General features: G+C 39.0%; 3 protein-coding genes, 1 long non-coding RNA gene and 1 pseudogene across 4 annotated transcripts in view; 2 read left to right on the forward strand and 3 right to left on the reverse strand.

The window, feature by feature from the left end:
* Window positions 1-2,475: 2,475 nt before the first annotated feature.
* On the reverse strand, window positions 2,476-3,996 carry LOC140232663 (uncharacterized; annotated as a pseudogene).
* A 12,292-nt stretch (window positions 3,997-16,288) lies between these two features.
* LOC140232918 (uncharacterized) lies at window positions 16,289-48,356 on the forward strand. Its single transcript, XM_072313029.1, has 22 exons — window positions 16,289-16,663; window positions 22,363-22,459; window positions 25,306-25,428; window positions 26,260-26,385; window positions 27,381-27,509; window positions 28,644-28,778; window positions 29,486-29,605; window positions 30,688-30,807; window positions 31,475-31,597; window positions 32,375-32,497; window positions 33,982-34,104; window positions 34,686-34,811; window positions 37,240-37,362; window positions 38,024-38,149; window positions 39,394-39,486; window positions 40,253-40,348; window positions 41,092-41,187; window positions 42,093-42,188; window positions 44,119-44,220; window positions 45,078-45,183; window positions 46,418-46,534; window positions 47,165-48,356. Exons 1-22 carry the CDS (start codon window positions 16,289-16,291, stop codon window positions 47,241-47,243), a joined length of 2,754 nt encoding a protein of 917 aa, XP_072169130.1. The 3' UTR covers window positions 47,244-48,356.
* A 20,833-nt stretch (window positions 48,357-69,189) lies between these two features.
* Window positions 69,190-70,467, forward strand: LOC140232919 (uncharacterized). Its single transcript, XM_072313030.1, has one exon. The coding sequence runs from the start codon at window positions 69,190-69,192 to the stop codon at window positions 70,465-70,467; it is 1,278 nt and encodes a 425-aa protein (XP_072169131.1).
* A 46,443-nt stretch (window positions 70,468-116,910) lies between these two features.
* LOC140232813 (zinc metalloproteinase nas-8-like) lies at window positions 116,911-131,975 on the reverse strand. Its single transcript, XM_072312929.1, has 11 exons — window positions 131,921-131,975; window positions 131,443-131,560; window positions 130,850-131,028; window positions 130,219-130,431; window positions 129,052-129,093; window positions 128,122-128,250; window positions 127,560-127,580; window positions 126,950-127,069; window positions 125,542-125,670; window positions 118,770-118,910; window positions 116,911-117,427 (listed from the first exon to the last, which is right to left on the reverse strand). Exons 2-11 carry the CDS (start codon window positions 131,526-131,528, stop codon window positions 117,216-117,218), a joined length of 1,272 nt encoding a protein of 423 aa, XP_072169030.1. The 5' UTR covers window positions 131,529-131,560; window positions 131,921-131,975; the 3' UTR covers window positions 116,911-117,215.
* A 1,816-nt stretch (window positions 131,976-133,791) lies between these two features.
* LOC140232931 (uncharacterized) overlaps window positions 133,792-144,179 on the reverse strand; it is a 16,553-nt gene continuing 6,165 nt past the window's right edge. The window contains exons 2-4 of the long non-coding RNA XR_011901508.1: window positions 136,191-136,247; window positions 135,784-135,811; window positions 133,792-133,878 (exon numbers count right to left, since the gene is read on the reverse strand). This is a non-coding gene — a long non-coding RNA (uncharacterized lncRNA). The remainder of the gene's footprint in view (window positions 133,879-135,783; window positions 135,812-136,190; window positions 136,248-144,179) is intronic.

A 144,179-nucleotide genomic window follows, 5' to 3' on the forward strand; every position in this document is an offset into this window, starting at 1 on the left:
CTTGTCAAATTGACTTCTGGTTCAATGTTTGTAGATGGTGCATCATATTCTTCAATGACATGAATGAAAGCTCTCTTGTGAGAGGGAATGAGAAGACTTCCATCTGCAGGGTGCGACAGAAGCGCTTGCCCGGGGCGCTCCCACAGTATAACTGTGTACAAGGAGCTCCCCGGGGTTAGGGGGAGGGAAGAATAAGGAGCGCTATTTTTAGTGCTCTTGACATGGCTTGAGGAGCAAGGTACGTAGTCCTCCTCAAAAATGAAGCCCTGATAATTGACGTCAAATAAGGCTATTTCTCTCCTTTTTCATTTCTTATCAGAATTATCACTACCTACCGATAAAAAAGAAACAAATAGGCCTTAACCGATGTTAAACTTACTGTGACGCATACGTGACGCTGTGGGCGGATTGAACCTCCAGTCCATTTCTTGTTGCAGTAGGTGGTCATGAATTTTCCTTTGATTCCATCATTTCAGGCCCTCTCTCAGCTCACGTTCTGCTCCAATGAAATTTGTACCATTGTCAGACCTGATGATTTCTGGTCGTCCATGACGTGAGATAAATCTCTGCAAAGCATTCAAGAATGAATCTGTATCTAGTGAATGTAGTACTTCAATGTGTATTGCTCTGATGACGAGACATGTACAGATACACCTGTATCTTTTCACCAGACTCCTTCCTTGCTTTACCATGTAGGGTCCAAAGCAATCCACTCCTACATGACTGAATGGTGGTTTCTCTGCTGCTACTCTGTCTGCAAGTAGGTCTGCCATCAGACCTAAATCAACTTCACACAGTCCCTGAATCTAAAAAATACAAACTACTATCTTACTTAATATCCTATGATGTATCAGCATCACAACCAATTAATACCCTAGACCTACATCATGCCTTACAACTGCACTCATCAGTATTCACATGCCATATAGCCCTGTTACAGCCTTGTAATGATTCTATACACCAAACTTAATTGATTAATCAATTTCACTTATTGATTCTGATACACCCTGTTGTAATTTATACATACAGTACGGGCATTATTCTTCCTTCTACTTTCATCTGCCATATCACAGCACCTTCATTTTCATGCTTTATACACAACGAACACAACCTATTGTACACTGCACATCCATACGCTACGTATTGACTTGCACGTAACTAACATACAGTGGACTCCCGTTATAACGAAGTCCTCGGGACCGGCAGTTTTCTTTCGTTATGACGAAATTTCGTTATAACCGAATGAATAAACAATAAAAATACATAGAGTTGATAATGTTGCTGCCCTAAATTTTATTTCGTTGTAACCGGAATTTCGTTATAACCGTGTTTGTTATAACGGGAGTGCACTGTACATGCTCTTGCGTACATGCACATGTAAATCGTTCACACTTTTCTACCTAAATTTTCACATGCAATTATACTTTTTATCATCTTTATACTCGTACATCATTTCAACATTCCTCAACAGATATCTTAACTTTGCAATACTCACAACATTGGACTTAAGCCGATTAGCGTGAATTTACATGCAGAAATCACTGTCAACAAACACCCTGGTCTGTGATTTTTTAGGCTGGCAACCAACACCCTCTATCGACCGAATAAATCAATCTAGACAAATCCTCGCTTCTGTCACTGGAAACAAACACATACTTAAAACTTACACGTACAATAACTTATTTTCCTGCTCTAAATACTTCTGATGCGCCTGATGCGGGTCATGGTGGGGGGGGGGGGGGTCTGTAGTCACCTGAGGGGGGTCGGAGTTGTCAGTAATGTGACCACGCAGTCAGGTTAAAGTCGCAGTCCGGGTCTGGGTAAGGTCGGTCGGTGAGAGAAGAGGAGAGTCAAAGCTGACTCTCCTAAAACCCAATCCCACTACATTCCCCCTGTTTTATTGAAAGGAGGAGACCTCATACTGCAATTAACCTACCCCAATTACAGGCCTATAAAATCACACCTTACGGTGAACATTTAAAACATTACCCTACCAACCATAAGGGGAAATCTCGTCCATGGTAGACAACCATAAAACTTTCAAACGTTAACTATTAAACTTGCGGACCAACATATCCACATTCAATGCTGTATAAAACACTAACTAGGGTAAGAACTGTGGCCCAAACACCAAAACAATCATGAAACACTAGAATCTCTTCTGATTTTAATGGTTATCCGGGATTGTGATTGAGTCCCCTTTCTCAATTGCGTACACCTCCCACCATGTAGGGCAATGCGAATCCCTTGGGTATCCAGAGGTTGTTCGCTTACCCATAATCCCAAATGTACCATCAAAAAAAAAAAAAAATACCCAATCACATATTTTTTCCTCCTTCTGCAAATCAGTGCATTAAAAGATGTACTAAATCAGCCTCCAATAAGAACTGGAATAAGAACAAAATACGCATAAATACCTCTGGAACCCACAAATGTTTCCTCTCAGGCTTATGCAGCCAGGCTTCTGCCACCAGACTAGCGATGTCCATAAAGTTGGAGGGCATTTTCCTTGGTGGCACCGATGACCTGTGCCACTGACATCCTGCCTCACCTCTGCCACCAGTGCTGCACCTTCCCCTATGTATGCAGGGGTGTTGATGGGCACGTCACTGTTGGGGCTGAGATGGGGGAAATCAGTCTCCAAAAGGAGGCTTTCTGCTGATCAGTTCCCATGTGGGAGATTGATGCGTTTTAACTGAAGTATGCATGGGGAAAAGCCTTCCTCCATGCCACTGCTTCAGCTGGCAGCAATGGATATGGACCTGCTGGTGACGGGAGCAACGCTTCTTGAGTGCTACCCATACCAGCCGGTTGGGTTTGGTTCCTGCCGGGTCCACATCCTCGCCTCGCATGTGGAGAACCAGCACACGGCTGGACACTCCCATGCGAAGGATCCTATCCAGGAGTCCTTCCTGACTCTTGAATGTCTTGGGCGGACATGAAAAGTCCAGCCCCACCTCCGAAACTGCATTCAACCTCGGGTCGCAGATGAATGCCTTGAGGCGATCAAGAGTCAATGCCGTAGCATAAGGGGCCTGTTTGGGGTGTATTCCCACCGCTACCTTCCACCTGGAGTCCAATGGGAAGACGATCTTGCCGAATTGTCGGGGGTCACAATAATGAGGACACCCCCCACGACCTCCACTGGTACCCGGGGTGATCACTTGTCACAGTAGCGGCAGAAACAGAGGGGCATGTGGGAGTAGACATGCCACTTAACCTTCCCATCCGCTGCCCACAGCCCGCCACAGGGCACAACTTTTTCCTTGTTTTTGCTGGGCGGCCCTCATCACCCTGCAGTCGCTGCCGCTTACGGGCGCTGGATGCTCATTTCACTGAAGGGGCAATTTTTCCTGGGGGCAATTTTTGCCACTCAGAGTACGGGTGAAGTACTGGGTCTTTACTGCTTCATGAGCACCCACACCCCCCATGTCAGATCTCACACCCAGGGCATCCTGTGGTGGAAATCCCTCTTGCCCATTGACGTCCCTTGGGGTCCCAACCCGCTCATGCCTCTCTTGGGTGGCGCCCGATTGAGTGGCACGGGCACTTGGCTCGACCACAGGGGAGCCTCTCTGTCCATTGGGAGCTGCAGCAGGCCCGGAAACCTCCCTCCAAGGGGGCGGAAAGGGAGTCCGCACCCCCATAGAGGGGTCCCAATAGAGGGAACCCGACCCGCTGTGGCCACGTCTCAGCCCAAGCCCAAGCCCACCCCCAAGAGGTGCCTCCCTGTTCGACTCCGTGTGGGGCACATATAGATGTAACCACTCCCGTGACAAGTCAGTGTGGAATCGGAGGTAACTATGGAGGCAGCGGATCCACTCTCCATCACCCCTCCTCATTGCTAGGGCATGCTGCTCTCTTGTGAGAGCAGTAAATTCCCTGCGCGGGGGGCCTCATCAGATCATACCCACGACAAAGCAGACCGCGAAAACACAGTTGTCCCGCCCAGGTTGGCCCCCTGATATAATCTCTCAAAACGTCCTGGTCGGTCATGTTCGTCAAGTAAAACTATCAGTAGCTGTGGCTGACCGTTTCCGCATTGTACGATCTGGTGTAAATAGAGAGAAAACAAAATCAGTGATTAGCCTTACAGCAAGGGCAATAGTATTTATCCATGGCAGTGCTTTCTGCCACCGTTACATCTACGCAGCGGCTGTGGTACCACTCATCCTATTTGTCGCTTTGGATCATAAGACTCCCATCATCCGGTTTGTGGCATAGGCAATAGCCCATAAAGTCCAAATGGACTCGTTCCATGGGTGCTCCTGCATGATAATTAATCATGGGGCTTCTCCCGTACCGGGCGGTCTTTTTGTTCTGATTGCATACAGAACAAGTGCGAATGTACTCCTTGATGTCCAGCTTCATCCCATACCGAAAATACCTGCTTTGAATCTTGGCAATGGACTGCTCCCGTCCTACATGCTGATGAGCTCCTCCCTAAGTGACCTAGGGACTAGTAGAACCTTTTGATCGCCAACCCTCCAGTGGGTCCCATAGCATCTTAATGGCATCACTAAGTTCAGCGCCAGTGGACATCCATTCGCGCAAAGCTTTGAATCCCTTGTCATTTTCCTGTTTTTCCTTGAACCCCTCCTGTACTGACTGATCAGTACTGGGAGGGTCATCTGGAACCAAAAGGCTGACCAAGGAGTTCCTCGCAGCTCCATTGAAGAGCCACTGGAGCTCCCCATCCACCTCTTGCACCAAGGCATGTGTGCCTTTGCACTCCCCAAGGTGATATTCCTCTACCTTGGCTACTTGAACCACACGTCCACATCGTGCACCCTTTCTACAAAGGGCGCCCATATACCGTGTGCTTTCCTACAATATGCACACCCCCTGCAGGGCAAGTCCCCCAAGTAGAATCCCAACCTGAATTCCTCGCAAAAGGGGGTTCCGGTGGGGATGCGAGAAAGGGCATCCGCGTTTACATGCTTCTTGCCAGGACGGTGCTCCACCTGCATATGGTATTGACTCAGTTCTTCCATCCAGCGGGCAAGTTGACCCTGTGGATACTTGAAGTTCAACAACCATAGCAGACTGTGGTGATCAGTGTGTACGGTAAATTGCTTCCCTAAGAGATAGTGACAGTACTGGCGTGTAAATTTTACCACTGCCAGTAGTTCCCTACGGGTAACACAGTACCTGCGCTGCTCAGGAGACAGAGAGATACTCCCATACGCTATGACCTTGGGATTTATTCCTACTTTACGGAAATAGATACTTGCCTTATGCCCACAGATTTTCAATGAATTGCATGTGTACACATCCATGGCAAATCTCAGTCCAGTCCATCAAGCGTAGGTCATTGGTCATGGGGGGTCCGTAGTCACCTGACTGGGTCGGAGTTGTCAGTCATGTGTTAAAGTCGCAGTCCGGGTCTGGTTAAGTTCAGTCGGTGAGAGAAGAGGAGAGTCAAAGCTGACTCTCCCAAAACCCAATCCCAATACACTTCTTTCCCATTTTATATCATTTCTGTTCCGAGTTATGACAAAAAAGAAGAGAAAACATGCACTGTTCATTAATCTGAAAGTTCTGTATTCCGAAAGTTTGTTAATCCAAAGAATAAAATTAATCTGAAAACTAATAATAATTGTTTACAGATTAACAAACCTTTTTCTTTCCATTTTCAGATTAACGAATCTTCAGAAAAATGCTACTCTATGGAAAATTGCATACTGTAGTTCCAAACTAAAATTTGTTATAACATTCTTGCACACTCTCTCTCTCTCTCTCTGCATTACTCCAATTTAGGATTAACAGGACTTATGAATCAGTGAACTGCATGCTGCACTGAAGAGGAGATGTAATTATTGTTACCTTTGCACTTGATAATCATGTACAACCCTAGAGCTTGAAGGACCCTGAAGCCCTGGGCCTCAAGGGACTAGCACTAAGCGCTCGTGATGTGCGCTCTGTGGGCACACGTACAATTTCAGATTCACATTCAGAGCTTGTGACATGCTCAAATTGTGTGCTGTTTGCTCAAGTCATGTGTTGTTTATCAACATGATTTTCTTGTATTAATTAAGACCTTGATAGACAAGTGATTTTTTGTGTTATTTACCAATATTTAAATGATTTATTTTTGGGCAAGTAAAATTCCTGTTCGGGCAAGTGATTTTAAAAAAGTTATGTAGCACCCTGCATCTGAGAAAAAAAAAGTGACCGTGCGATGACAGACAACTCCGACTTCCCAATTGTTTCACTCAGAGGTTCGATCATTCCAGGGCAAGACTGCTGTACTACAAGTAATCGTGCCAGAAGCTGATAATTCTCTCTCAGCTCAGCTACCTTATTACCAACTTTGCATTTTGTTTCTTCTTGCATGTGCTGAAAGTCTTCAGATTAATGTTTTTTAATTGGATTCCAAACACACTCACGTAGTTGCTACCATTCTCTCTTTTACAAACTCTTCAAATCTGTCCAATCCCTTTCCATCTCTGTGGAGTATGTCTTCTTTTGCCTTTGCTGGAACTGCCGTATTTGAAACTTAATTTCATTAGATCAATGCTCTTGTCTGAGAATGGGTTTCCACAGTGATTGTCCTTTCTGATCAAAGAAGAATGGCTAAACATTCGAACTTCCATTGACCCACTAAGCTGATAGTGTTCCTTGGTTGCTGTTTTGTCTTTGCTCATGCAATAAGCATTCTGAAAGACATATATTATGATGACAAGTTGGGAACCAATTAGGGAGAATCTTTCAAGTGCTTCCTCATTCTCAGTGAGTCCAATGGTACCACCTACAACCTTCAGTTCCCTGATAAGTTGTTCCAGTGTTTGATCTACGAAGAGATTTGTGAAGTGAATACCTGATTTTGCCACCCTGGAGTCACCTTTACTTCAGAGCATTCCAGGTTTCTTTATCAGTCCCTGAAGCATCTACATTTCAGCAAGGTACACCAGGACTAGCCGAGCGTATTTGTAGAGGTTGTTTGCAAAGTAGTACTTCACTTGCTCCTCCATGGAAGCAAGATGTAGCTCCCATTCTCCCTGCCTACTTGCAGGGATTAAATGAAGGAGGCTTTTGACCTGCTTCATGTAGGTCATCAGAAACTACGCCATTTATTTCTCGCTTTTCTTGAGTAACAGTTTCGTCAAGCTTGTCTCTCATCGTTTCCTTCACTTCATAGATTAGTGTTACCTCAGCTTGCCTCATGTGAGGTTTGTTGCATAGTTTGTGGTATTTCAGCATCACAGTTTCTAAGCCTTTCTGCTTCAAGGAAGCTTCGAGCAAGAGTTCATGGCAGGCCATGATGTTATAGTCAAATGGAACTCAATACCTTGAACCCTTTTCCAGTGAAGATCTAACGAACTGTTGTTGGGAAATACAAACCAGCTTCAGTACTAATGAATTCAAGGCCTCTATCTTCCAGGTACTTTCCAGTGGCATGAAGTGAAGTAAAACAAGCATGAAGCTCACCTCTCCCCAAGATCAAATTCAAATTGCCTGTGGAAGATCTAAGTTTTACTCTTTCATACAAAGTCAAGATCTAGGGTTATGACAGTTTTGTGATTAGGACCAACTACAAAAGCTGATATCCCTTGAGCAAGACACAGCACTGGAGATAGCCATGTAGTCAGAGACAACAAAAGTGTTTTGTTGACTGATGGCATTTTTGTCCCGGCCGAACGAGTTCGAGCAGGGGACTATGAAACGAGCTCGGTACGTGTGTGTGTCTGTCCGTGCGTCCGTCCGTGTGTGCGTCCGTGTGTGATCAAAATGTTAAATTTGCTACTTCTCTGTCATTTATGAGCCAATTTTGATTCTGTTTGCTTTATATGATAGCACTACATTGGAGCTTTGAAACTTCTACACAGAATTTCAGTTGTGACCTTTGACCTTGACCTTTGACCTATATTGTACATTTTGCTACAAAATGCTACTCCTTCGCCATTTCTAACCCGATTTTGATTCCGTTTGCTTTATGTGATGGCACTAGGTGAGGGCTTCAAAACTTCTACACAGAATTTTGACCTTTGGCTTCTTTGACCTTTGACCTTGATTTTTGACCTATATTGTACATTTTGCTACAAAATGCTACTCCTTCGCCATTTCTAACCCGATTTCGATTCCGTTTGCTTTATGTGATGGCACTAGGTGAGGGCTTCAAAACTTCTACACAGAATTTTGACCTTTGCCTTTGACCTTTGACCTTGATTTTTGACCTATATTGTACATTTTGCTAGAAAATGCTACTCCTTCGCCATTTCTAACCCGATTTTGATTCCGTTTGCTTTATGTGATGGCACTAGGTGAGAGCTTCAAAACTTTTACACAGAATTTTGACCTTTGCCTTCTTTGACCTTTGACCTTGATTTTTGGCCTGTATTGTACATTGGCTACAAAATGCTACTCCTTCGCCATTTCTAACCCGATTTCGATTCCGTTTGCTTCATGTGAGGCACTAGGTGAGGACTTCAAAACTTTACACAGAATTTTGACCTTTGCCTTCTTTGACCTTTGACCTTGATCTTTGACCTGTATTGTACATTGGCTACAAAATGCTACTCCTTCGCCATTTCTAACCCGATTTCGATTCCGTTTGCTTTATGTGATGGCACTAGGTGAGGGCTTCAAAACTTTTACACAGAATTTTGACCTTTGACTTCTTTGACCTTTGACCTTGATTTTTGATCTATATTGCACATTTTGCTACAAAATGCTACTTCCGGCGGGGACATATATTACGCACCGCGTAATTTCTACTTTTCCTTGTTTGACTTTCAAAGTGGCTGCAAACTTAGAAAGTTTTAACAATGAATTTTCTTAAATTACAAACATGAATATATTCAAAAAGTTGAATGAGCTGTCTTACTCACAAGCTGACATAAGGGGTAAATTGCCTACCTGAATGGCGGCCCTACTGAAATTCAGCATGGCCACTATATATACCTAATGAGGTTGAACAATAGCTACACTGTATGATTTAAATGAAATCCTTGGCATCACAAACATAGGTATTGCCTCCATTTTTAATGATTTTCATCACTCTCAAGTCAAGATATAGAACAAAACCTATTTTAAATTGGCAGCCACTTTGGATTTCAAGATGGCTGCCAAACCTGATGAGGTAGAACAAAAATGATGACTTAAATTAAACCTCTGGCATCATAAACATGGGTAATGCCACCATTTCTAATGATTTTTATCGCTCACAAGTCAAGATATAGGACAAAACCTATATCTAGATGGTGGCCATTTTTAAATTCAAAATGGCTGCTGAAGATGTGTTTAGAAAAAATGGTACCCTAGACTTTTGGATTCAGCAGCCCCAAATTGGCAAAGCTAGCCAATAAAATCACTTTTGGCACAAAAAAATAACTGGAGCCATAACCCTGATATAAGCATCTGTACTGTGATGTGAAGAAATGAATCAAACTGGAGCAAATGAAAAAATAAAAGCTTTATGAAAGTCAGACAAGATTAAGTTGGTTATACAGAAATGGTATCCGCAGCACAAGTTTTATCATGTTTCCGTGGAAGAGTGCTGTTGGTCTTCACTCTTTCCCTCAAAGTCAACTCAAATGATGATTAGTAGAGTCTCCCTTTAAACCAGCTTCATTGAACTGATCTTGTCTTGCCATTTATCTGTGATGAATTAACTGTCATTCTGTCTATGCTTTCTATTTGAGGAAACCCAAAGAATAAGAATTAAAAATCTAATCATCTATCATTTTTTTTCTTTTTTTTTTTTGGGGGGGGGGGAATGGGTAAAGGTGTGGTGGAAAAAAAAAAGTCAGCAAAATCATTGTAAATTTTATTTTTGACTGTACAAGGTAAGATAAAATTGCAATTCTTGAATCATGTGCATTCCAAAAGACAAATTATTGATAGAAAATTAGATAGTGATTACATATTCATGTAATTGTGTGATTTTTAATGATGAGAATGGAATGTGTTATACTTGTGTAATCACCAGGCAGGCAAAATTGCTTTAGCCTGTCCAGGAACAGCATCCCACACACCTAGCAATCACAAATTAAGAAATGTCACCGCCATTTATTGTCATTTTGAACATATCAGTAGTAGTGTGTCGTAATGTGTTTGGCTTGTTGCTATGGAGCACATGACAGCAATCAAATTTGGCATGCATATTGCCTGGGATATAATCTACAAAACTGTAATTGGATTTCAGAAATCAATTCACTTTTAACAGTAATTAATGAATTATTCCCATTTATATTATTTTGGCCTAAAATACTCGCTTAGGCAATGGGTATGATGTTTTTTGGTGGAAAAGCTTACTAAAACAAAGTCTATCATTGTACAACATGAAAAAGAGCTGCACTCAAATCAATTCTTATGTATTTTATTGTCTTTGCAATCTGTTATATATGTCTTTGTTTTTAAAGCAGCAACAAAAACAAAGGCTACTTTAGGGTGGTTTTTTTTTTACTCCCTTTTGCACTTTTCTGCAGATATCTGTCAACATGTAATTTCTGTGTCATATCATCAACAACATTCCTTATTGAATGTGCGTGCCACTTGAAGAGAACTCGAGTGTGTCAAGCACTTTGATCATGGGAAATCAATCATTAAATTGTTACCTCTCAAGGTAACACTTTTCAAGAATTTTTTGTTCCTTGAGCTGCGTTGTTACTTATTGTTCTCTTCATGGAGTGTATTTATAAGATAGACACACCTTATCATAGTTATGTGTTTATCCCAGACTAAATGCTGATAGTGTATGCCAAAATATCAATACATAATGCATGGTGATTATTATGATGGTGATGGTAGTGTTGTTGCACGTGGTGCACGTGGTGATGATAATGGCAAGAAAATTGATGAGATAATAATGCTACTGACAAGACAAGGATTCTTTTCAAATTGCTGCTAATTGTGTGATTTTGATTTGATTTAATAAATCATATAAATAGAAAAAAAAAAGGAAAAGGATTATTACTTCAATAAACAAATGGATATCGTGACTGGAGTTATAAAGGCTTTGCCAGCAAATTCCAAGGTATGTTTAGCTGAAGGGCACATGAAAAGGAAGTGAATATTGAGGAAAATATGTCTGAAAGGGTTATATGCATACAATTTGTGCGTCTTTACTTTAATCCATTTCTGCAGAACAGTTGAACACTCAGAGTGAAATACATGTATTGACATACCCAAAAGATATAAGTTCAGAAGTCTGAATAGGGAATTGTGTATTTTTATCTTTTTAGAGAAGGACAGACACAGAAGAAGATGGTGATGATAATGCATAGGAGGAAAGAGAGAAAAAGGATAAAATGTAAATGTAAGAGAATGAGCAAGAGGAGAGAGATAGCGAGTGAGTGTATGTGTGTATGTCTTCAATTTTATACTGTACTATGTGCGCGAGCATGGACGATTCAAAGCGATATGACTAGTGACGTATGGGGCAGTGTGCACTTTGTCGAACTGAAATGCATTCAGACTGAAGTAATGGTAACCACAATTCTCCGTGCAAACCTTCAAACAACACATAATTACATGCGTTCAGATTTCAAATTTGATTTGCCAAAGCATTCGAAGTTTTTTCAGAGGACCTCATCCATTGCTCGCATTCGTCTAAATTACCCTGGCTGAAAAAAACAAATGGGGGTTGGGGGCGTGCCTCCCTGAAAGTCAACAGGGCCGGCAGAACCGAGGTAAAGGGGAGGCACCTTTTTTCTTCTTTTTTTTTTTTTTTTTGATAATACATAGGAATACATAGGCCCGAATTCACGAAGGCGGTACAAATGAAACCATGGTTTAAACCATGGACAAAAACCATGGAGCGCCAAGTGTCGCACGGAATATTTCGTTACGAAATTGGTGATTTCGTCGACAAAATTACCGTTTCGTTAACGAAATTATCATTTCGTGGACGAAATGTTTATTTAGTTACAAAATGTTGTCATTTCGTCACAAAATAATTATTTCATGAAGTTGCGGTGAGGCCTTTTTGTTTGTTTGTTTGTTTGTTTGTTTTTGTGTTGTTGTTGTTTGTTTGTTTGTTTGTTTTTTGTTTTTTTTTTGGGGGGGGGGGGTGCTTGGCAGCTGAAGAAACCCGGCGGCAGAAAGTTGCGCTGGAGACTTTTTTATATTGTTAGCTGATGAAACCCAGAAGTGGCGCCAGAAATACAAACTGCCCCCCCCCCCCCACACACACACACACTTTTAAAAACATGGCGCCGGCCGTGGTCAAAACGAAGTAATCTTTTTAAAAGCTGAACGATATCAAATGTTAAAGGTAACTACATAACAAAGAAAACAGAAAATAAAACAAAATAAACACAGCTTTGAAGTTGCACGTCAGCACAATTGAACAACTGTCAACTGTTGTCATGAAACAGTGGCATTGATCACAATCATATAAATCATGCAAATTTGGCGGTGTGGTAATAGCTCTCCCACTTATATCTTACTTTAAACGAATATCCGTACACCACACTCAATTATTTTTTTACATCACATTGCAGAAACTTAAGTAGCTCATCTTTGCTAATGTATTAAAGTGAAACGATCATCTGATGTGATGAATACATCAAATTTGATTTGAATTCATGGAGGAGGTATTATTAGTTGAAATGAATTTATCATGAAAGTTGATATAATAACATCACTTTTAATTCTCGAAAGTGTATGCGAAGACTTGATTAATGGGAATCTGTGCGATGATGACAACTGTGCTTCGTAAAGTGTGCAAATGGCTGTCAGATCGTCACGTTTCATGCAAAACGCACATATTCAAAAACTCTTTAATTTCTTGCTTTTCCGTCTGATTTTGAAGACACTTGCCCGATTCGCTTGTGACACTGTCCCTTCAGAATGCTTGTTTTTTGGGCAGTAAGTCGACAGGAAAACGTTGTGGGGTTTCTCTTTAATGTGCATGTCTCCTCCAAGTGGCTCCTGTTGACCCTTTCTCAGAGAAAAAGATATGATATATGATTGCACTTTCTGCGGGGTTTTGTTTATTTTTTGCGACAGCGAAATATGTGACGTTTATTATCAATCACGACCTTTACCACCGTATACCTCAAACGAGCTGACAGTAGAACCAAAGAGCTACTACCCACTCTTTGGTAGAACTATGCTGAACCTAATAATAGATGCAGTTATGACTTGAGGGGAGTGCATAACAGCAACCCTATCATGCCTATAGTTGCTAAATCTCTGTTCGCGTATGTCGGTCTGTTTAAACAAGGACTTTCCTACCACCAAAAATAATATTTTGTTTCCTTAACATACACCGCAATGAACGATTCCCTGCAAACTTCCTTTTCCCCTTTTTCTCCCTTTTAAGGCATCCAGAAGCGGCTGAAGTGCGCAAAGAAATAAAATGAATGGCCAAGATTGCGTCTATTTTTGCCATTTTATTTAGATATGAGCAATCGTTAGCATTATTGAACGCATGTTATTCACAAACTGGATGCCATCTACCCTTGAAACTTGCAGGAAATTGGGCGTTTTCACGAACGATTATTCTAACCATCATTTAATGGTTGCACAGCAAAGAAACATTGAGAGATGAATACATTGGTATGTTGTTTTCCGTTAAAAGATTGTAAAGTACATAAATCATATCGTCGTATATATCCATGCCAGAACCTGCCTGAATATGATCCTCCCAGTTCACCCTTTCATCAAACTCATATCAATAGAATGTGTGATATCATCATCACTGTTGAAGAAGATATAAAAACGAAATGCTGATAGATGTGATTAGGCAGGAATTAACATGGTGAAGTTTTCTTTATTCTAGGCGCCTTTTTCAGCCGTCATGGTCAGCAAAATGCTGTGTGTAGCTTTGTTGATCTGATTAATAATGATTTTTCTTTAACAACTATTGATTGTAGTTTTGTAGTGGTGAATATTAATGGGAAACATGATACTACCCCGCATGTGATCAGTCTCTTCTAATTTTGGCAAAGGGAGAGCATGCAGGAGCCATCTGAATTTCTATCTGATCCATATTTTAACGTGAGTATTATACGCTCTGTCAAATCCGTCAAAAACCATACATACATTCCGTGTTCTCAGATTACAGGCACAGGGAGTGTATAGGCGGGGGGGGGGGGGGGTTATTCTCTTTGTATGTGGGCCTACATTATATCATATTTGCCATTGTTCGCAAGTAGTTTTAGTAGTGGTAACAATGATTGTCTGATGTTCCTTTTCCGTAACCAAATCCCTGAGCGAGCCGTCTATGCAACTGGCATGTGAAATCAACAATACATGTACTGTATCACTCTCGGAGATAATTACCACTTGTTACACACTAGATGCAGCTATATGATCGGGGGTTGAGTAATATGTTATGTATATAGGCAACTGTGACGTATGCAGCTATTTTTCTTTAAACTGAAGCGATTGTAGTTCATCGTACTGACATCAATCGACGATTGTATCCTGGTGCGAGAGAATGAACGAAAGACTCCTATAACATGAATAATGAATTTGTAAGGTATATAGTAAGAGAAATATAGCTGGCAGGTGTGTATTCGGTAAAGGGGAAATCCAGTCCAAATATAAGTTAATCTGATAAGAAAGAGTGAAATATTACGAGTTCAACGGTATAATTTTGATCGAAATTTCGATGAAAAATAAGGAAGTTATGACATTTTGAAGTTTCGCTATGTAGGGGGGAAACAGTTCTTGAACAGTCAATATGAATATGCAAATGGCAAAGTGAGCATGTCATACCCTCACAACTTACCATATAAGTTTGTACATAAAATTTTGAAATTTCCAGTTTTTCAGTCAAACTCAATTATGGCCGAGGCTTAAATCCTCGTATATCTAATTGATCACTATTCTGAAGTTATTCAACCAGGAATAATATAATGTTTCAGACGTCAGTGACAGAAACATTGAATTTTTGCCTTTTTTTTTTTTTTGGTACACGATCAATGGAGGGTATGACATGGTTAGCTCACTCATTTGCATATCAATATCCACTGTACAAGAACTGTTTTGCAGAAATTAGCAAAACTTCAAAATGTCATATATTTTACCGTTGAACTTTGACTCTTTTTTTTTTATCAGACTAACTTATATTTGGACTGGATTTCCTCTTTAACCATAACGGAAACGTGTCATTGAAAAAAAAAAAAATATCAATGTCAGATAATACCAGTCAGATAATCAGGTGAACAGGTAGCAGTGGTAATAAAGTGTATTTGGGTTGAGACTGTGTGTTTACATATGTCTTTATCATGGTTGAGTGTGTTTTTGTGTGAGTGTTAGTTAATGTGTTTTATCATGGAGCTACAGTCTGCTCCAAATGGTCATGTGCCTGCATGTAAAGTGTGTTTGTATTTTGGGAACATATGTTTTTGATCGGACGGAGAGTGGAGGGAATAATCTCCGCGGGATACTATAGCGCACACAAATTGAACATTTCCATTTGATATCATGGAAGAGAAATTGTGAACCAATAAGGAGCAGACGAATGATTGAGGTCAGAAAACCACAAGGAACAGATTTTAAGAGCTACTATCGATGAACAAGAATTGAGCGACTATAAAGAGAAGGGAAACGAAGTAGAGATAGATATGGTAATAGAGACAGAGCGAGCGTGGGGGGGGGGAGAGAAGGGGTCATCGAGAAAGCTCCCGTGAAGATGAGCAATTTAAGGAAAAGGGTTGGAAAGAGAGAGGGAGGGAGCGCTGGTCTGAGGGCATATGGAATCTGTGTCACGCTTGAAAGTAGACTATGATTTCCAGTCTGTCGAGGATTCACCGTGGGCGCAGATAACGGATATCAATATTTCCGGAGGTACAATTGGTCGGTACCGTGCATACCACACGGTACTTTGAAAGGTTCGACTATTGTGACTGTCACAGGTGGAACTCTGAATTATCACATCCTTCGTCAGCCGCTTGACAAACTGGTGGCTGATCATGTGCTGATCGAGCTCACAGTACAAGTGGAGAACTCAACCGAGTACGTCACAGAACTTGCAGTATATTGGGGATTATTATTATATGATGCTACCTGCCGGGCATTGCGCTGCATCGGAGTAATTTCAGCCGACTGCACTGGAACCAAAACTCGTATTCTGTGGTTGTATTACATGTATCAAAAGGACAACATGAATGTGCTTGTGTCTGTTACGTTGCTCTGTTTCATCATGAGTAGTTGCTTAAGTCAGACCACTCTGTTATCAGAATCGACGACCAATACAAGCAATAGCCCTACGAGCTTCGCTAGTAACGGGACAGATTCAGCCTCGACTTCCAATAGTCCGGCAAGTAGCAAATTGAATAATTCAACGACAAAGTCTACGACGAGCTCGTCCGCTAAATCGACAACCAGTGGGATGACGAAGCCAGAAGGTATTACGAAGGCAGCACATTTGACGACCACGTCAAGATTGAAATCAACGACCAACTTGGCTAACAATGTTGCAACTGAGTTGACGACGAAATCCATTACCAGTTCAAAGACGAATTCAGAGTCAGCAGCTGCCACGAGAGCCAATTCGAGAACGAGTATGATGTCGAATTCAGCGGTTAAATCGACGGCCTATGCCTCTGCGAAATTGACGACGAAGACGACGGGCAAACGGACGAGGAAATCGACGACGAGTTTTTCGACTCCTTTTACGACCAGGCGAAGCGCTGCATCTCCCACCACGCATAGTTTAGTCATGAGAACGGCTGGCAATGTCGACGAAGCCGGTGGGGGTTCGTCGGTGAGTTCATCAAATAAAACAGAATGTTACGTCATGTTCATTTATTCAGTTTCAATAATATGATAGGATAGATATACCAAATGCTGACCCTATATTTGAATGTTTCTGCACCTTTTTTTACTATTCTTGTAGGATCCTGGCACATTTTCTTTTTATATCTAAGACGCTACGTTAAGACGATTGACCGTGACGATTTTAAGGAGATTGAGTTCCTAGGTCAGCGTCATATTTGGTGTTACTATAGTGCCCCTCCTGTTTACATCCATGCTGTTATTTTTCATCGATTTTATTGATCCCTCAAAACTTGTTTGATCGGTGATAGTTTCTCTAATTGTTACAACATGATTTGTGTGTTTTTGTAAGTGTATGTGCGTATAGTTTTATCAGGGAGCTTCCTTATTCAATCAGAAAGGGTGACAGTAGATTGGCGAGATGTATGTAGGGTAGAGGTGGATATACCTATAGGTCAGGTTGCAACTTTTTTACCTGTTTTCATAAACTTTTGTCGACTCTTCACAACTTGATTGGTTTGTCTCCCTTGATTGATCAAACATGAATTCCCTAAATGTCTCAACTTTCATTTTTATACCTAAATATGAACTTGAAAAGGTGCTGCAGAGCAAACAAACATAAAACACGCGATGTGAATGGTGTGGTGGTTCTTCCTCGATCGTGCGAGTGGCTATGATAATATGCTTTCACTTGATCCACACGGTAACGGAATCACATCACACACAGTTTTGACAAGACGGGGGCTCCCGGGGTCACACGGGTTGTGACGAGACTCGACAGACTCTCCTTAATTCGCTCCTTCGATCCATCTCGTCGTGTTATCAAACACACGAGCCGAGTCTGCGCCCGGGAGTCAAAGCGAAGGGTTCCAAATTGGCCTTGACACGAGCTCAATATGTGAGCGGTGATGGCAGTAGCATGTGCGTTCTCCGCAAGGGTTTAGAGACCTCTGGGTTATCCTTATTGTGATGTCATCATCGATGGCTTGCTTCTCTTTCTTGCTTCTCTTTCTTCAATCGACCGTTTAATACTAACAAAATCTAATGCATAGTGCAGGATAATTGGAATTCTATTGATTAAATCAAACACTCTTTCTCATTGTCTTGTTGCTATGGGTTGATTTGAGGTGATATAAGTTGTATGTCAATTATCTTCAGGTGAAGTAAGATGTTGAAATATTCAGTTCACCTCAGTCCAATTCAATTCAATTCAATACAATTCAGTTCATTTCAATTCAATTCAATTCAATTCAATAAAGTTAATTTAACTTGAGTTAGCTTAATTCAATTCAATTCTGCTCCAAAGCATGCAACCTTAACTTAGGGAAAAGTCAACGTCGTAGCGTGAATTCCCACTGAAAGTAATAACATGTGAAAAAATAAATTGCACACTAAATTGAGAAGACATATTTTGAATGTATATATTTTTTCATGTGTCTTAAAAAAATTTATGAGATACATTTTGTAGACCGCTTTTCTTTAGTGTTAGCATCACTTGTGACGGTGATGTTGTCTTAACAGCAATACTTTTCACGTTTACCTCCATGATTATGGTATGCCATGCCGACGTTTGTTGAGTATATCAGCGGTATTCCACTATTCATTATCATTTCTTAAAGAGATCGTATAGTTTTGGCTGAGACCTAACTTCAGGTTTCCAACAATTAGGGGAGATAATGAGAAACGTCGTAAGAATATGAAACAGAATGTAATTCAAAGAGGATTCAACATTCATTTGATGAAAATTGGTTTTAAAATGGCTGAGAGCATTTCTAATAAAAGGTGGGACCCACCTTTTAATAGGATCGCTTTGTTTTACTTTGTTTTTGGACATCTCGGCCATTCCAAAACCAATTTTCATCACATAAACTTTGAATTCCTATTAGGGTGCTATGCTTTGTACTATTTCATAAGTGGTTTCTTGGTATCTTGCAAAAAGTTAAAAGCCCAATCCTCATCTCCACCAATACTACACTATCCCTTTAAGTTCCTAAAATATAGCTATAATATGTTCTCAAATATGTACTTACGCTACTTCATAATCATGATCTGAAGCAATTTAGTTGGTTTCCTTATTTCAACTATTACAACATTTCACACCAAACTATGTACAAACTTTTCATCAAAGGATGATATCAGTTGCACCCACATGGAATTATTTTTAGTCAAAGCTGATATCATCTATATTGTGTACTTTTCTCTTAATGATCCATTATCATCTGATTTGGTAGCTGTCCTAGGCATTACATTCAACAATAAATACAACATCTAACAAATTACAAAATGATGCTTAACTGGTCTATACCAACTGCTACAGATTCAACTTGACTACTAATAGCTGCTAACGATAGGTCGTGTATCCAGTCTGTAGTCGCTTTGTGCTTATGTTCGTGAGTTACAAGATTCTTGTCAATCCCTATAACGAAGCAGCTATTTAAGAGCCACGAACACTCAAAACTTTCTCCTTTGTCTCCTTTGCATGTGACCTCAGACACGGGACTCTGATTGTCACTTCTCATCCAAACTGGGCCGGTCAAACAAATCCTGGGCCCTGTTTCATAAAGCTGTTCGTAAAGTTACGCATTACGAACGACTGGAATATGGAGTGCCAATGTGTGCCCATTTTTTCCCTCACGTTTTAACAAAGTACGACTGTATGTCAATATTTCATCTACATTGGAGCAAAAATACACTTTCAACTAAAAACGTGTGTAATTAACGATTAAGAATAATCATTACCATCTGCAAATTTCAATTTTAGCTATTGAAATTAACAATGATTAGGAAACTCACTTGGCTTGCCATATCTAAGTTGTTCGTAAAGTCGTACGTAACTTTACGAACAGCTTTATGAAACAGGGCCCAGTGACATTTCATAATGGTGTCGATTTCGTCATGCATGTATAGATTATACTATCGCAGAAGAAGACTTCTTTATATATATATATATATATATATATATATATATATATATATATATATATATGATACAACGGTTAACTATAGAATTTTCAGCACTAGAAGAACGGGATGCAGCCAAAAGGGGGAATGCGTCATCACGGGCCCATAGCATATTTTAAGGTGGTGTCCCCTTTCTCCAAACTGTTTAAAGTAAATGTCCACCAAAATTTATCCGGAGATGGCAGGTTAGCGGCTATAGCGCTGAACAGTTAAAGATAAAAGTGTCGCACCGATATGCCTTTGTGTCATCGAGTGCACAATCACATGACATATTTCATTGGACTTGAGATGGGTCTTTCCAACAGCAAAAAACCTGAGAACGTTTTACTCACGAAAACCTTCATATTGAAGTGTAAAAGAGGGCTGCTCAATGCTTTAATTCATCAATTCCATTTCTATCTTGGACCTCGAATATTTAGATAATGTATGCATGTAATAATAAATATGATCATGCGAATGTTTTAAGCTTGATTTCTTCATCGTAATTGCACACGACACCCTGGTAAACACACACATCCTCAAGCATACACTGTTGAAAAGGTTGCATTTAGTTATTCCGAAGATTCGTTAATCCGAAAATAAAATAAGTTTCATTATTCCGAAGGGGTTTCTTAATCCGGTAATGAAAGGAAAAGGTTCGTTTTTGCAAAGGTTCGTTAATCCGAAAACGAAATAGATTTCGTAGTTCGTTAGTGCGCACCTTTTTCATTTTCTGACTAGCAAACATCTAGGAATGTGTATGTTTTGGAACAAACGAACCTTTGGAATAATGAAAATCACGCATTGAAAATCGAGACAATGACCGGGCATCCCCAATCATAGTTACGTTGGCAAGAGGGCGGAGATGACAATCAGTGAAGTTGTAAGCAGTTGTGGCCACCAAACCACACTCCTGCGGATATTTCATTAACAACAAATTCGTTGGCGAGCACATCGGTAGATTACTTTCCTACTAAACTATGATGACACATAGTCTGTATACACTGCATCGACAAAAACGAGGTCATAAACACGAGATAATGGCTGGAGTTCGTTGTGAGTAGAAAGGGAATGAAGAGTCCCTTATTGGGTGTCTTCAACAAAACACTTCAACGAACGTACCAACATCACGGATTATACAAAGTGATTGATGATTATTTTTGCTCTTCTCGCCTTATACGCACTGCATAGCGTGATACGGAGCTTCAAAGTGTCCCTGAGGAGGCGAGATCATTAAATAATTGGAAGGAATGCACCCTACAAGCATTGCTTCTTCAGCATTCATCCCAATCACTTGTAAAAGTGTAGACAATATCATTTTATGATATGTATACTTTGTATTACGTTTTGATTTTCGTTGATTGGAAATAAACTATGATTGAACCTTGAACCTTGAACCTTGAATCTCCTGCATTTTCAAAACTTAAAAATGTTTTGTGCTTTTTTTTTTCCACCTTATCATTTGTTTATCCATAAATATCATTTATCATATTTTGTAATTGTTGACACATACATGTACTTATGTTTTATGTGAGAAAAAAATATATATCTACAAGTTCTGTTGGAGATGAAAAAAATAAATGAATGAATGAATGAAAATTATTGTCGTCGTCTCACCTTTTCGGGTCTGAGAAGGCGAGATCCAGAAATCCCTGATCTCTTCCTCGCGACTTCTCTGGTCCGAGAAGGTGAGATCCGGAGATCCCTGATCTCGTCTTTTCATCTTCTCGGGTCCGAGAAAGTGAGATCCAGAGATCCCCATCTCGTCTTTTCGACTTCTCGGGTCCGAAAAGTGAGATCCGGAGATCCCCCATCTCGTCTTTTCGACTTCTCGGGTCCGAGAAGGCGAGATTTGGAGACCCCCGTTCTCGTCTTTTCGACTTCTCGGGTCCGAGAAGGCGAATTGTGAGATATTGTCTTCTCGACTTCTCGGCTCCAAGAAAGCAATTAGATGGTATCTATGATAGTAAAATCCTCCAACTCGCCTTCTCAGACTCAAGAAGTCGAGAAAACGAGGTCTCGGATATCTCTTCGCGCCTTTTCGGAGCCGAAAAGACGAGAAATCATCTCGTCTTCTCAGTGGAACTTATAAGCTTCTTTACAGCGTGAAGTCTGACTGCGTACGAATGCGTCCGGTGATTGAGCAACATCGAAAAATAAACCCAGTCTAGCTTGCATGGTGCCTGGTTGTTAGTGACGTGTTCCATGTGTAGAGATGAGCTTGCATAGGGTGAATCATTGCTACCTGCTCCAACCAGGGCAGAAAACGGCATACTGGCATGACAGGTGCATGCAGACAGGCAAATGTCCTTCACTCGTGCTATACGTACGGAGATTTTTACTGCGTGCAAACACTCAGACCCAACATGTAAGAAGTCATTTCCCCAACTACCCGTACCGTTGTGTAACCGAGGGCGCTGAGCTTTACTTTGTAGAAATATAGTAATAATAACTACATTCTTGCATAGTTATTTTTTCCCTTTTTTTCCTTCAATAAACCCAAACCGTTGTCTTGGACATTCCCACCGAGGAAAAAAAAAAGTGTTTTTGATATGTTGTGAGCATACATACCCAGATCCCCGTATACTGGTATTTTCCTCCGTGGAGTCTCATTATTTTACAACGTATCTGCCATTAATCAACTCAGACACTGTGTCCCTAATTGGCATGAATGCACATCTCTTTACAAGATGAATGAACCATTGACATTTTTCTTTTATCTCTGTGATTTAATCATTTTCGTTGTAGCCACAGTCAAGTACAACACCGTCACCTTTTACAGAGATCAGCTACAGCTCCGGCGTACCATCGTACCTCACGAGCGACTTCATCTATGACAGCTCTGGTAAGAAACAAACGTGGTATCTATAGACACCCCTTGATCCCCCTGCTATGACAGACGAGAGAACGAATTGTCATGATTTTAGGAAGGTCTTTGACTTTCGACAGCTGCTAACGCGGAACAGACTGACGAAAAAGAGAAGGGGAAAAAAGCATCGAAAGTGAGAAACATAATAAACGTGCGAACATCAATCTAGCAGTCAGCTACTTATAATGACGCCTGCCTGAAGTTGTCACGTATTACTGCGACTTTCATATTTTGAGAGTAAACTTTCGGTATCTCATCGCAGTCAAGGAATCCTAAATTTCCAGCTGGAGAGGCAATTAACCCTTTGTGTGCTTTCGGTGCTGATTTGCACAGAAAATCCCATAGCGTTGTTCACTCTAAACAAAACAAAATCAGTGGGGGCGCTGTGGCATAGTGGATAAGACTCCCGATTCCCGATCGGAGGACCAGAGTTCGAATCCCGCCCAGTGCTTACGTCCTTGGACGAGATGATTTTACCCACTGTGTCCCTCTCGACCCAGGTGTATAAATGGGTACCTGGCAACGCTAGGGTAATAATAATAGCAGGGCCCTCTAGTAGAGCAGTGGCAACACTGAAGAGGCTACCCTGGGTAAAGGAAAACTTATTATTATTACTCTGTCACACTGTCCCTGGTTCCTGTCACAGAAAGGGTTAACCGTTAGTGGTGTAGTTGTTTTGGATTCTATGCTGTATGTACAGCTCGCCCCTCTTTCGTTCTTAATTCTTCAGCGAGGCTGATGGGGAGTGTCTCCAAACATATCCTTATTCCGCGAATGCAGAGAAAAAAAAAGTGAAATAATGAATGAACATTGGAGAAAGATCGGTCTGGACATTCAAAGGGTTACTCGTAAATCTGTCAAGTTGTTGGTAAGATCAATGTGCTGCCTCACCTAGGTCAAAACTTTATAATAATTTGTCGTGTCATGATAAAGGAACGAGAGACACACAGACAGACAGACATAATTATATCAATGAATTTCGAGAATCTTTTTTTCTTATTGAAAAGTACACGCTTTGTCTTGATGTGTTGTCAATTTTCATGCCTTCTCCTGGAGGAGCTAATCAAGGTTAGGTTTTTAGACACTTTATAAGAATGTGAGGCCTTTTTAAATTTCTTCAAAGGTTTTTTTTTTTTTTACTTTGATATCGTTCTACTTTTGTTACCTCAGTTTTGAAGTTTCCAGTGACGAACAGTTGACCAAAACCCGAGAAATTAATTGTTCTTTATCCATTCTAAGTGAAATTTTCACAGTGATTTATTGGCTGAATAGACACAATGTTATCATAGGGAACCTCCCCTTTGAGTCGGCCACTGCCGCTGCAACTGCATCTGAGGTAGTGCGCAGGTGCACCACTGCGTCGCGTCGTCTCATCAAGGAGGTAGGCCTTTACTAGGCGAGCTAATACCTCCTTCGTCTCATCACCTTACACGTATAAACCTGAATTCAGAGGACTGCGGTTGTAGTGCGGTGAGGGGGATTGAGTTTCAGAGTCGTTCACTTAAAGTGAAGATATACTCCATTTTCAAATCATTACAGTAACGCTGAAAAACTGAACCCTTCTCCTAAAGTATAAAGAAACAACGAAAATTCGATTTAGAAAATGGTCACAAATTTAAACTTACGGGAATTCTAAAATTTCACATGTTTCATTAAACAATGATATATATGAACGCAGTCAGCTTCTCAAAGATTCTAACGCGATGATGTCATTGTGAGCTCACAAGTCTCCCATTTGCTTAAAATAATTCTTCACTAAATTTACTTATTTGATCTGAAAATAAGTAAGAAGAAAGAAGAAGAAATTAAACCTTTTACATCCAATTTCGTTTTGAGTTTTGATAAGGTACAGAATCAAATTATTGCATCTGGACTTGTCGTTTTGAATTCCGAGGGTGGTTTTACGTCCGATCCTCGGAATTTAAAACAGTAATTCCAGATGAGTTGATTTAATTTTGCACCATCATTGAACGTGACCTGGATGAATCAGAACTTACATCAATTGTTTTGAGTTGTAGTAGACGGTCGTGATAGATGATATCGGTCCTGTCGCTTAAGTTTTCTGGGTTAATTCACGATCAGAAACCGCTTCCTCCAAATCGGTGCTGAATATCAGAAACATTATATCGTTTGGGAAGTGAATCAAGGCGACTTTAGCCATTATGTCGTGTTTGACATGATTTTAGTGTTCGCTATTTTATCTGTATATTTACCCAAATGATGCTGTTCTTGAATGAGGATGAGAAATTGGTGTAAGAGGATGTTGTGTGACTCTGAACATCCATCAGGCCGGTGAACTTATCTTCCGTTGTTGAGGGTAAAAGTCTCTGATATACGCCCAGTTTCCGTGCCCTCCATTTCCTCGTACCGTGCTGTATTTCCATTATTCCTCTACGAACGTCTCTATATACCATCCAGATTTCCTTTCAGCATTGTTTATTATTAATTATAAGGTGACACACACATCACAAAATACAACGTCAGCTCCTTTTCCTGTGTTGTAATATTCACGGTTTCTTTGTTTCCTTGTTAATTACAGTGTGAAGTCCAAAGAAAGTGAAGGAAGCACATGTGAAATCGGCTGTAAAGGCGACTGTATCATTAACACACATGCAACACACACATGCTTCGTATGCGCACACACTCACAAACACACACGAAAATGATACACTATATACATACATATGTATACATGTAGATATTCATTTAGGCCCTATGTATATATACCAACATACACTCACACGCACACAAGTCAATAAACACCCCTCAAGACTTATGCTAAGCTCTTTATACAAGTCCTTGGTATTTCTCCCTATTTACAGTCGAGCCCTGTACCGTTGAAAATGGTGGTTGTTCGGATATTTGCTTGCCCACCGGTTCGGGAGGCTACGAGTGCGCGTGTCTGGACGGGTACACACTATCTTCAGATAACCATAACTGCACAGGTAGGTTGCCGCATGTGTCTGTCTTCGTATAATTATTACCTTCCAATACACAACACTTTAAGCGTCTTTCGTTAGTGAAAATAAATTCCATCACATTTGGTCCAGCATCAACCACTTCTCAAATTTGCATTGCGTTGTATGCCACTCAGAAGCATGTATGTAGTGAATAATTCTTTATCGTCATATGAATATATTCAAAATGCACATGTTCATAGACTGTATACGTGTAAATGCAAAGAAATGTAAAACAAACATATTTTTTTTTTTGGATAAGATAGGCAAAGTATTAAGATAATCACATTGTCCTGACATCTCTGAACATTATGTAGATTCGTCCATGTCAAGACAGAAACGAATATGAAGGGGACCTATAAAAATTATCATAATTTTTGTAAGTTCTTTGTATGGTGAACAGAAAGCTGGAAATATCTCTAAATATATTGTATCATTATATTATATCACATCACATTATATTATGTTATATTACATTATATCATATTATAGCATATCAGATTATAGTATATTTTCATAACATTATATTTCATTATTTTATATTTTCATATGGAAAGATATAAAAGATAAGTTGAATTGAATGAAATAATAATGGTAAAACTAATCCTTACCCTTGGCCTCTAGTTATATTGATTATGTAATACTCCCAATGGTGTAACGGCTAGTCGTCTGCTAACTCTTGTGTTGACTCTGTCCATCTCTTATTGTTTAGATATCTCTTTGTTTCTTTATCCCCCTCCCCCCTCTTTCAATTCATATATCTATCTACCACTGCTTTCTTTCTCTCTCATTGAACCTGTGACACACGAAATCGAACAGACATCGACGAGTGTGAGCAAGAGAATATATGTGACCTAAACGAGGAATGCACCAACAGGCCTGGTTTCTATGTATGTCAGTGTGCCATGGGCTATCAACCTGTCGGCCATGAGGGAATATGTACAGGTGAGTAAAGATTTACAAATTTCGAGCTTCTGTAGATTATTTGAAGAAAAAAAGATGATTAACGCAATAAAAGCAACAGCAAACATACACACAAGGGCCGCGGAACGATTTTATTTTTTTGAGGGGGGGGGAGTGTGTCCCCCCCCCCCCCCCCCCCCCCGCTTAAAGGGGACGAATCTGAGAGCGGAACCTTTGGACATTCGTGAGTGTTCGGATTTGTTGTTTTTTTTTTAAGAAAAAGCCCTCGACTCCTTTCATTGTATTTCGCTGATACGTAATTTTACTTTTGGAAGCTAGTTTAATTGCAACCTGTAGAAGGGAGCGACTGGATCAGAAAAGAAAAAGAGAGACGAAGAAGTGAAACCGGAGAAGTTTCTCGAACTTTCTTGGATCTTCTTTTGACTTGTCAACAAGGCGTGTCTTGGAATGGTCATGGATAAAAATGTTATACCACCTTCAGCAGTAAACCAGGAAAGTCTGTGTGAAGAATCAATATCGTTTTCACGTTTCCTCGAAAGTGTGTGAACAAACTATTACACGGGATTCCACCCTATTATCGTTAACGAGAAATAGAAAACGTGTCTGGGGTTAGGATCTCCCAAACGCCGGACTGCCTGTTTAATCTATACGACAGTCAGTACTTTTTTTTTCCTACTTAAGCACTGCAGGAACGTTTCCGACGTTTTGTGTTTTTTGCATGGAATGTCTGTCACGTGACATGCATCCGAAGTCTCCTGAATTTGTATCATTATCCTCTGTAAGAAAACAAAACCAAACAAAAACAAGGACAAAAACTGCGGAAGCATTCTAGTTGGGCTTTTACAGATGGGAATGGTATGATGACGCACAGTTTACCCTATCGAGGCTGGAACCAGATTTGTTGTAATACCAACATGAAAATCAGTACAAACCACTTTTACCTCATTATTCTTGGAATGTTCCATAATGACATACATAAGTTATAATTATTACTGTTGCTTCTGTTATTGTTTCAGACATAGATGAATGCACAGAAGACCCGGATGTCTGCGGTATCGGAGCCGACTGTGTAAACTCTGACGGTGACTACCAGTGTATCTGCAAGGCTGGGTTCCTCTCATTCTTTGGCGACGGGAATTGCGAAGGTGAATATTTCGTCTAGTCTTAAACCTTGTAACAAGATAGTTGTTTAGATAGATAGACAATTAGATAGATAGATAGATAGCCATTTTAGAGACCGCGCAGTTCATCTTTCATGAATGAAATTGGCAATGTCAATAATCATAAAGTTATAATAATAATTATACCGTCATCATCATCATCCTTATAATCATTGTAATGATGGTGATGATAATGATGATGATGATGATTATTATTATCATCATCATCATCATCATTATTGTTATTATTATTATTATTATTATTATTATTATTATTATTATTATTATTATTATTATTATTATCATTATTATCATTATTATTATTAAATGCCTGAAACTTGCCGAACCAAGAAATTGCAACCAACAGAAGCGTCTATAAAAATTCGCAACAGGTGTGCTAGACAACCAGTGACCCGAAGTTGTCGATGTACTAAACAGAAAATGGAGACCACTCTATAGCACGAGCAGTGTCGGATAGTCCGAGGTCACTAGGCGGACAGAACCAGATGCTCTGTCATGTCAATTCTAACACATCTCTATCTCCCCCCCCCCCCTCTCTCTCTCTCTCTCTCTCTCCTGATTATGAAATAATGACGAACAAATTTGGGGACAGTTGTGTATTTTCATTATTCTCACCTTCATGTAATGTCAAGGGAATCGGCATCGTTCTTCCTGGTTAAATATCTATATTGCTTCGCTATGTTTTATTCTATTTTGTTTTATTTTATTCCCCTTGTTTGATTAATCAACCTGCGTCATAACACACGCACACACACACACACACACACACACACACACACACACACATATATATATATATATATATATATATATATATATATATATATATAATATTTGATATATGATATATATATGTATATATAAAGTGTGAGAGATCGTTCCTGTCCAAAACGTACGCGATACCCATTGTGGGTAGCATATAGTGAAAGAAATCAGAATTATTCATAATAATATGTATGTATACATTATTTTCTATGTGTTTTTTTTAATATGTTCGGCATGTGTTTGGTTGATTTTCCTCTCATATATATTATGTATTATGTATATTACTATGTACCATATATCGCATTATCCTGAACGAATCATTTTCCTACTTAGACGTGGACGAGTGTGAGTTCACCGAGCTACTTCACATCCTGTGTGGACCGAATGCCGACTGTGTAAACACACCCGGCTCGTACGACTGCCTGTGTCTGGACGGATTCGCGCGGGACTCGGATGGGTTTTGCGTGGGTAAGAACAGGGGAAACTGAAAGGAGAAGAAAAAAACAAAACAAAACAAAAAACAAAGGAAGATGACTTGAGGGAGAAGAGGGAACGGATGAGAAGAAGAAGGAGAGGCGGAAATGTAGACAGACATAGATTTTTGTACTGCAAGAGGATATCCTTCTACAGACCGCACGGATAGAGACTAATGAATCTCAAGTAGACGGAGGCTACTGTAATCCTCTAACCCTTTCTTCGGCAGTGAGTTTAATGTGCACAATTAATTTCACACAAATACCAAGGGACAGGAGATGGTGGAACGCTGAGGGTTGGGCCTAATGCATGAGCTAAATCTTGGGTCACAGACTCTTCAGCACTCTCAGATCGGACTGCAAGAAAGATCAGAGGGATAAAACTAGAGCCATGTCCATTTCTCTACTTGCTAATTCTTCAAGATTTACAGGATAGACAGACGGGGCGGAGTGAGGGAGAAGGAGAGAATAGATTCTGAAAGTTTCCATCTCTTTGCGCATTTTCTGGCAATAAATTCAACAATTGACATGTACATGTATACTATATAATTCAAATTGATCTAATGTAAAATATTTGTTACGATATTTAAGTAAAAGTGTCAAATAATGTCTATTATACAAAGATACCAGTTACCGCACAGGAATCGTGTGTTTTATTGCATATTTCATCTAGTGTCATATTTTCATTGACATTTTGTCCAGATTTTAACGAGTGCGAGGTGGAGAATTTCTGTGGAGAGGGGGCGTCCTGTGAGAACCTGGACGGATCGTACCGCTGCGTGTGTCACGATGGCTATGAGAACACGGCTGCTGGTTGCGCAGGTATATAAAGAAGCGAAAATACAGTTCCTCACTCGGTTCAATTAAAGAGTCCTTAAACATGCCAGTACCGCTTGAAACTCAACTATCTTTCATGTTAATGATACCTTAAAGTAATATTCATAAGATGATTTTGGTTTATAGGTTTAACATCCGAAGGGATCCCGAACAAATGCTCTCACCATACAGTACCCTGAAATTACGAATTATGCGACAGAACGGTTTACAGCATTAGATTGCATTCCGTCTAAGCGTATGATATATTCACGACGTATTGAAGTACTCTCAACAATTGGGAAGAAAACAAGAACAACTCAAAGACATCGTTAATCCCTCAGTAATTAACAGATTGAGCACATGCTTGTCAAACTGGAAACGCTATTTTTACTTTGATAATAATAATAATAATAATAATAATAATAATAATGATATATAATAATGAAATTTTAATAGCGCATATAACAAATGAATATTCCCTATGCGTTTTACAATCTCATCACAAAACATACTGTAAGTAACAATTTACTTTCAATACACACACATATACAAAAAATGTCAATTCACAAATAAATAAGTCTTTAAAGAAGATTTGAATGAGACCAATGAAGACGACTGACGGATATGTTGTGGTAATAAACTCCATAATCTTGGGGCAGCAACTGAAAAAGACCTGTCACCATAAAACTTTGTATTAACTTTAGGAATGCGGAGAAGGGATTGATGTTGTGATCTACGACTACGTACTTTAAGTCAGATAAAAGTGTTGAAGAACAGCGTTCTGTCAAATATGTGCCCTTAAAAAATACTATGGCCTTCCAGTGAATTGACGCATCCGTTTGATAGTAAGCAAGTATGGACAAAGTTGTTCCGTAATATGTGTTGCTATTCCAGTCTGTATTTCAAGTTCATATCTAAAATCTGGCAGTTACACAGATTCTTAATCATTAATTCAAATATCTAGGTATGTCTCATCTTTAATTGAGAGAGCGCTGATTTTATTCATCTCTTTCTCATATCATTACATTCCCTTGTTTTTATTTGTATTTTTATGATTTTATACTTTTTTTTTTTGTTCCTCACATCAGATATCGATGAATGCTCTCGAGGTGCGGTGTGTCCCGGAATCTCGCTCTGCGTCAACCTGGTCGGCAGCTATCTGTGTGTGTGTCCGTCGGGATTCGAGGGCAACGCCACGGATTGCCAAGGCATGTGCATTAATTTATCTGCGCCATATTAGCCCAATCGTTGCTTCATTACACCGTGTCGTGGGTGCCTCATTAGTGCATCCTGGCTCGTTGACCTGTTGGTATTTCTATGATGAGCCCTATACAACTGGTCCTGTTGTCTTCACTTTTTTTTGTGGCGCTGATATAACTGATTGCGGCAATTTTTTCAGCCATCAAAAGTTTAGTCATAGCAGTGTTACACGAAAATGAAGAAAATTACTGATAATGATGATGATGATGATGATGATGATGATGATGATGATTATGATTTAAGTCAAAACTTAAATCATATCAATATACTGAAACTTAACCTAGTAAGCCTCTGTTTATTAGCAGGATTAATTTGTTGTGACTGCTTCTAAGAAGAGCTTGAATGAATATATAAACAACACAATGCATGTATGAATACGCAAATACATAAATCACTGTCATGCTTTCCAGAAATTGCTCTGTACGTATAAATGTCGATAAAATAAATGATAGAAGAGTAGGCCTAAGTAGAAAGTCAGGTTTATCTGCTAAAGGGTTCATAACTTAATAAATCAATAAAAATGAATAAAGATTTAAAGAGATTGAATAATAAATCTTAAAAGAATACGGGATGAAAATAAAATTACAATATCTCAATTATCATTCCTTGCCGTAGATATCGATGAGTGTTCCACTGGCCGGCACGACTGTCACACCTTTGCCAGATGCGGCAATATCGTCGGATCCTACTTCTGTCAGTGCTATGCCGGTTTCCATGGCGACGGGAAAAACTGCGATGGTATGAAATGGCTTCAGACAACACTGTCACCATGATTTCTATTCTCGCGTTTCAATGACTATTTGTTTTCCTCTCCCGAAAGGGCACTACTGGGGAGTGAAAGAGAAAGCAGAGAGGTATAGAATACGAATGAAAAAAGAGAAAGTATTTCGCTAATTGATTGGCAGTTATGAGAGGTTTGTATCACAATATATCAAGACATCTTGTTCTAGAGATACGTTTTATTTCGTTCAAAATGCCTTGCGTCTTGCCTCGTTGAGAAACCCAAGTTTTTCAAAGACTGACGGATGTGACGTAGTAACCGGTGATGGATCAGAGTAACAGTAATACATTTTTTTTTTAATAACAATGCCTACTTGATTGTCCACTTAATTTTGCCCATTCAGGTCCTTTCTTTATTTTATTTTTTTTATAAGTCTAGATGTTTGCATATAGATGTGCATGATATGTACATGTATGATATGACTGTGTGTGTGAATGTGTGTTTGTAGGTAGGTCCTATGTATGTGCATATTCATATAATGTAGTGCCTACGTGTTCAGTGGTGTTTGAGTCATCCAAATTTCTGTCTGTCTCTCTGTCTGTCTGTCTCTCTGTCTATCTATCAATGTAGGCCTATCAGTTAAATCTACTTATCTTTTGATGTGTCTTTGAATGTATTTAAACAATGTCCCCTTCTGATTTACTTTTTGAATCTTTTTTTTTTTCATTTTAATTTGTGCTTCTCCCTCCCTCTTTCATATACCTTTTTGTTTTCCTGGTCTACTTACTCAATAGATGCGGACGAATGTGCGTACAACAACGGGGGTTGTGACCAGCAGTGTATCAACCAACCGGGGACCTTTAGCTGCGACTGCTTCCGAGGTTACGAGGTGGGGCAGGTCAGCTCGCAGTGTCATGGTAAGATAATGCGAACATTTGACATTCGAGTAGATACAGGGGTACATGTGCTCTACATACTGAGTAAAACATCTTGTCAAAGGATGGACGCACTAGCCGGGCAAGATTCCAAACCCAGACCTTTTGTTTACAAATCATTAGGCTTGTCCACTATATGCCACGGTGCTCCCAAGTTAAGTTCACATCCGTTTAATTTGACAGCATGTGCGAGCAATATAAGGAGGCTGTAATCATGCACTGCTCACTATAACTTTACTAACAACAACAACAACAACAACAACAATGCAGTTAACAGTGGCTAGTTTGTACACTATGAAATAAAAGCATCACACAAACTCTCAAATTTTGTAGCGGCAACCTTACACACGAACTGTACATCTATACCACTGCATGCCATCACCTTCTGATAATGGACAAAAATATGGGTAAACAACTTAGAAGGAGTATAGAAAGGTTAGATTGGTTATGCACACCACTTTTTCGTTTTTGTTTTGTTTTGTTTTGTTTTTGTGCTTGGCTTTTGCATACGGCATAACTAATAACTGCGTGTCAAACTATGTATGATTACAGACAGGGACAAACACCAATCAGCATTGAGCAGTACATGATGTGTGAACGAATAAAGTCATTACCAGCAACTAGAGAGAATGATTAAACTTTATTCTTTTTTTTTAAAGAAGCGATCATCATTTATCTTCTCTCGGGCTTAGTAATCTTTTCTTGAGTTAGAATCTAGCTCAGCTTTCCTAATCAGTGATATTAATTTCCATCTCAAGAAAAGAATGCCACAATTTTGGTTTTTCTATGACAATGTCCTGTATCCATTAACTTGCCTCATATTCATTGAAAGCACTCACTCTTTACGATGATTGTATATGATCGTCATAATCTCCTTCAAAGTTGCCTGTACCTCACAGCGCGAATGTCCGTTGTCAGCAATTTCGTCTAGTTCACAATGATGACTTGTTTGTTGGATGATATATGTATTGGTCCTGCTTCAGGGAGTAGACTGGTGCACATTTAACCTTCCAAAATAATCTTGTAAGTTTCCCGCGCACCCTGTCATGTTGCTTAAGGAAGTGTACAGTTTGGTTTAGATAGGGCTGCAGCTTTCCAACTTTTTTGTATTTTTTTTGAGATGAGAAACCTCTTGTGAGAAATTTTTAGAGGAATTCACAGATTGTTTGCTGAAAATTGGTCTTAAAATGCCTGACATATCTAAAACAGCGATACGAATAAAATGCTACAGGCCACTAATTTTATTAGGATGACTTTGTTTTACTTTGATTTTGGGTATCTCAGTCATTTCAAACCGATTTTCATCAAATAAACTTTCAATTTCACATAGAATTATATGCTCTTGAACCTTTCAAAGAGTGTTTTCCAAATATCTCGCAAAAAGGTTTAAGCTGCATCCTCACCTCAACAAGCACTATACCACCCCTTTGTTATAATTCTGTTGACAATTGATTCGTGATACACAGATATAGACGAATGCTCGTCGCAAGAAGAGATGTGCCAGCAGCACTGTTCAAACCAGCCCGGCTCCTTCCGGTGTTACTGTGACATCGGGTACCAACTCCATTCAGACGGATCCACCTGTATCGGTATGAAAGACAAGGGGTCCCCGCCTGACAGTAATATTACATTGAAAGCCTTCGGCTACACACGCTTTATTTGATATCGTTGCCTTCCATTTTTTTAGCTTGTTGTTGTCCATTTCTTTCCAAGACTTTTATTCGTTTAAACTAAAGTTTGGCATAATTTGCGTCATAGGATATAATTTCTTCGCCCTAAACTCAGTGTTGTTGATTCTCATGTGACCACGTATACAGAAGGTCTTTCTTCTTTATTTTGCTGCTTTACGTTTGTACCCGCTCCATTAACTTCTGTAAAAACAGGTTCACTGCTTCATTCTCATAACTCGCAATGGAGTGTCGGTATTTTATGTGGATAAGTATACATCCGTTGATAGAATTATTATACATTTCTGTTCTCCTTTCCGGGTATGTTCTATCTTCTCGAAATTCTTCGTGCGCAGTTCTTCTTAGCAAGTTTCATAGAAGCTTCGTTCTTTTACATTTTGTTCCTCTATGGGGGAGGATCACTGGTGTTTTAAACATGTCAAACAATTTCCATCTCTTTCTTTCCCCGTTCTCCAAACGTCGCTCCTGCACGACGTACACAGACATCAACGAGTGTCAGATCAACAACGGAGGATGCCAGGAGGTATGCATCAACACTGACGGATCACATCACTGCGACTGTGGCCCCGCCCATGCATTGGTGGTGAACAGCACCAGCCAATGCGAAGGTGGGTCTGTATTTTCTTTTTAAACTTTTACTGTGTACCAAAGACTGTGGGCAGTGTCTCAACGCTACGGGTTTCTCTCCACCAATCGGCGCTCAAAGCCCGTAGAAGATTGATTATCGTTGTATAGTTATTGCACAATCACAGGCGTACTCAAACTGGTAGAAGAAAAAAAAAAGAACAAACATGATGAATGAAAAACAGTGGTTTAAGCAATATGCAGAGAAACCATCTGTAGCAGTAAAATGAACTATTTGAAGAACTATATAGAACTCTATAGTTGTATTTTGTATAAGCCCAACATTTCCCTTATCATCTCAATGCATATATTTTGCTCTGATCTATGTACAATTGAGTAGCATTTTTTTCCCTCGGAAAACGTTTAATTTTCTTTTGAAAATTTGCGATTAGTGTCATTAGATAAAAACAAGAGTAATTTGGGTAGTGTGAGATCTTAGACTCTCAATGTTTTTCTTAAGATAATCTGTCTTCGTTACTAATCCAACCATCAGTACGTAGATCCCCGTATAATGACCATTTTTCTGACTTTTTGCTCTGATATCAGCTCTATTACTTCAGTATCGTAAATGAGCTATCGAGCATTCTCTTGGGAGAAAATTGTCTTATCAGTCTAAAAGCCGTCGAATATGGACAGTGATCGTTGCTGGAATTGTCCAATCATGTTCATCCAATATAGCTTTGACCGCCATAACCCACATTCACTTGGCTGTATAGCAATCAGATCAAAAGGATGTGCTTGGTAGCGCCATCTCTCCAGTATTTTTGTTTCTTTATAGCAGTAGTTGTAGTCTGGTGAGTGCGAGACGAGGTCCGCATCTTTATTACCTCGCTTTCAACGAGTCATGACTACTAATAGTCAAACAGTGGTGTACAGCAAGAATTTGACACTGAGAAAAGGGAAATAGATAAAGAGGAAGTGGAAAAAAAACAGCAGTCAGAGACATCCATTAAAAAAGGTAATTGATTTGAAATATAGATAGATAAAATGATTTCAATAGATAGATTCAGAGAAAGGAAGAGAGAGGGGAGGGGAGAGTAGAGATAGATAGAACAGTATCGTACACTGGGGATCGACGGTAGGAGAAAAATGTCGAACCCTGAGCGACGGATTTTCAGCGATGTATTCCGGACACAATGGTACACCGCCGGAAAGCGGGCAATAAACAAAATGCATCAAGCTTTTTGAGCAGCTTAATTAAAAGTGGATGTACAGGTCTTTGGCAAACACGGTGAACACGTGAGAGACATGTGCCCTTACTTTGGCACACATGCATCAGAATTACGTCGCGAGAAGAAGATATAGTGTGCCTTGAAAAAAAAAAAAAATCTTTCACGAGGAACTGGACTCACATAATTATAGAAAAGAGATGCGGTGCACCCACTTTTTGGTTGAAGCTCTGGATATTTTGCTTTTTATCGCTCCTTGAGGGCGACGGATGTGTTCCAGGGGAATGATATTCTATTTACTTTCTTCCAGAGAGCTACGCTTTTCCGTATTCTTATTTTCATCATTTCAATCACGTTTCCTCATATTGTGTCAACTTCGATATTTTTTTTTTTTTATGGTAAAGGGGAGATGCCATCAAATGTAAGGAGGCCTATATACTAAATCTATATGGCATGTGTATGTAGATAGATAGATGGATAGATAAATAGATAGATAGATTATAGATAGATAAATAGATAGATAGATAGATAGATTATAGATAGATAGATAGATAGATAGATAGATAGATAGATAGATTATAGATAGATAGATAGATAGATAGATAGATAGATAGATAGATAGATAGATAGATAGGTCTCAAGGCAAGGCAAGTTTTGGTGTGTTTTTTTTTTTTGTTTTTTAATCACGTAAACTTCACGTCTTCTCACCTTCTTGCTCTAATTATGTATGATTCAACTGTTCCAGTCATCATCCCTTGTCTGTCTCATTCCTCTTTATTATCATTTTGATAATCAATATGGCCCCTATCATTCAAGTTATATCCCAAAAATGGAAGGTAGAACGTGTGGAGGCAGGATTTTTCTTTCACTCTTAGAATGTCATGGATTCTGTTGTCTCATTGAGGTGAAGTCCATTGTGATTAATCATCCCAAAATCTTAAGCCAATGCCGCGCCATGAGCATTGTTTATCCTTGCTACCATGGTGACTGGCTAGAAACAATCAGACCTAGGTTAGAGGTTGACTTTGTCAATCATTAATGTCGTCGGGTGCGGCGGGTACTTGGATAAACAGTCGCCTGCTGCCAACACACGTAGTTTTGTCATGACCTTAAAATAAATTTTGGAAGCAGGTTTCTATGAAGATGACGTCACATTGTTACTATCAGCTCTTATCCAATGACGCGTCTTGCCTTTTGTCTCCTCCTCTCCCCCCCCCCCCCCCCCCTCCTCCTCCCCCTCAAGAAATCACAACATGTGCCGTGAAGAACGGAGGCTGTGCCCAGCTGTGCCGAATGGGCCAGCTGGGGATCCAGTGCAGCTGTGGCCCGGGTTACGTTCTCAACGAAAACGGTCGGGATTGCGACGGTGAGTCCAAATAAATGCTGCATGGATATCATCAGTTGGCTAAGACTACTTGGTACCCACGTGTCAACACAGAGATGTACCACTGACATTACACACAGTTCATCAAGAACGATGTGTTGAATTATTGTAGTCTGTTTTTAATGTTATAGTGGTCCTCTTCTAGTAATATTGCGGAATTATTTCTCCCACAGTGATGTTCTGCGAACGTTTATGCAATTACTCCCAGGTTATCACTACATCATAGAAGTGGCTAGTCTAACCCAAACGGTTGGTGGCTGGTAACTGAAATAAACATTGTTCTATGCGTCTACCCCTGCCCCCTTCCCCTTAGAAAATAAAAAAGACAAAAGAAAAAGCAAAACAGTTAATCAACGGTTGTTGTTGTTTTTTATGATGACGGATGACGGGTTCCTCGAACGGGACTCGAAGCCAATAGAAGGTTGCTCATAAGCATCTAAGAGCTTCCTCATCAGTCGCGTTAAAATATTCAAACAAACGAACGAACAAACAAACGAATGAATGTAAAGACTACTTGAGCCTTATAATGAGCAAAGTGGTGTGTCCATATCAGACGGCCTTTCAAATACATATTATTCTATATAAGATGCGCATGCACCTTTATCCATCTGTCACATTAAGTGTCTTCTACCACCTGTCACAGATCGCAACGAGTGCGCGGACGCGAACGGAGGATGTGAGCAGTTCTGTGAGAACACCATCGGGAGCTACCGCTGCACGTGTAGAGATGGCTTCATGGTTCGACCCAGACTGAAGTACAGGTGTGAAGGTAAGTATGATACGGTCTCCATCTCCTTGGTGTTTCATGTGTACAATTAGGGTGATCTTGCAATATGATATCAGTCATGGATATTACTTGTATCGAATCTGTAACTGTTCGCAAGCAGGCAGGAAAAGCCAGAAACATATTTATTTCAATATCTTTGGTACGAATAAGCCAGTTCGGGATTCCACTTTGAGCATGAGCAGAAAAAGGTCATCAGTACCGGCAGAGCATGTTGGTTTTTTATTCACTGAGATAAGCATCTGTGATGTAGTGATTATTCAAGTGATCATTATGAGTGGTGCTTGCCAGCACATCCACCTGACAGCAAAAACGGAATTTGACAATATCAATAGAAAAAGATTGTTAATACATTCAATGAGAAATAATGAAATGGGTGCTCTCAAAAGTGCTAATTGATGGATCATTCTGGTCACTTGGTCTACGCAAGTTCATTCTTTGTTTGAGCATGACTGATGAATTCCATAAATTGTTACGTCAGGTAAGCTGAAATACCTTCTCTCGCTTGAAAACTCGTGGAGTGCCTAATCAACTGAGAAAGAAGAAAGGTCATTTGTACCGATGTGCCCATGAGGTAACCCCGAACTGGCTTATTAAGGTGACGAGGTCCGGGCTCGCCCACTTAACCTGCTTAATGAGACCGCTAACGTTGGATGCCCAAGTGAGTAACGCAGAGGGGGGTATTTCAATAATTCTGAAATCACACCAAGGACGCTCCTTGGACTCACACTTAATGAAATTACTCTTCCCGAGCCCCTAGCACTTTGCAGTACCAAAGATGGTGAAGCACTAATTATGATCAAAACCACTTTGAATGCCAGCTTGATCGATATGGATTAGCCGACAATAGTTGATGAAAATGAATTCCTCTTTGTAAATGAGCTCATTTTGGAGGGTACACAAAATGCTCACTATCATTGTTTCGACGGAGATTCTAAAATCACATCCAGTTTTTTTAGTCGTAAAACCTTATAGTTTCCCGTCATGGACCTCCGAAGAAAGTTCGAGCAGAGCACTCACCCCATGCAAATTGCAGGAGTGACATCAACAAGTTGATTTACTTGAAAATCAAATACAAAACACATTGAACCTTTCGCTCATGTTACAGATTCTTTTTCTTCTTCTTGTTTGTCTTTGGTAAAAATATTATCCTTGGTAATATGATGTACGGACAAGAGGTTTTCATTTATCCGACATTCCCCCCCCCCCTTTCAATTATTGTTGCCCAGCTATATGTGACCCGCCGTGTATGAACTACGGTGTCTGTGCTGGTTCCAACTACTGTGTATGTCCGGCAGGCTACGGCGGACCGACTTGCACTCGTGAGTATACAGGGAGAAAATGAGTGAAGTGGAGAGTAGCGTATTGACGCAGTGGGGACTGAAGATTATCGTTTTTTTCAATATATCGTTTCAGTCGGGAGGTTTTCGTAAATCACTAATTGTTGTACTGGCAATTCATGACATTTGTCTTCATTGGGGGCACTAAAAGATGTCAAATAGCATGGACAATTACGAGCCAATCAATTTTTCCTGCGTCTTCATCTTTTTGAACACAATCATGAAAACATTAAGTCTGCGTCGCCCAGATTACTTTCACACGTTGTTCTTGCACAAGCACACCTTGCCGTTGAAGACTGTAGTCCCGAGTATGAGAGAGCAGGTGTCTGTTCAAAATGTCTGTTATACCAAAATCAGCACGTCCTCAACAGGCTAAAATAACTGTTCACGGACTAGTCCTACTTCATTACACTGTAATCTCGATAGGCCAAAGTTGTGCCCGAGATACATCAACTAGCATATCGTACGTTTGCTTAACGTACATATTGTTAACAATGTATTACTTAATATGGCTTAATTTATAAATGTATACTTTATATATGCATCACCTTTCTGTTGGACACGTTGGATGGGGGCAATACAATTGAATTGAATTTATATCTATATCACGGCTCTCGACTTTTTCAAATAAAAGTATGACAAGTCTTTGTGGGAAGGATATGACATGATGAATTTACTTTTGAAAAGTTTAATCTATGATTTATAATTCAAAATAATCATAATTTTTGTCTTTCCTGCGCCTAATCAGCTACCTGCAATCCACCCTGTATGCACGGCGGCACGTGTCTCCGATACAACAGGTGCTCATGTTCCAGTGGCTACTCAGGCATTGGCTGTCAGCGACGTAAGTTATCACCAACTATTGTCTGTCTCTCTCTGTGTTTGTCTGTCTGTCTTTCTGTCCCTTTACATTACATACGAATATCTCTCTCCATCTGATTTTGTTTCTCTGTCCCTTTTCGGTATGTATCTGCCTGTCTGTCTAACCGTCTGTTTGACTGTTTGTCTTTATTTCTGTCTGTAGTCTGTCTGTCTATGACATGCCTATTCTAGTTTATGGCTTGATCAGTTGATATTAATGGTTTTTTTTTTCTATCAAAACGCATTCGCCAAAATCATTGTACGAAATCAGATATGCCGTAAAAGTGCACGAGTAATGTTTGGTGATGACTGTTGTCATTGATGGTGCATGTACTTCGAAGAATAATCCCCATTTATCCATCTATCCCCATCAATGTCAGTTTGGCAACGTATTAACGTGTGTAGTGGAACGAGATTAATCGAAGATATTGCTGACGTACTGAATGACTTATGTTCACTTTTTTTTTCTAATCATGTGTACTACTTCACACATAAGACCCGCTTCGCTGACTATAGTCCTCTTCAGCATGTTCTCAAAAGTCCTTCACGGTGTTATAAGATTTCCCTCTCATGCTAAGATTGATTTATTGCACTTACTAACCCTCCAAGTACATTAGTGTACATTCTTCAACTTGTGATAAACATTTATATCCCACATAACAACAGTTATCCTTGGCAATAAGAGGATTAATTAGCTTCTCATCATGTCTTTTTTTTTTCTTTCAGCCACCTGCGAGCTGCCTTGTATGAACGGAGGAAACTGTATTGGGCCGAACGAGTGCCAGTGTTCCGCTGGATACGAGGGCGACCAATGCCAAACGCGTGAGTTGAATTGAATGGCGTCCTCACCGGTTGAAATCGGAAACTGTTCAGCTGTCGACAATAATTGTGAAGCCGTTTACTTTCTTGGATTTTTTTCCTTTTCATTCCGCCTGTCATTTTTGATGAGGAGATATTCAACAGTGGATTATATATTTTGCGAGCTAATTCACAACGTCTACTGTACTTGACCATGATACTGCCTTCTTTGCCGATACTTTTTGAAATATTATTTGCATATCTAGCGTTCATTTCAAGTAGAATGTAGTGTTTAGCAAGGACGTTTGAAAAAAAAAAAATCTGCGCCAAGAATATGTTTTACGCAGTATTTTAGAATAGAATTCCGAAACATAAGCTTTCTTTGATCTTTCTTTAACCACCTTTTCATCTCGGAATCTTTCAAAAGAAGAAGAAAAAGAAGAAGAAGAAGAAGAAGAAGAAGAAGAAGAAGAAAGAAACAATCCAAGGCCGCGTCAGTTCAACATCATGAAACGTTTTCACTAAGTTTGTAGCATGAACGTTCCGCTTTCACACTGAGGTTCACTCTTCAGTAGGCTGTAGCACATGAACACATATGACCCTGAAGAAAAATCATAGTTCAAACTACGATAAATTAGACAAACTGAAACAGAAACTAATCGGTTGTGCTATTATGATGCAAACGATAATCCTTTGATTCTTTTGGCTACGTCAAATTGTGAGAAGGTAACATACAATAATATAACATGTATTTATATTATAGGCCCTATATATTTTTCACCTTGCAATACTGTACACCGATGTTTTCCCAACATACTAATGATGTGTATTTCTCAGCTATCTTTTGAAATGTGAACTGTGGAAACTCATCTGTGATAACGTGAGAAACAAAACCACATAAGGGCATATTTTGGTTATCTTTCCCCCAGCCCAGTGCCAACCATCGTGTGAGAATGGCGGGACGTGCTACGCATCGGATACCTGCATCTGTCGACCGGGCTTCTACGGGCCCAGGTGTCAGTACGGTGAGTCCTCATTAAACCCAGGCCCTCACTCGCTCACAGACTCTATCCATCCCGTAGCTACAGAATGCTTATGGATTCCTACTAGGTTACTTTTTATCCGAAGATGCGAGTCCTGGTTTCTCCTAGGTGTCAGTACGGCGAGTCGATCCTCTTCAGACCGGGCTTTCGTTCACTCTATCCGTCTCGTGGCTATAGGATACTTATCGGATTCCTAATCGGTTACATTCAATCCTAAAATGCGAACCTCTTGTTTCTCCTGGGTCTACAATGATGTAGACTCCGCGAATTCCAATCCGTAATTGCTGCCAAATATTCGCTGGCTTGTATCAGCTGGATTTACCAGTGTCATAGATCTGACAAAATTCTATCAAAATTCGCTCTTGGATAAAAGAGATATCAGATTGTGTGAGACCTTGCTCCCACCGCTCCAACCCCACCTCTCCCCTCCCGCTCTGTCGACCCCCCCCCCCCCCCTCCTCTCTCTCTCTCTCTCTCTCTTCCTTTCACACTCTGCAGTGAGCTACATCATGAAATCATTTACGTTAACAAAACTAGATGTGCTATCTTCCAAGAAAATTGATTTAGTCGCCATTTGTTTTTTCGTTCAGTTGGCGAACCAGTATGAGGACTTCTTGTACAGCGCCATCTTGCGGTCAAACTAACACATTTACGATATTTGCTCAATCTCAATCTCGTGCCATCAGAATACTCAAGTACTTAAGTATATCCAGTATCATTAATAGTTTAGTATACAGTGGAATGTGTTCTCTGTACTACTCAGTATTTTGATATTGCGTAAATCATGCTCATAGTCAATGAAAAATGCGTAAGAGTGACACATATTTCGTCAGTATTAACAATACTACAACAGCAGATACATATGTATACATCATCGTCATACACAGTCTTTAGATTTTTCAGGTATTCATGGACACCGCTCTATGAATTTCCGATATTGCTCCGATGTTATTAAGACTGATTTATATCTATTCACAGCAACACGAAAGCCATTAGTATTGTGTTGCTCACGTAGCCCCGTGCAATCAGTAGCTAAGTCAGACCATTAGCCGCGTTTTCGTAGTTCCTTCTTATTTTCTCCTCTGCAGTGTTAGAATAACGTTCCCCCATACATATTTATCGCTCCTTTAGTGCCCCCATGTTGATTCTTGTACGTACACACAAATCGATATCTATACGAGCATTATGTGCCTGACGAACATACTTCGGGGATCCACGTCGATGTAAACACACTAGACCTACTGTGCCACATTGCGTGTTCTTACGACAACATTGTTGTCGTGTCCGCGATCTCAATCAATAAAGCTGGAGCAGTGATACTTTATTTGTCACCTATGATAAATTATAGGAGTTTCCGAATCAGAACTTCCGGCCATATTCTTTTGTATTTTTTCCTCTTTTGTCATCAGATATACGTCAATATTGTGCTGATGAATGAGAGTAGGTTTCAGGGGAAAAAAAGTGATTTGATTTGTTGACATTCTTTTTGACTTATGTAATGTTGTGATGTAAGTTCACATTATACGTTCAATATCTTAAAACTCTTAATCATCTGACTGAATTGAATATGCTACTGGCGACTCTTTCCAATATAGTATATTCTTTCTTTCTAAAATACACTCTGTACTTTTAAACGATTTATGAATGCTAAATGTCCCTTTGCAAAAGATAGGTGTATATTCAATTTCTTAGTTAGATAGCAATATCTTGTTTCTGTACTGAGTAGGCCTACACAACGGTCATTCAAAACTGTGCGGAAGTTTTCAAACAATTTCTAACTCAGCTATACCCAACAAAATCCACTACATCGTTCATAGAATTGAATTGAGAAGGTCATAACTTTGAATCCACTGCCACATCTTCACTGCCGAGAAATCTTGACAAGAATTCGTCTTCGTTGTTGTCTGGACAGAGCGCTCGTATTGTCCCAGGCCGTGCAGAAACGGAGGAAGATGCGTGGGTATCAACAGGTGTAATTGCCCATCCGGCTATTACGGACTTCGGTGTGAACATGGTGAGAAACAAAAACGTGGGCGTGGCAGGGTGCTTGGAATGCCGCGTTTAACCATGGGAATTGTCACCGACATTATCATATATCATTAGATGGCAATAGTGTATGCATGTTTTGGGTGTAAGAGGGTTAATTATTGTGACAGACGTAGCGACGAATTAGTTTGTGATAGTCTGAGTCTGAAGCATATTTTCTTTTATCTTTTCTCTATGTTGGGGTTTGTTTGTTTTTTTTAAATTATCATGATCAATGCCCAGCTTTGCTGCCAAGCGTGACAACGATGTGTACAAAAATGAGTTCAGATCTACTGATGCTATGATTCTTGGGGAGAAACTGGAATCGAAGAAAAAGGGGATGCACAATTTGCTGTAATTGATGATGGCCTTGCTTTGCTTTCAATAATCAACTAATATTATACTGTTTGATTAATGTGCTAAATCAGCTTTCGATAGGAGATAAATCGGATATACAATACAATATACAATATATAATATATAATGTATAATGTATAATATATAATATACAATATATGATATATAATATAAAACATATAATATATAATATATGATATATTATATAAAATATATAATATATAATATATGATATATTATATAAAATATATAATATATAATATACAATATATAATATATGATATATAAATATATAATATATAATATGTAATATATAATATATAATATATAATATATAATATATAATATATAATATATAATATATAATATATAATATATAATGTATAATATATAATATATAATAAATGATATATTAAATATAATAATTCAGGGATAGACGTGACGGTTGTAATAATCTGATGTGTGCATGTTTGCTTGCTTGCTTTTAAGTGGGTGCCGTTCGATGTCGGCCCGCCTGTCAAAATGGTGGGACGTGTATGCCTGGCAACAGGTGCGTTTGTCCCACCGGAACTTCGGGGCTGCGATGTGAGAGACGGTGAGTTCAGACTGGTAGGGAAGTATCATTTTTTTTTTAATCTTGATTAAAAACAAATCCAAGAGGAAAAGACGCATGATAGTGTTTAGGTAAATTCAGACAGACAAGAAAGTGATTGTACATTCCTGATGAAAAACAAACAAACAAACAAACAAAGCCAACCTCACGTTAGAAACATAATGAGTAATCATCGTTGTGTTTTTATTATTATATAAAGCTAAGACAGACAAGATAGACATGATAATGAAAACAATGACTACATCAAGTAGAAAACACCACACATGACTGTGTTTGGATAAGCTGAGACTGACTAAGTGTCTAAAACAAACAACTAAACAAAATCATCGAGTAAGGAATAGAGGATCATGTTTATTGATTATCACACGACATATGAGTGCACATTTCCGTTAAGCTCAGACAGTGCAGGATGCTGGGTTAATGCTGTGCAATAAACTTCGTTGTTGTAATGGGTTACCAATGCAACATTCAACGGTAGATTTAGAGTGCAAGTTCTGTTATGAAATCTATCTCATGTGCTATTGCAGAAAAAAAGAAAATCCCATTATATCTGCTCTCACTCCACCCACTTAAACTGCTAAGCGTGTTTCACATTTGCATTATTGTAAGTAATAGTTCATTGTAAGTAATAGTTCATTGTTAACAATGTGGACTGATATCGATTAATATCATACGCATAATAGGCGCAATCCAAGTAGCGCCCTCAGTGTTGGCCACAGCCTGTTCGGCAAATTGTCCTAATCATAGTTGTAAGAAACTCTTCAACCGACAATGAACGCTGGCTGCCTACACTGAAAAGACCAGGGTTAAAGTTTATCAGACAGATGTTGGGTTTCCCGGAGATTAGAATCACACTCGATGACTCTGACGTAGCATGCATGGGTAGATCCAGATTTCATGCTGCGTTAGACTGCACAATTACACCAAATCGCAGTCAGTTGAGATGCTATCGATGATATGATGATGATGATGACGATGACGATGATGATGATGACGATGGTGATGACGATGATGATGATGACGATGATGACGATGATGATGATGACGATGATGATGATGACGATGATGATGATGATGATGATGGTGGTGGTGGTGATGATGACGACGACGATGATGATGTTGAATGACGATGGCAATTGATGATAATGCATGATAATGATGACATAACATTAATTCTTGAAGTAAGGTACATTTATTGTTCTTCGCCTCGGTACAGTGACTGCCCTCTGCAGACCTACTCACAGACTGTACGCCGAGGTTCCCGGCGTTTCGTGAAAGAAAGTTACACGTCCCCGTGCGGTCCCTTCGGCTGGAGGACGTGCACCTTATACAGGTGAGAAAAACAAAACATAGGCCCTATTACTGGAATGTGACAAAATCATTACTGTCTTTGACTCCTTTGCAAGGGTCTCATAGAGGGGGTATACATTTTGTATTCAATTTTCAAGAAAGACAGAGTTAGTAGTCGTTCAAATATACAGCACCAAATTCTACTTTCTTTCTTTTTTTACATTCACTTTTAATACGTCAGTTGATACTTGCTGGGTATTGAAATTGATGTTGAATCTTTGAAAACAACCAAACAGAGGGAGTCATGATTATGACTACTTTCGACCATAAAATAAAGTCAGTAAGTATAAATGTCTATATGAATTCTCAGCTCTGATGGTTGTTTCTACATAGGAACAACTGATGAGTTAGAGTAAGAAAGCATGGCTTCATGTGTTTTCATGTTTTGTGATTCGCTGCTGTCTTATTGTTGTTTGTTGCATGCAATTAATAGGGCACTGAATGCTTTGATTTTTTGAGTTGTCGTGTGCAACGTACACCTATTGAGAAAAAAAAGTCTTTGTTTAGGTGCAGATACAAGTGATAACATGTGGAAAATTCACAATTTGATTGGATTTGCCTACAGAAGAAAATGTATAACATGACTAGCTGATTCTCTTGACTTGGTTTGCAGGACTATCCAGAAACACATCTACGACACGGTGACGAGGGTGGGATACCGGCTGGCGTGTAGAGCAGACGGACGATACTGAATCGATACTCCCCGTTCTGGATCGAGCACAGCCCGCGCTTCAAAGAAAATGTGAAGAGGAGATTTTCTGCAAACCAAGACCATGGCAGAGATTCAATTATTCAGGCTTTGAATGGTGGTCCGAATAAGTTAACCAAAAGGTAGCTGGTTTTGCACAAAGCCTAGTTAGTTGGATACAGTCGACGACGACGACAAAAACAGCAACAACAACAACAACAACCCACAAACAAACAAACCAACATACAATCAGGCAAAGGCAATTATCACCGCACCATGTAATCATGCAGCGCCGTTGGACATCCATAATTAATGTAATCCTGCGAATGATATCTATATTTTCATGTATACTTTTTTGAGCGTTGCGTTTGGTGAAGATTAAATGAAACGAATGTATATACATCCTAACTTCATGTTTGGTTCACTGTTCGCATCAAATATCACCTCCTATTTCGGACTCATTATGATGGCGGCTCAGTGAAGAAAATGTGGGTTTCGTTTTGTTTTTTGGGTTTTTTTAACCAAAAAAAAACTTAGAAAAACGTGCCTTTAGGATTTCTGATGCGATCGAAATTCGTGACTCTTGATTTCATAATGTAAAAGAGGCTATATAAACAATAATGCATCTCTTTTCCCATTCGTCGAATCGCTAAAATCAAGCATGTCTCTTCAAACAATGAAGCTCCTTTCATCACCAGCAGGTAAGGAAGCACAGTGTAAATGGCGTCGATAGGATTTTGTAGTGGCTTTCACCCTATGTACATGTTTCCCCATACGTATTGCAGGATTTCTTGCCTGGATTCTCATGGCATGGTTTAATGTACTGATAATCATTTCAGAACGACATTACTCATAATAGGCATATCAAATGTAATGTACCTTGGTAACATATTGATAATGGCCCGCATCGAACCCCGGTATGCTCAAGTTTGCGCTATAAAAACAATAAAGTCCTTCTGTTGGAGGAACATTACTGATTTTCCCTGATTATCCATTGAGTCCAGTCAATGCGCGCAGTAGAGAAATCCCATTTTCAGGTTTTAGTATTGTATTTGATCAATGGAGAGCAAATAGTTACAAAGAATATTGAATATTAAAAAGAATAATCTTATGTAAATCACATAATGTTTGTGGATATTCTTTGTTCAGTGACTGAACGGGTGACGTGTTTCGAGAGAGAGAAGGAGGAAAAAAGCCGAGTATTTGAGATGTCCCCCTATTATTCCTTACAATTAGAAAAGAAAAGACATTTTTAATCTTGAATGTTTTTCGTGATTAACTGTAACCCTCATGAAACAATACATACAATGGTAGGATCTATTTACAGCTGTCAATGAATACAGAATGATGTATACAATCGGTCTTCAGAGAGTCATAGATCTTGTTATTCAGTGTGAGCTAATCTTCTATCACGTTGAGGTCATACATACGATATATTTACCTTCCGATCTCCATAAATATGATTCATCAAACACACGAACACATCAGGCATGTCAGGGTTTATTTTATGTGTCATCACAAAGTCCTGCATGTAATTTCGGCTTATTAAGTCAATATAATTTTCTTCAATTAGGGGAGGGGAGGTTACGATAAAGCCGTTGAATATCCTTCACTACATAAATGTTGATAGTTTACCTCAAATAAACAGACATTTTTCGATATTGACAATGCTGAATATCCATCCTGGTTTACGTTGCCACGGTAACATGGAATACCTCCAGAAGACACTTCGAGAATCCACGCTGAAGTACCGTTGTACCAATATTTCTATCTTCCCTCACGTCTGTCTGTCTATCTGTCTGTCTCTCTCACAATCTGTTCTTTTCTCTCTCTTTTCTGCGTCTATATAATATCTCTATCTATTCCTCTCTTTCTGTCATTTTTTTTTTTGCTCATATTCAATGGCTTCACTCAAGAATGAAAACATGTTTAATGTTTACGTTTCTCAACGTACTCGAGAGGCCACTTCAATACCAAGACCCGTCTACAGTGTTCTGCCCTGCCTACTAGTATACCAGCCAAGTCTACAACGCGTCTTCATCTTGCCCTGCCCTGCTCTCTCTCTCTGGTTCCTCTTTGACTTTCGGTAGCATATCATATCGTGAGTGAGCTTTAAAGGGGAGACCCTGTCAAGAGCGCCAAACCCAAAATCGTCTCTCTTCCACTGACTGGCGTTAGCAGTGGATTGGCGTAAATGGCGTCGGATTCCAAAGGCAAGGAAGATGCGGACTTCTCAGTACGCAAAGACGAAGACATAAAGAGAGGGAGAGGATAGAGGTAGCTGAAGGGAAGGATGATTTCTTCCTTTTTTATGTCTGCGAACGACATACTGTATTTTGTTTCTAGCACCTTTAACGGTTTGAATGCGGGCAGGCATGCATAAAGACATCTTTCCGTCTGTGACTATTGATGACAGCAACGCGTATACAATTTTCACTTCCTCATAAATTATAGATTTCCCCTTTTTATGACAAATCTCAAATGTATCAGAATATAAATTTTCTTTATAGAGCTTCGACGTAGACATAATCCGAACTGCATCTTTAATTACCATTTTAAAAGAGAGAGGGTGGTGGAGGGATTATCTATAAATGCTGATAAGGAAGACGTTTACATATACAATGTATATTTTAGCAGGACGTAGTGATTACATCACTACGGATTCAGATAGCACTCTCACCACAAAAGGCAACATCACTACAAAACAGATAAAAAAATCCTCAGCCTTATTTGCAGTGATTCACGGAGGACTGTCCCTGTCTTGTATGACATTTAAGTGAATTACTTTAGTATTTTCTAAGTGGCAAAGACATGGAATGCATATCAAAATGAGAGAATGAGGATTTTTTTTTTGTGGCAGGAACTACGGATCTGATGTAATGAAATCACCTTGTATGTAGGTGTTTCAGACTGCAATATAAAACAATTTTGAAAATGTACAATTGATGTTCTGTTGATTCCTTCCCCTTCTATCGTTAGATCAAAGTTCAATTATCATTATCAATTCAATTTATTTCACTTTCTTCTTCCACAGAACATAAGAGAAAAAAATCACGAATGACCTTGACTACATACGAGTTGAATGCTCCATGAAAATTATGAATTAAAAACATGTACAGTGTATACATAATAACAAATCAACCCTGTTACATGTTATATCATCAATGCTCCAGGGAAAGAAAAAAAATGAGTAGTCCACTACTCAACAAAGCTTGTACATTGTGGACAACTGATACAATATACAGACTCAAAAACTTACAAGAGAAAAAAAAAAGTCATTCTGAACAAGAGAGACATTACAGGATAGACAGGACAGGAAGAACAAACAAACATAAAAACACACAAATAAGAAAAAATATCACAAGAACATGACATGTTTGTATAATGCCTACAAGCTGCTATTAAAGAATCGGAACAGGGATAATCAGGAACGTTGCTTGAATAGCTGTCAAACTGTGCTGATAGTATAAAGTGTGCATTTTATTATCTGAGGATGGTGATAATATTCAAAATCAGTATAGTTTAATGAGAATAACTGCCTCGGTAGGACTCCAACAAACAAATTTAAAATTGCGTTTGAAGGATACATCGAGAAAGCGATTCGATTTCATGTTACCAATCAAAGAATTCCAAAATTTAGGAGCTGTGTATATGAGTCTATTTTGAGCTAATAAAGTCCTAGATAGAGGTAAATGAAAATTATTAGACTGCCTGATATAAGTATACTTGTGAACTGATTCGTTTCCATCTCGGTAACATTGAACATAAAAACCACGTTAATAATTATCATTGTAATTAAACATGATTTATCTCAGCTAAAACAAATGCGAATCTTTAATTCTTAATATTCTGTGACTAAAAAATAATGCATCTGAGTGGGAACGTGGGGCGAGTCCACAATTATTCGTAAGGCCTTCTTTTGTAATAACAAAAGTGTGCAACGGATTGACAAACTGCACTACATCGATGTAAATAAGCACTGGAAAAAAAAAAACTGAATTGATCAGTGTTTTAGTAGCAGCCATGATAAAAGAAATCATGAGCGCACGTACTCGAGCAGGTTTCGAACCTACAACCTTCTGATCTTCGGACAGGTGTCATCTCTACCAGACCACCGAACTTCTGGTCTTTCATTTCTTTTTGATTTGAAAGAAAAAAAAAAGCTTATTGTCTCTCAATGATTTCATCCAAAAATGCGTAATCGATGTAACTGAAAGTGTATAGATTGTAATGTGATTGTAAATGTGGTTGCCATGGTTACCAATGTCCCTTGAAGAGCAACAGGTGTCGTCTGTGTGTTATGATTGTGTCAAGTTGATCACTTTTTTGAAGTAACAAATGAGGGGAAAATAACAAAGGTTAAAATCAAACAGTAAGAAAAAAAAAGTTAGCGAAACAGCACACACAGATTTACGCGATCAAGAGCATATTGCTAAATGGAACACCTTTAATTCACTACAAAATGCGATGTATATGAAGAAAAGGGGAAAAACTAGATATATATTTCTTCACATGATGTCCAACGAAGTGGCCGTGGTAGGGTTAAGGAAAGGGGAAATCTTTGGATGCGTTTTCTTTTCATTCAGGCATTGGTGGTCGCGATAACATTGAAGAAATACGCGTCCTTCGCCATTTATACTCTCTGTGATGCCCTAACTTAATGTTCTTTACCACTAAGCTCAGCGAATGATCTCTCCTAGTCTGGAATCTACAAAATGAAATGCAAATAATGAGTTTACGATGAATGTGTGTTTGAGGTTATTCTATTGATTACTTTAACAGAGAAAGAAGGAAAAAACTTTATTTCTAAATACCACTGACTGCCGAGGAGTCGTGATGACATATGATTCAATCAGTGGCATTTACCATTCAGAGGATGGTTTACTTTAATCACGAGACGCAAATCAATGCAACTCGGAATGATGCAAAAAGAGAGAGGGGAGTGGAAAAAAAATCTCAGTGAAATGACGAGTTATTCAAACTGCAAGCAATTGTTGAATTGTTGTATACACTCAGGCAGAATGACGCTCCCGTGATGCACATTCGTCGTTTCAGCTCGCCAGCATACAATCATTCCAAACGTTCGCGATTACGCAACACAATGTATACGATCCTCAACCTTGCGTGCATTCATCCTCCATTAATGTCCTCGGAACAGGAAGAGGAGGAAGGAGAGATCGCGCGCGAGAGAGGGGCGTCTGGTGGAGAGAAAGAGATAGAGAAGGGGGAGTGGGTGGGGGAGGGGAGGGGAGAGGAGAGGCGGGGAAGGAGAAGAGAAATGGTGATACAGGGAGACAGCGAGATGCAAAACTAATTTGGAGTCATAATAATTATATACCACTAAAAAAAAAAGTATTATACATGAATAGTTAAAGGGAAAATTCAGTCCAAATATGAGTTAGTCTGATAAAAATGAGTAAGAGTCCAACGGTAAAAAATTTGATTGAAATCGGATGAAAAATAAGGAAGATATGACAATGTGAAGTTTTGCTAATTTCTGCAAAACAGTTCTTGTTCAGTGGATATGAATTATTCAAATGAGTTATCTAACCATGTCACAACCTCACAATTTTCCATTGATCGTGTACAAAAAAAAAGTGACCACAATTCCATGTTTCTGTCATTGAAGTCTGAAACATGATGTTATTAATGGTTGAATAACTTCAGAATAGTGATCAGTTAGATATACCAGAATTTGAGCCTCGGGCATAATTGTGTTTGAATGAAATATTGGATATTTCAAAATTCTATGTACAAATTATATGGCAAGTCTGTGAGGAGATGACACGCTCACTTTGTCATTTGCATATTCATATTGACCGTTAAAGAACTGTCTCCTGAAAAATTAGCGAAAATTCAAATTGTATTAACTTCCTTACTTTTTACCCAATGTCGATCAAAATTTTACCTTTGAACTCGTAATATTTTACTATTTCTTATCAGACTAACTTATATTTGGACTGGATTTCCCCTTAAATATAACATTTCCCTCTCCGAGTCTCAATGTTCAGGTTGAGGTTCAGGTTCAATGACATTTATTTGCAACTAATATAAAATATATTTAAGTACAAGTAACATGCGATCATTTTAAGGCTGTCGTATCTTCAAGCTTTATGCTTATTTGACGACAGTCTTCTGCATTCACACTCCCAATACATGCGCCATAATTCAGTCAGATCATTTTATTCACTATATCCCGAGTGGTTCCCAATTGACGTGTTCTCTTGCTATTTTCTTCAATCTGTACACGTATATCTCAATTATGTTCGGATATACACAGTGTATGTTTTATTGTCTTAAAAATAAAAAGAAATGTCTGTATTTCATTCGTAATATATATTCAGTGCAGAAAATTCCTAATAAATTCATTTGAATTTGAATTGGATCGAATGTTGAAAATGCTGGGGTTACAGCTCTAGAAGTACAAAAAGTTGAGACGAGTGTGCCCTTAACTGTAATGAGTATGACATTCCATGATATGCAGTATCATAGTAAATAGAAATATAAAACGGAGGCAAGGTCAGTGACAAAGACAGAGACAGGGACATAGGCAGACGAAAACAGAAAGAAAGACAGGAGTATATATACGGACATTGATATTGTTTGCAGAGATATCAATTTCGACTACTGTAACAATGATAATGCTCCAGACTGACAACACAGCATCGGAAATACTATAGGTGTTGATATCTTACCGACTGCAAGAAAGTTATGATTTAAAGCGGTAGTAGTTGTTGTAGTAGAAGTCGTAGTAGTAGCAGCACTAGTAGAGTTGTGGTTATTGCTTTTAGTGTCTTGGTGGATAGCAGTACTATATGCAGAAGCGCTGAAATTAGAGTTATCAGTTGTGGAAGTACAACAACGAAGGACATAGTAATGATATGGAAATGATTTACAGTTGCTGATGAGTAGAATTAGTTGCAGTGATAATGTTAGTTGCATATATGTGGTCGTCGTAGTGGTAATAGTCATAAGTAGAAGTAATAAAACCGGTACGGGATTGTTTGGCATGGATATAAAACCACCAGCTTTATCAAAGTCGCGCCAGCCTCATTCTTCTCATGTTCCAAAATCCATCAGCTCATGGTTTTAATTACGCATCATTAAGGACAACTGTTGGATATTTATTTTCCATGCGATAGTGGTTAAGGTCCCACAAAAGAAATAAGATCGAATCTCGAGTTAATGGCAAATTACTCGGCACCTTAATTTCATACATGAGACGAATTCAACAGCGCCATGCAATTCAGCAGATCTTATCTGCGGAAAGCTTTCTGCGCGGTCCCGTGTCATTCAGAAGTCAGTATTACCCACGACCAAACATCTGACGCTATTTGACTGACAATATCACCAGTTTATGCCCCTTTATTCTAACATAATGCTCTTCCTCGCTCTATTATCCGCTAAAATCTACAGTCCCGGTATACAATTTCATGTTTATACATTCAAAACTTAGCTTCGGGCCAGTCCTCAAATGCGACTTGACAATGGGGAAGGAAAAAAAAAAGTCGTGAGGAAAATTTAAAAATCAACGATCGCACATATTAGGGGTCTTTTAGACGTTTGCACTAAGCTTGGATGTTTGTTTTGCGAGAGATTAAACAGTTCTTTCCTCCCTTTCTCTCGCTCTCAAGGAAAACTTTACAAAGTTTACACACACTCCCAGTCGAATCTTGAGGAAGGATACCCACTTGATCACGTCAACTGGAGTGATACCCTCGACAACTTGCTCTCATTTCACACGGAAAATTAAATCCAAAGGCGTCGTATCATGTAGATATGTATATTATTAGAGTTTTACAGGAATCAAATATATCAATATTTCACGACCATTTTCAAAATTACGTTTGACTCCTTGAGGTTGATAAAACATTATTCGATCACCTGTTTTCTTCTTTCATAAAGAGATGGACTTAATGTAATTTTTTCTCACGGTAGCAGTGCCGTGATGGTCTTCGATACATTTTTGGTGAGGTTCTGTTCTTTCAACTAGGCCATGTTCTTTTTGATCCAATAAACGCGGAATGTTTATTACATTTCAGTGATACGAGATGATGTCGGATAATGATGGTTAGATTTTTATCGAGTAAATGCAAACATGGTCGACTTCTTCGATTTATTCCCACTCGCCTCGATTTGTCTAGCGTAGCACCCACTCTGTGAATGCATGCATGTGGGACCGAAACACTGCACAGGTTGTTCATCGAGTATTGCCACTACCGTCGTGTCACTTCTATGAACTTCGGGTGATGGCCAATCTAAGCATTTAGGTGTAAAAGGCGTCCAGAGGCCATCGGCCAACGTGTGGAAGACACGACTGTCAAGGTCGACGCCGAGAAGCTTTTCCGCGAAGATTATTTGATCAATCGCCAACCAATGACAGCTGAAGGGGTAAGTTGTCGCCAGCAAGCAAAGAGTCAAGTTTGCCCTACGTGCTAACGGCTACCGGTAGCTGGGCCGTCTCTCGGGCCAGAAGTATGTCGATGACACGATCCAACTCAAAGAATCAACAGTTAGTCGATCGTCACACCAATTATTGTACCCCTCTTAAAAGATAACCAAGGGGGAAAATATATTGCGTGCAAGAAGAAAAGTGATCTCATGTTCAATACGGGATTCTGATTTTTGTGCCAGATATTGGAACAAGCCATGCGAGGTCTTTTGTTCGGTCTCTGAATAGCCGTTTACTTAACGCTGTGGAATATGGTTCAAAATACAAACAAGTTCAGGAAGAGAGATAATACGACTGCAGTAAGTGGTTCATGTCGACAAACTGGAGGAAAGAAAGGAGAGGTCTCATGTAAACGATTATAGCATGATTTGTCAGCTTTACTGTGGTCAATAAAACATATACAATTTAAACATCTCCGTTTGCGTTACTGCGCCACTGAAGAATGACTGGGACGAATCTTTAGTTTGAACTCAACTGGTTGTGTGACGAAAAGAGAGAGAAAAATAATAGCCGTTTATGTCGAGTGCTTCAAATCCTCTTGCATTCGATAAATATTGATATGGTCGCTATAAAGATGAGTAAACTAGTGGGCCTAAAGTCCGAAGGATCTAAGAAAGATTTGGTATACATGTCTTAAGTTTGTTTGTTTGTTTTATTTGTTTGTTTGGTTTTTTTTTAGATGGATTGTGTCGTAAATCGTGTAAAATGTTTTAAGCGAATACTCTCCACAGATACCGATCACAACAGCACGAATTTGAGTCAGAATATTATAGATCGTTAGCACTGTGTATTGATGTGTTGGATTTGAAGGCATACTGTAGCGTGTCACTTTTAAACATCGACTACTATGCCTGCCGCTGAGTCAGCCAGAAATGCTTACACAAATCAATTTCATGCACCATCAATAGCATCAGTCCATGTTGGTAGGACCTGCGACATAGCATGTATCGATAAATGAATTCAAATCAATCAAAGCAATGATTGTCTGCAATAATGGTGACACAACATTTGCTCCTGCGACAATTATTCTTCCTGTATTATTTTCTCCACGGACCGATAGGGTTAGGGTAAGGGTTGTGACAGGGTTTAAGGTTTAGTTTAATGTAAGGTTTACAATTCATAGGGTTAGGGTTATGTTTGTAGGTATAATTTTATTTTTTGGTTAGCGTGCAGACGTTTCATGAGAACAATATTATCGCAGGAGCGAATGTCATGGAACCGCAATAAAGTTTATGATAAAATGATGCGCAGTACAGTCACACAAGCCTAATGTGATGCAGGTAAAGAAAATGCATTTCGAAATAAATAGATATGTCCCTCTACTAATCCCGTGAATTTTGATGGACATATCATAAGCGTACGCAAATGAGACTTTTGAAGAGGACACGCGCCCCACCTGTGACTACATCTTTTTCGTTTTTTCATTGTCTCGATTCAGCACTTTGCTGTTCCCGTTGAATACTTGAACTGAGTGTTTTATGTCGTCTTCTGTAAGATAACTATGAAGGCTATGAATTATGATACATTGTTTTTAGGGCCCTTCATTCCCATCAAACGCAAATAAAACGGCCGTTGGAATGTGTCTTGAAACGAGATGATGATAGTGACAAAAGATTTCCATTGTCGCCATACGAATCACAAAAGATATAATTATAATTTCGTAATATGGAAGGGGGCCAGCGAAAAGGTCAAATATGGTACTGTGTTGCATCTCTGCAAATGAAGAAAAAAAAATCATGAATCCAAAAATCGTATAAAGAGACTGAAGATGAACATTACTAGATTGCTACGTTGTTAAAAACCTTTGTTAGGTAAACATAATAAATTGACATGGCTATATGCGCGTGTAATTATATGAAGTAAAGTTCACAAAAAAAAAAAAACATGAAGAAGGGAAACACTGAAGCTGAGGAAAAATGGAAAGCTGACGAATCCGTTGCCAGAAAAAAAAAATGAAATGAAAAGGACCTGCAATATATACGAATTTGAAGGGTGTTTGGCAAGCGTACACTCCGACTTCGTCTGCGGTTTCTCTTTGGACAATGGACATACGAGAAAAAAAGACTGTGTACGATCCACGGATTCATACGACGGTGTACGGCGTAATATATGTGGAATAGATGCACTGCAGTGCTTAACAATATCAAAACTGACCGCAGAAAATATCAACGAGAAAGTGTCTCGCCAGCGAGTTGGTTTGCGGTCAAGTGACAGCATCGCGCGATTTAATAGGAACTACAAACAAATGAAGTGTTAACGTATTTCTTCAGATGGAATGTTAAATTAGGGCCTCGATTGCCTTGATCAGTCGTGGAGGGTTGTATTACGGACCAACCTCCTCAGCACCCTGAACCTTCCTGAGCTCTTCAGGCATTCTCTCCACTCTCATCTCTTTCTTTTTTCTTTGGTGGTGGTGGGGGGTGGGGGAGAAAAGCATGTAAGTTCTCTAACTTCTCAGAGTCTATCACACCCACATTTAAGGATTACTGAAGCATGGTGTTGACTTCAAAACGCCATATCATGAAGCTAGCTCCACGTTTTTTTCTTTTTCAAAAAAGGCGGCGATATTAATTTGTATTTTCTTTGCGGCGTTTCCTCACTGTGTCCCGGCACAATAGGAGCATTGGCGCGAGGGGCCGTCACACGCAGGTCGGGAAACCGCCACACCCCAGGAGCGTAATGTTCTCCTCCGTATCTCGATTTCCTCGACTCTACAACTATGCCTCCTCTCCATAACACATGGCATTGTCCTCACGTAAGTGACTAGTAAACAAAGTAAACTGCACTTGTCTTTCGTGTAAATCAAACTATAAGTGCCCTTTGAAGTTCAGGGAAAAGTCAGCATGTTTATCAGGATGATGTTGAGATGAAGAGTGGATGCTTTGGTAACGATGACCGTGACTATTTAAACCAGAATGACGTCGTAACGAAAACCTGGTAGTCAGACGTAATCCGTATGTTATGTACGTAACCCTGGCTCCTGTTTGCAATTCAGTATGACGTCTAATAAAGCCGGTACAGAAAGAGAGAGTGTGTAAGAGAAAACGGGGAATGCGAGATCGATGATTATTTTCTGGTCTCATCGAACGACAATATTTTGTCGCTCCTATTCAACGCGGCAGCAATGCCGTCGGATATACTGTAGGTATTACCTAGCTCGATTGTAAACTAAACACAAACACGACGTTTGAAAAGGCAAGGATTCTGTATTATGGCAAACGTACGGCATTGCTTATGTTGTAGACCTCGTGACATTCCACAAAATGTTGGCGTCATAAAGGTGCTGTTTACCAGGTGATCTTTACACCTGTGTGTGTATATGCATGCGCTCGCAGTGCAGGAATTGAGTTTTGTAGGTCAAAAAGCAAAATGACACAAAGATCGTGGAGAATTGACGTCATTCTAGCACCCGTGCCCAGATAGGGGAGCATCACATCACGTCCTAACCCGCGAAAAACACGTCCACGTTCAAGGGCATGTGACATTCATCCAAGTCCAGCCTCACGCTGTTGTCCGGGATGTATCGTGGCAGAGTCTGGCTCCTCAGTGACCGCCGCGCGTGTTCTGCATTGTTGAGTTGAATATCATGGTACTAATCAGTGAAGTATCTTCCTTACGACATCCCCTGGCGATGACGTGTACCATGCCGTGATCGCATGACGCAAACTGGGCGATTCCCGCTACAAAGAATATGCCTCGATGGTCGTATCGCACAGGAAAATTCGGACCGTTATCTAACATTTAGATTTCAACACCCTGCATTGCCTAATTATGAGGTAAAGAGAGAGAGAGAGAGAGAGAGAGAGAGGGGGGGGGGGAGGAAGCGAGGAGGGAGAGATACATCTCTGCAAACCAACAATATTTCACGTCTCAATGTAATGTGCAAATTCAACTAGCAAATTTGCTGTATAGAGCTGTTCGTATTTTTCTCCTGTGACTTCTTTGATATTTACAGGAGGCACCAGGTTCACATGAAATGATGTATTGAAGCATCAAATGTCATAGTACCACCTGGAACTGGGGAGTATGGTATGCTTACCTGGTATGTCAGTATTGAATGTTACTGTTAACCAATTCGATCCCGAAACTCTACAGTCTCTTGCATTACTGGTTGCTTCCACTTTTCAAGTAAAGTAGCCCTGAAAACATTGTAGAAACGGAGCAATCTTGCACAGTAATTGACCGTGTGCAGCTACGAAATGTCGAATCATGTGACAAACATGCCTAAATGATCGATTCATGAGCAGATAGTTGCATAAAGTCGAAATGATTTGAAAGGTTCATGGACAAGGGCGCCGGAAGCGGGGGGGGGGGGGGGGGGTAGGGGTGGCACTTGCCCCCCTCCCCCCCCCCCCAAACAAAATGTTGGGGGGGGGGGGCAAAACGAGTTTTTGCCCCCCCCCCCAAGTGCCCCCTGTAACAAATAATTAATCACTGATTTAAAGACCAAAATGAACAATAAAGGCATATTTCTTGTCTAAATGTTGTAATTTCATAATTGAAAATGCAAAAAATTTTCGCCCCTAACGGGGCGAAGATTATGATACACTAACAACATACATTATTGTATCTATTAAGTTAAGAGTAAATTTAATGTATAGATGGTAGCCTCGTGTCCTCGAGTGTGCCCGCTGAAACATGCATTTAGTAAACCTTACATTTTTCATTTTCTTCTTTGCTTTCTAGCAGTATAAGAATATTTTTTATTGTTCGAACGATGCGATCACGTTTAATCTTTTAATGAGTACATTTCACATAAATTGCAAAGTGAAAGTGGCTCGCTCGTTCTGCCCGTACTTATAGTAAAATGAAAAGTTTTCATATAAGTTATATCATAGTCCTTCGCAGTGATTTCTTTTCCTATGTTTAATTCCTCAGAAATTTAATTTAAAATGCTCTATAAAAGCGACTTTTATACTCTGTTTTTACAAAAAGTCCCTACAGTGGGAGGGGGTATCCCCCTCCCACACCCTCCCCCGTTCGGTCGCTTCGCTCCCTCGACGAGGATCGCACCATCACATAATATATCCCCGTATGTTAAGATCATAGTCCTTCCAACTGATTTTTTTCAATATGTTAAATCCGTAGAAATTTGCTTTTAAATGTTCTATAACGCGACTTTTATACTCTGTTTTTAAAAAAAGTCCCTACCGTGGGAGGGGGTGTCCCCCCTCCCACACCCTCCCCCCACTCGGTCGCTTCGCTCCCTCGCCGAGGATCTCACACCATCACATTATTAATGTACTGCCGTATGTTATGATCATAGTCCTTCTAACTGATTTTTTCAATATGTTAATTCCCTAGAAATTTGCTTTAAATTCTCTATAAACGCGACTTTTATACTCTGTTTTTACAAAAAGTCCCTACCGTGGGAGGGGGGATACCCCCTCCCACGCCCTCCCCCCGTCGGTCGCTTCGCTCCCTCGCCGAGGATCTCACACCATCACATTATTATGTACTCCCGTATGTAATAATCATAGTCCTTAGCACTGATTATTTTTTACTGTGTTTAATTCCTTAGAAATTTGCTTTTAAATGGTCTATAAACGCGACTTTTGTACCCTGTTTTACAAAAGCTCCCTACAGTGGGGGGGGGGGGGGGGAATCCCCCTTTCCACCCCCCCCCCCGCTCGCTCGCTTCGCTCCCGCGCCGAGGATCTCACATCGTCACATAAATGTGCCCCCGTTGAGATCTTCCCCCCCCCCCCCCCCAAAAAAAAAAAAAAAAAAAAAAAAAAAAGAAGTGTTCCGGCGCGCTTGTTCATGGAAGACGCCATCAGACAAGAAATCAACTGTCGCGGCACGGTGGTGTGGTGAATAAGGCTTCCCTGAGGAGAGGATCCCCACTTCGAAGACGGCCCGCGGTGCTGACAACCTTGGCAAGGTGTTTTGCTCTGGCAATGCTGGGGCAGTAAGGTATAGGGCCTACGTATAGCGCCTTGTGATGGACCAGTGACATCTCAGCAGAGACTACACCCAGAGATATGGACACCTAGTGGTGACAATGATGATTATTGATATCATGAAATCAAATTCCCGAAACGCGTTCGTCAAGCTATAATTAGTTTGTAAATACATTTGGCGGGCAACTGCCATCTTCAAGCGAAACTTAGAGAGACTTGCCACTATAGTGACCTTAGTCCCCTACAGCTAACACGAACAAATATAATTATATTATAATAACTACGTGGTCGGTACTTAACAAGTTGGACAGTTCCAGCTCTTTGTTTTGAATTGTTTTGGAAATGCATCCGACTCATGTGCGTGTTTTGTTAAAGCATGGAATTCGAGAAGGGCAACTAAACTGGAGCTCTTCAGTTGCCGGTATCTCAAGAAGACAAGGCTTGCTCAATCAAAATCTCCACGGCTTTGACACAAGGGATTTCTTTCTTCGATAGAAATTGGGTCAGGTTAATGTATCTGGAAGTAGATTTTTTTTTCTTCAATAAAGACTTCATGCTAAAACAATTTTGAAAAAAAAAAAGACGTTTATTCATTTTTTTTTGCAAAGTATCTGAATAGATTTGATTGAAAGGGAACTTACGTCAGACTGCAAAAGATAATTATCGACAGCGTGTGCAAACGAGGAAAGCACCTGCAAAATAAACGCAACATTAGATGAAAATTTCCAGGCGAGGAAAAAAAATGTCAAAAGACAATTTAAAGTTTTATTGGTAATTCCATGTCCATAAAAGAGTCGCAGCAAAGCCTCTAATTGATTCGAAATTCTATTGAAAAGTAGCCAGGCGATCTCAAAGCGCGCGCTCGCCAATATTGCGGCATTGTTGGCGCGCCGGCCGAGAGGGAGCGAAAGTCATGAGCGGAAGAAGGAATGAAATTGTAACATCGACGAGAAAACTCCGCGATATTATATCGAGATTAAATCAACCATCACCACATTGTTATGAAGTCATGAATAACACCGTCAGAACACTGGGGACTACCCTACAAAAGCGCATTGTACTTATCTTGTTTGAACAAGGGACTGTAAATTTCATATTTAGCTCGTAATCGCCGATCTCAACTATCAATCATTTTGGGCGATGCGCGCGGGTAGCCCAGTGCAGGTGCATTAGGGGGTGGTGCAGCCGATGGTGTACGGCAGTGTACTCCAGTGAGATCCACGAGCATCCTCTCCCAGTTGCTTCCTGACATTTAGTATTCATGAAACACCCGCTCTGGGTGTTGGTCGCCTGGTTCGGGTGACTGTCACACCAGCTCCGGGACCCGTCGGCCTACCCGCTAACCCGCGGCTCGTATAGGCCCTTCAGTATAGGCCAGAAGGCACCTCACCATGCTAATATGCATGTGAGACTAGTGTCGCTGCATCGATCGGCAACAAGGTTGTTTTTCAGCCGACAGCTAGCGGGACGGCATCGCACAGCTTCGGGCCGACATTAACCTAAGCCAGAGAGCTAAATAACATGCGTTTTTTCCCTTCCTTCTTTTCGTCTTTGACTTTCAACCGCCTCCCTCTCTCCCGTCGCCTGAATAGGGGAGCCGCTTCCAACGGGGCGGTACAAGCCCCGCACGCGAGACTCCAGGCCCACTCGTATCACCTATCAAACCTTCCACTAAATGTTCATTTGCTGGTATTTTCATCGCCGGGATCTTGCCCAGAAATTGATTAAGATTAATTTAGGCTTGGATGAGCAGACCTAACGACCGTTAAATATGACGCTAATCGCCTATTTCAAACCATGTCACTTGATTGCACGGATCGGCACGTGCGAGACAGTGGAGAATCGCTTCTCCCGTGGGTTCCCCGTCGTGACGGACGAGAGGAGACGAGTGCTGGCTGCTCCCGGGCTCAGCTTCACCCCGAGTCACGGGCATTGTGAGAAACCAAATAGGCTGAAGGAGAGGCCCGGGGATGCACGAGTTGCCATCAAAGCAATCCTGGGGATCGCCCCAGTCTCGTACACCGTGCATTTCTTGTTACAATTACGGTTAAACGCACACGGGCTCTGAACTCCACTTCCACAAGACGTGAAAAGGGGGAGAAAGGGAAATTTTACAAATAAACGCAGACACGTAAAAAATCATGTTTCGTTAGGATTCAATTAACAAAAAGTGAGAAAAATGGAGGGAAAAAAGAGCGAGAGTCTGACTATTCTTAGGTTTAAATTACCAGTGAGTTCCTCGATATAAACAAACAGGCGAGGCAAGAAAGTTAGATTCGGGCACACTGGCAAGTGAACCATCAATTGGTATAGTCGCTCAGATAATCGTTGTTGCCACTTCATCAGACATCGCGAGAGATGAGAAGAGAAAGCAGGGAGTTGGCAAGATGGACTGAGAACCTTGGAGTAGTTTTGTTTTCTCTCGTCTCGGTTTTTTTTTTCTCTCACAAAAATCACATTGATTTCCGGAAACTTTCTTTTAGCTGTTCCCACAAGTTTTCACACCAGAGGACATGTACATGATTCTATGTGTAACGTCGCGCCCAACGCTAGCTCATTATTAAATTTGTCTGTGCACAGCTGTTGACGAAATTTTAATGACTTTCAGTCAGGTTTGAAACTCCGTTGATATCTAAAATAAATGTTAATGACCACGATATCCACTAATAAAAAAACAAAACAAAAACACGACGGAAATGGAAAAGGGAAAGTAATAACGCAAGACTCAGACATGTAGCTCCCTACTTTATACAAAGTAAATCTATTGTTTGTTTGGGTTCTTTTCAGTCAAAGCAATTGTTGGGACACTGTGGAGTAGTGGATAAGACTCCTGACATTTAATTGGAAGACCAGAGTTCGAATCCCGTGTCCAGCATGTCCAGTGCTTACGTCCTTGGACAAGATGTCCCTCTCGACCCAGGTGTAAAAATGGGTACCTGGCAACGCTAGGTTAGTAATAGTGGTAGGGCCCTCCAGTAGAGCAGTATCAACATGGTAGCCAGTGGATAAAGAATACCATAGCATCATTATCATTATTGTTATCTTCACTGTTGACAGAATTGAACGTATTTCTTTTGGTTTGCTTTGATAGCTTTTTATATCCACATGGCCTACATTGCGTTGCTAGCAGATTATATCTCACATTAAGGTCTACTGTTTGAGAGCATGTTCTGGATAGTGTTTGTAGTCAACGAAATCAACTGAAAGCAAACATCCTTTGCTTCCTCTCTCAGCTTTGATTTGCTTCCAAATTAAGATCAAGCAGGGATGCGATCAGAAAATTTTATTGGAAGGAAACGTTCAGAGAACTGTGAGTCTTACCCACAGATGAGAAATCATGGGTGAGCATTATACATTACACTGGGAAACATGATGAACTTCTGGCATTAAAGGTTTGTTTGCTTGTTTGTTTATTTCATTTCCATCTGAGAAGATGGCTGGATAGCCCATATTCAGCTGCAATTGCTGGTCTTCCTTGGGGTCGAGTTGGATGTCAGGTGGGACCACTTCACCGGGTTAAGCACTCTGCTCTTTGCGATGAATAAATGAAGCGGAATCTTTTACATGCATGAGTTATGACTCTCCTCACACACGGGACCTCAGTTTTATGTCCTATTCGAGGGACAGAGTGTTTTGCCTCTTGCTAGATGGGAAGGTATGATTACGCACAACATTGCTCAGTAGGACTTGGGAATTGAATCGCGGTCCTGTGATGGCAGACACACTACCGACTGAGCTAACTCACCGCCCATTAGAAGTTTCAAGTTATTTCCAGGGCAACTTCTATATCTCGTATAAATGGTACATGTGCCTGGATGATAACATTCGTTGAATATTGGTAGTCATCTGGGACGAACCACGAGGTGTTGGCATCATTCGCCCATTTTTCTTGTGTGGGTATAGGTAGGTAGACCGCTTTACTGGGTTAGCATCCTGCTCTTGGCGATGATTGAATGTATGAATGAATGAATGAATGAATGAGTGAATGAATGAATGAATGAATGAATGATTAAATGAATGAATGAATTAATGAATGGAAGGATGGAATCGGGACTAACTCACACACGGGAACTCCATTTAATGTCTTCTCAGAGGGATCATGCACCTATATTCGTTCTAGGTCCATGAAGGGATAGGTGCTTTCCCTCTTCCTTTACAGGGGACGGTATGATGACGCACAACATCGCACGACAAGACTCGGGACTCGAACCCGGGTCATTTGGATTGGGAGGCAGACGGGCTACCAACTGAGCCAAATCAACGCCCTTCCGGGGTAACCGGAAGTGTGTGTGCGGAGGGGGTGGGGAGTGCGGTTGGGCGGTAAGGATACCAACAGTTACAAAACTTATTGGAATTATTCAAAACAATGTAAATTTTGACGAAATTAACTAAACATTGAAAATGAAACGACTCAATGAAACAATAAAATGGTAAATAAAAAACCTTCAATTCAAATTTGGAAGTATGATAAAAGGCTTCTTATTAAATGCCACATACCATGACTAAGTTCTCAAATCGGACAGAAAATATTTGGCCCTGAGGAAAAAAAATAGTTTGGCTGAATCTGGCCGTAAAGTAAACTAAATTCACTGTAAAGAATAGCTGACGTCATGCACCCCTGGCTGCTGCAGCTATTTAATGATGTAGCTGAAATGCTTTTCACTACTTTTGTCGATGAGAAACACACATAAACCCAATGTATACACACTCTCAACATTTTGGGGCCACCAAAATATGTCATATCTAAAAAGGTGGTGGCTCGACATCTATTTCTGGTGGCCCCGGGCCACCGGGCCTCCGCTAATATATCACCTTTTGTTGAATGGAAATAAAAGCATACAAAATTGAAATGTCGAGCCTCACATATGTATTTGTACATTACAAATGCATACACACACACACACATATATATATATGCATATATATATATATATATATATATATATATATATAGTTACAAAGCTACATTACATTTTTTTTTTCATCAATTTGTTTCTTGTGTTCAATTTGTCGGTGCGCGTGTCTGAAGACGATGTTAATACTCACGTGTATGCCGTCAGGGCACGTTTCGATGTGAAAATCTCAAGAATGCACGTGTCTATCATGGTGAATTACCTATCCTCATTCGGTGAACCTATGCGCTTGGCGGAAAACTCCTTCAATGGTAACAGAATTAATTAAAAGAGGAATCTAATTCAATTCACTTCGATTATATACATATATATATGTATATAGATTAAAAAAAAAACTCGGAGTGTGTCCTGAGGAATTGCAGAGAGAACAATGAATATGAGATTGACAATGATGCGAAAATGCCACGATATTCAAGGCTACTGAATGACAGGTTATCCTACGGCTACAATGGCGTCTCATTGAGGCGAGGGAAGCCACAGTTCTCGGGAGTCGAGATGGAAAGAAAAGGGCGTTACAAGCGCAGACGGATGCTGGTCGCATATAGAGAAGGAGAGAGTGCGCGGGAAATCAGCCCGTATATTGAGAGTTCGTTCTCAATAGAACAATGCGTATTAATCTCTACACCTTGACATCGCAGGAAGTACACGTAAAGGAGGCAGCGAATCAGAAAGAAAGAGAGAAAGGAGGAGAAATACAGAGGAAGAAAGGAATAGGCAGCGATGACATTGAAAAAAAAAATCAAATATCATACACGAAAGGGAAACGCATTATAATAATGATGATGACACCGTGTCCTCACCGAAGTACAAATTACAAAGACAACCGGCAGGTATGGGAAGGTGTAAAGATCTTGCCCGTTGACCGGAAAAACTTGGAAATATTGATGAAGATATAATAGGTAAGAAGTGCATAGTTTCAAGCTTTTGAAAAATCATCAAGATTTTCCTTGACTTTAGCACCGATATATTGTTAGGGTGATATAGAGAAGATATATTAAGCCTACCAAGCATGCGACATGGTGCCTTATCTATTGAATCCCGTCGGGACGTCTACCTTTACATACACCATTAACATCGTGCACACCGTCGCTACCTCGGTAATGACAAGGTTAAAGAGAATCCGCCATAGTATCATTCATTGCGAATTGCGTCCACAGTATTTGGCATATACTCGTGGATTCATGGAAGTCACTGGAAGTAAACCATTAAAGCTAACGAGGTAGGTACATTGAGTTGTAGAACATAGTGAGCGATGAGAGAGATATACAGACGAATGGAATAGGAAGAGGGTGTAATTCCATTCGTAGATGGAAGATAGCAAGAAAATATGAGAGAGGGATAGTCAAAACTAAAGATAGTAAGAAAATATGGGAGAGCGAAAGTCAAAACTAAGGAAAGTCCGTTATCATTGAACCAGACATGTACTGTAGGTCACACCCTTACACTCGCAAGCGAACACATGGTGCACTTTCCGCAATGTGTGCGTCGGTTAACTTAAATACTGGATAGTAAGATCGTAAATACTCATATTGTTTTGACCATATCTATGAATTATGATGCACAATTCATGAATGTTATTCTTAGAATCAGACGTGGACAAACCGGTGGCTTCCATTTAATTAAAAAAAAAAAGTCGCATGATTATACTGTCTTACTATACTATGAGTTTACTCTTGCAAGAAGGAGATATATCAAGAAGAAGAAATATTGATGAAAGGAAGGACAGTTCACTTGACAGAGAGGGAGAAAAAAAATTGAAGATCAACACCTCATCTTTACGACGCAGTCTCGTTAACATGACAAAAGGTTAGGAGCGGAAAACGGCTGCGGCTCGCTCGGCTTACTGGCGCGCTGACTGACTCGAAGTGAGCAGTCAAATAGAGGAGCAGGGAAGAAAGGAGGCAGAGGGAGGGAGGGAGGGAGCTAGAGAGAGAGAAAGATAGACATACAGAGAGACAGAGAGAGAGAGGGAGAGAAAGAGAGAGAAATGGCAGAAAAAAAAAATCACTGCTTTCTTATTGGCTTCTTGGGCTGTCTTAGAGCAAACAATACGACATGGCTAGCGGCTGCGCGCATTGGCCGGATCTGTGTTTGGATGTGCTGCAGCGTTGGCGTGGTTGTTGAGTATCATTGTTGAGGATATGACATGGCGTTAATCTGAAGGCAAAAGCACCCGCTATAAAGAGTGGCTACTTCAACTTGTAAAAGACAGTTTCTTTTTTGTCGCTGCACTAGGCGAAAATTAGTCAAGTGCTCATGGCAATTTACTTCGCAAGAATAGCGTGGCACTTGGGGGACGAAAACGGGCTAAACTTTATGTCAGCTTTCGAGATAAACTAAATGTTTCTTTCGTAAATGCCACATGAGAGATCGGATTTTCAGCGTCTTGATTACACAATTAGACCTCGGTTTTCTTGTTATGCAGAGCTGAAAAACTGAATCATAACTTGTTCCATCGCGTTCATCAGACTGAACACTGTAACTCAATGAAGATTTTGTACGTTTTAAATCACGTTTTAACTGTGATTATCAACTCTTACAGCGTGTGACAAACGGCAGATGTTGCTTCTATTGCTTCACTGAATTTTCTCTCTCTCAACTTTTTTGTTCGTGTGACAGCTTACTTTCATTCGATTTCAGACACTTCTTGTCAATTATCATTGACGAATTATAGGGCCAAGAATGGCGTTTGAAGGGGCTCTTCATTCGAAAGTCGTCTCGCCAGCCGATGAAGGAGGCTTCCCGAGCAATATTCATGACACAATGCCCGAGGATCTCCGCGTCAAACATCGCGACAGCATGATCTGGTGTCCTGCCGACGATGTCATGGATGCAAAGGGCGACGAGAGGAGATCGAGGAGTGGCAGCGACGACGCGACTCCGAACGAAGAATCGTTTTGCGAGTCGATGACGACGCTCTCGAGCCACGGAACGCATATCATGAACACCGATTCGAATCACACGCTGACGGCTGCAACTTCACAGAAACCAAAAGGCAAGCCGACATACCATCGACATCCCAAGCCACCGTTCTCGTACATCGCTCTGATTGCAATGGCGATCAGGGACTCGCCGTCGGGAAAGCTCACCCTTGCCGAGATCAATGAATACCTCATGAAAAAATTCCCGTTTTTCCGAGGCAGTTACACCGGATGGCGTAACTCGGTTCGTCACAACCTTTCCCTCAACGAATGCTTTCGCAAGATTCTTCGGGACCCCTCTCGGCCATGGGGAAAGGACAACTACTGGACCATCAATGAGAGCAGTGAATACACGTTCGCAGACGGCGTCTTTCGACGTCGTCGAAAGCGACTGTCAAAGCGAATGAGTCAAAAAGCAGAGGAGAGACGAGAGCGAGAGTTATCGCGGAGAGCCAGACAGAAGATATCGAAGTTTTCCGGCCCCTTCAGCATAGACAGCATTCTCGGCGAGGAGGAGGAGGGGAAGGACGACGATAACGACGGCGACGAAGACATCGCATCGCCTGAAAGTGACTGCAAAGACAATAAGGATTCGGTGAGTGTTTCGAATCCGTCGTCATTACGCGCAGTGGTAGATCAGCGTATTCGCGACTCGGCAGCAGCCGCCGCCGCCGCCGCCGCGGTAGGATCACCACCTCTCATGAATAGGGTCATTTCCGCAGGGTTCCCCCGGAATATGTTACCCATGTGGAGCTCTCTTTACCCGACTGCCCGCCTACCCTCGCGGTCGCCGTTTTCCGGGTTCGGCTGCTGCCCGGTGCCACTGGCTCGCTACCCGGCGCTCGAGGCCCTTCAGCAACACGCGCGACTTCAGTTTCAACACGGTTCCGCACTTCCGTTCCCCGTAGCAGTTCCAGCGGGCCCAGTGCGCCCGATACTCTCCCGTCCAGGTCAACTCATCTATCCTCTATGCCAGCCTGCCTACAGGTCCGAGAACAGCAAAACCGGTAAATTTTGTACGGACCATATGGTATCGTGATGGCACTATTCAACAATGCAAAAGTTAACCAACTTTTATCAATCACGGTCGTTTTGAATGAAACGTGACGTTGTCTTCATTATCTCATTATCCTCTATTGACACTGACATCGTGGTTTGTTAACGTCAATCAATCAATAGAGAAAGGAAACGTTCACAGATGATTCTATTGTGGCCGAGGGTGTTCTCCAAAGCGAATTCACGGCATGTATCGTCATTGTACAGCTCGCGAAAGAGATGAAAGGGTCTGGAAGGAAACGGTTACAGATGTTAAACTAACCCACCCACACACGACACGTTGCCCACAGGTCGTCGTCAGAGGAAGCCTTTTGGAATGTGTGAGGATAAAGCTTGTTCTCGATCAATGGATGCCGTGGGATAAACGATCTCGCTGCAAGAGGCCAAACGACGCCCACTCATAACGCCTGGCTCGAAGGACTCCATTCAGCTCAGTTTTCCCACCTTCCTCCATTCACTGATGGCTCTCACAATCCTGAATCTGAATCAACCCATTGTGCTCACTGATTATAGCTCTTCCAGATTAGTTTTTATAGAAAAATCACACTAGTCGTAATTGTTTCATTATTTTCGAGCCTGAATTATTTGAAAGCAGTCCAACATTTACTCGTACTCATATAGTCATTTTGGCATCAAAGGAAATTTCAATGCCTTTATAGAATACGTCACCTTTTTCATGTGAATGTGATTCCATATTTGATTCATAGTGTCGTCTTGATAATTCCCATTAACAGTAAGTAATAAGAGGCAGACATCATTTCAAAAGAAATCGAGTTTTCACTGATCTACACAGATAATCGTTATACTTAAAATATTAGCTTTAAATATCGAGATATTGATAGATTACCATGTTGACTTCTTCTTGAATTTTCACAGCCCTATACAGATAATCGATAGCTCATAAGGTGATGAATTAAACATGGAGTGATAGAATAGTTGTATTACATTTGTGCTATAGAAGACGTAAGGTAAATATATCTGAAGATGTTTCCCTCTGGACTCCCACTTTTTTTTCCCAATTTTTCATCTTTTAGATTAATTCCCGCAAATCGGTGTGTCTATCTGAAGAGGATTCTATTTGGGTAAATAAACCTATTCTTTTTTTTTTCAAAAACAATGCAGATATTGTCAATGGTACTGAAGGCTATACTATTTGATGACCATACATTAGATTGATACTGGGGAAATCGACGATCCGGATTTTTGTAAATGCAGAATAATGAGGAATGCGTCATTTGAAATGTGCTTCTTTATTTTTTTTTTCTAACTAACATCGCTATGCACATGGTCGCGCCTAGAACATTTGATTTTAAATGGAATTATTTCATGAAAGTACTGCTTGCATTAGAACTGCCAATACTAGAGTGACTGGTATGGATTGCTAATAACGTAATACGACACAGCATCGTTACAATAATGATAATATTATCAGCACTGTTAATTTTCATCATCAGTCTGGATTATGTTGGTTTAAAGTTCTTCACGTTCTTCATGATGTTATTACGGGTGGGATTTTGTTTTAAACTGACTTATGTATGTATTGTGCATGGATGCATAATTAATGCACTGATTAATGTGATAGGGCGCCATTGAGGCGCCATGTACACTCATCCTGAAAAGGGGAGAAGTTCTTGTTGGCCATTAAGTGTATAAATCACATTTTTTGTCCATTTCAAATACCTGAAAAAGAAAAAAAAACCCTCATAAGCCCTTTGATGATAAGACCACGGTGAGAAGATATCGCGTATTGATTATTCAGCAGAGAGATATAGCGGTTTATTATACGATTTAATTGTGCTCATGGTCTTATATGAATGCTTCGACTTATTGGCGTGCGGAAGTCCAGCTGCACATATCTTGATGAATACCACAGTTGAAGATTGAGTTCTTCAATGCTTTACAAAGTAAAGTAGCAAATTTTTAACATTTTGACTGATTAGATACTATAGATCTTGCCTTGAATAGCATTTATCAATGTTTCAGTATTAATTTTCATTAGCCAATTGAACTCTCTTAAAAAAAATATCAAGCGAGTGCTTAATAGTGCTTTTGTCAGATGTGCAAGTGTAGGAGAGAGAGAATTTGATATTATATAATTTGATAAATTGTATTAATATACATTTCTTTTTACCTAAGACTGCCATTTCATTACCTACATCATTTACTAAAAAACACAACTGCATGCAAACAGAATATCCCAGAACACAAATTTTCAAATGATTTTAAAGGTTGTATAGGTAACTGAATACGGCTACTCAGGAGAGTTTTCTGTTCGTATGTTGCTTCTCGTATTGAATACAATTCATCATCAACCTTTTAACTAAAATGTTGAAATGGAGATGCAAATGTTATCTATGTAGAATGTGACACGGGCTCGTGGACACATATCACTTAGCATAGATTAAGATCCTTAACTATGCAGTCGTTGACTTTAAAGGTTACTACTCGATGATATGCCAGGCTACAGTCTCGTATGACAATAACGGTGACAATGGTAGTGGTGATGATGATGACGGTAATAATTATGATAATAATGATAATGATAATAATAATGATAATAATAATAATAATAATAATAACAATAATAACAATAATGATAATGATAATAATAATAAATAATAATAATAATAATAATAATAATAATAATAATAATAATACTAATAATAATGATAATAATAACAATAATAATAAAAACGATAATGACAATGACAATAACAATATATGACATAAAGGAAAAGAAAATATTTGTGTATTAAGTACCAAACATTCGTATTCCTTCATGCTTGTTCTTGCGACGCTTTTTGACATCTTGACCAAGTGGAATATGATTTAGAATGTGGGTTATCTATGTGGGTAAATACTGAGTTAAGAGACAGTGACACTGAGATATTATATTCCTCTTCATATGACGGTCGTATTCAATCCCTGTGCGACTGTTGTGCTGAAGATGCACAAATTCAAGACACACTGAGCAATCGCTGACATTTTCCGTCAACCTCCCGGCCAGGTAGAGAATGCTGTTAAAGTACACCAGGACTATCAGACTGTAAGGATCATTGTTGACTTGTTGACGATCGACAATGACATTTTCAGTCAAAATCTGACAGGGAAAACGTGACCTCTGTAGCCGAAATATCAGTATATCGCTCGTTTACACGGTTTTACATGGCTATGGTGTTACCTGAGAATTTTCATGCCAATCCACAACAAAGCATAATAGCAAGGCATGAAGGTATAAATGCGTTTGTCTGAATGTTTCTTAAACTAGTATTTGTGATAATTACAAGGAGAGGTTTATTGATTTGTGTTTAGCCATTTAGATAAATGCGATCTTTTCTTTTTCTACATGTTGTTATGAATGCATAGAATGTTTCATTTTTGGTACTTTTATATACTCGTATGAGATTAAGTTGAAAACAGTTTATGGTTCATACAACCAATGTAATGTACAGAAAGCGAGATTGTAAAATAATTAATAATAATTGTGAGCAATGACCCCCTGGTTTTATTTGTCATGTAAATGATGTACATCTCAAAAATGATTGTTCATGGAAATTAAAAGTTGGTATTGGAATTTCCCCTTCTGCTAACAGAAATGGTGCTAATTTTCTGTCTGTCATGATTCAACATGTCTGCATATAGTTATGTCTTATGTGCAAATAATAGCACACCACTATTTTGATTCTGTGTGATATGTATAGAACTGGTCGGTCTTTAAAGCTTCGATGAACTGTCAATTAACGATAGGGAATGCATGCATCCTACGATATAATAGTATCTCTGTCTGTCTTATTCTGTCTCTTTCTGTCTCCCGTCTCTCTCTCTCTCTTTGTATATATATATATGTGTGTGTGTGTGTGTGTGTATATATGAATGTATATATATATATATATATATATATATATATATAAAGAAGGAGTGTCGAATACGCCATCTGTAGTTCCAACAAGAAGGAACTATACAGATGGCAAATTCGACACTCCTTATCTTCTTATATGATAACATTCGAAGTCTAAAGCGTGGAAAATTCCAAGATATATATATATATATATATATATAAGTATTTATACATATGTATTATACATAGGTATTATATGTAAATCATATATTTTACATATATATATTACATATATATATATATGTAGATATATATGCATATGTATTATGTAAATATAACTACGTAACGATACGTATTGCACATTATGTCTATCATTTCTTAATTAAGGCTGTATGTGATTGCGTCTGCCATAATATAGATACGAATTCATATAATGTACAATATTCACACGTGTTGACAAACAGATATGTACATGTATGTGTGTGTGCGTAAGTGTGTATATTGTATACACATCCATCTATGCAGTGCCTTGTAATGTCAAAGAGTACTAAGGCATGGGAGAGAGGGAGAGAGAAAAAAGAAGCTTCTAAAGATCAAAGTTCATGCTTGTCTTCAATACCTTTTAGAAATTGAAATGTTATGTTGACGAAGATGCATGATGGTAATGACCGATGCGACAATGTCAGTGGAGTAGTGATAAATGCAGAAAATGTCTCCTGCAGGAAACTGACTGCACAACATAAAATTATGTATAAATATAATTATATATTTACCGTGTATATCATTTCAAGCTCTATAACCTGCAGAGACAACATGAATATGACTGTCAAGTTATTATGTGCTAGAATACCGGGGAATGAAAATCATCCGGCACCTTCTTATGGTATAGAATATTGAACACATTTTCCCAAGATAATTATTATTATTCACAACGAAATGAATTTTGTGAATGACTTCATTCTATGTCAGAATTTTTTTCTTTCCAAATCCGGTTATCATTATCCGCTGAAACTGTCAATATACCAGCGAAAGTCTTTTCTTCTGAAACATTACATTAAAAAAGAAAAAAAAAATCTGTCTATGTAGACGTTATAAAGTTGATTGATCTTGTAATACGATATATCCTATAGTGACGTTTCACATCCGTCCGACTATCAGGAATTGACACATGGTTGGATGACTTACGATATATCATAGACACAGCTACATCAGGAGCGAGCTATAATGAAAAGATCTATATGTATTCGTGGCAGAAGAGTCTCTCACACGATTCCGTTGCATCGCCACGGCTTTAACGCCCTCAAGCCTGCAGTCTCTCTCTCTCCTTCCATCGTTATAACTCGGAAAAAATGGTCTCTTTTCTTTCCCGCCATTGAGACGGCTTGCTTTCCTCCAACTTCCGCTTCCTTGAGTATTAAATGACGATGACCTGCGGTATTTCACGCGGAAGATGATCTATGGAAGAAACACAACAAATGGGTATAATATGCGAAGAGGAAAAGAGCTGTGAGTATATAGGAATAATGACCATTCAAAGCGAAAGGCAAAAGATCGGGACAAAAAAGTCTTTAAACATGGGTTTCAATGGGGAAGGTGTGGCTTTGAACTCAACGTAAATCACCGGGGAGTCACGTGACTGAAGAGAATCATTTTTCTATATTAAAGCGTCATCATAATGGATGTAGAGTATGTAATTAATTAAGAAAATAAAAACGTTAATGGTTATCATCTGTTGCTTTATTTCCCAGTGACAAAACAGATTTTGATTGCCATTCCAATCAATAATGATAATAATCATAATAAATCACATTTATATGGCGCCTAATACAAATGTTACTAAGCGCTTTACAGAAGATGAACACTTATTTAAAACGTAGAAAATATTAATAAAAACAAACTACAATACGATAAACATACAAGTAAAAAAGAATGCAGTAATGAATATGCTACAAAAAACTGAACAGTCATAAGAAAAATCCGAATTACTTGCTGCAAATAAAAAAGATAAAAATTCCTTAAAACATACTAGGTCCTATAAAAATGGATAGATATAGTAACAGTGAAAACATTGCAGTTTATATTAATCCGGATACATTGTCCGTAAAATTACACAGTGCTTCAGTTTCAAAATGCCATCGAATTACAGCCAATTGATAGAAACTGAAACTAGGACTGAGTTTCTTCCAGGCTGCGATCACCAAAGTAACATGTGAGATTATTTTCTATCTTTGAAAACCGGAGCAGCAAATTTATCAATGCATAGTTACCACAAAGTCTGATTATTCTTGCCTACCAAGACGTATGGCAACAACAACCTATGAATTCTATGTCCTACATGAGTTACTGAAATTAGAAAGTAACAATGAACCCTACAATTCTCATGCTACATGACTACATTGACTGAAATTAAAAGTTGCAACTGTGGTGCGAAATGAAAAAGGCACACGAATTTCTAATTGGTGATTTAGAAAATAAGGATGAACACTTCTGCTTGATTCGACCAACTCCTGTATTTTTGCAATGGTATTTTTAACTCGTGTCTTCTTCTTTCCGGTGTCTTATCGTGCAGCCATCGTCCAACCATGCCGTATTTCCATTCTCGAACAGACGCAAATCTATACAATTTGGTCTCAATAACATTTTATCGGCCACACAGACAACGCATACATTTCAATCTAAACATGTCGCTACGGTATTGTATAAATATATATATCTCTGGTTCCCCGCCTCCGTGTAGAACAACGGTTAAAAAAAGAGAAAGAACCAAGAAAACAGAGTACAAACTCAGCCAATCTTTGACTTTCAGATTTAATTTGTTGTCGGGGAACAATGGGAGTCCGTCACCGATTTACAGATTGGTTATTTTAGTCCCTGTCATCCGAATGTCGGATTTGAGCCTTGCACTGGGTGTCTTTAAACTCAGACCATTCTTACGCGCCGGTCTAAGCTAACATTGGACCCATCTCACTCCGCCGGTGAGTAAACTATGCCTTTGTCCGACGGGGACTCTAACCGCACCAGGTCTGTACAACTGTATATTTTGACTCGCACCAACTGATCCGTCGACTCCGCCCCATCTCTCTTCCCCTCCTCCTTCTGTTTCGGCTTCTCTTTCTACACCCCCCCCCCCCTCCCATCTCTTTCTCTCTCTTCTTTAACCACTATCGTCTGGGATATAAAGGCAGTGTTGTGTGCGTAGACGCGACTAGAAGTATCTGACACAAGGTACAAGTTGGCGCGTAAGCGGTTGGGCAAATATTGTCTGTTCAGCGGCGAATAGTGGCGTGTTAGAATTAAAGCTTAGGGATCTTGTAAGTTAGCGGGATGATGGCTACTTTGCTTGGAGACCACGGTCCAGGCGAGGTCATCACCCACCGCATGTTGGGTTGACACTGCACCACCGACGAGCCTTAACCAAACTTAGGATCCCACGATTTTTTTCTCACAGTCCAGTAAACCGGAGGAGAAGAACATCTTGATAATTATTATGGGGTGTCCTCTCTCACTATCGTAATTGTTCTGATTTCCTGATACGGGGCTTTCCAGACCTGTGTGTATAAAGCCTTTACTGACAAAATGTGCCACATCTTCACACTTTCTTCAAAATGGAAATGGAAAATGACCTACATAATGATAACCAATAAACTCCGCGTCTTTTGCTTCCCTTTTTTTTTTTGTTGCCTCAATTCCAATTTTGTCTCTTTGTCTTCCATTGTTTAGATAAAACATTACAGGCCCACACATAGAGTCCTATAAGGAATAGTGGACGTCCGCTATCACATCTCCTTCTCCATAGACACATCCCTGTTGCTAGGGCGCATCCACGTGCGTCATTGAATCTGAAAAAAAAAAACCAAACAAACAGATATTGAATACATTACTATACCGTCCTGAACGATGTGGCAAATAATTGTAAGACTTCATACTCAATATACAAATACCATCCACTTTTTAGTAAATTTCTGACTGCATTTTTCAATTGTAGATTATTTATGGTGCTGTGCAGTTATCATTTTTTTTTCAGTCCAGGAGTGAGCAAAACAATTTGTGAAAACCCCTCAAAACCAATATCATGACTTTGATTTCTTGATATATTACTTAGCGGTTGATAGAAAATTGTCAGATTTCTTCTCAAGAAATTTAAATTTTACAGACAAGAAATAAAATTTCAAATATCAATACGAGAAATCAAATGTTTAAACAATCTGTCACTGTGCCTTACTAATGAAATTGAGTTCTCAATTTCTAAAAAAAAAAAAAAAAAAGGTACTGTAGAAACTATTGCTTATAGCGGATATGAACCTTAGACAGCCCATTTTGATAGAGCATAATATTATCTACTTTGGATATGGAACAACATCTAGGTCGTCATTATTAAGCCCAGAGTAGGGAAAGACTAATGACGAAATGTCTTTGGGAATGATCCATTTCTGATTCTCGCTTTAGAAGAGACTCTTAATTAGCTGGATTAAAGCGGCTTCTCGGGATATGAAGAGGAAAAAAAATCTGTCCAGGGTTAAAAACAAAGATAGCTCACTTTCTCTGTTGGAATGATAGTGCTTGCCTGGCTGGACGAGATATTTTGATCGCGCTTATAGTTCGCCGGCAAACGAAGCAGAATAGTTAGGTGTCTGAGTGGCGGTGAATTAATCCGCATAAGGGTAGTCTATTATTATTTTGTTCTTAGTGATTGCAGGCAGACGGCACAGACGTGGGATAAACTAATTTGGATCATTATTGATCGCTTCACACCGTTTCATCTGTCTTCAGTAAACATCGCCAAATTAAAGCCATGTAAACTGCAGTCGGTGATCTCGCCTCGCGCGTGTGGCTCCATTCTGAGACGTGGTTGTTTGATGGCCGATTATTGCGTGGCGTAATGGATTTTCAGACCTGACGGAATGATAAGGAAATCCTTGCCGCTAATGATTCGTGATAGATAATGACCGATCCATTTCATAGCAATAACTAAACGTGAACGCCATGTTGCCTTTAAAAGCTGTCAGAAATAACTTCTCGTTGTTAAATAATACAAAACCGTCTTCAAAATTGTCTTGGCTACTGCAATCGTTGGACCTCAGTGTCCTATAGCTGTAAAAATGAATATATAAATGAATAAAGGTATGAAAAATGAATAAATAAACCGATGAATGAATGAATGGATGAATTTATAAATAAATAAATAAATAAATAAATAAATAAATAAATAAATAAATAAATAAATAAATAAATAAATAAACAAATAAATAGATAAATAAGTAGACATAAGACTTTAGCGTTGAGATGATGTGTAAGAGATGACCATGTTAACAATATCAGTGCTGAAATGTATGTAAAATCCCTTTTCATATCATCAATCAAAGTAATAGAATACTACACCAATTTATATACATTCACTTATACATAGTTTCCAATCTATTCATGTAAACATATAAATATATGCATCTATGTACATACATGTATATACATATAAATATATGTTATATATATGTGCGTGTGTGTGTATGTGTGTGTGTTCGTATGTGTTTATGAATTCGTTTATATCGGGATACTAAAGAGAGAAAGACATTAATATCTTACAATCTAAATATAGAAATGACTTCCTTCTTTTGATCAGAATTTTAAAAAGCGTTTCAATCTTAAAGCTGCCCAATGTAGGTGTGTCCAATATTTGAAAGTATGACAGATACATAGGCTGTATATTACATATATATTATAATTACTCAATACACACACACACACACACACACACACACACATTCACTCACAAACAAATCATTTTATATTTCATTTATAACATACTGAATTGATACAATCTCTTATTTTATTCAAATTCATGAAATTCTTCAGTCGAGATACTTTCATGCAACTGATTGACAAATTGCCCTACATCGACGTAAATAAACACTGAATTGATCAGTGTTTTAGTAGTAGCCATGATAAAGAAAAAATAAATCACGGGCGTATATACTCCAGCAGACATACATCGATGTAAGGCAGTTTGTCAATCAGTTGCATCTCTTATTTTTCTTCTAAAAGAGGTCAGAAGGTCTATCTGCATGAGGGAATTCGGAAAAGATTTCCATATGTCAGGTCCATGATGTCTGAGGGCTTTACGCGCTAATAACATCTTAATAGGATTGTTCAGATTAATGTTGTTGCACGTACTAGTTGGGTATGAATGCAAAACATACAGCCTGGAACTAAGCCTACGGTCGACTTTATGCAGGTGCCTGGATTTGTTGGTGCATTGTCATCTTGACAGAAGAACTTCGCCGGAAGATACATAGCTGCGAGTCAAGCTCAGGTGACGTCTCACGCGTGTAACCACATGAGTTTAAGCCGACACAGCGACCATACAACCAAAAATACAGCGCATCCTGACAAAGCGAAATATGTCAAGTGGCATTTTCTGACTGCCGTCGACTTTGATTGGTGGCATCACCGTATTATTCGGACACTAAATAGACGAAATACGGAAGACAAAAAAAGACGGGATTACAGGTCGTTTGGTGACCTTTTTGAAAACAAAGCTAGGTATAGAGAGGTGGCCTTTTCCCGCCATTGCTTTTGCGATGAGGGGAAAATTGTATTAAAGGTTATCGAGGGCAACTTGAAAAAAAAAAAAAAAGATGTTGACCCAAATGACATATCAGGTGTCTTCAATAAGGTGGCAAATCTTGAGACCTTGCAAAATGGATATCTTTGATTCGAACCCCGATAGACTGTGATTATCTCATTTCTTCGTTCTAATGATGAAACTATAGCACGTCAGCCCAGTAAGACGAAAAGAAATAGAAACTAAACCTGCTAATCATTTTCAAAGTGTAGCAAAGGTTCGTTAAGATATCTCATGTAAGAACCAATTTTACAAAGATGCTTCCTGAATTTAGAGGATATTCACCAAGTTAAAGAGAAAAGAAAAGATGAGCACGCTACAAAGGACAACAATGTTGACAGAAGATGATATATATTAAATTGCATGTAAATATGATCGCCATTCTTTACAGAAATGCTTTGTAGAAAAATTGAACAGTGTTAATTGAAGAATTTAAGAAAGACTTTCTATTCCGTCGTGGGTGATGATTGTCGAAACAAAACTCAATTGCACCTCGAGTCCACTCCCCGAATCTGAAAATAATGAAATCAAGACTTTCATGTAAAAAGAAGTGTTCTCTACTAAAGGATATTTATACCATGATGACCTCGATCTGCATGGAGAAGAAAAAATGTTTACCCAGGTTAGTGGATTAGATGGAAATGCAAATTAGATGCAAACTTCGTGAGACTAGAGTGGAATAGCATCATCACCATCTATGTAAATTCCGTTAGTTACCACGGCAACATGAATACATCCCTATTATCCCGTCTCAAAAAAAAATCATAATCATAATGATATCATGGAGGAATTTATGATGATTATGATCATTTGCACCAATACGTTGATAGCTTTTGTCCACAAATCCATAATCGCTTTCTTCGTCTGTTATTCACATCGACGTCGACGCAGTGATCGTCGTAATCGTCATCACCCCTCGGCATCTCTTGACTGATAATGGGACCTACTTCCAACTTTCTCTTTTAAGTTTGTTTCTGCAATTTATCATATCATTTTTCCGCATCGATATTTTGAATTCTTGTGTCTTTCAGTATACAATTGACAAGTTGCTGGTCTTCCCTTTCTCCCTTTTGCCCGTTTGTGTTGTCCAGAGATGCGCGTACCACATTGGATAGGGGAACAATTAAAGGACAGGAATCACGGAACATTGACCTATTCAATGGCATACGACAGAGCTAGATATTCCTCAACGCGTTCTCGGAAAGGTTAGTCGAGATAAGTGCAGATGAGATAAAAATGGAGTTCCGCATTACTCCAATTCTTATTTTGTTCCCCATCCCCCATTTTTTTTTCTCTCTCTGGGTAAAGTTAATACGTATATGGCTTTTATGGTGACAAACCATAACAGTGTTTGAAGTTTCGGTTAGAATGTCACATCACTGACCTCTATACATCCAAGATTTCGCGCTTGATATTTCGAGCTCCCGTTCAATTGAAAAGGTTAGTCGAAATAGCACGGAGATAATATACAATGGTCATGAGAGCGGAATTAAAGGTTTATGAGAAACTTTCAGCAGAGATGGGAGAAGAACTGGTTGACATCAAGGAATATTCGAATGGAGTCTGTCCCACACCTTCCTTGTTTTGTTTTGTTTGTTTTTTAATCTAGAAAAACTAAATGAAACGTCATGTAGTGAGACGATGAAGACACGTAAACTGTCTTTGCTAAACATGCTAAAAGGGCCTTTAATTTTAGTGCTTGTCACTTGGACATCTTGTTTTCTATAATCAATGTAAATTTTGCTTGGAGAAAGAATACAATTACATTATTTGCAAGTCCATTATGGCAAAAGATCATTCACATTATTTGTCTTCATAGTATAGTGGTACTTTCATTGTTGGAAAGAACACAGTGTCCCACAGTGTGAGAAACACAGTGTGAGACACAGTGTGAACACAATGTGAACCCAGTGTGAAATCTCTTCATACTGTTAAATTCGAGCGTTTAACACTGTGATCAATTCACAGTGTGAAACAAAGCATTTACTATGAACACTCTGTGAAAACCACACCACAGTGTGAATTCATCGTCACACTGTTAAATTCGAGGGTGAACACTGTGAACAGAACACACTGTGAACACACTGTGAGACACTGTGTTCTTTCCATTAGGGTTGGCTTGGCGAGAATATGACTCTCTGAACTTATTCACAACCTAACTATGACACTGATAATAATCACACGCCTAAGATAGTTTTGCAAGGAAAATAATAGATTCTTTCTATACATAACAGAAACTATAATAGAGTCCCTATCTCAGCAGACACTACGTTCAAATATGCCGAATCACGTTCAAGAAGAGAAATAATTATTGCTCAAGCCAAAATAGAGTGTACAGTAGAACATATTGTTTTACCTTGTTCATTTGGTAAGGCTTTGATTTCATAATTTGGCATGCCTTACTCTGGATGCATCCAAAAGAAAAGAATGAGTACACGTATAGATCATCGATCTTGAGTCAACGAAGATACGTTCTACATCAAACACGTCAAGCAGATCGAAGCTTACAAGTCTATTTTCCAGAGAGAAGAGTCAATTTTCCTCTTATTGCTTAGAAATTTGTTCTTCCATCTACAGCAATGATGGCTCCCTATAGGTGTATCAGTTTCCTTTAAATGGTACCGTCACGTCAGTTTATCATTGCCGATTGCTATGTCGGGAAAGCCTGACAGACGAGTAGCAATATTCAGCCTTTGTCCTGGATCTTGGCGCCAATTGTTGAGGAGATGAAGATATTATATACCAAAAGGGTGGGAGACGGCGTTGCGGGAAGAAGAAAGAGCGCGAACGGTAAAATAGTCGCGATTCTTTTTGCTTTGCTCTCGAAGGACACCGCGACATTATACCGAAAGGTTGGGCTTCATCAAAGAGAAAGAAATAGAGAGATAGAGAGAAAGGAAGAAAAGACAAGGATAAAAAAGAGAAAGACGAGAAAATAGAGCAGGCCTTTCATGATTGTTGCTGTCTGGGTGATATTAGTGCTTGATTTTTCCATCCAATTCAACGCGAATATCTTTTTTTTTTTTCTTCTTCTTCATACACAGAAATATCACAGTTGATAGTTCCTGTCTATTTTTATAAAGAAACTCCGTTTGTGCTTTCTGGCAAGAATAATGGGGATACCCTGCGTGTTTCATTGGCTGCGAAGTTGGTGATCTTGAAACATTTCTCTTGTTAGTCATGTCACTTGTTGATAATGACTATACTCTGTAAAGTCAAATGCAGGTCATATGATGTGCATTGTTAGTCAAACCTGTCGAAATACACATTTCTAGTTTAACCTATATACCAGCAACAATAGTTTCTCGACTCGTACTACCCTTTCAATATAACATGTTTGTATGAAAAGATCAATATCAATCATATAGCTTTTTCTGCCTTCTCTTGTTTCTTTTTGTTTCATTGTTCAGTTCAGTTCAGTTCAGTTTCATTCTATATCTGCATTTTCCCATGAAAATCATACAAGAAATCATCGAAAAAAATTTATGTAAGGGATCAAATTGAGGTTCACTTAACCTGAGAAATATGTTCAATCATAAATTTGAAGTGAGAGAAGCAACTCGGAACACTTACACTAATGCCGCATTATCACTTACAGTCAAGCAATTTTCTGATTATCAGCCATGAATATGAAGACACACAAATGTATATTTTCCACCATGCAGCTACCATAAAACAACCCTTGCATTTTGCACTTTCAAAAAATAAAAAAATGTAGTTGGTTGTAAAAAGGCCATCTTTTGTACAGAAGCAGAAGAATACAATATAGATCATATTAATTTTCATACCTATCAGTGGCATATCGGGAAGCTGGGGGTGCTAGGGTTATACCTATACCCCTTTATTTTTTTTTTTTTGCGAAAATAAAAGAAATAAAAACAAAAAATGGCACCAGAAATACTTTTGCCTCCCACCCCCTTTACGGAATCCCTGGATCCGTCACTGTCTATACTTACCACCCATTTGATTTCTACTTGATGTGCTATAGACTTAGGAGCATACTTGTATATTCTTGAAAAACGACAACTCGTGTGCATCAATTGATATGTTTCGCATCCATATTGGAAAATCAAATTAAAAGAAAAGAAAAATATGATAAAGGAATGACAAAGCAATGGACATCAACAGTAACATATAAAATCTCTCCCGTGTTATTCTTTTCTCTCCTTCTCTCTATCTGTCTCTCGTGTTTAGGCTACGGGCGTATCCTGGTTGACGTGTATTAGATCAATCTAACGTTAACTATTGGTGTTTATTATCTATTTATTTGTATTTTTTCTATCACTCTCTCTCCTTCTCTTTCTATTTGAGAATAAGTAAATTGACGATAAAATGTCAATATCATAATGTCAATAATCATAATACTGTATCATGATTGAATGATTATGTTTTTCCAACATCTGATGTGCGTAAGGGGGAAAATATTAAGCATTATCATTGAAGGATTATGTTTTTCCAACAGCTGATGTGCGTACAGGGGAAAATATTAAGCATTTATTTACAGCATGGAATGAATTGGGAAAGAATTCTTGGAAATGTCACCCAGACTGGGTCATCCAACGAGAAAGTTTGATCGTCCACGCCATGCCGTCCAATGCCGCGTCAGACACGACGTCATAATAGAGAAGTACTTCGCATTCAGTTAGCATGCGAAACTATATACCCGACAACTCTTTTTTTTTTTTTCACAAAAGAACATTACCTGATTATTTTCTTCGTGGCTATCATGCTCTGCACAGTATAAATGAGGAGTAAGTAGATAGTGACGTCAGAGTCACATTACGTGAAGACGCCAAAGTGACTGGCTGACAATGGTAATGACATTTTGAGACCCAGGCTCTCTGAGCAATGCTGAGGGTAGATCAGAAATATCTACTGAACACGAGAGGCGAAGCAGTTGGTCGAGAAAATTACTATGACGTACTAATAAACTGAAAATACTTCTGAGTCGCAACTACTTCATCATAATTATATCTATTGTATGGACAGAGAAACTTTTTCCCCTAAAGTGTTTGTGTGTGGGGGGGGGGGAGGGGTAGAGGGGTCAAGAGTAGTGCTCGGTCAAGAGTAGTGCTCGTGGATGAACCAAGGATCAATGGCTACCCTTCTACCCCCCCCCCCCCCCCCCCCCATGCTTTGAAGGGAATAATCTCAGGGCGGGACCCTCGGAAAGTCATGGGTTTTGTTGTGATTATTCTTTTTTTTTTCTCCGTTTTTTTTTTTTTTGTTGTTGTTGGTTTTTATTCTGAAAAGCGAAGAAAGTGTATGTGTATGTGTGTGTTGGGGGTGGGGTTTCCGTGCTCCTGTAATGTAGTTATCATTACTGTTACAGGGGGAATGTTGTAAAACAACAGAACAGACTTCAAAGAATTGTCTTTAGAAAAGGATACGATCTGTCTACAGCACATGATTATAAGGCCTACCATATAATTTCCCATTTAGATCAAAGTCTCATGCACAAATACAGTCATTCTGATGATCTAACAGTAATATTCAATATCAACTTTTGTTTTCATCGTTTTATCGGCGACTTTAATTTCTACTTATTTCAACACTTTAAGCTAATTTATTCTATTACCATTATTATTTATTTCATTATATTATCATGTTACCATTTCCAGTGTTGAATTTTGCAAGTAAGTTTTGCTTGTTTTGCAGCTTACATGATTATAATATTTCTGAGAACCCTCTCGTGCTATCTTTTTAAGGTAACATTAAATCTTTTACCGCAATATCTCATTGACTCTTATCCGTCGGGGTATAAATGGCTCAGTCTCTACAAACGTCCGACAATGTTGAATTGAATTTATTTCCACATTACACATAAAAAAGCAACATTGATCATATTATATACAAACAACGAACATACAAAATGAAAGTGGAGGAATCACAAAAACACACCATATAGGCTTGTGCACACTGATCCCCTAAATAAATGCAAATAACATGGATTTGATGTACAAAGAAACAACATCAGTCAAAATCACGCTCAAAGCATATACAATACAAAGGGCGCATGACTAGGAAAAGAAGGAAATCTCTCCAGTAAATCTCATAAGTTATTGAGTCTTTGAGTTTATCAAACAATTGTTTTTGTGTTTTTTTTAAATAAAGAATTTTGAGATGATCGAAAGACTCTCTTCACTTAACTGAATGTGACAATCTATTCCAAATGGTTGAACCATTATGAAATATGGAAGATTGTGACATTGAAGTACGAATGCATGAAGGGCGGATAGTTCGGGCATTATTTAGTATTATGATTACGAACGGAAGAGTTCAAAATAAGATTCTCATTAAATACTTTAGAAAAATATTTACTTCATTCAAACATATTTTAAAGATATCGATTCATTAATGGGCATCGCTTTTTTGCTTTAAAAAATAGTTATGATGCTGGACAAATGGTATGAGGAGTGAGTTATGCGAATAACCCGTTTTCTAAAATTCGTTAAGATGCTCTATATCTTTCCTTGAAGTAAAACCTCAAATGACATTACAATAATATGGATGGCATGAAACAAATGAATAATATAAATCTTTAGGATATTTTGTATAGAAGAAATTGCATTCTTAATAAAGTCCCAAAATTTGTAGACAAGGTTTTACATAAATCAACAATCATATTATGATAATTCCGAGGTAGTTGTTCATCAAAAGAACTTGGTATTGAACACTCTATTCATTCTCTCATTTCCGTTATTTACAAATTCTAGTGTATACAAATTAGACTTCAAGATTTAGAATTGTGGTTCGAATTTCAAAGAACAGATTTCTTTTTTATCAATATTTAGAATTAGTTTATTTGCTGTCATCGAGTTTAATACTAATTTCATATAACTGCTCATCAACATGACGAAATAAGATTTTAGAATCAGAATCACTTAGAAAACACTATCATCTGCAAATTATTTGGAGTGAATAATGGAAAAGACACGAATTATTACAGTTGCTTATAATGAAACAGCACTCTTCGTTTAAGGTGAATTAATTGAGCAGAGTAAAGCGTATGTAGATTTCCCTGAAGTGGTCACAACAACACACAGATATTAGCTGAGGGTATAATAATGTTATATTCTCCCAAGTCTCTCTTTGCCCTGAAAACAGATCGTCACAAATTTTCATTTTGATTGATTAGATTCTATTGTTCCACACCTCAAGCACAAATATAATGATACAACCGATGAATTATACAAGACATAACGTCGTTATCAAGAGAAAAGACAATTAGACAAATATGAAATGTGAGGAACCTACTAAAAGGCACAGGGTATATTGTATAGGTCCCTATCCAATAGGTTTCTATATCATTTTCTGAAATGATACGAAATCGATTTTTTTTTATTGTTGATCTTTCGCATCGAGTCACTGTACAGTTCCAATCACTTAGCGATAAAAATTTATGGCGAAGAGATTGATAGTATGTTCGTAATATTTTTCGAGTGACATTTGTAAAAATTCAATTACTTTATTTCTATCCAACAAAAAAAAAAGATATAAAGTTTAAATTTGACAATTTATCTTATAAGAAGTGCAACACAAGTCAAAAAGTATTACACAAAATTCATGAATGAATGCTTTAATGCATAATGTCATGACAGAAATAATGATTTGTGGCAAAGGGAATGGTAATATGTTTATAATCTTTCTTTTTTTTTGTTAAAAAAATTAATTACTTTATTTCCATGTAACAAAAAAGAAAACAACAAGATATCAGTTTGACAAATTATCTCACAAGAAGTGCAACACATGTCATAACGTGTAATACAGTAATCTCATTTGTTATAATACAAAATGTATGTACGAATGGATATTATTATGAGAAAAGTGATGCATACTGTGCAAAAAATGGCAAAGAAGTATAGAATAGGGCCTATCTAGATGATAACAGCGATGGAAAAGAGTGATCTATTTAAACGTGGAGCTTATAAGACGTGGATCACTCGAAGAACAATATGCAAATTGACTCCAAAAACAAACAAACAAACAAACAAACAAATAAATTTTCCTAAACATTCCATGTACAGAACGATGGGATATTTGTGAGGTAATCACCTCATCTTTTTTTTTTTTAATTATGGCTAAAATTATTTTGTGAAAACATGTCAAACTAAAAAATGTTGACATTTTCTCACTTTATATGTCCAATTACCCTAACACACCGTCGAAGTTACTTAATTTCCTGTATTTCTCCACGTCAGTTTGAAAATGATGAAGTTCTTTACTTGAAATTTGAACTTTCCACGTGAAATAAAGAGTTAGTTAAACAATACACACTCGAGGAACGCTGTACCGAATGTCCCCTCCCCCAAATAAAAAAAAAAAAAATACAACGGGACCCTCCACAACGATAACCTTAAAAATACTGAATCAATCCAAATACAATTACAAGGTATGAAACTATAACTTATTACACACACCTTATACAGAAAACCTCATCCGATTTCCTTCAGTGGTCAAAGAGACATGAGGATCTTTGTAGAGCAAGTCAGGAATGCCTTTCCTCCAAGTTCTGTCCATCTGTGGCGTATCTAGGGGGGTGGGCAAGGGGGGCACGTGCCCCGGGCGCCACTCCTCGGGGGCGCCAAAAAAAGAAAAAAAAAAGAAAAAAGAAGAAGAAGAAGAAGAAAAAAAAAAAAACTCGCCCGGACCCCCCCCCCCCGGGAGGGGGGGGGGGGAAGAGGGAGAATGGGGGGGGGGGGGGGGCAGAAAACAAAACACGATGATGACGCGGACAAAATGACAATGTTTATTGTGTTCAAACAAGAATTCCATGTTTTGTAAGCTGAAATACATAAATTTTCGGCTCGCTCGCTGCGCTCGCTCGCCAAAATTTATGTACAAGAAAGAAGATAAGAACAAAACGTCGGTGATGATGACGCGGACAAAATGACAATGTATATTGTGTTCAAACAAGAATTCCATGTTTTGTAAGCTGAAATACATAAATTTTCGGCTCGCTCGCTGCGCTCGCTCGCCAAAATTTATGTACAAGAAAGAAGATAAGAACAAAACGTGATGATGACGCGGACAAAATGACAATGTATATTGTGTTCACACATGCCATCTTATCTTTAGCAGGCAAAATGTTACACGGAGCAGCGGCTGCATTTTCTTTCGTTCTGAAGCGATTGCCGATTGGATCAAGAGAGGGCACCAACGGTTTCAAACATACGGGGGGGGGGGCAACCCCCCCCCCCAAATCAGACAAGATAAGAACAAAACGCAATGATGACCCCGAAATATACAAATTTTGGCTCACTCGTGCGTACTAATTTAAAGTATTTTTTCAAGTCCTCAGTTTGTAGGTATAGATCGTTATCTATAAGGCCGTCACTATATCTTGATTAGAATTTTAAGATTTAATAATCAAAAAATGACAAGAATTCCATGTTTTATAAGCTGAAATACAAAAATTTTCGGCTCGCTCGATCGCCAAAATCTGTCCAAAAAAAAAAAAAGAAGAAGAAGATACGAACAAAACGTGATGATGACGCGGAAATATACAAATTTCAGCTCACTCGCGCGTACTAATTTAGAGTATTTTTTCATGTCCTCATTTCATTGATATAAATCCTTATCTATAAGGCCGTCACTATATCTTGATTAGAATTGTAAGATTTAATAAGCAAAAAATAACAAGAATTCCATGTTTTGTAAGCTGAAATACAAAAATTTTCGGCTCGCTCGCTGTGCTCGCTTGCCAAAATTCATCGAAAATTTATATCATTTAAATCACCCTCAAAAGACCCCTTTTAAGTGCTTGAAAAGGCATATCATGTGGACTTCTTTTTTAAGTCTCTACCGGGATGGGGTCGGGGTTGAACACTTTTTCAGAAATTAGGGGCGCAATTTTTGCGCTTGCCCCGGGCGCCGTTTTCCCAAGATACGCCACTGCTGTCCATTGTGTTCACAGTTCCAAGAGCATCCAAGTGCTGAACTGGACCCATGGCATGCTTTACAACGATCAACATTTTTCTGTGACCACTTAACCAAATTGAATGGGGTTTCCTGCAAAATATAGGTAAGATGTTATATTTTAGACCTTAAAACAGCATTCGGACAGTTATCAATGCGGAAATCCGATGGTATATACAGTATATATATATATATATATATATATATATATATATATATATATATATATATATATATATATATATATATATTTTGACATTATGATACTGTATAACATTGCACTTGACGTCGGTTAAAATTTCGTTGAATTTTACAGCTACGATGAACAGCGCCGTCACTCGGTCGGGAAGGACTACATATCTGGGGGGAAAAAATACGTAAAAGGTTGTTGGATGTTTTAAAACAGAAAAATACGTAAAGAAGTTGTCAAATGTTAGAACTCTCATTTATTAAAACAGGTGGGTGGAGGAGAAGGTCTTATACCGCGTCGATTGATAATCATTCTGTCTTTCGTTAATATCATTTATCACTTTCAGTCTGTATAGAAAAGGCGCTATGTAGATATTGGTTATTATTATTATAATGATAATTATCATCATCATTATTGTTATTATTATCAAGACATCACCATCATACTCATAATGTCATAACGTAATGAGTATGTATTATACACATAAGTATAATGTATTTGATTTGATTTATTCACAAAATGCGTATACATAGTTTGTACATGGAATATATCATACATTTTACATGAATAGTCATACGCTATTCAAACCTGACCAGGCCGTCTAGTAGATATAACTTATACATCTCTGTACAAAAACATTATATATATATATCAGGGCTCGACACTAACGGTATAGCCCCGGTGGCCAGGGGCCACTAAAAACGGGCCACCAAAATTTCAGAAATGAAGAATTTGGTGGCCTGATCGGGCCACCAAAAATAAAAGTTAGTGTGGATCCCTGTATATATATATATACATATATATATATATATATATATATATATATATATATATATATATATATATATATATATATATATTTCAGGTTTTCAAAATTTGGGATGTGATAGAGGGAGAGAGAAGGAAGAGAAATCAATAGGAAGATTAGTAGAAGAATACTCTACATTGTGATAGTTCAGGGTATATAGATTCAATCATCCTGGTTTTCATAGAAAGACTCGTTGCTATACAAGTGATACGATAATCATGTTTGTATGACGTGTGTGTTTACATGTGTTTGTTGGACATTTGTGGCGTGTAAACAAATAACGGTAAAGAAGAGCACATTAGAATGGCCTCTAAGTGGCTGTTAGGCGCCCTGTGATAGCCAAGCAAAATATATTATCAATGTGACTTTTTGAAGTTGCCCATACAATGTTGCAATATGAAATGTACGATAATATCAACGAGTTATATAACATAAATAAAATATTCTTAGGGACATTACTTAGGCTTATGGAGTATATAACGTTACGAGATACTTTATCAGAGATGTATTGCACATGAGTGTTCTATTTCATATTTTCATTTATATAAATTCCGAGAAATTTGATACTTTCTTTTTGTTCCAATGGTATACCAGCCACCATAATATTCAAATGTTGCATTTCGTTTTTATGCTTCTCACTATGAAAATAAATGAAATTTGTCTTTTTAAAGTTGAGTGATAATTTATTACTCTTAAACCATGTGTGTATACATACATACATATATCACGTTATATTTACTATTTTACATATATATATATATATATATATATATATATATATATATATATATATATCATACAAAAAGAGCCTGATCTTCAAAAATGATGTGCCAATGGAGGGGAAAGCAAAAAGAAAAAAAAATGTGGACTATACTGGAAGGAAATCATAGGGCAAGTAAATGAACTGAACTGAAATTAAATGATATGAATCGTTCACAAGATAATTTTAAGGCATCTGCAGTGAAAATGTCATCAGTGCAAGGAGAAAAAAAAATGTATTATCACACTACGATCATGAACAGGAGGTCATTAATATTTACCCGAGACTGAACACAATGGGTAGTGCGTAATAGCGACATTATTTTTTTCCCCTCTTCTTCTCTCACGATGAGTCGAAAAGTTTAGAGCTGAACAAGATGTTATTGATTTTTTTTTTTAGCATTTCTGTACTGAGAATATAACCAAAACGACATCTCAATAAAACTGCTCCGCGTCCTTCCGTGACCCGCTTTCAATCCTAAAAGACAATGGGCGAGAATCGCGAAGGGGAAAGTAAGAGCGACGAAGAGAAAGGATTAGCGAAAATCATGAGATGTTTTTCTTTTTTCTTTTCTTTTTGTCGTTGCACATACGATTTCGTCTTTGCCGGAAGCTGAGGTTGGCGAGCGGTTAGGGGCGTACGTCCCTCCATGTCAATGGAGCGGCAAGAACACGCTGTGCCGCCGGAGCGGGGGGACTCGCCCATCGATCGAGCTGCAAATTGGGTATCAGAAACACCATACAATTCTCACTAAACCCCCCAATACGTCCGAATGTCTTCACTCTCGGTTCACAGTCCGTTCTTTCACCAACACTGAACACGGCAGCTACACGACAAAGAAGAGTATATTAACTCACGATGCTGTTGTCCAACAGCTCTCATTCTTTTGCGCCTTTTCTTTTTTTTTTCTCTCTATACCTTTCTCTCATCTCTTTTTCCCCTCGCGTCTTTTTTTTTTCCTCTCCCTCTTCTTTTAAAGGAAAATTCAATAAAAGCATTTAAAGAGAAACAGAAATTCAAATGATACAAGATTCTCTTCGATCCACTCGCCATTTTTCATTCTCGTATGCAAATGATGGGCTTTTTCCGGCACCGGAAACTTGACATTTTGTGAACTGAGTTATAAAGCGGCGTTGTATCGTGGCCTTTCACGAGACTTCTCTCACCGAGTCATCTGAAATATCACCGCTTTGTCCCCTTATGCCGGGAGAGTATACACCATAAATAGAATATACACTTTTGATGGAGACGTGTGTTTTATAAACGGAGGTCAACAAAGCGAGATTCCTTGTAGCAAGGTAACTTTTCTTCTCTCTCTCTCTCTCTTTCTCTTCTCCTTCTTGTCATTTCAAAAGCGCGGGAAATTGAAGGGTGTTCAGACAACAGCCTCTGTTTTCTCTGAGCTACAGGAGATATTCCTTAGCACAACGATGGAGATGATGATCTACATGAAGCAAAACTGGAATACCAACGATATACTCCCTGACATCAACTCGTCTCTGTTGTAATTTTGTAAGGCCCTTTGAAACTTTGTACTAAGCACGTTAACAATGTGAATTGTTATCATCTTTATCATTATTATCATTATTATTATCATTTGTTATAATCATTCATTTTCAGTGTAATGTACGTATCAAGTAAAACCAGATTAAAAATAGACATGTAAATTTCCTTTAAAAAAATGATTTTCATATTGTGTCTGTTCTGCTTTGGGGTCGTGTACTTTTGTCTGACTGTGTAACAAAGTTTGTTGACATATTCACTGATGAGAAAAGTGCGTGATATTGAAATATAACACTTAGTAGGACTCGAACTCGGGACCTCCGTTCTGAAGTCAAAAACCTTATCCACTATACCACAATTCCCTCACATTAAACTAATACTCAACAAATACTAGCTACCCTGAGACTAGTGTTGGCACTTATTGAAATAATGATAATGTAATGTTGATAGTCTTCATGATACCAGAAACACTCTTTCTATTACCACATGCAGTTATAAAGCAATGTATGACATTTTTAAAACGTGATAATGATTAACAAATGTTTAATCACAGATTAAGACCCCGTTTATGTTTTACTGTTGATTTGTTTCGTAGACAATACTATTATGGCCACATTATCGACGGCAATAGTCAGAAAGACGGGTACATTCGTTCATCACAAATTCAAAGGTGAATCATTTTGCTTTTTCTGTGGTAAACAACTTTTTTTTTCGTCTGCACGAACGGAAAGGTATCAACAATTCAAACGGTAAATATGAAAAACCTAATACACCTGTATAGGACAAAAAATAAAAGATAAAAAAGATAAGCGATAATTTCTTACTTATACTTCCAGACCGACATTATTGCACCAGAATCATATTGTATTTTTAAAGAGTGGAAAAAATGCGAATGGCTGAATAAAGCTATTCTGCTTAAAGATTGAAGCATAGTTCTTATTTTAACAGTTCATTGATTATGGATTCAAGGAGCTCATGAGGCAAAAGTTAGCATATTGTCGAACCTCCAAAAAAATAATTTCATCTATATCAAAAACAAAGAGAGAAGTGAATATAGAAATCAGTTGTTGTTGTTCTTTTTTACATAAATGACCCCGAAAATAGACAAAATGGATAGTATCTGTTTTTACTCCAGTGCTCCTCAGAGAAAATGTTTAAATTGTGACATTCTTTTAGTGATTGTTTTTGATGCAGGGTTTATTCTTATATCTCAAGCAATTCCCTCCGTTATCGGGGTTTTAGTTTTGTTTCAATGTCTTGGAAAAACGCAGACGTATTCACTAGAAGCAGCTAAATAAACCTTAAGGGACTTATCTGTATCAAAGGTCCTTAGACGATAGATTAAAGTGTTCGAAAAAAATAACACAACTTTCAATGGACGTCAACTGAGAGCTAATAATGATTGAAAATGACTCTGTCTCCCGTCTGAACACGCTCCACACATCTTAACTCGACTGAAATTGATATTCCCGCGCTTCATTTAACATGCTCAAAGAGCTGGAGAGAGCTTGCAAGACTTTTCCCGCCAAACCCGAATCGTCTGTTTTCACGAATCATCACATTTCCGCGTTAGTCATGCCCCTCCTCCCGAGATTTATCAATTTTAGCCTGTCGTTTAAATTACACATATTTTATATTTTGGTAAGCATTATTACGACATAGCATTAACCGCGCGCGACTGATTTTTTCTCCGTGCATTTTACACACCACTTGCTTCTCCATACACACGCGCGGATTTTCTCAGAATAGCAATGGTAGCGCAGCAGTCACATAGTCTAAGTTGTGCAGACTGTTTTACGCAGTTTATGACATTAACCAAAGAAAGTGTCAATTTGAATAATGACCTTCACAATGATATTCTGATTTTCTTCCTCCTCATGCCCAAAGAAAGGTAAGGAGAAGGCAAAGTTAAGTTTTTTTTTTGTTTTTTGTAGTTAACCTTGAAATTTAGTTCGAACATCCGTTAAACACATTTCATAGGAATCCATGTACAGTTTCACGGTGAATACATTTACTATTACATTGTACATGGAATTGAATAATGTTATATTCACTTCTCTGCCAAAAATCTTAAATTCTTCAAAATCAAGCAAATAAAGAAACAATACCTGTCTCGATGATGCCGCACGATTCACTCGAAGGCACGCTCATTTAAGCAACTTTCGGAACTGTTCCAAGATATATTTCGGTGTCGTTCTTTTCTCATCTTGGAAAAATTAGTCGAATTCAGAGATCTTGAACATTGGCACTGACAGAAAGAGCATTGTTTCAATAGACACACACGCCACTTTTTGCCACAATTTGAAAGTCATTTTGTTTCAAGAGGAGGGACGGGTGTATGATTAAACCAAAAAGGGGCAAGACTAAGAAAATGCGTAAGCTGGTATTAATAAGGCAGTACCATCGACAACGCGATGAAAAGATCGCATGCTCTGATTTGCAAAGAACAACTTTTTTTTTTTTTTTTTTTTTAGTGCATGCTAATTGATTAATAAGCTAATGAGTTTCAATTAACCTGTAGTGCACTAAAATCGCTCTGGAATAGTAAGACTATTTTGAACGTCCACTGAATCTCGACATTGATAATTTGCTGAAAAGAAGCTAACACCGAAAAGGGATTTTTTTTTTAATTCTCTTCTCCGTTTTAGCGTCGCTACGCAGCTTTATCGATTCAAGAAACGCGAAAAGGTTATCAAAACCAGAAAAGTAAGTGTCGCTCTCCATGTCCAAATCTTGCATTACCTCACCAAAGTGGGGTGTTCTCAGATCCCCGTTCACTTCTCTCCCTCTCTTTCTCTGACAGTCGCTCGGTGAGGGATGAAGAATATATGGTATGTAGAGATTGATTTTCCATCTCAGAAACACGACAACATTTTACAATAAACCATTGCATATTTATTAGGAGTGTGTGAGTTGTGACGCCTCACTACGATAAACGGCAGTAGAATTATGATGTTTTCCTTGTTACGACATGGACAACAATCTGATTCACATTGATGAGCACATAAACCGAGTACAACATTTAGTCCGCTAAGACATTCTGATTTTGTGACATTTAAGGAGAACCATCATGTTGATGGGTTTTTGTTCGTCTCATTTTCAAAATAAGAGTCGCTAGATCTAAGGGCATTTTGTACTGATACCTTCTACATGGAGATCTTTACGACAATTTGAAGTATTTAAGTAAGGCTGGCTGATGATTGTATAATAAAAATTGTATAATTTTGATCTTGCCTAGCATTGCGGCTATACCATGGCATTATTTTTGTTTTCTTTGAACTTCTTGAAAGACAACGTTTGATAGTTGTGTGTGTGTGCGTGTGTGTGTGCTGGTATAGTTTACCTGTTTTGATCAATAAGTTTATAAGGTTTGTTTTAGAGAGAGAAAAAAAAAATCCCTAACACACACACACACACACACATACAAACAAAACAAAACAAAACAATAGCGATCGATGCGTCATTCCCAGCCAGAACACATTCGTTAATTTGCTTTTCATTTTATGTTACCACGATTACAAAACAGTTCTCTCGCAGTGCATTAATGAATGAATGGATTAAAGGAGCTGGAAGAAAGAGGGAACAGGGAGAGAGAATGGGTAGGGGTGAAAAGGTCATGTGACTTTTTACCGCTATAAGTGTGCGAAGTCATGCCAGGGTTAGAGCTCAAATATTGACGAAATAGATCATGGCTTTGCAGTTACGCTCTGAAACAACCTCAGAAACAATGGAAATAGAGACGAACATGTTATCTTTTGAAGACGACCAACGGTATCTAAAGAAAAAAAAAAACCTACCTCACTTTCCGTCAGGAATATAGGCTCCCTTTCTGTCTATCTGCATATCTATCTGTCTGTCTGTCTGTCTCTCTCTCTCTCTCTCATATGTATATATATATATATATATATATATATATATATATATATATATACATATACATATTGTTTATATACTCCCTATGGATAAGCATAAATATATATATTACGTAACATGTATCACGGCATTGCTCATTGCACTCTAGCTAAAAGAATAATGATTATTATTTACGACAAAATTCACCACTATGATTACGATGACAAAATTTTGATGTAAGGTGTTATCATCTGTTTTGAAGTAAAATTTAGCACTCCGAAGGCAGAAATGTATGATTTTTTCTTCATGATTTATTTTACTAATATCAATAGACACAAAGCATTATCATAGATAATCGTAGAAAATCATCGATAATAAAGAACAGTTGTCACAAATCATAGCAGTATGTAACTTCAACACAGCTATTAAGAATGGATGAAGAGAGCGTAAGAAAAGCATTTAACCGGAAAGATTATCATTCGACATAATTATGCAATGTAAATTTCGTCGGCAAAAATAGTAATGAGGGACACAGAGGTATACAGAGATAAGATACTAACAGTCATGATATGATATTTCAAAAGCATAGATATTTTCAATGTAAAATTTCAATTATACTTTATGTCCATCCAGCAAGAAGTAAATACAAAACAAAGTGTACATTTGACAATTTGTATAGTCTAAAATATGTAAAAAGTACAAATCATAGAGTGTGATACAAAAAACAACAACATGTAGTTATATAATGATAAAAGCAATGCATATTTTGAAACACAGAAAGAAAATATAGCGATGGAAAATAATATTTGATGGAGCATACAGAGTACAGCGACATAAATTTTACTTTTGATCCTGATTGGAAATCTTTAACTTTATAGATAAATCAACTATCACTGATAGTCACAAATCTGAAAACGTCTTTGATATCCAGCCGTGACACAGGTTTCAAATATTGCTAATGTGCTCCGTGCATGCCAGAAGGGGCCTCTGTAAAAAAAAAAAAAATGCAATAAACATATACACACCAAGGAGTCTATCTCTTACCACCACGATGAATTCATTTAGGTTTTGCCCCTATCCATGCACTCACCCCTCACAATGGTCATGCAGCATCTGCTCGGCAAACAAAACTTTTACAAATGCAGAGACATCTTGATTTTATACGTTTTAAAGCTAACAAGTGTTATTACGCATTAGTCTCTAAATTATCTTAAATTCTTTCAGATGTAAGAAATATCATGACGACACATTTAGCAACACATGTCGTCTTTTAAGAATTTTCTTTTTTTTTTTCATGGGCTCATGTGCACATAACCATGATCCAGGATATAATTAAACCATATAATAATTACTGTTCATCTTTAAAAAAGGATTTATCTGCAACAAAATCAACGTGTTTCTTTATTTTGATTGAATTGAAGATTCAAGATTGAAGACAATTAACAGAGCAAATGGTATGCTAATGAATTCAAAGCAAAGTTAAGAAGGAGTGCATTTATCATGGATTCCTGATATCTCGTGAAATTACAGTCATTAAACATTGAATACTCGCGTCTAACTTCTATTCTACAGTGCCACGTCAATGTAGTGATGTGCTCAGTAGTATGAGAGCATCACACAAATTTGTCGAAATCTGAAGAAATAAAACTATATTTACATCATAATTAATATTTTGTAGCTCGTCACGGTGCATGGTAAATGCTGACAGTTGGCAGTTACCTTTCCAGTAATTTCTGTCAAAGTCTTCGAATCACTTTACTTGTGAGCAGATAGTTATCCCCAGATGAGTCTTTGACTTCTGACATAGTACAACTGGCAAAGATTGTAAAACGAAGGGGAGGGGGCATGTGGCATGGTTATGATTTTGAATTCAAAGCTGTGCTCAGCTCCACGAGCTTTCCGCTCAAAGATTCAGCCCACATTTTCACAGAGAAAAGCGCCAGATATTGCGCTGAACACCCTCTCAGACTTCATCAACTGGATTCATTTTCCAAGTCATACACACCTCAAGCGAAAGTAATATGCTGGCGTTCTCCATTTTAAACGAGCGATGCATTTATCTCTAGACTCTGGCTTTGATCACGCATGATTGGTATTCTGAGCGTGAGTTTGTCGTACTCGACGCGATAGGTACCGATCCATAAAACCGTAACAGTATCGCACTTGTGCCGAGATGGAGAAGAGAGCGAACTGGCGGGAACCTTATTGAGATGCCCCATGTTTTTTTTTTCCTTCCCTCCCGTCGATGTAGATACCCTCTCTTCCCGCCCTCTCTTCTCTTCCTCTGATACTATTCTGTTCCTCCTTTTCCTCCTCCCTCGGTTGAGACTCTTGCAAAAAGAGAGAGAGAAAAAAAAATCGATCGAAGATTTCGAATTCGGGCTCCTCAACAAGTCAAACAATAATGATGGAGCGTGATTGAATCTTCATGCCCCAAACCCAGCCAACACTTCCGGCTTGAAGTCGAGTAAGATCGATTTATAAATTCACTTCCTCTCGTTTGACTATGTCGGTAGTTTCTTCATTTGATACATGTCAAACATGCCTTCAAGTGTTTTGTGCTCGTTCTATCCCCCAAGAGGGCGATCAGGAGAATGAGTGGGAGGAGAAGGAGGGATGGGGGACAGAATTACAAATGGCTTGATAAAAATACTGGTGATTTTTGAGCACCAAGGGGCACTTTTGACTTCATTAAAACTTCGCTTATCATCTATCTAATCTCGTCCTGGAGAAATCCTCGTCGAACACAGAGAAGCGAAATGGCAGATCGAGCGTTATTGCCAATAGTCGTTCTCCACTCTTCGCAACAGTTTTGTCACTACGTTTTGATTTGCATGACGTGGATGTTTACTTGGTCACGTGACATGTTTCTTGTCGTATGACAGTCTTGCCTCAACTGGACTCCCTGCAGAGCATCAGTGTTACCATGGTTACCGGTGTGATTAGCTAGCTGCTTCTTCCTACTGTGTTTAAGGGCAAGGTTGGCTGAGAAAACCCATCAAGCGAAGTGTTATGTGTGCATTGTGCGGTTGCTATTTTGTATGCAGTGACGAGAGAACTTGACAGAATTGTACGATATATTTTCCATAGTTCCCACAATAGTTATCCTTATGCCATCATTAAGTGTGAGTTGTTATGAACTGTGTTTATCTGTTTAGTCCAATATGATTGATTTGTTTTCCCGTTTGAGGTATTTGTCGGGTGTAAAGTACAAGGCAACGTCGCTCCGACTGATTCAGGAATACATTTTTTTTTCCTCACAAAGTTTTTCCTCTGGGTTGCGTCAGAGTTCAAATATCTCCATCGCAATCATGGTGAATGTTCGGATAACCGAAATATTGATACTGCAGTGCGATTGCAAGCAAAGGGACAGTAGTGGCGCGTCGGTTGCGAGCCGACAGGCCTCGGTAGGCAAACACCGCACAGTGCACGGGTGTTTCTTTGCGGAGTCAATATCATAACTCGTAATGAGCATCCGCCATATTCTATCTAACGAGTAAAGTGATACCCGTTTGCTTTCGGCTAGGAAACAATTAGATTTCTATTTGCCGAACGATTAGTCTCTTCAGAGCTCGGCTGGGCGAGGCGAAGGCACGAATTTGCCAGTGATGTAGAGAATCGATTTCTCCGATAGGCTTCTTCCATCATCCAGAGTGGCGCGACAGAAAGTCCCCGGCTGAGCGGGGCGCTCGCTTCCTGAGCATGCACGGTCCCACTCCCGTCCTCTTTCTTACCCGTATACGTTTGCTTCCCAAAATTTCGACGTCAAGGGAGCATGCGTTCCATTGCATGCTCTTTTGATAATAATATCTTGCGTCAACTTCCTGAACAAACCCTCTCGCCTGAGCTTCAATACCGGGGGAATTTAGGTCAATGTGTCGACACAACAATGGAAAGTACTTCGCGAAGAAACAAGATAAAAGAAGGAGGGCAGGCTCCGGCCAAAAGACGAAGGATGAAGAGGAAAAGAGGCGGGGTGAAGACGGGGGAAGAAACCAAGAAGACAAACCTCGATGGATGTGAATTATCGCTAGAATACACTATAATCTTGTTTGCTAATTACAATCTAATCTTCGCAAGTCCTGAGGGGTGTGTTTTGCGATAAAGAGAGACAATATATGTCAGACTCATGTCGACAGTTATAAAAGCGAGAAGAGTAAACGATTGGCAAACACGTCCAGTATATGAGACGGGCCCCCTTGGTTGACAAAACTTCAACAAGGGTTGACGCGATCGCATCGAGAGCATTGAGGGGAGTGCCGAAGGATTCTCGATGTGCGGCTTTTGCAGGGAGAATAAGGAGTGCTGTGGGGAGCTCAGAGGTCTAACAGTACGGGGACTCAGAGGAGTGGTCGAATGGGTGTGACTGGGCGTGGACTCTGGCTTGTCTGGCGAGGTTCCTCGGACATCATCAGGTGTGGTATGGAAAAAACATAGTACGAACAGCAAACTGCGATGGACATCCACTTGCAATAACCATGCCATCACAATGTGAATTGCATCGACTTGCATGCGCGAGATACTGGATGCTACACTGACAAAGATAATTTAATCGCACATAGAGAAGCACAACATTTAACACAAAGTTTATTAGTGAATTAGGGTCCCAAGATAACAAAGTAACACACAGTTAAGGACACTAAACCATTTTCGCTGTCCTGTGATCGATGGACCCATTTCGAGTGTAGTTGGGTCGAAGAAATCATACCAAAGTGATAAGTGAGATTATACTTGTAATGTCTGATATGATGGGAAAGGAAAGGATAATATTTAGCATAAAACGAGCAATCCTTAGCCCATAGTTGATGTCCGAGGCCATACAGGAGCGCGACCCTGGCCCGAGCTGTTCGTAAAGTTACTCACGACTTTACGAACAACTTAAATATAACAAGCCAAGTGGGTTTCCTATTCATTGTTAATTTCAATAGTTAAAGTTGAAATTTGCAGATGATGATGATTACTCTTACATTTTAACACACGTTTTTAGTTGAAAGTGTCTTTTTGGCCCAATGTAGATGAAATATTGATAATAAGTCGAACTTTATTACTAAAACGTAAGGAAAAAATGGACACACATAATTGGCACTTCATTTTCCAGTCGGTGGCAAAGTCGATGCTAACTTTTTGTACGAACAGCTTTATGAAACAGGGCCCTGGTCTGCTAGAGATACAAGGTATATACTATTTCATCCTCTCTAGAAGAAAGGAATGCTGAAGGGCCTGCAATGGTACTCCTCCCTATAACTAAAGATTTTTAATAGCTTGATTTATCAATTTGAAATCCCATATCTAGATCTATAATGTCTAGATTTGAGGATTATGGTTAAAACGGCTTTAATGTTCTGCGTTCATCCCGTAGAATGAATGGAAAGAGCCTAACCGTGCCTTTGTCTTGCAGTATCAAGGGCGTGTGATGCAATGCCGTTTCTTGAAATGCGAACTTCACCACCTAATGAACATAATGCCTTACTGATGAGTTTTTGCCCTTTTCACTGAGCATAATGATGTTGAAACATCATGATGTGTCAATATATGCATGACTTATAATGAGACCAGTCCGTGTATATGCTTCACCTCCGATGTTTAAATATTGAAGTGACGTATAAAGCACGATTGTGCACTTTCACACAATCCCTTTCGTTTTTATTCCAGTCCATATCCCCACCTCTCCCCCTCATAATGTCCCGATCCGACCCCTTGCGCGTCCGCCTCGAATCAAACACTGCTTCTCATCCTTTCCACTGACATGAAATGATGAGAGGGATGAGGTGACCTAATGAAATATGGATTGCTTAGCAAAGAGGAGAGGAAGACGAGAAAGAAAGGGGAGAGAGGGGGAGAGGAAGAGGGGGCGAGGGAGGGAGAGAAGAAAGATTTTCTCTTAACATTGCCGCTAGCATAATTGCTCGTCACTCATGATGGAGGCCAAAATGAGCCGGAGCAGCCAGCGGCTGGCCGGTGCCTCGGCGGATCCCCCGCCAGTGATGGATGGCTAGCAGCGTCGATTTGTTATCACCGCAATCGTCAACGAGCCCAATATTGAGTTTTAAGTCGGACTTAAGAGCGAGGAAGTACTTGATCACACCGCACGATATATGTTTCCCATTTCATCAAAGCTCATTCGTTTTTGCTTACATAGATCTGAGGTGGAGGAGAAGAAGAGATGGGCTGGTCTGATGCCAGAGCTAGAGTGCAGACAGAGAGAATTCAGGGAGGGGAAGGGGGAGACAGGAAGAAAAATAAAGGAGATGATGATGATGATGATGATGATGATGATGATGATGATAATGATGATGGTGATAATGATGATGATGATGATAATGATGATGATGATAATAGTGATGGTAATGATGATGATGATGATGATGTTGTTGTTAAGAAGAAGAAGAAGATGATGATGATGCTGATGCTGCTGCTGATGATGATGATGATGATGATAATGATGATGATGATAATAGTGATGGTAATGATGATGATGATGATGATGTTGTTGTTGTTAAGAAGAAGAAGAAGAAGAAGAAGAAGAAGATGATGATGATGATGGTGATGATGATGGTGATGATGCTGATGACGCTGATGATGATGATGATGATGATAATGATGATGATGATAGTAGTGATGGTAATGATGATGATGATGATGTTGTTGTTGTTGTTGTTGTTGTTAAGAAGAAGAAGAAGAAGAAGAAGAAGAAGAAGATGATGATGATGATGATGGTGATGATGATGATGATGATGATAATGATGATGGTGGTGATGATGATGATGATGATGATGATGATGATGATAGTGATGGTGATGATGATGATGATGATGATGGATAAGAAGAAGAAGGAGGAGAGGAAAAGGAAGATAATAGAGGATATGATATTAGAGAGGGATGAGGAATGACTTGAAGACAAACAGTAGTGGTGAAGGAAAAGAAAAAAGAACTGGAGAGGGAAAAATTGAAATATGGAAAGAAAAAAATGAAGCCTTTATGCAATGCACGAGAGCAATTTCTCGTTTGTTTTGTTTTGATTTATTTCTTGTTTGTTTGTTTGTTTGTTTTGGGGGCTTGCTTCATTCTCATTGTACATGATGTTTATGTAGGAAGCATTGTGTGTACAACCTTCACATATGCTTGGGTTTGACGCAATCTACGTATACTGGACTCGCTCATTACCAACAGACAGAAAGACAAACACACACATTCAACCCTCGCACACTCGCATACACATACACACATACATACACACATGCATCCACCACTTGCAATCGACCATACTTCTGTACGCATCAGTCCACGGGGTGCCAGCAGCAACACTTATGAGATGATCGATGTCCTGTCTTCCAAGCAAAGCAAAGATTAGCAGAACGATGAATCAGATGCTGAGATCCCGCTGCAATCACGGAGCAAACATCGTCATATTTCGGTGAAATAACAACTGTCAAATTATATAACATTATCAGGTATGCCTTCGTACTGACATTTCTTGGCAAGGTTTCATGAATTTGAGGCAAATATCAATCGTCAGCGGCATCTTCTCTGCTTTCAATAATATACGTATTTTCCTCACTGATCTCTGAGGGTATAATGCGGCACACCTACATGTATATCCGTGAATATTACGGTTTAGGATATAATTATCTTGTCTAAATATCTATACTATCCACATTAACACATGCGCACACACACACCCACACACATCTGCAGACACGCAAACAAATACACAGACACACCCCCACTTCTATATGTAATATATATGATGTGAATATTTGATAATGATGTCAATATCGGGTACCTCAAATTGTTGTAAAATACAATTTTTAAAAGATTTTGTGAAAACATTTTACTACATTCATCAGATCATTGTCGTAGTTTTGTTAATGAGGACGACTATCATATTTGTTACGAAAATGAATACTATACAATAACGGTCTATTGTTCAATTATTGTCATTTCACCATTCTCATCAGCGTAAAGTGTCATAATGTTACAGACGATAATGACGATTTTGATCGTATTCATCGCTGTTGAATTACCATCATCAAACTGCCCTCATGGACGTTTCTTATCGAGTTCTCTCAAGTTCGCTCTCCGAATCCAGCCATCTCATTTATATTTCATTTGATCCTTCTCGTGCTTGAAATTGACTTTGTGAGAACCCTCACCTCATCGCACTACGGTCGTGAAGTACTTCAACTCCTCTCGAGACCTCCAAGTGTTGGAGAGAGACAGAAAAAAATCATTATTCAAAGTTGGTTTGCGTCGGTATCAGACAAAAGAAAACGATCTATTAATTGCACATGACCATGTTTAAAGACGTTCAGGTTACTCGAAGGGGGAGCTGCAATATAAAAATTTCCCTTTTTCTCCGAGAGAACGGCTCAAGTGTTCGACGAGAGATCTTGTTGGCCCTCATAAACGTCTCCTTTGGTTGTCGTTTGGAGCTTTTTTTTTTAATGAGACCACGGTGCGGACGACGCGTGCTAGCCCGCAGTGGGACCTGCCCGGCGCGTGGGTGCTTGCGTTCGTCTGACTCCGAGGGAGGACAGAGCGAGCGCCTCGCGGGAGGGTCACCGGCAGACGATCAGGGCGCACGGGGTATGGGGAGCTGCGGTGGACGTTTGGCGCGTAAAATCTAGCCGAGGATGACTCTCTCGGTCAATATCGGGTCTATCAATTTGGCTGAAGCTTACCAGTACCCATTTTCACCGTGCCACTGCTGCTATGTCCAGCCACAGCCGTCGGCGCGTGCAGCAAGAGGACTTCGGCCGGCCGCAGTGATTGACGCTCGATTCCATAGGAGGGGGACAATTGGGATTTTGCCCACAATGCAATGAATGGCAAGATTATTCACTTTTTGATTTGATGAGCTTATTCCTACAGGTCAGAAGTGATGCCTGAGGAAATAAAGATTTTCTTCAAAGAAGGATGGAAGAAGCCAATAGCTCGAGAAGTGAGGTGGCCAGAGCAAACACCAGCTAAAGAATATCTTACTTATTGGTGAGGAGTGTGCTTGAAAATTTGCTGAATAGTCAGCCGACAAATATTTTTGAAGGTTTGTCTATATCCATATAAAGCCAGTAGGAATTAAGGTCAATAAAAGACTCTGGGAGCATATCAATAGATTCAGTCCTAATGTACACACAAATAGAATAATCTTAGTGTAAGTGGTACTGACTCCAATTTTGTGTTACTGTGCATAATGTTATTTTGCCTTTGTGATGATAGTTGAACATATTTATCCATTCTTTTTTTCGACCTTGCGATTGTTCCATTCACGTATAGTAGGCATCTAGAAAGTCAATGACGCGAAGCCTACAACATGCGATGTATTGCATCTTATTTTTTCTGAGTAGATTGGTGAGTTGTGTTGTTTTTTCCTTCTAAAAAAACAACAACAACGATGGAGTAGTAAGGAAGTGTACTTCACAAAACATTTCCATCCAAGCTTTACACTATAAACGGACAGGAATTTGGAAACTTGCTCATTTTGATAGCCATGTTTTCCCCGGACCGGTAGTTGTAATTGTTCTTTTGCCCTGCAGAGGTTCAAGTTTGTCTGTTATGGAAACCTGTGTAAAGTCATGTTCACGTGACTTTAAAGGCATCAAAGCTTCAAACGTATACTTCGTGGAGGCATGATTAAACCCCGCAGTGGCAGTGCGTTAATACATCGTCTGACGTTAATTTCTCCCGCCGATTGAGAAGGGGGGGGGGGGAGGTGGAGAGATGAAAATTCATTGAATCTGTTAAGAGGCAGCGAGATATACAATGACGGGATCTCAGCCAATATCTCGCGGGCACAATGGGCTCTTAGCTACAAACGAGTAATTTATTTCTTTCTCCTTCAAGTCGGTGGAGGCCCCTGACAGTAGCACCCCCCTGTGCCGACACGTGCCCCCTCAGTTCGCCGGACACTAGGCGGCGCTGTCAACAGCCTCCTCCTCCTCGCTATGCGGCGGGCCAAACTTTGTCGACGAAATCATATTACTTGGGAACGGGTGACCAAGTACGAGTACTCTGCCGGGGAAAAAAGTGCGACGAATCCGGCGCAGTGCCACTCGCTGCTGCTGCTGCTGGGTACTTCATCCGCACACCCTAGCCACGATGTATACTGAATATGATGAGATGTAATTGACACCTAAGGTGAGAGGTTCTATAGTTAGCAGAGTCATCTTCATTTCATTTCCTATCATTTCTTTTCATTTTATTTTATTTTATTTTATTTTATTTTATTTTACTTTATTTTATTTTATTTTATTTCATTTTATTTTATTTCATTTCATTTCATTTCATTTTTATTTCATTTCATTTCATTTCATTTCATTTCATTTCATTTCATTTCATTTCATTTCATTTCATTTCATTTCATTTCATTCCATTTCATTTCATTTCATTTTATTTCCGACAAAAGTACAGAATACAATATGGCATTTGCACATACAAAACAATATAGTACAATGTGACTTATGCATATTCAAGCGAAATTAATGCAGTTAGTTTTTGTCTTGTTTTGTACAATAAAACAAAATATAGTTTAAGGAAATGCATATAAGGCAAACTGTAATTGAATCAAATCAATGAAAAGATGGCGATATAAATGACAAGTAATTCAATTCATGAGTATATAATCGGTTGAATTTCTATTTGATGTTTATCCACTATCACGAGGTAGCAAATGTGGGGCCTGTTGCGTAAAACCGTAGCTTAGTACCTTCAGAGCTTTTCTTTGTGTAAAGTCAGCGGGGAGGGGGAGGAATCATACTAACCTGAATGTTCGATTCTTACCAGAGTTTTTCTCAGGTTCAACGTTTTATGCAGCAAGCCCTTGGTCATATATTTATATATAGGCCTACAGAGTCCGCAGTGGACTAACTTCTAATAGAAACTCAACTGATTAACGCATGAATCGAATATTCATGTCATTTATGTATCTTCATGAATATATTCCAACATTAGCTAATAATAGAGATAAGATTAACAACTCAAAGAAATTCTTCTTTAAAACATTATAAGACACTTCCATTTTCAGGTAAAGACAGGTACCAGTCATGCCATTTTGAGATCATAATAGGCCTACTTACATTTGATATCTATAAACATAAAGGATAGAGAGAGCAGCGGTATCAGAAAATGGCATGCAGAAATAGAATGTTTTGACAAGAAAAATAGTTAGCCTAGCCTCAAGATATTGACAAACGTAATTTGACAGAGGACAATGACACCATAAACATGGACAGCGATCAACTCATTGTATACGGTGACAAGTTTAACAATTGGGAAAATGCCTTATTTCTAATCAACGCCTTCAGAAATTAAATCGGAAATGTTCTATAGAGAATAAGATTCTTTGTTTCAAGCCATCATTATAATGACATTTTTATGAAGATAATTGTATCTGACAGGGGAAAAGAAATAACGTAATAGGCACCGTAATCAGCCTGAAATAAAAAAAAAATAAACAGCAACAAAAGACTTTGAAAAATTGGCGATTTACTTTCGAATAAAAAACAAAACAAAAGAAAATACAAACGCACAAAGTATTTACATTGGAAAAGCAGGACCCAATCCTCCCCCCCCCCACAACATGAATTATGTTAATAGCCATAAAACAAACCATCAAAGGAAATCTCTCATTCCGAACAGAGACAGCATTTTTTTTTCTCCAATTCGCCATCTGATGAAGGTAAAGAAGCGTAAAGATGCGCTTGCTTACGTCATCAAATTAGGCACAGACGAGTCAATGGCATGAACTATCTGTGCATAGCGCAGACTTTAATGAATTGGCGAACATCGCCGGAATTTCTGTCTATGTGCAATCCAGGATACATTTTGTTTCCTCCTCAATTCCGTCGTCTTGCTCTCTAGCATTTCAAACAATGACACGTCGTGAAAGCAGAGGGAGACGATTTTGTGTATGGTTTCTTTTGACGCCGATAATAGCCTTTAAAAGCTTGTGAGGCTTCTCGTAATACGCCTTCTGATAACATTAACTTTAGTCAACAATAACTATACGTAATATCAACGGCATTCTTGCTCATTTTAATTCTTTTTTACACTTTTTTTTAGCTTTGATATCATAACTCATGGTTGAATAGAGAAGCCGGTGACTGTCTTCAGTTGACGAGAACGCTTCTAGCTAGGCCCAAGTATCTTTGTCTTCCGTGCTGCCTTGTATACATTGTTCGTTTTCAACAAAATGATTTTAAAGGCTGTCACAATATAGTTTTGTCATTCTGTTATGGAAGTGTCGATTCCCGACGGTGAGGAAATCAAGATCACGACATCCGGTCTTTGCGCATGCGTAGAGATGGGCCACCATGCGAAGTTCGCTTTGACGTTGATTGCACCGAGAAAAGGCGGGAAAAGGAAACTCCCAAATGGAATGATGATGATGTGATAATGCAAGGGGACGCCCAGCGGTTTTATTGACATGTCTTAAAGGGGCCCTGAAATCCAAATGCATGTTGATTTTTGTTGATTTATTTTCCGGTGAAACGAATATCTAGAAACATTCCATATATTTTTACGATTTTTTCTTCTATTTTTCTGCAGATTACTTGGGAACGCCCACAAAAAAAATCCTTCCAAACCAATATTCCTCAGATGACATTATCACCTTCCCCTCGACTCAGCATAACTTGCATGTTCCCTCGCCATGTCTTTTGTTAGTCACATTAATATCACAGAAACATGCAAGTTTAATGCTGAGTCGAGGGAAAGGCGCATTCCAATGTCTTTTGTTAAACATTTCAGTACTTTAGCAATGATTGACAGATGTGGTCATCTGAGGAATATTGATTTGGAAGGATTTTTTGTTGGCGTTCCAAGTAATCTGAAGAAAAATAGAAGAAAAAATCGTTAAAATATATGGCATGTTCCTACATATTCATTTCACTGCAAAAGTAATGTTGAGGGTATCATAAATCAACACAAATCAACATGCATTTGGATTTCAGGGCCCCTTTAAAGTGTCATGTTCACGTTACTAATATTGTGTGCTTCAAAATAATGCATAATCTCAGCTACTTATAGCACTTCAATTAAGGAGCTAATTCTGATAAGTTTCTTTGCTGGCATCATCATCACAACATCATCTTCCCTGTCACACCTTTCCGGGTAAGCTAAGCGGGCTTGTTGCGAGTAGAGATTTTCCAGCACGCAGGAAAATTTTCTGCAGGCGGACAAGGATGATGGCGAGTTCCGTACTTGCGTCTTACCTGTTAGAGGCGTGCTATCTACCTGCTACTTGCGTGTACTCCGTGTGACCTCTGTGAGAGCTTTGAAACCGATCTATTTTCAGCTACGAGCGACATACGGGGACTGCGAAGTACTTGCGTTACAGCTGCGAAGTACCTGCGTGATGGGGGTTGCCTGAGAGGTGCTGCCGCTAAGGGCCTCCTACTGGTGTTCTGCGTGTACCTCTGAGGGCAAATCCCCGCGATTCACCAGGAAAGAGTTTTGAGCATGCTCAAGGCCTTGTCACACAGCGTCTGGGGAAGCCTTGCGGGTTGACTTGCGGGGAAAAAAAATTGCTACCCGGACCTCCAGCAGTTGGCCCGCACTTGACAGTACCTAGCGCGTATCTCGCCCGTATTTGCCCGGAGGTGCGCACACAATTCCGATTTACCCGCAGCCAAGTTTTGAGCATGATCAAAACTTCTTTTTTTCCGGGTGAGTCGCGGGGATTGCCCGCAGAAGTCCACGCAGAACGCCAGTAGGAGGCCCTTAGCGGCTGCACCTCGCAGGCAACTCCCACGCAGGTGCTTCGAAGCTGTAACGCAGGTACTTTGCTGTCCCCGTATGCGGCCAAGATAATGACATTCTGTGGGACTTCTGCCATTCCTTCAGTGGAATTCCTTCACCTAGTTGTCAGCCCCCCACGCACCTGACACGCAGGTCACACAGAGTACCAGCAAGTAGAACTTAAGTAGAACGCGTATAGCAAGTAAGATACATGCAAAACTCGTCCAAAATCCTTTTCCGCCCTCAGAAATTGTCCGGTATGCTGGAAAATCCCTACACGCATCTAGCCCGCGTATAATATCTTGCCCAGAATGATGTGACAGGGCCAAAACTTGGCTGCGGGTAAAGAAGACTTACGTGTGCGCAACTCCGGGTAACTATGGGTGAGATACGTGCTAGGTACTGTCATGTGCGGGTCATCTGCGGGGACCTCCGGGTAGTAAAAATTGTTCTTCGCAAGTCGCACGCAAGGTTTGCCCAGAAAGGTGTGAATGGCCTTTAACTAAAACTCACACTCCAATAGTAACGAAGAATTGCACACGCCCCTGCTACTGCTGTTCATTTATTCCGCGATCAATTATGACACTTCTTATCCCAAAGGCTACAGTATAACAGAAAGACATCACACCACTCGTATCATAGTAGGCCTATCCTTGCTGTTTGTATATCACTGAATGAATAACCTGTTTTCAAAGGCGTCACTTCGTAAGAAAGAGAGAGAGAGAGAGAGAGAGAGAAAGAAAAAGAAAACGCTTCACGTAGACACCCAGCTGACTGAAGTTTTCTCGACCTATTCTCGTGCTGAGGTCCTTTCAAAGGCATGAAAGGAATCTGATTTATTTCTGTCGTCACCACTCCTGATACACGGATGACCATCACAACAGAGTAGTGACCACCAGGCAGGCGATAGTCCAAGTAAAATACGACTCACGCCGTGTCACTGAAAGCCGTGGTGTCCGTATACCTAACCTTGAGCTCTTTTAAGGTTTCTCGTTCAATACTGGACTCCTATTCCATTCTTCATACCATTGCTACGTGCTCAGCTATGCTGCGGTGATTCATGGAATAAGTCCGAGTTTGGAAACACACTAAGTAAACGATCACTGAGAGAAACACAAATAATATGTATTATATAAATGTGAATAAATGTATATGTCTGTCTTTTTTTATCATAATTTATGTATGTTAATTATCTGCCTTTTCTGCCCTTTTTTCAAAATTTCAAAGAGAATCTGAATGTCTTTAACTTAGAATTTATCGTTGTAAAGTGAGAGTTGAGGGTGCTTCACTTGTGATTTTGAAGATATGTGGAAAAATTAGGACGATGATAATGATAATAATCATGATGATGATGATGATGATGATGATTATGATGACAATACTAAATTAATAATGATAGTGATACTACTACTACTACTACAACTACTACAAATTATTATTATTATTATCATTGTTATTATTATAATTATAATTATAAATAATAATAATAATAATAATTAAAATAATGATAATAATAATAATAAGAATATTATTATTATTATCATTATTGTTATTATTATTATTATCATTATTGTTATTATTGTTATCATTATTATTAATATTGTCATCGTTATTATTATTATTATTTTTTTTTTATTATTATTATTATTATTATTATTATTATTATTATTATTATGTATGGCACAGACTATAAAAAGCATGCGGTCTTTGTATGTAGGTGGTACACGAGCAATGCAAGTTGCAGCTTATGAACACATTCCTCTCCATATACGCATATGCGTTAAACCAGTTTTACGTCTCGTACACGAGAAAAGCTGGTGTGCGTTGTGGAAAGTCAATTTTGGATATCAGAATCTAGCAAAGACGACTTGATCACTGTCCCTATCATTCCATTTCCAACAGCCTACCTGTTTACTCACTGTTTAATACAGTGTTACTTAAAAGTGTTGTTTACCTTGGGAGCAGTGATTTAAGAATTTTTCGAGTTATCACATTGTTTGATGCATAATCATGTGTAAGTCAGATGTATCACAAAACATCCTACCGCATGAAAAAAATCACAATAAAGCATAAAATATAAGGAGATATCACTATTTCCTTTTCTGTAGACGGTTTAGTCTATAAACAATTTTTATCATGGATATTGTTCACATTTTGTATATTTAGCAATACTTAACATTGATTATGATAATTACAATTTTTACGTAGGTAATTTCTATCCTGAACTCACATTTATTTTTCTAACTTTTTTTGAAGCACTAAAGCTGGGTTTTCGTTTTACCTACAAATGGTAAATAATGCCTTTAATTCCATATGATTCAGCTTAATTTTTACTACCTTTATCACGTAACAATTCACTTACATAACATGTAAATACTTAGAGTATTTTGTGTTCATATACCCATGTTGTGTTTGTGGTTTATCTTATAATTTCGCTGGAAATGAAAAATGAATGAAACGCGATGATAGCAACACTGTTCCTCATCGGAAACAGCAACAACAATTCTTTCCTCTATTTAAATCTAGTTTCAGCGTTTTCTAGTATAAGATTGTTTGAATAACTGATGGGTTTAACCTAAGTACAATACGCTGATATCAATCAATACAATATGAATTGAACTAGAAATGAAGGAATCGTTAACGGGTGAAAGCCTCTTATCTCCCCAACCTTCTCCATTCACACTGTGTTTTCACGTTGATAATAACAGCTGATGTCAGAATATCTGATATACTCTTTTTCTCGGAAGCATTTCAGTGCAAAAAACGGAAAGGAAAGAAAAAAGAGAGAAAAGAATGGCCAATGGATTTTCAATTTCTCTCGTTGGGTCAAGGCGTTGGTGGTCTTTGAAAATAGCAGGAGCTGATACGTCTTCTACATGCTGAGTTAATGCAGCGTTATAAGCCAACGTTTCCTGGTGTTGTGGTGGGTGTTTATTTTGCATTACGACGAATACAATTCCATTCTCAACGAAGCCATCCTCCTCCCTCCCTCTTTGACGTGTATCATTGAAGGTTCGAGTTTCTTCAAAGTATAATGGCTCTCATTTTCGAAAACACAATTTTATGCTTTTCACCTTATTTTAGTTCCCCAGACTCACACTTGGCTTTTATTTGCGAAAACACGATAGGGGGAGAAATTTAATTATGCACACACGCACACATACATAACATCTAATATACAATATATACAATCATACGTTTTATATACACATATGCATATACGTATGTATGTATATATCATATATATGATATATATATATATATATATATATATATATATATATATATATATATATATATATATATATATTATATATATACATATATATATACACACATATATATGTATATATATATATATATATATATATATATATATATATATATATATATATACATATTTATATACACGCGTGTATACATATATATATCATAAACAGAAACGGACGAATACATACAGAATACCTGTGCTATACGATATACTTACCTCTTAAGTTTGTTTTATGCTTTTCACATTATTTTAGTTTCCCAGACTCACACTCTAATTCATCACAATCAAATACTTCAGTTCTTGTGTCGTGTGCGTCATTGCTCGGATCATGTTGATCATAACACTTATCTCCTACACTAAATACTTATTTGCTAAGATTGTACAATTTGGATATCTCTAATAATTTTGTCTATATCCGTATAATTTGAGTTGTTTTAAATACTTTTATTTGAATGTTTTCACAAGACTACGTCATTCCATGCCATCTTAGTAGGATGAAGCAATGACAAAATTTTGCGAGCTGGTAAAGATGAACATTGTAATAATACGTGTTTATGGGCGTGTGTTTGTGTGTGTGTGTGTGTGTGTGTGTGTGTGTGTGTGCGGATACAACAGCTGTTACCGCTGTAACTCCGAAAAGTTAAACTTCCAATGCCGCAGAGCGAAAAAAAAACCAACAAAAAACAAGAACGAAAGGTTCATATTCTGCGTCAAAACTTGTATAGGTATTGATAGAAAGGAAAAAAAAAATAACCTTAAATATCAGAAACTCCGTCAATCTCTCTTTGCCCTCGTCACAACGGATGAGGCAGAACATCTCGCACACACAATCATCACTCCAGGTGACAAAAGCAACGCGTGTCTACGCAATCATCTGCGTTGCATAACGTCCATCTTACAACTTTAGCATGCAACACACGATGGGGAAAGCAGGAGAAAAAATATACGTACGGTATTTCTCTTTATGTGTTAACAACAAGAGGAGTGAATTTTATTCACTGGTGTAAAATATACTATCATGTTCAACAAATATGGTAACACAAAAACATCGTACATCATCAGTATAAGTACAAAGACCTTGTTAGTATATTTCCTGTTTGTATACTTTGTCAAAATGATTATCAGACAAGCGAAGCTAGGCAGGACTGTTTTACTGTATTTTTTTTTTCAATACGTCATGAGCACCGCTCAGCGGAGCTGACACATATTTACATGGCCTTAATCCTTTGTGTGCCTTGGGTGAGGATTGGTACAGAATAACCAATATAATATTGTACGCACTGTTCAAAATCCCTGGAACCGAGTGGTTTAACCAGAACAACTTTAATGAACACGTGAAACACTGACACAATAACAAGACTGCGGGCTTCGCGAAGATCTCAGTCGTATTGTGAAGGCATCACATCGCCCAAACTCTTGACTAGCGGAGAATGTTCGCTCTCAATCACTGATCTTACACTAACAAATTCTTGAAATGACTTTGACGAGTACGACTGTTACACATATTTTTCCTTTTTGATTTCTAGATCCTCGATCATTGCTAAGCAAAACGCAGCCCAAAGTTTTAGCACGTGCTCACGAGGATCAGTTAGATACCATAACAGCTCTCATCAGTTTTTGTACATTGTATTGTATTTGTTTTTATTCAACTTTGTTCAACTGCTTAATTGCACTTAAAAAAATTGAAACACTCACGTGTTACCATGGTGATTCATCGGTAAGACAGTTAACAGCTTTTTCAACTCTCTGATCATCACAATCTTACATTCACATTGATCTTCGAATCGAAGAGATTGCCAAAGTTTACGACAGGGTTAAAGTGACTGCTGATCATTACAAAAAACAAACAAGCAAACAAACAACAAACAAGATGCTGATTTCAAATTCCACACAGAAGATTAATGAGTGTAATAAACTTAGAGGCCTACCTGTTTTTGCAGTCGTTTGATAATGCTGCTGTGTCAAACTAAAGAATTTAATAACAGGGTTCACGAAGACTACGATGTTTGTGTTCCTGAAAACACTGCTTAGTTCGTAAGACTTTGAATGACTGAACTTCTGCGTTTTATTTTGTTAGGTCCTCACGTTCCTACAGGTAGGGCCTGTAGGGGTTCCTTGAACGTTGGCAGTAAGTGATGTTTACGCATTTCTTTGAATGCTGACACTAGATTTGATGTCGACATTAATCGGCATTGGGTTATACAAAATGTTACATCTAAAGCAGGGATGGAGGCACAGCTATACCAATCTGGAAAGAAGAACAGTGGCCAGTGCAACCACCAACCACTGCTGCAGAGACCAGCGGCCGCTCGCCCCGTTACCGGCATAGAGTTGCTCCGGACACATCCCGCAAGTCGACGGGCAAAACATGTTCATGTACTCCGGCTTGCTCTCGCACATGCCTTGTGATTGGTAGATGGAGCAGTAACCGTTGGTGTCCTGGCATTGCGCTGGATTTTGGGGGAGAAAAAAGGAAAGGTGGAGTACATAAATGTCTGTGTAAAGCAGCTACGACAAAAGTCGATGCACAGAGAGTGATTATGCATTGAATGCTCATCAGATAAATGAGATGCATATCAGCTTATTCTTGTACATCCTTGTTTGTTGAAGATGAAGTACTCAAGGATTATTTGTCTGAAAAAGTCAGACTCGAATGCTAACGACATGTAGAAGGGTCATTTTGACATTGTAGGATTCGTGCGCTGATTTTCTTCTTTTTTTTTACCAATAATGAAAAAGGAAAAAATGGATGCAAGTGAAAGTAATGCTCTTTCCCTGACGTAGATGGCGTTTATCTACTAATTGCATTGCGAGTCTCTTGAGCTGAGCGCAATCCTCCGTCACTGCGAAAGTGTATAATGACGATGATAAAAACGAATGAAAATGATAATTATATTGATTACCATAACTAGCACAGTATTGTAATTTGGTTAACTCTCATCATGCAGTCATGATTAGCCATACTGTCAATAATGGTCCTGTAAAATTATGCATCAACATTTCAGTTCCTATGCACGGGAACGTTTCTTACCGACTACCAAAGTACATCCTATACTGAACCGTCAATGAATGATTATACATACCCACCATAATAATGTGGCAAATCCTATTCTGCCTGAAGACAAACATGATTATTATTATTATATACTGGGGCTCGAGTCCATAACTTCAAACCGTAATGTCGAGGCTTACAGAGTTACAAAGACATTTGCATTTTCTCTCGACCTCCTCTATTCCATTTTTTTTTTTTCAATTCTAATCAATCTCATCACATTACTACTCCCATTTTCTTTTCTGTCAATGGACTCATCGCATTCTGATAACTCAGATCATGGTGTAAACAGAATTCTTCGTCACCATCCTTTGCGTCGTCACGTTTCCTTTACATGTTCCACGTTACTTGTGTCACTTGGCCAATTATTAATCTAATCATGATACAGCTATGAGGATAGAGAGGGGGTTTATTGGTTCAAAGCGGTAAGTGAAGCTACGAGTATAGAGGGCCTTTCTTTCGTTTTTTTTTTGTGTGTGTGTTGTTGTTTTTTTTGTGTGTGGTTTTTTGTCTTGTCTTGTTTTGTTTTTGTTTGTTTGTTTGTTTGTTTGTTTTTTGGACCCGGTGTCATCTGGTCATAATTATAAAGTTTGTCCAACTCTGCTCCACTGGGTAACGATTTGGCGGCATCATGCTCTGTTACGCAATAAAGTAGCAAAGGAATAGCTATACGCCATGTTGTGCCCAACTGAAACCGAGTCGGCCAAATTTTGTGTACGGATAGCTTTGTTTTAGCCTACCTTGCGGCACGAGATCAAGAGGCGAGCTGGCCGTGCAGAGTCCGCAGCTCTTTCTGCAGTTGTAGTTCATGTAGCCCGGGTTTAGGTCGCATTGGTCGTAAGCTGCCCAGTCAGGACAGTTTTCATTATAATCCTCGCAACCTGAAAAACAAAAAAGAAGAGGGAGGAAGAATATGAGGCATAAATCAAAAGTACTAATTAGAGAATGTAAGACCAAATTTTGTTCTTGAGTTGCCTTTTCCTTTTGTTATTTCATTTTGCCATTTGAGACGATGGGCGGATATTAAATAATATTCAGCTGCAGGAGCTGGTCTTCCATGGGTTCCAGTTGAATGTGAGGACGGGACCACTTCACCGGGTTAAACACCCTGCTCTTTGCGATGAATGAATGAAAAGTGCGATCTTTTAACGTACATGAGATGTCTTTAGTTTTTCTTTTGATGCTGTTGTTGTTTGCTTGGTGTTTTTTTTTTTCTTTTGTGAGAATCGCTTCTCTACAAAATGATATTCTTCCGAATTTCGTCCTCGCGTATGGGTCTCGGAAGACATTATCTACACTTCAATATACCTTTGAAACACGAATGACTGAGAGAGACACGAAGGTGATTGATGTGGCGACGACAATGACGACGACGACGACGACGACAACGATGATTATATTAATCAAAGTAATAATAAGTGAGGCAGTTTCGTTAAATTTGAAGAAGAATCATCGCTTGTCTTTTCTCTCATTTTATCGCTGTAAGCTGAATCAAACTCAACGCTCAACAGTGGGTTTGATACCACACAAAAACACCATGAGTTAAATGACAACATTATACTTTTATACTTAAAGGGGTCGAATAGTTTTGGTTGAGACCTAACTTTGGGTTTCTAAATTTATCTTTTTTTTGGGGGGGGGGGGTGAGATGGTGAAAATACAATCTCATAAAATATGATACAGCATGTTATTCCAAGAGGGATTCAACGTTTATTGAAAGAAAATTGGTTTTGAAATGGCTGAGATATCAAAAACAGAGCAACCCTATACCTAATAAAACGTGGGGCCCACCTTTAATTAGGATCGCTTTGTTTTACTTTGTTCTTGGATGTCTCAGGTATTCCACTACCAATTTTTCATCTAATAAACTTTGAATTTCTCTTAGAATGGTATTCTCTGTATCATTATTTCATAAGTGGTTTCTTGGTATCTCGCAAAAAGTTAAAAAGCCCAATCTTCACCTCCACCAATACTTCCTAAATTATACAAGTAATAAGAAGTATAATTAGAATTCTATTAGTAATAATGAAGTATAAGTCGAAGAGGTTAGCATTTCCCAGGTGTTTAAGGCAGTGAAGTCACATAATGAAATTCAAAGTAGGTAAAAATTCCAGGCAGTCCCAGTTGGCTATAAATACCCGTGTCAGTGAGCAGTAAGCATCTTTTCAAAGGGAATACGGCTTTAAACAGACAGACCAGCAACACCATGCAGTATTGGGTGCAATGCAGACAATTAGCTCACTGGTCCTTCTCATCATACAGACAAGCAATAAATAAAGCACAATCATTGCTGTTCCAAAGGCACGGAGCATTCTTATACGTATGGACATCTCAAGTCAAGCAATTAAGCAGAACATCAGCATACAGTATAAGGGCCCACCAGTTTTGACTTCTGTACAGTGTTGTAAAGGGAGGGTTCAGAACTGAAGAGTATCGATCAAATGAGATGCTGGGTGGGAACCTCTTCGACTTATACTTCATTATTACTAATAGAATTCTAATTATACTTCTTATTACTTGTATAATTTAGGAATTCTATTACGTAATACTCGTATAAGTCTTCAGAGGTTAGCATGTTCAAAGTTCCGTACAGAAGTCAGTCTAGTGGCATGAGTGAGGGCAAGAGGACAAGAAGGATGATGGACAGTTTTCACAACAAGGTTGAAACTTTGGTCATGACTCCTCATGCATAGAGAATGTCTATCGATGGTGACACACATTGTCGCAAACAAGAGAAGAACTCGAGCAAAGTTTGCTTGAGAACCTACTAGTATAAGGTGCAAGGCATAGGTTTTGAGTATGATATCATTTTGATACCTTGCGTGCTTTAACTGGAGCAGGATTAAGCATGATAGCGCACAGACAAATTAATCAAATACAATGGGCCTCTTGTACCGATTTTCCAATCAAGACATAATCCTAATCATGTTCCTTAATATTCATGTACATTTGAAGGAAGAATTAGACATTAACCAGTTCATACTCGGCATAGTAATATTGCAGCAATAATTAGAGGCAAGTCCATTGCATTTTGGGTTGATATTAGAGTTTAAATTCATCAGTTTGGTGGACCGAATCTCCTAAACGAGTGGCCGAATAATGTGTCGCCATTTTCCAATGCACAACGTAACGTGATTTATGGTCTTGTGTCTTATCTGACTCGTATTATGACATTGTTCTTAACTGAGATATTAATATACAGGTATACACATACTAACACAATTTACATGTATCTTTCTAACTCAGCAGAACTGAGAATTGTTGAACTAATGTGGAATCGATTGTTAGAAGGTAGAAGGTGCAAAATGTACCAGCGTTCGTCCAGTCAGTTGTGGACAAGATTTCATTATGACCTTTATACTTCATGCGCGAAAGTTTAGAAGTTGCGGCGCTTCTGTAGCTATGAGCTGAGAATGTGATACAACTTTCATATTAGCATCCGTGGATGTCTTACCAGACCAGAGTCTGGGATGAACGCGGGATGACTGTGCTCCCAAATCCTTATGTATATGAACACGAGGTACGTCCTGTGGTACCCTATCATACTGATCTCGAAGACAGAACAAACTCGGTACATGTTCCCATAGCAACAATACATTCATACCTAATTGTATGCAGCAGTCAGTACAGTGTACAGGGATGTATACGTACAGCTATTGACAGTATATTAGTTATATTTTAAGTGTTTATACAAGCAGCTGCGAGGGACTGGCTTTCAGCCTCCGCTCCAAGGTGCTTGTCGTCACCGATTTGTTGGGATGTTTCGGAGAAATTATGAGTTTGCTTTCTGAACTTGCTCGTTGGAGATGTTCTGTGCATTTAATATACTCATGAAGAGTTGATCGGAACACAGAGTTTAGGGTTGGAGGTAAAAGAAGGCACTTTAATTACCTGGTTAGAGATATACCTTCCATATCTCTAATGTGCAAACGTGGCATCATCTTCCGGTAATGCCATAAGAACTAGATGTCTCAGCATTTGTGTACGTTTTGCCGAAACGAGCTAGGAAAGTTGTTTTTGGCTCAAGGCACTGAAGGAATCTGTAGTTCATAGGTATCTTGAAACGATAAAAAGTGATTCAATACAATTGAGACATCCCAAGCGTTGTTGTATTTAGGCTTGCGAGGGTCGGAGTTAGATACGCCCTTCATAAGTCTGACTATAGGGGCTGTTTGCCTATGTCATAGCTCTCGGTTTCAGGTAGTATGGAAGACCGAGCAGGTCTATGAGTAAAAAAAATCGTGGAGTGGGCTTTGTTGAAAGCTATGCTATAGGCTTAGATGTTGACAACGTGTTCTGTAGACGGGTTAAAAAGGATCACAAGATTGTTCAGAATACAGACATTGCTACTGTCTTCAAGCACCCTCATTTGTTTTGTTTATTGGTATTGTCTCGCCATGACGATGAAAGGAGTTTTGCAATGTGCTGCGATGTGTCTGCCACTTGTCATCGCTAGCAGAGAGCACCCATGCAGGCGGCTAGTGTGAGCTGGAGGCTCGTCGGTGGGTGAGGGTGTGGGGCAAGAATTTTCTCTTGGAGTAATAGAGGTGGGGCTATTCGCATTTTGAGCGATAATGAGACCCATGGCTGCCGCCACCATTGGGGCAGTGAGGATTGCTCAGGTCACCTTGTTCAGTTGAAGCTTGTGGAGGACTGAAAACATTCTAGGGTAAGGAAAAAGGCATCAAAATTCAGGGCAATAAAACTTGGCTTCCATTGCCATGAGGAGTGTTGCTAATCCATATGTAGAGTTTGTGGGTTGTGTGGTGAAAAACATGTAAAATAGTAATTAGTTGTTCATGTCTCTGCGAGACAAGCAGAAAACTTCAGAATTGTCTACATCTGTTGAATGTGAAGCTGATATCCAATTGCTAGACACCAATGCCAATGTTGGCCGTGAATTCGTTCGGGTCAGGTATGCTACTAGCTGTAGAAATGTCTGACCGAATTATGAATAAGCACATTTTTTTGTACACGAGCCACACAGGGCTTCAAGACCGTTCTGAATTGCAAGAGGTTCACACACATTGCTATGCGGGGAATTCTGTTTGGCACTCCAGACTCTCTGGGCAAAGGAATTGTCATTGTTCAGAATTAACTATTCTCCATACTGAGATGCAAGCATCGCTTGAAATTATCATGCTAATGAAGGTGGAAAATAATTCTTTGTCTTGCGAGACAGCCACCACCAAAGAATGTTTTGTATCGCATGACTAGATAACGATACCAAACTTCGTGTCGATGTCATCTTCTGCTTTACGCAGAGCATTAGTTGATTTATTTTTTCTAGTCCCAAGTGACGAGAATGTAAATTTCTTTGTGGAAGGCATTAAAATCCCGAAATTTGGTTTCGTTGCCATACAAGATTGAATTTCCAAGGGCAGTAACCTTGTCAATCTTGTTCTGAGGAAAAAACTGAAAATCATTTGCTGGGAATTAATATGAGAACCAAGGAAGGTCTCGACGTGCTTTGGGTTGAAACTGGATTTGTCGAAATCCTTACTGAAACTCTTTAAGGGTGACAAGTTGATCATTGGCTTTGTCAAGACACTCTTCTCTGGTGTGAGAAAGAATATGGATATCATCGAAATAGGTGATTGTTCTAATGCCACTACTCACCGAGGCAAAGACAGGTTTCATAACTTTAAGGAAATTCTGTGGGGTCGAATTAAGGCCAGATGAAAGGCACTGAAGGAATGCAGTGAAAATACTACTTAGTATTTCCATTTGAAAGCTTGATGAACAAGGTGAACGGATACGGATAAATATGCACCCTTTGGAGGGGCAAAATTAAGGCCGTAATAAAGCGAAACTGTTCCACTCTGCAGTGTTCGTATGTTACAAATTTGTTCAAGTTTTTCAAATTTATGATTGGACTTAGGCCGCCAGTCTTTGGTAGCGCTAGAATAGAGTTGATACTCCATGTGAGGAATCTCTCTAATAGCTTGCTTTGCGAGAATGTTCGGAGACAATTCTTCATGGGTTGCCTTTTCCTCCTCGGCTAGATGTACACTTTGTAGAGGAAAAATTTATTGGTATGGGGTTAAATGAAATTATTGGCTTCATAGCCAAATATTGTGGCCAATATCCAAGGCTCGGGAATTATTTTGACCAGTCATCTTTGGAAAGCTTGAGATTTCCAGCACTGAACGTTTTTGGACAGTACTCATCCTTTTTTTTTTTTTTTACTTTTTTTTTTTTTGCTGGCTTGCGTAGAGACATTCATGACACACGATGTATGCTTATGTGACACTTGTCAATTTTTCTCAGATGTCTTTCTGAACAACTTTCTACCAAGTGGAATCGACTTGCTGCGCAAGTGTTGTTGAGAAGGGTTGAGAAGGGGTTTCAAGATACCTCGATGGTGCATGCTCAGATCATACGATAAGCAAAGCCCGGGAGTGTCAGGCCATCGATGGTGACATGAGTTGTTAAAATTCTCGTTGTGTCAATTGCATGGATGATTATCCGTGCATGATCTGTGGATTTCAGAAAGGATTTATCTATGTGGTAGAAGTCCTTTCACTACATTTTGTTGTAGAAGTTGGGAGCTCACAAGACCCAAGGCCTCGTGAAGGAGGATCGCCCAAATTTTGCTCTTAATTTTTGGTGTGAGAACTGCTTGGGCATTCGATGGCAATTGAGCATTTGCTTCGCGATTTTATAGAGCACTTACCTTCTGATATGGGCAGTGTGACTGCCGTCATTAGCAAATCAGCCAATTTTTAAATTTGGCCCAAATGAGATCAGAATTTAAGTTAAAATCAAATTTGGTACCAGGCTTTGAAAGAGTTTGGCTGTAAGGACATGGCATCCGGATCAATTCGGTTGTCAAAATGACCATAACCACAAGGGCAGAGTCAAGGTCACCCATACAGGGCAACGCAATCAGTTTTGCCAGGAAGGAGGCTGACATGAGAATATCGTCGTCTGTTGAGCTGCCGATGGGGATGGCTAGCTCGCTGAAGTCTTCGATGGGCGGGGCAGCGCCCCTGTCCCCGCGGACATGGCTCGCATGTCCGGACTAATCGCCGGGAGGAGAAGCTCTCCTGCACCAGCTGGCATGGCTCGCATGCCGTTTGTCATTACCACGGTGTGGCTCCGCCATATCCATGAAGCGGGAGAGTATCTCGGTCTCTCTAGTTGAGCTTCAAGGCGGCCTTCCATGCCCTGATCTCCCCGCGGGGATGGGGGCTGAGAGGTAGCGTCGTCTTCCTGATCACTAGACATTGGAGTTTGAGATGTATAATCAGGGAGGTGTCTCACCTCCCTGGTATAATTCACTGCCGTCACACTTGAAAAAGATGCTTACTGCTCACTGACACGGGTATTTATAGCCAACTGGGACTGCCTGGAATTTTTACCTACTTTGAATTTCATTATGTGACTTCACTGCCTTAAACACCTGGGAAATGCTAACCTCTGAAGACTTATACGAGTATTACGTAATAGAATAATTATCATCCCTTTATTAAGTTGAACTTTCGACAGTAGATGGCGCTATGCACTTACTTTTCATGAGGCCTTCACTGCACTGCCCACACGATTTCGGGCAATTCGTCAGCATGTAGTCTGGGTTAGCCGAACACTGGTCGTATCGAGCCCACAGGGCGCAGTTGTCGTTCAGGTCCACGCAGTTTTCTGTGCATAGAAGAGAGCACACATCGTTTTAATAAGGGATGATTTCATCGTAACGACATTCAACCCTGTGGCCAATTACATGCCAAAACATGAATTACTGCTTTACAATAAAATCTGCAGTCAGTGGTTGGGTGCAGTGATACCACTTATTTCATCGTGCGAACGTTCACAATTTCGTTTCTTAGTTTAGTTGCTACTATTCAAATTGCTACTTGGCATAAGTTAACATATTTTCATAAATTCATTGTTTTGCACTTTCAAACTAAGTACATGCACCTGTTGTATCTAATTGGTATGTTTAGGACTGGAATTATCTTTATTCCCTATATCCTGAACTGACTTCCGCTGACAATTGTGTCACGGTTTACAATTATTATTAGAATCACAGTCGGGGGGGGGGGGGGGTCAACTCGGTTTCAGTCAGTCACAATATCATGATGGCGTGTGTATCCCTTTGTTACATGCTTTGCCTAACAAAGGATCATGTCGCCATCATGCTACACATAAGAGCAGAGTGCAGGTTTTCAGCCAACCTCAGCGGTGTTTTGATGGCTCTGGTTAAACTTTAAGAGTAGCGCCCTCATAAGAGCATAGAGCTACTATAGAAGCTCCATGATGAGAGCTTGGACTTTCACCTGGCTGTTGCTCGTGGAAGTGATCTTTGTGGCCACTGGGGTCTAGGGCAACTACCCCCTGGGCAATTACCCCAAACCCTTCCCCTGATCCTAACCCTAATCTTAATTCTGAACCTAATCCTAAACCTAACTCAAGCTCTAACCCTAATCCCGATCTTTACTCTAATCTTATCACTAACCAGTATTTAGTCGGGGGTAATTGTGGGGGGGGGGGGGGGGTAATTGCCTTGATACTGGCCACTGGTAGAGAACGTTATAAAGGGACTCTTGGTCTCTGGCTGCAGGATGTGTGAAGCACCCTCTTCACACACTCATGAAAGCGTATCAGGGCAATTGCCCCCCGAGGACAATCACCCCCCCCCCCCCCCGGCTAAATGCTGGTTAGTGATAAGGTTAGAGTAAAGATTAGGGTAAGGGTTGGGTTTTAGGATCAGAATTTGGGGTAGGGTTAGGATTAGGTTCAGGATTAGGATTAAGGTTAAGGTCAGGGGAAGGGTCTGGGGTAATTGTCCAAGGGGTAATTGCCCTAAATCCCATGAAAGAGTTTCGGCTGCTTTATTGGTGCCTTTTGATTTTGTCTGGTGTCTTTGTTTGTTTGTTTGTTTGTCTGTCTGTCTGTCTGTCTGTCTGTCCATCATTCTCACCTGTTACGACGTCACACTGGTTGCAGCTGACTTGACAATTTGGCAGCATCCACGACGGATTGGCTTCACATTCACCAATGCTTGCCCAGTATTCACAGCTTTCGTCCATATCCCTGCAGTCTATCAACACGAAGAAAATAAAGCAGAGGAGATGTTAGACCGAAAAACAAGGTAACAAAGTTTCAAATAAACAACGGCGCCTTTCAGATACAGGTCATTATAAAAGCAATGTCTTTTGTATGGTCACACTTAAATCATTTTCAAGGTTTTAGTGAACATGAAAATAAAAACAGGACGGGAGTTTTGTAGCGTCAGTAAATTGAGATGAAGACTCGTTTCAGTTTTCTCTTTGGTGCTTGTGATTGCACCAGGCGATTTATTGTTTCCCCGCAGTAGTTTTCTTCAAGTACACAGAAATTAATGGGTTGAATTAACTTCACAAACTAGTTTATTACTCTGGGATTGCTCGAGAACGCAAGCCCATAACATCATAATATGGGGGAAAAATCATACAATCATATTAAGACGTCATATGATTGAAAGGATTCTATTATAATTTGATGTAACGCTAAGTAATATCTGAATAATTTAAATCTGCCTCAATACTCACTTTCATTGCCTCCGCCGGTGCCTGATGAGAAAACAGGAAGAAAAAAAAAAGGGATATGAGAGCGATTCGTCAAAAACAAAGATCACAGAAGAGTCTACGCGTTCTGCTTTTGAGACATGTTCGTTGCAGTACAAATTACAGCATTACAGATTAAAGTTTACTACTGTTTTCAAAAGGGGTGGGGCGTAGGTGTGATGTCTCTCTGTTTTTTTCAAGCGGAGAAAAAAAGAACGGTCATTTATTTGCATATATTCCTGACATCGGTAACCATGTATTCATTCATTCGTTAGTTCGTTCCTATAGTTTATTCATTCATTATCCATCTCCAACAAAACATGTAAATATCTTTTTTAACAGAAGATAAGTGCATATATTGACATTTCAAAGTATATAATAACCTTATGCCATTGACAACTTAAGTGAAATTAAGAACGACAAAAACATTTTGAATCTAGGAAAATGCTGGGCTGGGGAGGAATGCTAAAAGAGCAGCATAAGATTGCAATTACGACCGCATGAGACATGAGGCATGCACGAAGCCACAAAAATTACTCTCTGATACCTGTATCGGGTTGGCAGACGTCGCAGCTGATAAGACAATTGGCCAGCATCCACTGGGGGTTACGCTGACAGAAACCCGCTTCGGCCCAGTCCGGACAGTATTCATTCTTGTCAACACAATCATCTGGGTCTAAACAATTAATGGGGACATAAGGACAGATGAATCAAGAAGATAAATAGATAGATAGAGAGAGAGAGAGAGAGAAACCTTAAACTTCTGACGAATGGTAGGGATTGACGATGTTTTATGGGAAGCTTTATTTTTGCCGGCAAGTTAAAAAAAAAAAAAAAAATCAAACGAACGAACAGGCCGCAATTGAGAAACACAGCAAGCACATAGTCAACTTTAATTGACGTTATTATGTGTAACATTCTATTCTCTGTCCTTCATTCTGTTGGTCATCCTCTCTCCATGTACATTTTACATATTTACATATTTACACATTTTACATACATATTTACATATTACCTTCACAGAGATACATTACACCTGATCCACAGAGGGCGGCATTTATTCAAATTGCTGTGCAATCGTCGAATGCCTGACGTCACTATTAAGATAAGCAACAGATTTGCCAAAACTGTGTACTTAAGCAGATGTGAAATAAAATTTAATTTCTACACCCCATTATAGGAGAGAAATGGTGCCAATTTCAGAAAATTCTTGAGTGCACAGAATTAACGTTTTCATACTGTGGAACTGATAATAATTTAATCCCCACAATTGACGCTTTATAACATTGCATCTCTGAAAGTGCTGAAGCAGTATAGGAATGGGGACATCCGTGTATTTCCCAGTGTTTTGCCTGAATCCGTAATAGCGGACTGCACTCGATTGGTACGCATTGGTACTTTATCTTATATGATCGTATTGTGTGTTGATAATCTTGGTGTTCAAACATTAATCGTCATGGTTACAACTCATTCTTACTTGTAGGGTTTGTCCCATCATCTCCACCGCCACCGGTGTTGCCTGCGAAAAAAAGAAAAAAAAAGTAGATAACGAACGAACGACTGACTGACTGACTGACTGAATACATGGTTACCGATATCATGAATATGTATATATGCAAATTAATATATACATGATACGTTCGAGGAAACTCCAAGATGGAGAAGTTTCCAGATAGGAGATCGCATACATGAATGAAATAACCAATCAATCAATCTATGTATATATATTTATGTATATTCGTATATACATCTTTATAACGACATGTGTATCCAAATTCACATAAAGGATCATGGCAATTGAATTCATTTGCCCATCTTGATAAAGTTCTTGGCTTAAAATCCAAAACAATGGATAATAGATAAATGGACTAGAGAATGGCTAAATGGGTTTCAAGAATATGCATCCAGGGTTATCTTTGCTACTTTCATTTTATCGTCATAATTGTACAGATGTAATGATTATTCCTGCTCTTACTTGACTGCCGCAAGCACGGCAAGCATCAATAGAATATAGTTAGAGACATTGTTGTATTTTCGTGAATGGTAAACGGCAAAAGTGGCATGACAAAATGCCATTATAAAAAAAAAAATGATATGAAGGGGCTTGCAAGAGCTACACCTGTTGCGATATGGAGTGTGGCAAGAGAGATGCCGAATAAAGGGAACGGTAGAAGTGCTCAGCGTTTTCCATTTTTTTTTTGGGGCCATGTTTGTATAGCATACTACAAAAGGTGCAAAAGTGGGGACTTCGTAGTTATATGCTAATAATGATTCTTTTCGGGTGCCATTTTCTTTGGTTCGTCTCCCTCTACAAATTGAATTTGTTACGATCGCAACTGCTGATCTGTCGGAAAAAAAGGAACCGGTGGGACTCGAACCTGTCATCTACTGCTTTCCGACAAGTTTGTTAATTTACAGATCAGCAGTTGCGATCTTAACAAATCTAATTTGTAGAGGGAGACAAAGTGAAGAAAATGGCACCTGAACCTTCACCCCTTTGAATAATATCTTTCTTTCATTTAATGATTATATTCTTCTCTCCCTAGACTCCGCTCAGACGTTAGTCCAAGTGAGATAAAAGCAAGTTAGTCCAAGCCAGTCAACTCTGCACTACTCGAAGAAGGGAAATGACCGCTGCACTCACTGCATTCATAGAGGATATTGATTTCGTCGATGTCAACGTTGCTGAAATCGGACCGGTAGTCGAGTCGCACTCTCTGGTCGCGTGCGACGATGGTCGGTTGGCCGTTGGAGCTGAAGGCGGTCATGTGGTAGTGCATGACGGAGAAGTAGTCGTACGAAGTGCCAAGGTGGTCGATCCGGGTCAGATCGTACTTGTCGAAGTTGTATTCGAGCCCTGCGAATTTTGAATCGGACAATAGTTGTGAAAGTCATGGCACTCTTGCTTGACTCAGCTGCTATCGATACTACGGAGATGATCACAACCGATACTGCAGAGGAAATGTGTCCCTCGTTTACAAGTGATTTGACGCAGAAAGCTCATTCTTGGTTATTGCTGTGTATCACCCGTCTGTTGTACTACACGTACTTAGGTTTAGTTACATTTGCTGGGGGATATAGCTGTATAATCGATACTTGTTGTTGTTGTTGTTGTTTTTTGGTGGGGCTATTTCTGCGTTTGTGCTAATTGAAATCACACTGAGTTAGTAATAGTCAAGCACTATACTGTTAACTAAGATAGCTTATCATGATTATAATAGCTTTAACTATAATAATTGCTAATATTCAAGTTTGGAAATTCTTGAGGTCGTTACCTCTGATGATGTTCTGGGTGTAGATGTACACAAAGCTATCTCGATCAGCTCTGGTCTGCTCGTGCTGGAACCCGATGGCGTGCATGAATTCGTGGATGATGGTGCCCAAATTTGTCGTGCAGCCCACCCCGAGAGACAGCTGCTGGCGTCCGCCGACACGCCCGACTAGTGAATAGCAGCTATATAGGGCATAGAGCAGAGAAATTTACACTTTGTTAAAAAAGCTTATGTCACGTGAAATACCCGTCAATGTGCAATTTGAAGTTTGATGGCTGTTTGATCAAACATAAAGATGCAGAAGATTGACTGGAGACAGCAGCAGAAGGAGAAGAGAAAACGGTGTGTGAGCACAGGAGTAAAGAGTTATACAACGTAGATTCCAAAATGGACAACGGTCATACGTTTAAGTCACTGCGATTCGTTCACACGAAGTCTTATCTTCCAGAATCGCAAGTGCTTTGTCAGTGGAATTTCGCTCTATTCGCTGAAAGGAAAGACCGGCTGATTGTTCTCTTCCTTTTTTAGTTTTTCTCTGTCACGTCGCTGTTATTTTTTGTTGTTTGTTGTTTGTTTTTCTTTTGCTGTTTTCTTACCCGCTGCCAGGAAAGACCTCGACGTAGTCCCGTTGGTTGGTCCGCTGCACAAAGCGAATACACGTGGTGTCGTGGTACCTCTGCATGGCCGTAAGGATGCGCTGGCGAGCCCCGTAGTCTGCATGGCGCGATCATGGTTCGAAAGAAACAAGTGACACTTAATATTCAGACAAAAGAAGGCGAATGGAGTTGTGAGTCGATCGTTGGAAAAGCAATGCTGAGTTGACAAGCAATATCATAGAGTTTGAAAAGCAAGTCTCGGCAAGCTCTTTGGTGGTTGAGGGCAACTTTTTTTAAACCAAAATGTGCAACGAAAACCGTATTACTGAAAAACGACCTATATCAAGTGATCACCTGTCAATGAAGTTACGGAAGAATGTCTGAACTGTAAACCGGATATTATAATGACAGGACTTAGGTTGGAAGTTCAAAGTGTTCATGCAAATGTGCAGTTGAGTTTGCTTCCCGTGGGTCTTACCGAATCGGTTATCGATGGTGTAGGGGACCACCCCATTTGGCCATCTCAATGAGCGGTCGCGTATAGCGTTTCTTCGCGTCCTTCCTCCCTATCAAAAGAAGAAGACAAAGAAAAGAAGCCTTACAAAGTCAGTTCATGCAGAGAATGTTTTACCTAATATGTTCTATTACACATAGAATATGAAAACTGAAATTAGAGGTAGTGTTAGCGATCTGTGATCGTACAGAGAGGGAAGCATAAGATTATCAACATTATCATTCAAAACGAGATGAACTTCGAATAAGTATACCTGCGAACCAATAATAATTGATAAGGATTACGTCAACGATTTCGCAACTGCAATTCCTCCGCAATGGTTGTCGAAACAAAGTTATTACACCGTTGACATAACATTAATGTATTTTTTGTGTGGATTTAACCAAAACGGGATATTTAGTAAAGCTTCTTTGTACAAATGGATTTGAGACTGATAGCAAGGCGTTAACATGATTACACTTAAAAAACAAACAAACCCATAATACGCAGTTGAAGGGTTTATTGTGCATTCTTTGTTTTTCTCTCTCTCTCTTCCTCAAACCTCCGAGGATCGATCGTTGTCTATGTTTCATAATCCTGTCTATTTGATTATACCTCTTTGTCACGTTATTATAGTTTTGTTTCCTGTCGTGTCGTGTCGTCAAGTGGATAGTCATTTTGCTGTCCCAGTCTTGTCTCATGTTATTTATTTTGCTTGCTGTTTTTTTTTGTGTGTGTGTATGTGTTTAACTGTTTGTCCGTCTGTCTCTTAGTGGGCGCCCAAACCTTTTGTGCCGCTTAGTTGCTGTTACATTTTTGAACTGAAGTGAACTGAAGTGAACATCATTGAGTTCCTTAATTTGCATTATTATGACATGTGACTATAATACATAGAGATTATACTGTTTCGAGTGAACACGAAAACCTGTAACATCATTTATACCTCAAGCTCGTAGTCTCATAAAATTCGTGCCATTTTTGCTGGATCTTATTTGAAACCATATCAACTTTGATTTTCAGAGGTTTATTGCAATATTTAAAGAGGAGCTTTACCCAAGATTGGTGGATCATGCTACAGACGTCTATACCAGTGCATGTCAAGAATATCATTGGAGGGATATTAAAGCGAGAGTGAACTTACCGCATCCCCGCAGGGAATGACAATGTCCCCCTCCGAAAGACACGTTGTATCCCCACCAGCTTCTACAATAACAAACAAACAAACGAACAAACAAACAAACAAGGAAATCAGGGGATTTATACAATCAGTACAAAAAGAAATAATAAGGCACAGCACACCTGCGTGTGTGTGTGTGTGTGTGTGTGTGTTTGTAAGGAAGGGTGAATATTGTTGAAGCATGAACTTGGTGTGAAGCAACAGAATGCGATCATGTCACTTTACCCTTGTAATTTGAAACTGATTGTACATGGAACTCTTTTGGTACTCGGACATTTGTTTTGTGCACACAATACCAGACGGCAGTTTCCCCGAAATTTGGCTCAAAAAACGTCACATACAGTTAATCAAATTATTAACTATACTTACATGAGCATCCATTCTTACCTATGGCATCAACTGAACAGATTTGAAATCACAATCTAAACAAGCTAGCACTATATGAATACTGTGCGCTTTGATGACGTAGGTCTATTCTAGGTTTCAGATTTCAGTTTCGGGACACCAAAACCAAAATATTCAAATACATTGAAGTACTCTTGCGGTAATCAAACAATTTTTAGTTGAGAAGTTGTTGATTATCATTCAATCATCCATTCAATTATTATTGTTATTAGCAACAGATTTGTCACTATATCATTTCTTGCTCAAAACAAACTTTAGCTGAAGGATTTCTTACCACTTGACTTGTTCATGGCTTCTATATTCATGTTCAATATGTGCTCCATGGCATCTCCTTCTCGCGGCGTTCCGAAAAATCGTAGTTCTATAGGAGGCAAAACATAATGAAAACAGACAGTATGACGGATCGATGTGACGTAATCAATGACGTGGTAGAAATAACGTATATTTTGTATCATGTATCGATATCTTGACTAATGAATATCTGCTAGCAATACTTTTTATCAAGCTGATAGGAGTGCTCGATCTTCAAATTCCAAAGATGCACATTAATTTATCTTCATGTGTGTGTACTCATTGTAGAAAATATCTCTGTCATGTCTGTATGTTCCTTAATTGCTTCATTATATTACGAAAAAGATGGAAAGAAGAGTGAAAAATGAAATCCACCCACCGGTCAACAAACCAGTCAACATGGTATTTTAGTTTTAGGACGAGAAGCAATGTGACCAAACATTTTTTAATGAAACAAAGCAAATTGTATAACTGAAAACAAGCAATATATAGCAATAAGTATGAATGTTACGCTAAACATAAAAGGTGATTCCAAAATTTTGTTAGTCAATAAGGCAATGATGTATCTTTTCACATGCACGATTGCGATTGTGAATTTTGTTTTTCCCTCTGTAAGTAAAGGACAAAATTATATGAGAAACATGCTTAAACCGGCTTTATTCGATTCCTCTATATCTTGGTGGTTTTTAAATTATCGCTTGGCTTTTCATATTTTCAAATTAAGCATCATGTCATCACTTGAAGCATTAACAGTCACACATAATAATGACTTCACGATTTGATATGAATATAGATTAAATGACAAAGAAAATAAGCAGATGGGTAGGAAAAGATATGTATCAACAATACTTTGGACTAATACGCAAAAAAAGAGAAACTTATGAAAGTGGTTTAGATAAAGTCTGACCATTGATAGCTTTGACAGAATGCGTATAACAGTAAGTGTTGAAAAAAAAAGAGTTATTTAAAAATTGTTTAAAAAATCAAGCTGTGGATTAAAATGCTGACGCTGCGATGAAGATGATATGATAAAAATGATGTATGTCAACATTTTAGTCTTTTAGTTGTATACGTCGGGTAAGTCGGTACAAGGCTGGTAATGTGTGTTATGTTTCTTGTTTCAGTTTCAGATGCACTTTGTGATTGTGGCTTTGGATGTATACATGTAATGTGTTTCATGCATAACTATTATTTGTTTTAATGTCCACTGTACGATGAATTTCTGTTGCAGACAATAAAGTAATCAATCAAATACCCACGAAGTTTTTATGGGGTTTTTCCTCTTCTGGAGGAGCTTTATGTAAACCAACTCTGTCAGGAGCACCATCAATGAAGAGTAATGACAGATAGTAAGTATCACGGAAAACTAGTCGCCATCCGTGATCAGAGAATGAATACCAAGCTGCTGCAACAAAGTTTTTTTTTCTATGATTTTTTTTTGTGTGTGTGAAGGAGATTACATTAACTTCCTTTGCTGCGGTGTAGGTCTGTGCAGACAAGCGAAGAAAACGCAACCACCAAGCAGATGTACCCGATAAGCAACATTCAGACGCAAAAGTGTGGAAATTAAATACTGTATGTTTTAGTTAACTTCAACCAATGGAGTTCGGTCATACAGGTCGACCGAAAAAAAAAATATAATGAAAAGGATTATTTTTCTTGGAATTGTTCGACGTTAATGTGCAAAATGGTCCTGTCAGCACAAACAAATACACACACACATACACACACACACACACACACACACACAGACATACACAGACAAAACTAAAAGCGATCATGATTGAAAAACGATGGTTTAAAAAATAATATTAGCACAACAGTTCAAGTAGTAACGATAGTGATATGAAATGTCTTGTTATGACAAGCACATTATTATAATACTGCAGATATACAGGTCCTCTGGATGACAAATACATGTATACGGCCAATACAGTTCCTCTGATGGCTAAAACAAAGTGTAAATTTTTCTTACTGTCTGCTGGCGGCTGTACTAGATCCACCTGTAGATGTGACATAGGCACGTATATAGAGAAAACGGTTATACTTGAGCGAAATGGGGGAAAATGTGCACAAGGTAAATCTGAAATTCATGAAATACGAAGTCCCAAATGCCTATCGTGGATTGTTGAACACACTCAACCTGTATTGCGTCTTAACTATCAAAAGTTATCACGGACACCCATCATGAGAAAAAAAAAAGGCGAGTCTTACCTCCCTGCTCTGACGTATTATCAAAGAACAAAAGTTACTCTCCCCTTTTCTTGGCTAAGCTGCCAAAGCCACTCAAACGGTTTCCCACCCTACACAGTTCATTAACTTTGATTTTTTTTTTTTTAGTATACAGAAACTATCTTGGTAAGTGTTGGTACATATACTTACTGAGCCAATACGAACGCCACGTGCGTTAACCTGTCCGACCTTGTAGTCATATGCTGCCTGCAATTGGAGAAAAAAAAATGATTAACAAGCCGCACACAACACGCTGATAAATTGAATAAAACAAAATACATGATATTTTCGAAAGGCAGTGAAGTTGATGGACATGAACTGGACGGATGGACCAAGGTCAGAAAAAAAAATGTATGGGGAGAAATTTATGCAACGTTGCATGAAGTATCAAATTCATTAAAAGAGCCAGTGGGACTTTTAATGATTTTATGAAAATTACAAAATTACAATCATCAGTTGGCTGAACTTTGAATGATGGCAACATTTATTTTGATGTAAATGGACACTTCCGAGGTAAAATGGCACATTTCAGGGATGTCAGATTATTTCCTGTTTCCAATTTGCTTTCCCCATGATCTTTGAGAACACTTTAATGAGAGATAACCTTGCCCCAAAATTTCTTCAAGCAAACAAAATATCAGAATTTATGCTAAAATGAAAATTCTTAAGCAAGCGTATGCGCAAAGCTGGACTGATATCTATGTACTTACATGATTATGAAGGTGAAGTAAAAGATGTTCATCGAAAATCAATTGCTTTGCAACTGAATGGCCCGATAATGGACATAGAAAAAATAATATCAGGTTTTAAATCTATTAAAAGAATCGTATAGCTTTGGTTGATACCTAACTTCAGGTCTGTAACATTTTTTTTTTCTTGTATGATAATGAGAAACCTTAATATGAAAGAGCATGGAATTCAACGTTTATTTGAAGGAAATTGGCTTTTAAATGGCCGAGATACCCAAAACAGAACGATCCCGATAAAAGGTGGCACCCACCTTTCATTACGATCGCTTTGTTTTACTTTGTTTTTGGATGTCTCAGCCGTTCCAAAACCAATTTTCATCAAATGAAATTTGAGTTGTTCCTAGAATGGTATATAGGTATTGCTGTATGTACTATTTTACAAATGGTTTCTTGGTATCTAGCAAAAAGTTAAAAGCCCACTCCTCATCTCCACCAATGCTATACCATCCCTTTAAACATTGTGTTTCATACCGTTTAGATTTAGTGGTGAACGTACGTTACGTGGACTGACAAAACTTTCGCAGTTTTGTTTTCATCGATTCATCAATTAACATTCGCAACAATGTTCCGTCCGAACAATGTTTACTGTATTCAAATCCTAGGTTTGATTTATCGATTACCATTCATATTCGTATTTTATTTTGTCAATCACATTTGAAAATTAAACACTCAAATTCGTCAATTGTCACCGAAATTCATCGCTGCTGCTTACCGGGTTAGGTATGCTAGGATCAAATTCCTATTTTTATTCCTAACAAATTCAATATTTTGTTATTCAGATTCGGCAAGTGATATATGGACCTTTACGTCGAGAGCAAATCAGAGCCTTACTCATTTCTTTGTCGGTCGAGTGGATAAGTTTGAGAAAGTTTGAGAATAATTGCTGTGACAGGAAAATGCGTTTTTTTTTTTAATTTTTTTTTAATGAGAGTGAGAAGGGCGTTAAGTTGCCACTTCAAGCCAACTTAATGCCCTTCTCATTCTCAACCGACGATGTATGATAAATGTGACCAATCATGGTAAATGTGATGAGTAAACGATTAGGTTATTAAAAGGCAATAATTACAGCCCTGTACCGTATACCTAGCATGGGAGACGGTTATGAATGAAACTGAGAAACTGAATGCCAATTAATGGCTGAATTTGAGTCTGCTGTCTTGAGCTGCTCAGCTACTACTGTGAATCTTAATTGCAGTTAGCACAATCTGGTGATAAGTGAATAAAAACGTATAAACATTGATGAACTAGAGATGAGATTGAAACAAGTATTTCCACAGTCCAGAGTGTCTGGAAACATCTTCTTTGAAATTTGAAATAGAATCAATTGATGACAAAAATGGGCGGGAAGAATATATACTTAACATAAACTGAAATCATGAATTGCAGAATTCTTCTTCTAAGTACTAGAGTGCATTTCCAACCTTTTTTTTTCTCTCACACATATCATTTTGATATTGATATACTATATAGTAAAGCCCTTTTGTCAGCAAATGATGTTTGACAAAGAGAGACTGAATTTGCTCTCAAGAACAACGAAATTCTACCAGACAGTGATGTTTTACGGTGAGATGCACTTTGAACACATATCACAAAAATAGTGTAACAGTTCACTTACATGTGACACTCCTACACCCAGACACAGCACCATGAACGCAATGTACCCCCTTAGCATCCTCAGCGTTTGGTAATATCCCTGTCCACTCGGTAAATCGTTAAAGCGTAGTTCCACCGGTTTATACACCTGTTATCTGTTCTGAACGCTTCCACCAAGTCCAAATGCGCTTCTGCTCTGGAGACCACCTGAGCAAGCCCTATTTATTGACCGGTCTTACGACGATCAAAGCCGGGAACCCGACCAGGTATGATCCGATGACCTTTGCCACTGGACTGTCGTAGGGGCTGTGACAGCTGCCCAAATGGTAAGCAGTATCCGTTCGAAGATCTTTATCACGCCGGTGACATCATCAAAAGCCAATCAGAATGGGTTATGCAGGTTAGTCACTGTCGGTCATTGAGATAAGTTTTCGTGACTTCTTCCATGAATACACATTTTAATTTTTTTTTCTGAAGCAAAGTGCAAAAACCGTGGAAGATAGGCGAATGGTGCGATGTAATGATTTAGCAAATATTCACACCCTGATCATTTGCGGTATTCAATGTCTCTCAGAGTTGATTGATGTGACTAGCGGTAGCATTTTTTTTTCCTAACTTCAGATTATAATGTGATTGTCATGATCGATGTATATCTTGGGTTCACTCTGAACAAATGTCAGTGATAACTGGAGAAAGATGCTGTGTATGTCAATGATTCAGCTATAAGAAAGAGACAAAACATTATGTGTCACTTTAGATCCTCAAACCAAGAATTTTAAGGGGATCTGGATGAGGGCACATTCATATTGCCTTTCGCAATATTAAAGGAAACCAAAACCAATGGAGAAATGTGGATTGAGTGAAAGCAGCAACAGTAGTAGAACACATCAGTAAAAGTTTGAGGAAAATTGGACAATCGATTCAAAAGTTATGATTTTGTTTGCGTGTTTGTTGGAACCGCTGGATGAGGAGACTACTAGATGTTATGATGTCATGTGTGGACAACAAAAAGAAAATATTAAGGGAATTCCACGAAATTCATTTTTTTCATGAAAATTACACATTCCATCAACTTGATACTGACGTATGTTAAGGGTAGCAATTATTGTCCCTGCTTTCTAAAAACGATTAGTCAATAGCTCTTTCATTATGCTAGAAATGTGATTTTTTTTTTTTTGAGTGGAAATCCCTTTATATCTTCTTTTTACATTGTTGTCTATACATAACATCATAACCTCTAGTAGTCTCCTCATCCAGCGGTTCCAACACAAAAACTTTACAAATTCATAACTTTTGCATCGATTGTCCGATTTTCCTCAAACTGTCACTGATGTGTTCTACTAAATGTTCCTGCTTTCACTCAATCTACATTTCTCTTTGGGTGTTGGTTTCCTTTAAATCCCCCTCGTGAAGACATTATTTTATTATGAGCTCCCTTTTAGATACTTGATATCGTATATCTAATAACAATGTTTGATTTGTTTAAGATTCATTATTGTCCGATCGTTTGATATTATAGTATCGTCTGAGGCAAATTATTGTTTGATAGGGTCCCATTCTTTCTCTCTTCTTTGTTTTTTTTTTCTATTTAAAACAACAAAACAACAATATTGAAGAACTTTCGTCACAACTTGTTTGTAGATGATTTCCTTTGAAATCTTGCATGACTTCTCATTCAGAGTACAAATAAGCCTTTCCGTTTATCGACTAACCAATTTACTGACATTCCGCTCTGCTGGTCGAGCCAGTTATCGCAAGATAGGTGGCTGCCCTTATTTAGCGAGATTACTCTTTTTTGTGTGTGCAATGATTGAGAGGAAAGTTTCGGGTCGTGTGAAAAATGCAAATTTTTTCAAAGTTACGTAACAGATTGAGCGCACGTCACCTCAATGAGAATGCTTCTTCAAAACAATATGGAAACCTCCGAGACTGAATTATCATTGGATATTAAGAATACCTCGCCTTCGTATGATGGCATTCACGTTTACTACTAGTAGTTGGGAGGCGGCAAGACCAATAAGATGAGGAACATGTGGTTCAACATCTGAAAGACATTACAGACGTCTCGGGCAAGGCATTCTCACCATCAGTCCACAATGGTCCAAATGCATAGACCTACCAATGTCACTGCGCCACTATCATTTATGATGCAGAATCATTTTTCATATGTACATTATGCATATATATATATGTGTGTGTGTGTGTGTGTGTGTGTGTGTGTGTGTGTGTGTGTGTGTCTTTATGAAAGTAGCAAAGGGACACCAGAGGCACCCCATCCATTTGAAATTTTCAAAATGTGGCTCCCCAAACACTGTAAACTTTAACAAAAAAGCCTAGAACTCTTTATTCTTTCTCCTTTCTCCATCTAAAGGTGCATATCCCAAAGGCTCGGAGATCCCTGTGCAGTGTATAACATGTCCGTAGCATATTTGAATCATAGGCTTTGAGCAAGACGCCACACATACATTATTTACGGAGCGTATCGTGTTCACAGGGAATGTTGGATTTATATTTGCAACACGCATGCACGGCGCCGTTCAACAGATTCCGAAAGACATCTTTAACCAATACTAATGACAAGTTCACTGAACACCAACCCTACAGCTGAAAATTTCACTCTTCATTTGTGTTGAGTAGAGAGAAAAATAATCATTAATATCAAAATATACAGAAGAAGCAAAACCATCACCAAGGATTAGTATCCCAAATCCTTGTTTCAAAATTGATCGTTTAATTTTTCATTTCTTCGGATGATTTGTTTCCTTTTGCTTTTTTCTTATTCTATCTTATATATTTTACCACTACAGCAGTAATAATCACTTACTTGATATAACTATTATAATCATTTTGTGTAGGTGAAGTTCAGAAGAAATACGTGCTCCAGCAAAGGGGGATAAACTGTTTTCTTTGAATCGTATGACGTTGTGGTGATTGTGTCACCAGACTTTGACTTCAAGGAAAGAGGTGGGCAAGGGTCATTATACCATGGAACAATTCAGCTCCGTGATTACGCGAACAGGATAGAGTGGTCAGGGCTGATGAAGTTTTGTGATATCAATATGTTCTTTGTTACTGTCCACTTTTTTTCTCTCTTCCAGCGGACTTCCGGCTACTTTGGCAGCAGGCGTTAGTCTGCAGAAAATAACTATTTCTGGTTTAATTGGCCTTACTCTCTGATGACATCTCTTCCTGAGCTAATGATATCAGTACTGACCTGTTGTATTAATGGTGTTTGGATCCGCTAAGTAGTCCAGTCACCAAGTATTATGTAGATCGAGCGCTAACATATCAAGCATCATGTTGGACCCCCTTGTTTTGTTTAATTGCATTGAAGTTATCCATCATGTCTACACTATTGGTTGCCATACAGTAAAGTGTTGTGCTTATTTTGTTGTCCAATCCTGAATGCTGTATGCAAATTACCATGTACCACATGCCATTACATTACAAATGCGTTTATATTATATGCAACGAAATTGTTGCAATTGTTAGAAATAGCTGTATTACTGTGTAATGCCATATTCGTGGATACAACGTTGATGAAATAACATTGATGAATAAACATTAATGAAATAAATCAAATCAATCAAATCAAATCAAATCAAATCAAATCAAATCAAATCAAATCAAATCAAATCAAGCCTGTTACGCCTAATTCTGTACGTTTTGGAAGCGTATCACAGAGCCGATTCGGGCGCAGAGGCCATTCCTTGCGTAGCAGATTGTAAAGTCCATCTTTCATGTCTTTCCTTCCCATTATTGGGCACGCCATACGTCTGTTAGTGGTTATCTACATTATTATGTTCATTTTAAATGTTGACTGCTTTGTGAACACACACGCACTTGGGGAGACTGCGGACTCGAAACGTTTTAAGAAGTAGCAACAATTAGTGATTGCCAGAGTTTGTTTGTTTATTTTTTAAATGAGACTCCCCGAATAGCACTGTAGCTACAGATATCTCTAAAATGACGTTCATGTTTGAAGTCATATTACACTCAAAATCCATTTTGGAAAGATGTATTCTATGCCATGTCCCTATTATGTCGTTCAGAGGGATCTAATTTTTTTTTTAACTTATCCATTGTGGAGAAATAGTTCTACTCAAATCGGGCATGAAAATGAAAAAGGTATCAGGTATATCAACGATTTGGTTGATAACAAGGGAAATTTGTTGACCCGTGAAGGTTGTGAACGGACTTTGTTTGAAACTTAATTACCTGTCATGTTATTCAGTAGGACAAGTGATTGAGTGCCGGTTTGGTGGTTATTTACAAAGATGTGAACAAAATATTGTAGATCCATTATTGCCATCACATATTAAAATACTACTGCAAAATTCAAAGGATGTATAGGTGTATTTAAAAAGCTCTTCTTGGAAAAACAAAATGTTTACCTTTGATATGTTTTAAATGGGAAAGACATTTAGATAGTCCCCTGAAACTGTCAAAATGGAAAAGTATCACATTATGATATTTCGTTTTACTGTGGACATAAGGTTGAGATATTTTCAGTATAAAATGATAAAATGGTAAATAGGATTTTGGTTTTAAAGAAAAGAGAAATGATGCTCAAAACTGCGCTGTGATTTTGATTAAGCAACAACTGTTTGTACAAAAGTAAAAAAAAAAAACCCAAAGTCCCTAGGTTTAACTCTATGAAGAAAAAAATATTGAATATTATGCAGATGAGATATATATTTCTTCTGTATCGGGTACTCTCAACAAGTTCAATTTAAAGTGGCAGTAACTCCAATATTTGTTTGTGTACCGTACATGTTTATTTATGGTTTTATAGATTATGGTTGAATGTTTTGAGTTTGTATTATGGAGATAAGAAAATAGTCCATGGAGGGCTAAAAAAAGTTTTGAAAAAAAAATCACACTCTATATAAATAGAAATATTCATGAATATAATATTGTTTTTACCCTACCCATCACCTCATTCTCTCTTCAATCATGCCATATACTGTGAATTCAATTTTTGTCATTTCTCATCCTCGAGGAGGAACTGTGTCGATTCAAGACGCACTATTGTTTTACTATGAAGATACCGGAGTTAACACGACAAAGTAATTAATGACTGCTGAATTGGCATTTATGATAATACTTTTCCTATTCTGAAGAACTGATTGAAATACCTTTGTGAGTGAACACATATTTGGAAATGAAAGTTTGCAGACACATGTATGTATATATATATATATATATATATATATATGTGTGTGTGTGTGTGTGTGTGTGTGTGTGTGTGTGTGCGTGTGTGTGTGTGTTCAGTGGCGGCTCCAGAGGGGGTGGGGGGCAAAACCGGCGCACGCCCCCCTTTATTTTTCGATAAAAACAAAAGAAATAAAAAGAAAAAAAATGAAATGAAACCCGGAAGTGGCACCAGAAATATTAGTTGCGTCCCCCCCCCCCCCCTTAACAGAATTCCTGGATCCGCCCCTGGTGTTATACATACATTATACCAGGGAGGTACACGCACATTTTCTCTCTTGTTCTCCTCCCCTGTCCTTAAGGGTGTTGCTCAAAAAGCAATCATGCCTTTACAACGAGTCCATTGTTTCGCAGTCTATGCCGGACCTGAAAGGAAATTATCTTATTTCTTTCCACAAAGGAAATGATTGCGTGGACAGGGTCGATTAACGTGGAGATTCATGGCCTTGCTGATATCATTTAAAGGAAACTCTTTTCGCATAAATCAACGCCCACGAAATTTAGGACAAGACTGCGCTGCTTGGCTGAATAAACTATTCTTGTGTGATAGACACATCGAAAAGATACTACTAAAAGTTCGTCA

This window comes from Diadema setosum, chromosome 9 (genome assembly GCF_964275005.1).
Source record: "Diadema setosum chromosome 9, eeDiaSeto1, whole genome shotgun sequence".
NCBI lineage: Eukaryota > Metazoa > Echinodermata > Echinoidea > Diadematoida > Diadematidae > Diadema > Diadema setosum.

Excerpts from the sequence above, each read along its gene's own strand:
- LOC140232918 (XM_072313029.1), top strand. The coding sequence starts at position 16,289 with ATGACGAAGCCAGAAGGTATTACGAAGGCAGCACATTTGACGACCACG. Across the intron at positions 26,386-27,380 it reads CCATGAGGGAATATGTACAG|ACATAGATGAATGCACAGAA; the intron begins GTGAGTAAAGAT and ends TTATTGTTTCAG. Across the intron at positions 42,189-44,118 it reads CGGGCCCAGGTGTCAGTACG|AGCGCTCGTATTGTCCCAGG; the intron begins GTGAGTCCTCAT and ends TTGTCTGGACAG.
- LOC140232813 (XM_072312929.1), bottom strand. The coding sequence starts at position 131,528 with ATGCAGAGGTACCACGACACCACGTGTATTCGCTTTGTGCAGCGGACC. Across the intron at positions 131,029-131,442 it reads GAGGTCTTTCCTGGCAGCGG|CTGCTATTCACTAGTCGGGC; the intron begins GTAAGAAAACAG and ends TGCCCTATATAG. Across the intron at positions 130,432-130,849 it reads CACCCAGAACATCATCAGAG|GGCTCGAATACAACTTCGAC; the intron begins GTAACGACCTCA and ends CAAAATTCGCAG.
- LOC140232919 (XM_072313030.1), top strand. The coding sequence starts at position 69,190 with ATGGCGTTTGAAGGGGCTCTTCATTCGAAAGTCGTCTCGCCAGCCGAT.